Source organism: Macadamia integrifolia, chromosome 2 (genome assembly GCF_013358625.1).
Source record: "Macadamia integrifolia cultivar HAES 741 chromosome 2, SCU_Mint_v3, whole genome shotgun sequence".
In the NCBI taxonomy this organism is placed as follows: Eukaryota; Viridiplantae; Streptophyta; class Magnoliopsida; order Proteales; family Proteaceae; genus Macadamia; species Macadamia integrifolia.
In genome coordinates, this window is record NC_056558.1 from 1,187,567 (window position 1) to 1,318,103 (window position 130,537).

The following is a 130,537-nucleotide window of genomic DNA, read 5'->3' on the forward strand; positions in this document are numbered from 1 at the left end:
CATAGATCCATCAATTTATTGCTTTTATTTTAATTGTCTCCCTTTCCCTAAAGCCAAGTAGAGTAACCCTTGTAAGAGTGACTCTCTGGTCAAGTAGGGAAGCTCATATTATGATGCATCCCTCGGGCTAAGTAGACAAACCTACTTGTGAGTCTCTCTCTAGCTTTATCCCCTTTCTTTTACTTTATTTTTATTTCAGCATTTTTTTCCTTTATTGTTTTTTTTTTAATTGCGTGGGTTGTTTATTTTCAGTTGTTTATTTATTTAATTTTAATTACGTGGTTTGCGTCTTTAAATTCGTAGATGACGAATGATTAGCACGTTATTTTAGATACATATGTTTAGGACGGTAATTAGAATTAGATCACAACCATTAATCGGTTCACTTTCGCATTATTAAAAGAAAAAAAAATAAAGTGGCTACTCTCCTTGTGTTTGACCCGTAGCTACACTGATCCGTACACTTGCGGTTACATTTTAAATCTCAAACAACCATCAACCTCTACCATACCATCAATCTCCACCATACCATCATCCTTCACTGCACCATCAAGGAGAAGGAACCTCATCATCATCTTACCACCCCCTATCTTCATCACAATACCCTATCTCCTACATCACATCACCCACATGTCACCCTGCCTCATATCCTTCATCACCATCATACCATTCCCATTCTCAAGGTTCGATGGATAACCCAAAAGAAGGATGTATTGGCGGATACAGTTTGAAGGATAAGCTTGCCTTACTAGATTTTCCAAAGATGACCTCGTCAACAGGTTCAGTGAATGTCTTAGGAGAAAGTCAAGATGTTAATCCCACTTTTCTAATTCAGACAACCATACCTCAGAAGGACGGTCCGAAAACAATTGAAGAAGTCATAGATGACCTTCTTATAGTAGTAATGGCATTGGCAATAGGGGAACAGATCAAAGAAAACACCTCCCTAATCTATATAGGGAGTGACATAGAAGATGATGAGTTTGGTCTGATTAGGCTCCAAGCCAATGAGGTCAAGACTGGCCCTATGGAGATCTTTTGATCCATACGCTCTGAATACTATGAGCATTTAGATGTAGGAGAATTCAAGGGCCATTAGAAATCTGATGAAGAACCAAGTGAGGGGGAAATCAGTGAAGAAGAGGATGATGATGATGGAGACAAGAGTAGAGATTGGGATGATAATGATGATTTCAATGCTCAAAGTGATGATGAGTACCAGGACTGGGATGACAATGACTACCAGGGGCCTCGAAATAATGATGAAGATGATGAATCTGGGTATTATTCACTAAGAGATATGGGAGGATATTCAGTATTTGCTATTAGGGAAGATGATGTAGACACCCAATTTTATCACCCTCCTCTGGCTATAATGAAATACGGATCTTGAATGCGACTTTTGACTTCATATCAACAGAGATGCTGATTGACTAAAAAAACCTAGAAACATTCCCTACCTATCTGAAAATCCTAGAAACCCCCACACGGGAGAGAAGAGGGTCCAAATTTGACTTTTTATAGACAAAGGAATCTAGTTAAGATGAACGTACAGATGGATAGTGCTCAGAAATACGATTCTGACGATATATGGCACGTCAAAATCAGGTCGTTGGACCTCCCACAATCATCCCCAAAAAATTATATTTTCCCATGTGTATGCCGCACACACTACCAAGCCTGCTGGAAACCTGGAAAAAATCCCTACCTACTCAAATGCCCCAAATTCATCCCCTACCTGAAAACCCGAGAAACCCCCCACGCAAGAGAGAAGAGGTCTAAATTTGACTTTTTATATACGAAAGAATCTGGTTAAGATGACTATACAGATGGATAGTGCTCGAAAATACGATTCCGATCATATATGGCACGTTAAAATTGGAACGTCGAATTTTTCGTAATCATCACCAAAAAATTCCACAATCGCGAGTGCGTTGGCCATGCTGCGCACTTTGGCTATTGTCGTATGCCAGCTGGCTGCTGCCCGCTGGCTACTGCCCACGTGCCCGTTGGTTACTACCAATGCCCCCACTGACTGCTGCCTCCATGCCCACTGGTTGCTGCTAGTACCCTTACCTACACCATAGGCATGCTGCCCTGCACACCCATGCCACTACCCTCACACCCATGCCACTGCCCACACACCCTTGTGCCTAGCCTGTATCCAACTATGCACCACTGCCCACACACTTCAACCCAACCTTGTGTGCCACCATTAATGGTCGGGATTGGTGTTCCACTGGCCTGGTGGGTGAAGAGATTTCCTCTTCACCCACTTTAGTCCAAAAGCCCACTTTTTGCTAAAAACTCTCTCCTCCCATTAGTCCACAAAACCTTTTTTTGTCCATTGGTTAAGAACCGTTTTTACCCACTTTAGTCCAAGAACCCCTTTGCCCATTGGTTAAAACCCAATTTTACCCACTTTAGTCCAAAAACCCCCTTTTTGCCCATTGGTTAAAAATTTTCTCCTCCCCATTGGCCCGGAAATCCTATAAATACCCCCTCCTTTGGATTTTACACAACACAACAACCCCACAACTCCCCCTTTAGGAAGTGAAGCTCTACACTCTCTCTTCATCCCCTCCCCCTTTGAGTTTCTTCGGGTCTTCAGAGTGATCTTCTTCAAGATCCGAAATCTTGTTTAGATCTTCGAAGTGTTCTTCGGGAGTTTGAAGATCTTCAATCCAAGTTCTTAGTCCAATCCAGTTTTTACCAGAAATAGTATGTTCTTAGCATCCTCCCTTTGAGTGTTCTTGATCTTTACCAGAAGTAGAAATCCCTCCCCCTTGAGGTTCTTCAGATCTACGAAGAGATCTTTGTCAAGATTCGGAGTTCTGTTCGGATCTTCAAAGTGTTCTTTACTCAAAGGCAATCCCGTCAGAGTCACATAAAGTCCCAAGAAGTCCTGAGAAAATCAGGAGGAAGGGATATCTAGTGGGAAAAAGAGTAAAGAAAGCATGACTTTATTGCATAGAATGTCTTATGAGAATATTCTCGACAAGCCATTTGTATGAATCTCCTGCTTATGACATTAGTGGACTGGGGGCATCAAAACCCTATCCACTCCCTATTATTAAGCAGACTAACTTAGGATGGATCAATGGTTGTTAATCTAGTGAATGTGTGAACAAGGGATTAGGAATTCAAGAATCCTAAAATAAGCCACTTTTGGTTCAGGCGTAATTCCACACCTTAAGTATTCTCCGCGGTTCCCTTAGACACGTCAAGGTAATCAGTTGACTCACCTAAGTCCAGTGTCACCTCCATCATCTCTTCAAGACTATCTACTACCAAGTGATTGCAGCCCAGTTAGTATAGATCCACACAACTCTGAATCACCCGAATAGGCATGGGTCCATCTCTTGGAGACCTTACAGATAGAAATGGCTGAAGTCAAGAGAGGGATAGCTTAGATATTGCATGCACTTTAGAACCCTCCCAGAGTTGATCCCAGGACTAAGTCGTCACCAGCTACGGGAGATGTGGAATAGAATGGAGCTACAGGTTATCGTGGGAACTCTTCCCAAGTTAACTTAGGAGAACCAGAACAAGTCAAACCAACTGGTCAAAGAGGATCTTCACCTATCAGTCCAAATGGTCAATGAGGGGCCTATTCGAAGATCTCTCCTCTTAGGGTAGTGATTGAAGATGAAGAAGAGAAATTTACGATGCACGTTGATGAGCACAATAATGTGTGAAATCTTAGGGATATAAGTGTACATTTTGCCCCACTTTGGATAGTACTACTTTTACTTTTCTTGTTTTTTTTTTTAGTTTCCAAGTCTACAAGAGAAAGTGCTTAAAGTGAATCAAGAACCAGTCCAAAGGTGGGACCCACTCTTGGTACCACATCCTCTCTCCTACAAAATCCTGAAGATTATTTTCTCTCCTTGCCACCTCACAAGATCTTGAAGATGCTATGGAGAGATTCCTTTCTGATTTAATCAAGATTCCAAGATATTGGTGAATATTTAAGGAAAGAATAGAATTTGTTAATTATGAAAACAGATTCTCTCTTTCCTCACACAATATCTCAGAGAATGAGGATTTTTACCAAGATTTAATTTAATTTTATTTTCTTTCTTTTCTTAAAGAAGACTTGTAAAAGGAAGGAGGCAAGAAAAAAAAACCCTATAAAAGCCCCTTCCTCCCCCCTCCTATTTTATTATTCCCCTTAGTTTATTTTCTAGTTTTTGCTTAGTTTTCTTCTCTCTCTCCCTCTCTCACTCTTTAGTTTTAGTTCTTCTCTATTTTTGCTTTATTCACTTTTGTAATAGTTTTTTATGTCAATTAATGCAAGCACTCTTTTATTCTTATTCAGTCTTCTATGTTTATGATTTATGCAATTGAGTTGTAATTTTTAAAGTTGTAGTTCTAGGCTTAGATCTAGGTGACAAGATCATGAGCCGTGGAGCATCTTTCTTTTTCAAGTTCAGTTTTTTTTTTCAAGATTTTTTTTCTCTAGTACTAGAAATTTCAGATTTGATTTATTCCAGATCTGGTTTTTAATACTGGTAGTATCTCAAATTATCCACGTTTTCAAGTTCAAGCATTGATTCAAGTAAGTAGGCTCCTTTAATAGTCTTCTCTCCTCCCTCTCATTCCCTCTTCTGACTACCCTTTCTTTTTTAATTTAGGATTTTAATTTCAGTCGTTACATTATTACTATCCCTTTCCCCCAAGGTTCATGGCTAGTGTATGTGTTGGCTTTGCCCCTCCTAACCATAGAACCATCAATTTATTGCTTTTATTTTAATTGTATCATTTTCCTTAAAGCCAAGTAGAGTAACCCTTGTAAGAGTGACTCTCTGGTCAAGTAGGAAAGCTCATATTATGATGCATCCCTCGGGCTAAGTAAAGAAACCTACTTGTGAGTCTCTTTTTAGCTTTGTCCCCTTTCTTTTACTTTATTTTTATTTCAGCATTTTTTTCCTTTATTGTTTTTTTTTTTAAATTACGTGGGTTGTTTATTTTCAGTTATTTATTTATTTAATTTTAATTGCGTGGCTTGCGAATTAGATCACAACCATTAATCGGTTCACTTTCGCATTATTAAAAGAAGTAAAAAAATAAAGTGGTTGTTCTCCCTATGTTCAACCCATAGCTACACTGATCCGTATGCTTGCTGTTGCATTTTAAATCCCAACACACATCCGAATGGAACGTCCAGAATCGAAGAGAGAAAGGAAGTTAGGGAGCAATTGGAAAAATTGGAAAATATACTCCGAACAAGGAAAAGTTCAGAAATCCAAACAGTGGTTTCAAATGAAATGAGTTTCTTATTCGGGGCAAGGATTCCCAAGAAATTCAAGTGGCAGACCGATAGGTTTGATGGTTCAGGAGATCCCAAAGCTCACCACAATGTTTTTCTCAGCATTGCCAAGTCATGGCAACTTGCAAATAACTAGATGGGGCAAGCCTTCATGTTAACCCTATCAGGGCTAGCGTTAAGGTGGCTCACCTAGTTGGAGTCATCCCAAACTCAGAATTGGACAACAGTGGTGAAAGCCTTCACCAAGCAATACTCATACAATACCGAGGTGGATGTGAAATGTCATGAGCTTGAGACATTAAGACAGTAGCCTATAGAAAGATTCACTGCCTTCTTGACGAGGTTTAGGGATAAGGCCACCAAGATGGCAGATCGTCCTTTAGAAGCAGAGCAGGTGGAGATGTTGATAGAGAACTTGTCAAAGCCTTATTATGTTGTCCTCTACTATCAACCTTTACAAAATTTTGATGCCCTAATAGCCACAGGAACACATGTGGTGAAACAGAATACTAAAAGAAGCTCACTATCAAGGATACTCTCAAGATGCAGGGAAGAACACCAAAGTCGGATGTGAAAAGGGTCCAGAAACTAATATGGTGAGTGCAGTTCAACAGTCAGTCTCACCAGCCACTTCTTCATAGCCATTTTTAGTATAAGTAGATGCACCCTCTCAGAAGGCCCCCCATCCAAGAAGGTAATTTTCTGATTTGGGAATGCCTGTGACAACAGTGTATGAGAAGTTAAAGAAATAAGGATTGCTAGGGATAGTGGCTCCAAGAGTGATCACCAACCCTCCTCCAGCTTGGTATAGGGATCATGAGTATTATGCTTACCACACTCAAAAGGGGCACAACACTGAAAGATGCTTAGGTTTACGATATGCAATTCAGGACTTGGTAGACAACGGAACCATTGAGGTCAAGGTGAAGCAACCTCCTAATGTCAACACCAATCCACTCTCCGATCATGTGAACAATCTAGATGAATCCATAGAGAGTGATCCCACTCAACTCATTATACCTAGAGCTCAAAAGAATCACATGAATGCCCACGCTAATAGGAAAATCATGAATCAAAGGGCCAGAGTTATAAGGACCCCCAAAAGAAGAGAATCATCAGAAAAAGAATCAGAAGATCTGACTTCCGCCTTTCATCTTTCCTCATCAATAGAAGAATCCACCGTACCATATTACCAACCTCCACCATACCTCCCACTTTCACCATATTACCAGCCTCTGCTATACCATCAACCTTCACCCCACCATCAAGGAGGAGGAATTTCCTCATCCTATCACCCCCAATCTTAATATCTTACCTCTCACATTACATCATCTTCATACCATCCTGCTTCATATCCCTCATCACCCTCATACCAATCACATTCTCAAGGTTCGGTATATAACCCAAAAGAAGGATGGACGAACGGTAATTGGAAGGATATGCTTGCACTACTAGACTCCCCAAAGATGACTTCATCAACAGGATCAGTGAATGCATTAGGGGAAGACCAGGAGGGTGATCCCACTTCTCTAATTCAGCCCACTATATCTTCAGAGGACAATCCAAAGGTAATTGAAAAGATTACAGATGATCTTTTCAGAGTAGTAACCGCATTGGTCATAAGAGAAAAGATTCAAGAACATACCCCATAATCCATATAGGAAGTGACACAAAGGATGATGAATCAAGTCTGATCTAACTTCAAGCCAGTGATGTCAAGTCTCACCCTGTGAAAATCTTTCGATCCATACGCTCTGAATACTATAAGCATTTGGATGTAGGAGAATTTGATGGTTAAGAGGAATCTAATGGAGAACCAAGTGAGAAAAAAATCAGTGAAGAAGAGGATGATGACGATGACAATGAGAATAAGAATGAGGATGAGAGTGATGGAGATGACTCTGATTCTCAAGAGGATGATGAGTATCCATACTGGGATGACTACCAAGGGCCTTGGTACAATGATAATGATGATGAGTCAGAATATTACTCACCAGATCACCAGACATGTTTCTCAGTCTATGCTATTAGTGGGGATGATCTAATAGTTGATCCGATAGGTGGCATTCACCCTTCCCTCTGCATGGGAGGAGATGATTCTACATCAGATTTAAAAAATGATGAAGAATCTGGAGAGCCGATGCAAGTCTATATAGATGAACATAACTCCACACTAGAAATGGAGGAAAAGTTGTGTGAAGTGTATTCCAACACATTGAGGATGTAAGAAAGGGTAGAAGAAATTGACAACATGCTGGGTAAAGTAACTATCGATGGTTGTTACTACCGTGAGCAGTTGAATGATCTAGAGGAAATAGGGTCAAATGACACGTTCACAGAGGCAGGAGATGGTGCATTCTAACAGCTTTCTAATACAGTCAAAAAGTTGCAAGCTAAGGCTATGGATATCTGTGGAAGACCACGACTTCTCACCCAAAGCAGGGAGGAAGAATCAGAAGAAGAGGATGATCCCATAGTAGGGATAATCACCATAACAAATAGCGATGATAAAGATTGTTATCCCATAGAGATTATTGTAAAGAAACATGTTAACGAGATGGAAACTAGAAGTGGGAGAGACTATAAAGGCAAGGCTCTAGCAGTGGAACAGTCAAGGACTGGTAAGGCCAGAACCAGTAGCTTGAAGAAAGAACCAGAGAACCCAGTCTTGGCTCAACTCAAGAAGTCCTAGGCTAATATGCAATATTTTTGTGGCATGAGGCTAGGAAATATCATCAATCCAAAGCAGCCTAGTTTGGTAGTGAACAATGGAAAGAATGGTCTTGGGTACACTCCTCTGACCACCAAGGGACAGAAAGTGCTGAGGATGACTAGGAAGATCTCCATCTCTTACTACCCTACTCTCAATGGGTATTTTGTAAAAGAAGGAGAGGATTTTCCTTTCTACGGAAATGTGGAGACATGGTTTGATAAAACTGCCACAAAGAGGTAACCAGGATTTAAAGTATTTTTCCAAGATGAGTTCGACTGGGTGACTCACGAAGTGGAATAATAGAAAATGCTAGTCAAAGAAAGTGATCAAGATAGTTTCATCATCGGGATAGCAGAAATTGCATTGATTGAGATTGAGTCTTCCTCTGATGAACTTACAATATTGATCCAATCAAAGGAGGCACCAATTCCTCGAGTCCTCTTGAAAAGAGAATAGAAAAAGAAGATAAGGCTCACTTGGAGTCTACCGCTTCCCATTGATTTGAAAAGTTACATTTGGTCCCTCCTATAAGAACCAAGAGCCCGAGCGCTACGTGAGCTCAAGCCTCGTCCTTTTAGAGGAAGAAGTGCGTATGCAAAGCAAAGAAGAGCACAAAGAATGATGTACTGTGCCCGAATCAACTGCAATGGAAAGGTCGGTGAAGGTGGTCAAAGATGTGACCGAGGCACCGAGATGGCATCCCTCAATAGGTTTGAAAAGATGAACATTATAGAAAAAGGATTGAGCAGTCTCCACCAATCTTCACCCCTCAAAAATTTTGGCTTCCGAGAGCACGAGGTTGATTAGTTGGTATTTGTGAAGAAGCAGGCATCCATCCATAAGAACCATTGCACCACTAAAGAAATAGCAGTAACTTTCTTAGAAGGAGAAGAAGGCCCTTTGCCACACCTCCTCATGCATCAAGCCACTGAACCGCTCTTAAACTGGACAAGCATTGGGGAAAACTTCAAGTTTGCTCATGCTATGGAGTCAACTAGCCTGAATACCCCTGCAGAAAGCATCAAGCCAGTTATCAAGTCTGTAGTCGAGTCTCTTGTTCATGATTTCGTGTCTGCCTCCCCTCTCAAGGATATTCCAAAGTCCTTGTATATCGAGTCTGTTACTCCTTCTTTCATGAATAAAATTTCTGATTCTGAGTATGACTTACCTCCTTTTTCTGATGATGATCTTAATAAATGTCAAGAATCAATAAAACAATGCAAACAAAAAAAAATCCCAACCCATCTATGAGGATACTCAGGTTAATAATCTAGGAACCGACCAATGCCTTCGAGAGGTAAAAATTGGCACTACCCTTAATGACGAAGAAGCAGAATAGATGATTAGTCTTCTGAAGGAATTTGCCGAGGTCTATGCTTGGTCTTATGAAGATATGCTTGGTATCAACCTAACATCGTGCAGCATTGATTGCCGACTTACCCTGGGGAAAAATCGGTAAAGCAGAAGCTCCGAAGAATGCATCTAGAATGGAGTGAAAAGATAAGAGAAGAAGTCATGAAGCAATGGAATGTAGGGTTTCTACAAGTGGTGAAATACCCCCAATGGTTAGCCAACATTATACCAGTACCGAAGAAAGATGGCAATGTACGAATGTGTGTGGACTTCTGAGATCTTAACAAAGTGAACCCTAAAGATGACTTCCCATTACCTCACATTGATTTATTGGTGGGTAACATGGTGGGGCATGCTTTGTTATCATTTATAGATGGATTCTTTAGATACAACCAAATAAGCATGCACCCAGAGGATCATGAGAAGATAGCCTTCAACACTCCATGGAGAACCTATTGTTACAAGGTGAGGCCTTTTAGATTGAAGAGCACCGAGGAAACTTATCAGAGAGCATCTATGGCCATATTGCATGACATGATGAACAAATATGTGGAAGTCTATGTGGATGACATGATAGTGAAATCAAAAGATTGACGGGGCATATTTTTGCGCTAAGGCAATTCTTTGAAAGAATCAAGAAGTATCAGCTAAAGTTGAATCCTCAGAAGTGTGTATTTGGGGCAACAACAGGAAAGTTGTTAGGTTTCTTGGTAAGTGAAAGAGGTATTGAAGTTGACCCTATCAAGATCAAGGCAATTCAAGAAATGCCCACACCCCTGACTAAGAAGCAAATACGAGGATTTTAGGGTCACATCAAGTATATTAGCATATTCATAGCTCAATTGACTACCATCTGTGAGCCAATTTTCAAGTTGCTGAAGAAAGATCAGCCCACGAAATGGAATGACCAATGCCATCAAGCTTTTGACAAAATCAAAGGATACCTCATGAACCCACTAGTATTGACACCGCTGGTTGAAGGTGAACCACTTCTCTTGTACTTATCCTTAGGAGAATATTCCATGGGTTCTTTGCTAGCACAGAAAGAGACAAAAGAAGGGGCAGAGCATGCCATATACTACCTTAGTAAGAAGTTCTTGGAATATGAGACATGGTACACATCTTTGGAAAGAATTTGTGCTATGTTGATTTAGGCAACGAAAAGGTTACGACACTATATTGTTTCCTATCTGGTGCATTTGATATCAAGGATGTATCCCATCAAATACCTCTTCGAGAAACCAACCCTAACAGGAAGGATGGCCAGTTAGTTGCTTTTGCTATCAAAGTTTGACATCACCTACGTTACTCAGAAATCTATCAAGGGGCAAGCCATAGCTGATCATTTGGCTGCTGTAGACACCCAATTTTGTCATCCTCCTCTACCTATGATGAAATGTGGATCTTGGACACGATCTTGGCTTCCAATCAATAGAATTGATGATGGAAATATTTCCCTACCCAAAACCTTGGAAACCATCGTGAGGGAGAGAAGAGGGTCCAATTTTGACTTTCTATATACGAAGGAATCTGGTCAAGATGACCGTATAGATGGATAGTGCTCAAAAATATGGTTTCGACGATATATGGCACATCAAAATTGGATCGACGGATCTTCTACGATAATCCCTAAAAAATTAAACTTTCTCGCACGTATGCCACGCACGAGGATAGTCCTGCTAGAAACCTGGAAAAATATCCTACCTACCTCAAACACCCTAAAATTCATCCTCTACCCACCCAGATAACCCAGAAACACTCTCTTATCTGAAACCCTAGAAACCCTCACCCAGGAGAGAAGAGGATCCAATTTTGACTTTTTATATATGAAGGAATCTGGTCAAGATGACCATATGGACAAATAGTGCTAAAAAGTATGATTTCGAGGATATATGGCACGTCAAAATTAGACCAACGAATCTCCCATCATCATCACCAAAAAAATTCATAAATCGTGTGCGTAAGCCAGCCAGCACGTGTGCTTACTGGCCATGGGCTGCAGCACATGGTGCCATGCGCCATGCACTATGCACCCTTCTAGCCCCACCTAACTGCCTGAGCTCCTGTGGCCATAGGCCCGTGCCCCCATCCTATACACATGCATACTGCCTATGTGTGCTGCCCCTGCTGCCCATGTGTGCTACCCATGTGTGCTGCCCTTGCCACCCATGCCACTACCCGCACACCTATGCCACTGCTCTGCATGTCAGGCACTACACACTCATAACATTGCCTGCACACCTTGTACACATCGCCTGCCCACCTATACTGGCCATCCCCCATGCACTTCGACTCAGTCTTGTGCACTACCATCAATGGTCGGGATTGATATTCCCCTGACCTGATGGGTGAACAAATTCCCTCTTCACCCACTTAAGACCAAAAAACCGTTCTCTCTCCCAAAAACCCCCTTTTTTACTCATTCTATAAAATCCCTTTTCACCCATTTTGGTCCAAGAAACCCTTTTACCCATTGTGCCCTCTTTACCCACTTTAGTTAAAAAACCCTCTTTTGTCCGTTGAATAAAGATGTTCCCTCTTACCTATTGACCGGAAAAACCTATAAATACCCCCTCCTTTGGATTTTAAACACAAAACAACCCCACATCACTCCATAGTAGTGAAGCTCTACCCTCTCTCCTCCCCTCCCCTCTTGAGTTTCTTCGGTTTGTCAAGATCCAAAATCTTGTTCGGATCTTCGAAGTGTTCTTCGGGACTTTGAAGATCTTCAATCCAAGTTCTTAGTCCAATCCAATTTTTGCCAAAAGTAGGGAGCTACAATTTAGGGGGACAACTCTTGAGACCGGTAGAAGTTTACCAATCTTCAAGGTCACCTTGTTGTCGCCCATATTTCTGTACAATGTAGGATGATAGGTAGAATTAAGTATAGGTTAGCCCCATCAATTTAACATAATTGTACCTAGGAGTCTTCATCAGGAATCCGTCTTGTGGCCATCACGGGCAATTCCATTTTACATCCTCATAAGTCCTTCCTTGTAAATACTCTTCCCAATCCATGATTTATTCAAACTCAGGAATTTCTCTTTGTCTTGGTAATGAAAGATCTCCAATCGATTCCCATTTAGTTTCCTAGCCAACTTAAACCTCACCATCAACTACAGTTGGAAGATAGCAGGGTTCCCCAGTAGGGATTGGTCCCAAACTTATGATTGTAGTTCATCTCATTAAATCCCCTGAACATATATGCTAAGACTGTGGGACTATGTTGCATCCCTCCTCCAACTACTTCACCACTTCTATGATGACAGGTTATGCCCCTCGTTCAGGCGTACGTAAAATATACTGTGCTATCATGCAAAGAAGATACGCATTGCTCCAATGTTGACGATGAATTTCCTCTAATGGAGGGAACATATTGAAGGTCCTTGAAACCTTTACAATGTCGATCTTCCAACAGCTCACATATTTTTTAATTTCCCCTCTTCCTCATTTGAAGAAATCTTGGATTTTGTCAAAGTAATCCTCTCTAGTGAAGGATGCATCAGCCTCCTAGGGTGTGGAAAAAAAAAACAAGCTTTGAATTCCTCTATAGTTAGAAAAACCTCAACCTTCCCAAATCTAAACACATGAAGATCAATATCCCAATGTTGGGGTGCTTGTCGGATTAAATTGTGATGTAGCTTCATGCACCCAATCTGACCAAGCACTTGCATTTTATGGATTCTAGAAACCTTAGTTCTTCAATATTCGCTTTTAATGTCCATTTCCATAGTGTTTCATCTACGGAGTCCATAATCTATGTTCCTGAATCATTCCGGTAGTTAGAAAAAAAAATCTTTAGAGAATTACTCAACTATTCAAGATTCAACAAGACTTTTACCAATTTTTACTTGTTGCACATGGAATTTTTTGGTTTTTTTTTAGAAAGATCAAGGGTGGGGAACAGGATAATCTCGATCACGGATACTGGGTGGCGGCTCTTGGGGGTTTTGATTCGGGATAGGATTTTGAAGGATCATGAGCGAAGAATGGTGGCCCCACGATCAAATGTGCCAAGTGGTGATTTTTTATGGATTAAGCAGTGGTGATCTTTTATTTAGATACATTGGCCGTTAATGTAGGAACTCCTTGCTATTATCTTGAAAGTCGAGACCATTGGGACCACACTCGTATAAATCGAGTTGCCTACGTATCCCTTATAAGGAATCAGGTCTAATGTAATCTAGGTGCTTCACACTTTCATACACAGTATTTCTTGAGTTGATCCATGTTGACTAGTCCTGGCACCTCTTCCCTGTCTAGATCCATAAGTCTTATAGCCTTTTTAGGCAATATCTCCTTGACTATGAATGGGCCACTCCAATTTGGTCTGAACTTCCCTATTGGGTCATGAATGGGAGATCTTTGTTCCCTAAGAACTAATTCTCCTTTGTCAATGTGACGAGGCTTCACATGCTTATTGAATGCTCTAGCCATTCTTTGTTGATACTTTTAAAAGTTGTTTATGGCTTTCATCATTTTTCATCTAAGAAGTTGAGCTCATCATGCCTAGCCTTCACCCATTCTCCTTCAGAAAATTGTCTATCCAAGAGTACTCTAAGAGATGCTACTTAGATTTCTACGAGCAATAGCACTTCTACTCCGTAAATCCAAAAGAAAAGGGGTTGCCTCGGTCGAGGATCGTATAGAAGTTTGATTTTCCCACAAGGCATATGTTAGTTTCTCATCCCAATCCCTATAGGTTTTGGCCATTTTCTGAAGAATCACCTTGATGTTCTTATTATTTACTTCCACTGCTTCATTGGTTTATGGCTATCAAGTGTAGATTTGTGCTTTCTGATGCCAAATCTTATACAAATATTGTCAACATTGCCCCAAAAATGGGATCCTTGGTCTGATATCAACTTCTGTGGCACCCTGTATCTAAAAATGATATTTTCTTGGATGAACTTTGCTACTTTGGTAGATGTAAGAATTGAGTATGACTTTGCGTCAACCCACTTAGTGAAGTAATCAATTATTACCAAGATGAACTCATTCCCATTGGATGCCTCAGGATTGATTTTTCTTATGACATCCGTTCCCCATATAGAGAATGGTCATAGGGAACTGAGAAAATACAACTTTGTTGGTGGGATATGTATGATTTTAACAAAGATCTGACACTTGTGACATTTCTTGATGAAGTCCACGTAGTCTGTTTCCATCGTATTCCAGTAGTATCCCAGCCTAAGATTCTTCTTTGCCAGCATTTTTGCATTAATGTGGGGTCCACAAAGACCTTGATAAACCTCTTCCATAACTGTTCTTGCCTAGTTATCATCGACATATAGCAACGGCATCCCATCATAGTATCTCTTGTATAAAAAATCACCTTGCAAAATGACCTGGGTGGCATACCTCCTTAAAAACGTCTTCTCTCCTTATGTGGCACGAATCAGGTACTTTCTTTCTCTAATATAATCTACTATGTGGGCGAACCATGACCTACCATTCACCATGAAGGAATTCATCACATTCTGATATATGGACTTATCCCTTGTCTCCACTATAAATGGTCAGACTCGAGCCATAAGATTGCATTCCACCATAAAAGCCAAGGTTGCAAGAGCATCTATGAACCAGTTACTATCCCTTTGAAACTATTCAAAAACCATCTCTTTGAAGTACTTGGTCACTTCCACCAGGTGTTCTTGGTATGAATCAATTTGTCGTCTCTGGTCTTCCACTTTCCTTGTGTCTGGTAGATGACAATGGCTGAGTCACCATATACTTTGATCCACTTTACTCCAATAGTCAATGCTATTTCTAGTCCCAATGCCCAAGCTTCATACTTGGAAATATTGTTAGTGCAGCGGAAGTCAAGGTGAAAATATGAGGGCAAATACTAGCCATCAGGAGTGACCAATAGTATTCTTACACCATATCCCTTTTGATTGGATGCCCCATCCAAATACAACTGCCATTCACTAGCCGTTTCTTCCTTCTCTATTACCATAATTTCTTCATTTGGGAAAGTATCATCTAACATTCTTCCATCTTTCCTAGGGTGACTAGGTAAATGGTCAACTATAGCCCACCACTTGATCGATTTTTTAGTTGTGTAAGTGACGTCAAATCCTGATAATAGCAACCACCATCGGGCCATTCTTCTTGTCAATGTTGGCTTATCGAAGAGGTACTTGATTGGATCCATTCTTGAAATTAGTTGAACTAGATATGCCATCATGAAGTGCCATAGCCTCCCTATCGTCCATACTAATTTTGTACATGTTTTTTTTAGAGAAGTGTATCTAGTTTCATATTCCAAGAACCTTTTGTTAAAATAGTAGATGTCTTGCTTCACTGCTTTTAAGCCAATAAAGAACCCATGGAATATTCTCATACTAATAAATACAACAAAAGTGGTCTCTCGGCAACTGGTGGTACCAACATCGGTGGACTCAACAGATACCCCTTTATTTTATCAAATGCCTATTGACACTGGGTATTCCATTACTTGGGCTAATCTTAATTCAGTAGCTTGAAAATTAGTTCACAGATGGTGGTTAGCTGAGCTATGAATCGGCTGAATATATTGGATGTAACCCAGAAATTCTCGTATCTCCTTTTCTGTATGGGATGTGGGCATCTCTTGTTTGATTTGAACTTGACCGGGTCAATGCCTCTCTCGCTTACAAGGAATCCCAATAGTTTTCCTGTTATTGCACCAAATACAAACTTCTATGGATTCAACCTTAATTGGTACTTCTTAATTCTTTTAAAGAACTTTCTCCATTGACTTCACTATCATGTCATATAGGATGGTTGTGGATGCACTTTGGTAAGTTGCATTAGCATTTGTCAGTTCAAATGGCATCATGTTGTAGCAATAGGTTCCCCAAGGATTGGTAAACACTATCTTCTCTCTTTTTTCCGGATACATACTTACTTGGTTATACCCCGAGAACCCATCCATAAATGATAATAAGGCATATCTAGCTATGTTTCAACGAGTACATCAATGTGAGGCAATGAGAAATCATCTTTTGGGCTAACTTTATTGAGATCTCGGAAGTTGATGTGGGCATCTCTTGTTTGATTTGAACTTGACCGGGTCAATGCCTCTCTCGCTTACAAGGAATCCCAATAGTTTTCCTGTTATTGCACCAAATACAAACTTCTATGGATTCAACCTTAATTGGTACTTCTTAATTCTTTTAAAGAACTTTCTCCATTGACTTCACTATCATGTCATATAGGATGGTTGTGGATGCACTTTGGTAAGTTGCATTAGCATTTGTCAGTTCAAATGGCATCATGTTGTAGCAATAGGTTCCCCAAGGATTGGTAAACACTATCTTCTCTCTTTTTTCCGGATACATACTTACTTGGTTATACCCCGAGAACCCATCCATAAATGATAATAAGGCATATCTAGCTATGTTTTCAACGAGTACATCAATGTGAGGCAATGAGAAATCATCTTTTGGGCTAACTTTATTGAGATCTCGGAAGTTGATGCACATGCGCAACCTCCCATCTTTCTTGGGAATTGGAACTATGTTCACCAACCACTGAGGGTATTCCACCACTTGTAGGAAGCCGACTCTCCATTACTTCATCACTTCTTCCCTGATTTTTCTCAATCCATTCAGGATACATTCTTATTAGCTTTTGCTTGACGGGCCTCACATCAGGGTAGATCCAAGCGGTGTTACACAATATTAGGATCGATTCCAGGCATATCTTTATAAGACCAGGCAAAGACTTCTATGAATTCCTTGAGGAGTCTAATTATCTGTGCTACTTCTCCATCATCCAGGGTAGCACCGATTTTTATCTCTCGAGGGCATTGGTATGTTCCTAAATTAATGGCCTGGGTATCCTCATGAATGGGTTGAGCTTTTTTTTGTTTGAATTGCTTTATTAAGCTATGGTATTTATTAAGATCATCATCGAAAAAAGAGGCAAATCAAAGATTTCATTGATGTTCAAAGGATTAACATATCCAACATACACGAACTCTGAATTTTTATTGAAAGGAAATACAGGGATACAATCAACTATAACAGATGACTCAACTACAGAATTAATGATATACTTAGTGCTTTCACATAGTATTTAAACCGATTGACTCTAGAGTATATGTAAATTTAAATTTGTCTCTGATGCTTGTCCAGTTCAGGAGTGGTCCACTGGCTTGGTGAATCAGTAAGTGTGGTAATGGGCCTTCTTCTCCTTCAAGGACGGCTATTGCTACTTCCTTCATGGCTCCATAGTCACTTGCTTTCACTTGAGGCAACTTGGTCACAAAGGTGACTTGGCTAATCTCGTGCTGTCTAAAGCCAAATTTTAGAAGGGGCGCATCTCGCCCAAGGCTGCTCAATCCATTTGCAATGAATTCAAGTTTCTTTGGTTGGTCATTTGAAGCCATCCTGATTCCTTGGTCACACCTCTGTCCGCCACCTCGGATCTTGCCATTGCTGTTGGTTCTAGCATAATATACATAAACCATCATTATTCTTACTCTCCTTTCCTTGGCATAAGTGCTCCTCTCACAGAAAGGCCTAGTTTTGAGTTTGTGAAATTCCTGTGGATGCACTTCTCGGAGGAATGAGCAAACATGATTCTTCAAATCCTTGGGAAAATGTAGGCTCCATATGAGTTTTACCTTCTTTTCCAATTCCCTTTTCAAAAGAATCCAAGGATTCACCTGAAATAACATAGGAAGGGGATGAATAGGCTATGCTATTGGATGTTAAAACCCTTTTACTTAATGCTCCCAAGTGTGATTGCAACATAAAGGATGCAGAATAATAAAATCAAAACACAATCACACAGCATCGGAGTTTATAGTGGTTCAACTCAATCCGAGTTTAGTCCATTCCCTACAAGTTTCATTTGCAAGGTATTCCACTAGCTCTTCCCTTTCAGTATAGTAGGTAAGGAGGAAAAATTTTATAGAATATTTAAGGATAAGAGGATCCGTACAATCTCTTTCATAGGTAGAAAGAGACCTTACAATCTCTTTCTATGTATAGAGGGACCTTACTACTCTTTTGAGGATAAGATGATGCTACACAACACCTAATTACAGTCTAAAGTATTGTGTACTTACAACCATCCAACACTAGAGTTACCTAACTCTTGGACAAATAAGAAGAAGCGGAGCATAAATAGAGTTACCTCTATGTAGTGCAAATGATATACAATAGTGTAAGAGAAAGATGCACCTTTCACCTGGTCTTTAATGTTTATACAATAGAGTTAATGATGATGAAGATCTTTAAGACAACCTTTGGATTTTCTTGTGTAGGAAAAGATGGCCAATAGCTCAAGGAGGGAATGGGTTGATTATCACTTCAACTTCTTTAGAACTCAGTCTTAGTTACTTAGGAATTAATGATTATTAATTTTATTCATTAGAGGTATTTATAGGTGATATTAGGGAACTATAGGTAGATAATCTCACACAAATGGTTATATTTTAGGTGTACCAATTGACCTCCATGGGTGCCGATCGACCGCCACATAGCCGTTGGACTAGTAGTTAAAAGGCGATCCAAGTAAGCCATTCATAGTCAGTCGACTGGCTGCATTGACTGCATCTGGTTTGGTTGATCAGCTAGAGCCGGTTGCTTCCACCAGCTTTCAGCCAGAATCACTTTTGCAGCCATTTTGGGTGGGTTTTGATCGGGCAGGCTTCAGGCAACCATTAATTGGTCATACAAACTCTGATTGGGATGATTCTAAGTCCGTTGCCTTCCTAACTCAAAACCCTACAAATCTAGTGAAGAAACCATCTATTGATACTAATTATTTAAATGCCCAAAATTTCCTTGAACATAGTAAGCACTGTTTTCACAGTTAATGTAGAGGCTTCTTAAAGTCAATATGTTCCTTATAGCTACGGATCTTGGTCCTTACTAAGTGGCATGACTTAGGGTCATTCTAAGTAGGATGAATGCCTATATGGTGCATGATGATTACATGTGTACAATTACAAGTAAATACAACTACAACTCAAGACATCGTGTATTTAGTCTTCATTCTTCTTTATGGCGAATTCCAAATCTTTTAGCGACTTCATTTCTTCGTCCTGACTTGAAGTCTTGAGCTTTGCTTCTCTATGCATAGCTCATGGAGCTTGACTTTGACTTCCTCAGATGATCTTTCCATTTTGACTTTAAATATGCTAAACATTACTTAAAAGTAACTTGTTAAATGTAGTCCATTTGCTTGTTATCATCAAAGCCACTTTAGGTAGATTAGGAGGGTGGGCATATTCCCAAAAATTTCCCATTTTTTATGATGACAAACAAATGTGAAGCATGGTGAGAAAATCATACATATAATACCAATGATAATGAAATGTCAAGCAACATGATAAGATATGCAATAAGGTAAGTAGCGTCAAGGCAATAAAACATATAAAAATGATGAGCAAATGATAACCTTTCTCCCCCTTTGTCAACATAAAAAAGAAGGGGTAAAGTAGGTAGAGAGTAAGCTCAAATGCTAGGGATAAAAGAAAGTTCAACATACATCCATATCATATCAAAATAGTGTTCAATTGATCATTCTCACACAAAGTCATAACCTATAATAAAAGTCAAAATAAAAACAGAAGATCGTATTACTTAACAAAACATAAGTCTTCACTACTTTGGACCACTTATAAAAGCTAGAAAGGCAGCCTATTCATCAGATTCCTCGAGTAGTTCAATGATGCATGTGGTCCTGCTTCTTTTCAATTGCAGCTTGACATCCTTCAGGTAGGTCCAATCGAGCATACAACCGTGTTTCGAGTTGGTCAAACTGAGCTTGCAGTTCATTGACAATCACATAAGTCCTAAAAGTTCGACTTCCTTCTCTAGTGTCCCTCTATTGCAATAGCTATTCTTCTCTCTCTTGACACTCACATTGATATTGAGTGGCCGATTTCGGAATGAGACTCATCATCTTGATGGTTGAATGTCAATGTTTGAAGGAAGAGGCTGAGCTATTTCTCCTTCAATGCCAACACCAAAGTGGTGCAAGATGTGACCAATAAATCTCCATAGGGAAAATTTCCCCTTTGAAGCTTGTCTCCCACAATGATCATATTCATCATGAGCACATAAGGAATTTGACGGGAACATTTGTCACACGCCATTTCTAATAGACCCAACTTACCAATAAGAATATTGACAGTGTGAGTAAGACATGTACCTGTCTTACAAATCTACCAAGATCTCTAATAGCAATACCTTAATATTTTCACAATCTCACATCACAAATCAACATAAGCAACGGAATTAGAGTATAGTAGCAGAATCATAAATAAAATGGGGAAACGTCTAATGATAAACATAATATCATTAACCAAGTTATTCTGCTTACAATCCTTCAAGACTTACATATATCAAGTTTAATACATAATATTCACAGACCTGTATCAATATAATAAAAAATATATCAAACTTCTCATGGCGCTGCGTATGCATAAAAGTCACAAGCACAGTCTGGGCCATGCTCCACCGCTTTCGGCATCCACCAGTCACTCACTTTGTACTCAGGTCCGGAGGAAAAAGAGTCACTAGCCACAAGCATGATCGTACCTGCATCATCATCTAAAAAGTGTGTATAAGTGGGGTGAGCTTTCCAACTTGCTCAGTGAGGGGTGGGGTGCAAGCACATCTAATAAGACATTCGCAATAATAATTTATGATGCATGATAGAAAAAATTGAACACATAGTCCATGATGCTCGTGATGCAGATCATTTATTTATAATCCACCTAACAACACAAACTTAGTCTAGTAAATGCTACTACGGCGTATTAGGTTGTATCCTTCGTCTTGGAACCACCATTGACTACACAAGGATACAAACCCTAGCTGTGAATAGAAGCCTGCTGGTCCCCGTATGCATCCATGGGTCATCTAACAAATCCCTGATAACCCCCTCCTAGCAGTAACAACACCAATACATCATCGGCCATGTCAGATAGGTTCCCACCTCCGGCAACAATCGCATCATACCGTGGGTGTGACATTCCAAAAAGGCACATCGAACATACCACAATGGGTTATCCAATACCTCAACCCCTATTGGCAAGGGTTCGTAGTATAGGGAGTGATACCTAACCACATATATTCTATATGCCTACATATTGATACAGTTAGTATAAATTACACAATACCGGAAGGACCTCGGCCACAAAGTGTAATCCATCTCCAAATACAATCCCAGGTACATGATACCAACGAGACCTTGGTGACAAAGTAAAACCCGAGACCATTTACCTAATCTAGCATACATATCACAGTTGAGTATGGACTACGCAACACCGATACCAATCATCAGTCATGAAGCGTATCCATTTTCAAATGCAATCCCGAGGTACACAATACCAGCTAGACCTTAGCCACAAAGTGTAACCTATGACTTCAACTAACTCTAATGCACATAATCAATGCATGAATGCAATATACATATGGCAATCACGACACTGGTACCACCTCAGTCACACTGGATTTCGTCTCACACACACACAACCAAACACATGGTGATCACGGTACCAGTACCACGTCAACCACACTGGATCCCATCATACATCTCCATACAGTTCATATCATAATCGTAAAATGACAAATGTAACATATCATCATCGTATTTGAGCAATTACAATTAAACATATAATTCTAAGCATATGAGAAAATTAACAATAATAAACATTTCAAAAATAAACACAGTCCATCCCTCACCTGGTTTACAATCGAGTGTGTTCGGGTTCAAGTACGGCCACCGATCGAGTGTGTTCGGGTTCAGTAACTTAAGTTGCAGTGATCCTATCCACCAGACTAAGTTGTACCACCAATGCCGATAGTGACAAGGTGACACCCTCTACTAATAGTTCTAAGTCTAGTTTCCTGGCCTCCTCTAAGAGATACTCATTAGTGGTCAGTGATGCAAGAGTCAGTGACTGGGATTTTCGATTAAGTGCATCGGCTACCACATTGGCCTTTCCTGGATGATAGTTGACAGTACAATCATAGTCCTTCATTAGCTCTAATCAACGCCTCTATCTCATGTTAAGCTCTTTTTGGGTGAAGAAGTACTTGAGGCTCTTATGGTCACTGAAGATCTCACTCTTCTCAAAATACAGGTAGTGTCTCCAGATTTTCAGTGCAAAAATCATAGTTGCCAACTCCAAATCATTGGTGGGGTAGTTCTTCTCATAGTCCTTCTACTAATGGGATGCATAAGCAATGACTTTCCCGTACTGCATCAATACACAACCCAATCCCAGCTTGGAGGCATCACTATAAACAACCATACCACATGTACTGGTCGGAATAGTCAAAACTGGAGCTAATACCAACCTTTGCCTTAGCTCCTTGAAGCTCTTCTCACAAGTCTCAAACCACTCAAATTTTACACCCTTTCATGTGAGTTGGGTCATCGGAGTAGCAATACGAGAGAAGTTCTCAATAAACCTCCTGTAGTATCCTGCCAATCCTAAAAAACTATATATATCTGCTACACTCTTAGGAGTCTCCCATTATAGAACTGCTTTCACGTTGCCTGGGTCAACCTCTATACCTTTGTCTGAAACAATGTGGCCTAGGAATGCCACCTGTGATAGCCAAAAGACACACTTGTTGAATTTGGCATAGAGTTGCTTCTCCCTCAGCCGTTGCAATACTAACCTCAGGTGAATGGCATGCTCCTCTGAACTCTTGGAGTAGACCAAAATGTCATCAATGAATACTATCACAAACTTATCTAGGACATCCTGGAATACCCGGTTCATCAAATGCATAAATACCGCAGGTGTATTGTTTAACCCAAATGACATTACCAAGAATTCATAATGTCCATACCTTGATCTGAAGGCTGTCTTAGTGACATCACTATCCTTGATCCTGAGCTGGTGGTAGCTAGATCTAAGGTCAATCTTGGAGAACACCTTGGCACCCTACAACTGGTTAAATAAATCATCTATCCTTGGTAAAGGATACCGGTTCTTGATGGTTAGCTTATTAAGCTCCCTGTAATTGATACACAATCTCATACTTCCGTCTTTCTTCATGACGAACAATACCGGTGCTCCCCATGGAGACACACTAGGTCTAATGAATCCCTTCTCCAGAAGGTCTTGAAGTTGCACTTACAATTTCTTCAACTCTGTGGGGGCCATGCGGTAAGGGGCCTTTAACCCTAGTGCCAAGCCGAGGAGTAGGTCTATAGCAAACTCTATCTCTCGGTCTGGGGGAAAACCTGTCAAGTCATCCAAGAATACATCAAAAAATTCCCTCACCACATCAAGCTCGTTCAATGGACTAATCTCTATCTTAATATCCATCACAGATGCTAAGTAGCCTTGACATCCCTTATCCAGTAGCTTCTTCATCTGGAGCACGGATATGATAACCTTCTTGGGTTTCTTGGGCTTATCCCCTTGGAACACAAACTCATCATCATCACGAGGTCTAAAAATGATAGTTTTCTCTACACATAGCACATTGGCCCTATATGCGGACAACCAGTCCATTCCTAAGATCATGATGAAGTCGGTGATATCCAACTCGATCGAGTGAGCATTCAACTTATGTTCACCTATGGTCACTGAACAAGGCTCATAAACATAGTTCAAACCCACTACACTTCCTATAGGGGTGCTCACAGCCAAACATTAAGTCAATCCCTTGGGTGGAATGCTCCTCTTCTTCACAAATTTTGATGACACGAATGAATGCGAGGCTCCTAAGTCAAATAACACATGTGCAAGCAATAATGATATCAATAATGTACCTATCACTACACCGGGTGCAGCCTCGGCATCTTCTGGAGTCATAGCAAACACTCTGCCCTATGGTCTTTGGTCCTGTAGGGGCTGCACTGGTCTAGGGGCTGAATATGTCTATTGGGGCCTAGGTGGCATCGTGTAGGGTGCATCACCTGGCCTTCGGTGGGGGCATGTCCTCGCCATGTGACCCGGCTGATCACAGTGAAAGCATCTTGGGCTCAATCCCAAAGACTGAGATACAACACTAGATTGGGAGGGCTGGGAAGTCTACTAGCATCAAGCCTCCTAAATTGTACTAAATTTAGGTTTATATAGGGCACTCAGAAAGGTTTGTTGCCTCCCCTAGAATCAGTAGATCCCATTGGCCTCTTTCCAGTCCCTTGCTGGGTCGTGAAATTATCTCTATGTCGATCTTCAATAGATTTGGCCACTTGGACCATCTCAGCATAGGTCTACAGTTTCAACCCCACAATGGTTAACCCAATACCTAACCTCAACCCTTTCTCAAAATTTTTCTCTTTAACTCTATCACCTCTGAGATGCTCAGAAGCAAAATTGAATAGCTCCTCGAACCGTTGTTGATACTCGAGCACAAATCGGGAACCTTGAACCAACTGAGAGAACTCACTCTCTCTCCTATCCCGAAAGCTTTCTAAAAAATAGTTCTCAAAGAAGGCCCCTTTGAAGTCTGCCCAAGTGGGGTTCGGGTTACTAGCCCTCAAAATAGGCTCGGTGGCACTCCACCAATCATCCGCTTCATTCTGTAACTGATAGCCCGCACATAAAATTTTCTACTCATTAGTGCAGCCCATCAGTCTAAAAACCTTCTCCATTCCACCAATCCATCTTGATGGATACAAATTGAGAACATGGGGGCCTAAGCCATTGAAACTTCTCCATCATTTTCATCAAGTCCGTCTAGCCCTTTACATGTGCTTGGGCTTGATCCGACATTGGGTCTTGCACCTGCCCATACACTTGTGCCCTACCAAATGTTTGAAGGGTAGTCGATCCAACGAGTATTGGAACGGGTGCCAGTGGAGTAGGAGGTGTGGGAGGTGCATTATAGGCTTCCATTACCGCTTAGATCCTATCATCAATCCCGACCATAAATTGGTTTTACCTTTCTTCAACTCCCCGCATCATGTTATTCATGATAGATGCCACATCCTGGGTTGTAAGTACAAGTGGAGATGGAGGTGCATTGCGGGGTCTACCTCGATTCTGTGTAGGGGAAGAGGGAGCCGACGGGTGTGATTGGGATCAGGATCAGGTGTTCCAGCATGACATAACTCCTATGGAGGAATCCGATTAGTGCACATGTATATACAAGGTTGCATGTAATTGGAACACATGCATGCATAGTGAGTCCCACACGTATACAATAATCAAAATTAGGGTTAGAGCATGCATAAGTGGGGTCCACACATACTAGGATCCGATCGCGTACGTATCCCAAAGGGGCACATCATTAAAGTAACAAAAATAAAATTTTAGATTTGAAAAATAAAAAAAAATTATTTTCCAAAATAGTCCACCGAAAACAGGGAGGCTTCATATCGGAAATATGGTTTAACCCACCAAAAATATCAATGTTATTTTCGATGGGCAAAACAGAGAGCAAAAATTGAAACTTTCACTTAATCAGAAACAGGCACTGGAAGCATGCCCAGAGCTTCCGGTGGGCAATTTTCGGTGGCACCAAAACAACTATAAATAGGCTTGGGTTTGGGTTTCATTGTACAAAACCCTATTTTAACTTGTGGAAATGGCCAAGGAGGACTTTGCAACCCATTCCCTACCTTTCTCTCACTATTTCATGATCAATTGGCACCGCATTAGCACCAAAGGTATGTTCCTTCTCTCTGTAACCTAGTTTTGTGATGTTTTTCTCTGTGAGCTTTATATTCAGCCATTTAATCTGGTTTTTCATCCTAAATCCTTAGGAACCATATTGCAATGATGTTTGGACATCGTGTATGTACCCAATGTGCCGTTGAACAAGAGGAGCAAGACGTCGCTGCTCAGTTTAACCCAATCTTGTTTTGCTCTGTGGCTGAGTGAGAGCGTTGGGAACTCTTCAAGCACCGCAATGTAGACCCAAGAGTCTATGTGAGGACCAATGACTTTCATGCATTCCATCTCCATCAACGGTTTGACGAGGTTGGGTGGTACTGCATCTTAAAACCCAACAAGTGCTACTACACCACATTGGTTAGGTTGTTCTACTCCAACTTGCAATGCGTGAACAGGGGTACCAAAGAGATGCGGATCACCTCCTATGTGAAGGGGGTGGAGATCTCCTTTGACATGGGGAAATTGGCTAATATTTTGATGGTCAGCAATGCTGGTGACCTGGTGTACTGCCTGCCTCAGACTTCAGTATATGAATTCCAGAGTCCTGATACCTTGCAGGAGATAAATGACATGCTGACTAAGGAGGCCAAAGGATGGAACCGTTTAGTCAACTATTTTGCTACACCAAAGATCATCTATCGTACGATTTAGCTGAATGTCCTCTCCACTTATGGACACTATAATGAGGTATCCGCACTACAAGCCGATTGACCTACTACGTGTACATAGGGGTACAGATACGTCTTCCTTACCTCCTTATATGGAACATAGTGCTTCGGTCTGAAGGAGTGGATTACCTAGCGGAAAGCCTGTGCTATGGAAGAATACTCATGGACATCTTTCGCCCTTTTGTGTGGACTTGGAGGGAGAGGCACACTTGGGTGAAGAGGTCACAGACTTCAACCAAGATTCTCTAAGGAAGATGACCATAGATCCACAGGAGGTGACATCTATTTTTGAGAGGGTTAGCAGCCTATGGAAGTAGAGGGTGGCAGTGCTGGTAATGTCAACAACAATGCCGATGATGTTGATGGAGGTATGGGTGGTGCAGGAGGAGAAGCTGTTGGGGTTGGTAGGGCTCCACCACCTGATTCCCAGACTATGGGTTCTATAGCTGCTTCTACTTCTCGGGCACTAGGGGTGCAAGACCTTATGGTCTCAACGATGTGATGGCCCTCCTAGACACCACCACATCTCTGATGAGGAGTATAGATGGCCTCCTCAACAGCATAGATAAGAATTATTATCTTATGGACAATAGAGTGGCCTCCCTAGAGGCATAGATGCAGGCGATGGTCTTCCATCTTAGTATTCTGGTGCCTCCTCCAGGAACGCATGGTCCGAACCAGGCTCAGGGGCCAGGGACAAAACCAGCAACAGCAGTGGCAAGAGCAACAAGAGTAGTGGCATGATTGCCACTGTAGCTTTTAGGATTTTCCTTTTCATATTTTATTTGAGTTTGATGTTTTAGGTTTAGTTGAACTTTTACATTATGTCATTTACTTCAGTTATTTAATTTCTTAGACTTATACCAGTTAAGATTTTTTTCTTTTAGTACTTTATTTTCTTATGAAAAGTGTAAGTTGTGTATTCAAATTCTCTATTATAATGAAACACCTTTAACACCTATGCTTGTCTCCTAATTGTGAAATTTCTATTATTGTTGTCGTGATATTTTTACTAAATCTTAATTTCCCCAAGTTATGGTTTGGCTGAGAGTGTGAGTTAAGGCAGAGCATCGCGGTTTGATACCATAGCTATCACACCCCATTTCCAGTAGACCCAACTTACCATTAGGAATACCGGCGGTGTGAGCAAGACATGTACCTGTCTTACAAACCTACCAAGATCTCTGATAGAAGTACCTTAACATTTTCACAATCTCACATCACAAACCAACATAAGCAACGGAATCAGAGTATAGTAGTAGAATCATAAATAAAATAGAGAAACGTATAATGATAAACATAATATCAGTAACCAAGTTATTCTGCTTATAATCCTTTAAGACTTACACATATCAAGTTTAAAACATAATATTCACATACCTATATCAACATAATCAAAAATACGCCGAACACCTCATGGCACTATGTATGCACAAAAGTCACAAGCACAATCTGGGTCATGCTCCACTGCGTCTGACATCCACCAGTCACTCACTCCGTACTCGAGTCCGAAGGAAAAAGAGTCACTAGCCACAAGCATGATCGTACCTGCATCATCATCTAAAAAGTGTATACGTGGGGTGAGCTTTCCAACTCACTCAGTGAGGGGTGGGGTGCAAGCCCATCCAATAAGACATTCGCAATAATAATTTACGATGCATGATAGTGAAAATTAAACACATAGTCCATGATGCTCGTGATGCAGATCATGTATTTATTATCCACCTAACAACACAAACTAAGTTTGATAAATGCTACTACGACGCATTAGGCTATATCCTTCATCTCGGAACCGTCGTTGACTATGCAAGGATGCAAACCCTAGCTGTGAATAAAATCCTACCAATCCCCTTTTGCATCCTTGGGTCACCCAGCAAACCCCTAATAATCCCCTCCAGGCAGTCACGACACCGGTACATCATCAACCACGTGGGATAGGTTCCCACCTCCGATAACAATCGCATCGTACCGCGGGTGTGGCATTCAGGAAAGGCTTATCGAACATACCACAATGGGTTATCCAACACCTCAACCCCTGTTGGCAAGGGTTCGTAGCATAAGGAGTGATACCTAACCACATATATTCTACATGCCTTCATATTGATACAGTTAGTATAAATTACACGATATCGGAAGGACCTCGGCCACAAAGTGTAATCCATCTCCAAATACAATCCCAGGTACATGATACCAACGAGACCTTGGTCACAAAGTAAAACCCGAGACCATTTACCTAATCTAGCATACATTTCACAGTTGAGTATGGACTACGCAACACCAATACCAATCATCAGCCATGAAGCGCATCTATTTTCAAATGCAATCCCGAGGTACACGATACCAGCTAGACCTTAGCCGCAAAGTGTAACCCGTGACTACAACTAACTCTAATGCACATAATCAATGCATGAATACAACATACATATAAAAATATGGCACCAGTACCACCTCGGTCACATCGAATTATGTCTCACACACACAACCAAACACTACGATCACGGTACCGATACCACCTCCCCACACTGGATCCCGTCATACATCTCCATACAATTCATATCATGATCGTAAAATGATAAATGTAACATATCATCATCATATTTGAGCAATTACAATTAAACATATAATTCTAAGCATGTGATCAAATTAATAATAATAAACATTCCAAAAATAAACAAAGTCCATCCCTCATCAGGTTTACGATTGAGTGTGTTTGGGTTCAAGTACAGCCATCGATCGATCAAATCAATTTTGGCTTCAGGGTTCATGCGCATCACTGTCCTAGACACAAGGATAATCATACTTCAGTATGTGTCAGAAATAAAGGGAGGGACCCACATGGATCACCCCCAACGGGTACAGACAAAATCCATCAGTGACAGTAATGTTACCAGAAACACCCACCAGAAATAGTGCCTTTCCACCAGAAATATCAGTCCTGTTTCTGGTGGAGAAGACAGAGAGCACATAAGGCTCATATGTCCACCAGAAATATTCCACTGGAAACAAACCCAGTGGATCCAGTGGTGGTTCAGGGCAGTCCACCCATTTTGGGGCTTTTCAGCTAGGGCCCAATCGTCGGGATTTGTTCCGTGGAGTTTGTAGGGGATGTTCCTAGCATCATTTGAAGTCAAGAAAATCCTAATTCCACTAAGCCATTTGGGAGATACATTGATCGAACGATCGAAACCCTAGTTGGTCTTTTGGCAATACATATTGTCGGAGCACACCGGGCTTGGTTCAAGCTCGACAACAACACCAGGAGGGTAGAACATGATTTATACGACCTTAACATGATTTGTACACTAAGATTCCACCAATACCTAGCTTTGGCTAGGTCAAAATGAAGAGAGAGAGTGGTATGGGAGGTTATACTTACCTCCAACAACAATTTCAGTAACAAAGCGGCAGCCGGCACCAAGGTAGGCCTCCAACCTTCTCCTTCTTCCTCTTCTTTTTCCTTCCTCTCCTCTTTTCTCTTCTCTCCTATGTTAAGCACAAGGGAAATGAGGAAATGAATCCTCATTTTCCAACTTATAACTTAAATGGATTGTAGGGTCTGTTTGGGTTGGATCCCTTTTGGACCAATTGGGTTAAATGAATTTTGGGGCACGAGGACCCGACTATTTAGGTCTGTAAAGTGCTCATGCCACAAGGAAGGTGTGGAAGATGATTTGGGATCATCCAGAACCATTTATGATGCGAGTGGTGGGAACCACGGGCATCGGAATCCGGACAGCAGCCTGTCAATCCACCTAAAGCAGGCACTGGATCCAGGCCCAGGCTACTTCCAGTGGCTTGTTTCTGGTGGTCAAGACAACTTGCTATCCCATTGCTGGTCTTGCATAGGTGGTTGCCCTTAGACATGCTCAAGGCTATTCGGTAATTTTTTTTTATGTGTATTGGAGTTCAAGTGTGGGGAGTTGGGTCACTTACCGTCTAGGATCGGGAGATATGAATCCACCGTAGTTAGATAGGCATGCAATGCATGAACATGTGGGGTCATCTCTAGCCCTTCGGTAATGCATAGCCTCGAGCCAAATCCCGATCGTAATTCTGATCTCCAATCCAAGGCCTATCACAACAGTTCAAATTAGACCGGATTAGGGCATAGGTGTAACAACATTTCAACTAAACAAATATGACAAAAGCATAGAAGGGAGCCAATTTGTCTCTATGTCCTCCTTTGGGAAGAATATTGTATTGGACAATGAGATAAACAATCCTGTCTAGGTTAGTCGATTAGATGGCCCTTGATTTTATGGGTGCCCTTATAATTTTTCATAATGTTGGTGCAGACCATATCCTCATCCATGAACTCTTCAAGGTCTTTGGGAGTGTAGAACTTAAGAGTTCCCTCACTAGAGATGTCAAGGGTTTCTCCTAGAGACTCAATGGTGGGATCTATTGGAACACCTTTCAAAAGAGTTTTGATTTTGAAGGACTCATTCACTCCAGATATGGAAAATCTTGCAGCAAAACATCCTAACTAAGTGTGGGTAGCATTTGAACCCTAAGCTTAGCATGCTTTTCCATCCCAATAGAGTAAATAATTCTTTTATGCCATAAGTAATCAAGGATTCATAGTTGATATGCCTACCTTGTTCAATTCCTTGAATTAAACAACTCCCAACTATCCCTTGCAAAAGGAGAGGCAAACCATATAGTTTCATCCATTGAACTTGATGCTTTCCTCTTTCCCTTATCTAAACCCTTGGAAGTGGTGGATTTAATTGAGTATGTCTGCCTTGTGTGGGCAAGTGTGAGATCTTAATCAAACTGGGTCGAATTAGTCTTAACACGGTTCATTCGTGGGTCGCCCGCGTGGGGCAAGTATAGACTCACTAGGATTAGGAACCCTAGCTGGCCAGATCTCTCTAAATAAGAGATTTAGCCACAGCAAAACAAGCTTTTGACTGAGTCTCAAGAGCTCTATATTAGTCCCCCTATTCTATTCTGCCTCTCCCAATTGAGAATGTGTATCTCTAAGGATCTCCATTACTATCTTTAGATCTAAAGGGTGGAACTTTGCCTGGCAAAATTTTTGCAAACCATCGATCATCATGGTTCGTATAGAGATGACATGTATGACAACCAGTCCGTTGTAAGGAAAGCTACATCGAAATAACCCTAAATACCCGTTTAACAGAAGAAAGAGGGTCACTATAGCAAAGGCCTCTAGAAGAGGAACAGAAGAGAATGGGAGAGCCATTAAGAAGAACTACGAGTCTGACAAACTCCACACAGTAGTCATTCAACCAAAATATAATCAAAAGCATAAGTGAGAAAGACCTTTCTGTTACTTAAGATGATCATAAGCCTTGTTCATATCCAATTTGATAAATATAAACCATACTTGCTTTTCCTTTTATTATGAACGCATGAAGAAACTCATAATAGATTAGAACATTATCTTGAATAAACATCAGTTTTTCACTTTCACAAAAAAAAAAAAAAAAAAATCAATTTTTCACTTATCTTGATTTAAAGATACTTTTCCCCTTTTGGCAACCCTTTTATTTTTAGGATGGAACTGAAGGTGCTGGCACATGGCATCTTATTTTGCAAGGCCATAAGATCTATACGTCTTTTCACTACACCCTCTACTAGTTATACCACACGATTCACAAAAAACTTTAATTGCCATTTTCTAATTAGAAATTTAGAAATTTAGAAATTTTAGTGGCTGAACTCACAGCTAAGCCATTAAGTGATTGATTTTGAGAATGAATTGATGAGAATGTGATTAAAGACCAAATCATCATTTCACATGGCAGAAATTGACAAGTCAACTAAGCAGGTCCCCTTGAAAACCTCTTTATCCTTGAGAAGGCAGATTCCAAGGCTAGCAAGTAGCCTTTTCTCTTTGCATGTTACTATTGTGAAGATCTAGGATGGTCTCAAAGTGATAAAACCATGAAAGAAGTCATCCTACTCATTGGAATACTACCTGATGCGGCAAAAATTGACCAGACGATCTTCCTTGCAGTTCCTGGTGCTTTGGCCGACCTACACAGAAGAGATGACAGGGGAGAGCCAGGCTGACCCAACGGGAGACTCTCCGATACCTAAGTCAGATCTTTCCATAGTAGATGCTCAAGAGAGCTTTTCCAATAAGAGAAGTGAGTGATTGATCCCCTATGATGGAGGCTTACCTTGGTATTTATAAGCTACTGATAGAGGGAGAGTGGGAGACGATTGTGAAGAGTCCTGTTTAGGCGTGGAGTCCTCAAGGGGAGTGGCTCTATGATTTTGGGAATATTCCACTCTTATCTCGGAAATGCCAATCATGTGACGTCTATGATGATGTGCAGTGGGTAGAGTCCTGTCCTTCAAAATAGAAATTACGTTCCTTGAATATAGGGGTGGACGAAAACACATTTATGGAAACCTTATTATTGACGTCTGGCCGAGGTGGCAGCATGGCCTATGGAGGCCGAGGTGGCAGCACGGCATGATGGAGGCCGAGGTGGCAGCATAGCCTGATGGAGGTCGAGGTGTCAGCACGGACTGATGGAGGCCGAGGTGGGAGCATAGCCTGATGGAGGCCGAGGTGGTAGCACAGTCTGATGGAGGCCGAGGTGGCAGCATGGCATGATAGAGGCCGAGGTGGTAGCACGGCATACTGGAGTCTGAGGTGGCAACACGGTATGCTGGAGGCCGAGGTGGTAGCACGGCCTGATGGAGGCTGAGGTGGCAGCATGGCCTGATGGAGGCCGAGGTGGCAGCACGGCATAATGGAGGCCGAGGTGGTAGCACGGCATAATGGAGGCTAAGGTAGTAGCACGGCCTGATGGAGGCCGAGGAGGCAGCACGGTATGCTGGAGGTCGAGGTGGTAGCACAGCCTGATGGTGGTCGAGGTGGTAGCACGGCATGATGGAGGCCGAGGTGGCAGCACAACATGCTGGAGGCCGAGGTGGGAGGCCGAGGAGGTAGCACGGCCTGATGGAGGCCGAGGTAGTAGGTTAGTCCTGTTCAGGTTTGCATACACGCTTCAGTCGTGCTGAGGAAGGGGACATATTTTGCCTCATCACCAGCCCCCCGCTCTAGCAATTCGAGTCGATCTGCTAAAGCATTTAATTCGATACGAAATACGTTGCTTCACTTTCTCAGCCAAGGCTGCTCAACAGTTCGAGGACATAGTTGTCGCTTGTTCAAAGGCGAAGGAGTTAAAGCGCCTTCATGGGGAGCCGCACAAGATCACAGGCCAACTAGAGGTTGAGAAGAAAATAGGCCGATCTAAGGAGGTCCATGCCAATGATGTTGGGTTGATAACTGGAGAGCTGGAACAGGAGGTTGGTAAGCAACTTAATGCCAACAGCAACTTGATGAAGGAGAATAATGCTCTCTAAGATGAGTTGGCTGAGACTCAGGGCGCTCGCAAGGAGGAGGAGCTCGTAGCTAGGGTTGGCGAGCTGAAAAGGAGACACAAGGTTGAGTTGGAGGCCAACGTGGTGGTTGAACCCCTAGGTCTATCAGAAGTGGTTGGTTGTTACTAACATTGCTTCGTTTCATGTCGGCTTGGACGATGCCATCCGATTCATCCTGAGTAAGATGCCAGGCTACAATTTGAAGGACTATGAGTAGCGCGTTCCCACCCCTGCTACTTTGGTACAGCTTGACGGCTTGATTAACATTGGTGAAGAGGTGACCCGACTCGAAGGATAGCCAGGTGAAGAGCTAGGCCCGTGGATTAGCCCCCCGAGATTAGCCTTGTATATATATATATGTATATATATATATATTTATGTAGATGTCTCCTTCGGTAGTGATGTATTTTGAGGGCTTTTTTCCCATTTTTGGTGAATGCAAAATTTATTTTGATGTCTTCATCTCTCAGTATTCTTGTGCTTCTTTCTTTATTTTCTTATACTTCAGGCGCGGCTAGAAATGAGTAACCTGTTGGAAGAATAAAGACAAGTACAGCTGTCTGAGTGTGGCCCGGTTCCCTAGCTGAGCTCAGAATTGATCTTCCATGTCTAGCTTATGAACTCTTGAGGTGCTAAGCCTTGGACTAGCCATAGGGGTGTCAAGCTGGGGCTCAATCTTTTGATATGCCTTGCATTAAGGTCTTTTGTGGTGCCGAGCCGGGGCTTGGTCTTGCATGCCTTAATGGGTAAGGGCTTGAGGTTCTGAGCCGGGGCTTGGGCTTACGTGCCTTAATGCGTAAGGGCTTGAGGTGCCAAGCCAGGGCTCAGGCTTGCATGCCTTAATGGGTAAGGGCTTGAGGTGCCGAGCTGGGGCTCGAGCTTACGTGCCTTAATGCGTAAGGGCTTGAGGTGCAGAGCCGGGGCTCGAGCTTGCATGCCTTAATGCGTAAGGGCTTGAGATGTCGAGCTGGGGCTCGGGCTTGCGTTCCTTAATGCGTAAGGGCTTGAGGTGCTGAGCTGGGGCTCGGGCTTGAATGCCCTAGTGCGTAAGGGCTTGAGGTACCGAACCAGGGCTCGAGCTTGCGTGCCTTAATGCGTAAGGGCTTGAGTTGCCAAACTAGGGTCTAATCTTGATAGTGCCAAGCTTGAGCACAGTCTTAGATGCTGCCGAGCTGGAGCCCGATCTTTGTGCCTTATTGGTTAAGGTCTTTGAGTAGCCAAACTTGGGTCTGGTCTTGTGGTGCCACACTGGGATCGGTCTTAGATGCTGCCGAGCTGGAGCCCGATCTTTGTGCCTTATTGGTTAAGGTCTTTGAGTCACCAAACTAGGATCTAGTCTTGTGGCGCCGAGCTGGAGCTCGGTCTTAGATGTTGTCGAGCTGGAGCCCGATCTTTGTGCCTTATTGGTTAAAGTCTTTGAGTCGCCAAACTTGGATCTGGTCTTGTGGTCCCGAGTTGGAGCTTGGTCTTAGTTGCTTTTGAGCTGGAGCTCGATCTTTGTGCCTTATTGGTTAAGGTCTTTGATGCCGACGAGCTGTACTCAATCTTAGAAGAGTCAGATATTTGAGAGAAGCTTCATAGTATATTGATGTGTGGTATGCACTTGGGACAAATACATTGCTTCAAAATAGAATCTAATCTGCTCCGTGATAAAAATTGAATAACTGAGATATGAAAGCTAAGGTGCTGACAATATAAAATCTATAAGACGAACAGTCAATCGATGGGATTTCAATGCGATCTATTGATAAAACTGTCTACTGATCAAAGTTTCTACCGATAAAAGTGTCTACTGGCCTCAGTGATTGGGACAATAAGCAGCTGTTCAACTGGCTCAACTCGGGTCAGGAGGCTTTCATCTCGGCAATCAACAATTTCTACTATACATGCTAGGCCCGAGCATGGTTTCTTGATAGATTTTATGAAGTTTGCATAGCATTCCGGGGATTCCTTTTGACTGGACTTGCATTCCCTGACTCCATTACTAGTGGGGAATTTGACTTTCATGTGCTTAGTGGACACAATCGCCCCAAGGCCATTGAGACCGGGTCGGCTAAGGACTGCGTTGTAGGGTGAGGCGATCTTGGCAACCATAAAAGAAACCATGGTAGTGGCTATCTGAGCTCCCTGTCCGATGGTCACAGGCAAATCTACAACTCCTTCCAGCTCTGCTGGTGTGCCTAAAAATCTGTACAAGGGTCCTGGAGTTGGCTTTAGGGTCCCAGTGCCAAGCCCTAGTTTTGTGAAGGCTTCGTAGGACATGAGGTCAACGGAGGCCCATGTGTCCACTAGGACCCTGTGGAACGGGTGGTTTGCACCACTAATTGAACTACAACAACGTAGTTGTGAGGCCAGTTTAACTCTTCTAGATCTCGATAAGAGAACGTAATGAGTGGATCCATTCTAAGGGCTTTGACAGGCTGTTCCGTGATGCATACGAACCGCGTGTGTGCTTTGGCTTTTCTGACTGATTCCATCGTGGGTCTGCCCATGATTGTTAAAATGGTTGGACCCACTAGCTAGTTATCATACACATAAGCTCGGTCAGTGGCTTGGTCCTTGGATGGCTCGGCTCTATCTCGGCTTGGCATCATCTCTCCTCGGCTCGGGCCAGTTCCCACCATATTTCTGCTTCAAATACTGGTTGAGGCATCTAGCATTGATGAGTTCATCAATTTCCCTTTTCAGAGTCTTGCAATCTTCAGTGTCATGTTTATGGTCTCGGTGGTATTGGCAATACTGGCTGGGGTTCCTCTCCTCTGGTTTAGCATTCATTGGCCTGGGCCAGCGAAAGTACTTTTGATTTTGGATCTCTAAGAGCAGGTTTGCTCGGGAATGATCAAGTTCATATCGCTCAGGTTCAGCTGTGTCAAGTGGCCGATCTATTCTGTTCTTCTTCGGCTTGCTAGAATCATCCCTAGGTCTCAAAGTCCTTTTATTCTCCTTCTCTGACTGATCACCTATCCCTCTGGCGGCTAGGATTTCCTCCATGTTGGCGTATTGATTGCATCGTCTTAGCAACTTGGGCATCATTTCTGGAAAGTCGAGGGCCAGAGACTGGACCAGATCAGGGTGTATTACCCCGTTGCACAACGTGCTATACGCCACTCCTTTTGGTAGGTTTTTTACCTCCAGTGTTGCCTTGGTGAAACGGGCAAGGAACTCCCTTATAGTCTCCCTCGCTCCCTGCCTCATGTTCATCACGTTTTGCGTATTTTGCTTCTGTTTCATACTTGCTTGGAAACGTGTGCCGAATGCTCTCGTCAGCTCTTCATAGCTGCGGATGGACCATGGTTGTAAGTTCGACATCCACACTAGCGTAGCTCCTTTTAATGAGGCTGCGAAAGCTCGGTAGAGAACGACGTCTGACCTACCATGAACCGCCATGGTCGAGCTGTAGTACAACAGATGATCATAGGTCTGTGGTGCCGTCATATCCATTGAAGATGGGTATCACGAAATTTGAGGGCAGCTCGACGTCTATCAGTTTGTCAGATAGTGCATTATGGGCCAGAGTTACAGTTATGTCGGTCGGGTGCCCTTGCCTCTGCATTCCTTCTATTCACGCAGTGAGTTGCTAGATGCGGCTCTTAAGGTCGTCTCTTCTCTCCTCTGCTCGACTATCCGGGGATCGACGCCCCTTCACCTCTTTTGGGGCTTCTTCCTTGGCTTTGGTGACCTTGCAGTGGTGCCCCTCTAGTCGGCCTGATGGGCGAGCCCTGACTCGTGTGGGGTCGATCTTACCGAGCTAGCCTCTGGTAGTTTTCACGTTCTTCTCTGTGCGGACGCGTGCCTCTATTGAGTCCTTGAGGCAACAGTTGGCGTCTTCCTACCCTGGGTGGGGATCTATCAGTATCATGTGTCTCTAGGCTCCGGTGATGCACGGAATGACGGGCTCTCCCGTTCTGGGCAGGGACGGGACCTTGCCTGCACCCCTCAGTAAGAGAGCAGGGTGGTACCGAATGAACAGTGCATGAAGTTCTGGACGACCCCCTTCTTGTTGTTGATTGAGGGGTGACATTATTGTAAGGAGATTTGTCGCTGAGATGTCTGCCCTGAACAGGCCTAGGCGGCTGAGCTAAACTAGTCCGTGGCACTGGAAGTGCCGAGCCGTACTGGCGTATGAAGTCCCGTACCAATGTGTTTGTAGCTAACACTTGCAGCTACAAGCTCTGCATTTTCTCTTCTATGTTTGGGTTAGTTACCAGAGATGACAGGACATGGCGAGATAGCTGAGGGTTTTGCTCGCGCTGATCCCCCTCTCCCTGGGAAACTTGCGCATCAGGCCTGGTTTGCTGGAGTCCTTGTGGAGGGGTCTCTGTTGGGACGTTTTCCTACTCTGCCATTGGTGGTGAATGGGGACATCCAAGTGGTACTTCGCGAGTGGATCTTGCTCGCGTTGTCGTTGAAGAAATGACCTTCTCACTCCTTAATTGCATTGGTCCAAGGTGACTTTTTGTAATAATTCTCACAGACGGTGCCAATCTGATGCGGAAAAAATTGACGGACAATCTTCCCTGCAGGTCCTAGTGCTTTGGCCTACCTGCACAGAAGAGATGACAGGGGAGAGCCAGGCTAACCCGACGGGGGACTCTCCGATGCCTAAGTCAGATCTTTCCACAGCAGATGCTCAAGAGATCTTTTCCAGTAAGAGAAGTGAGTGATCGATCCCTATGATGGAGACTTACCTTGGTATTTATAGGCTGCTGATAGAGGGAGAGTGGGAGACGATTATGAAGAGTCCTGTTTAGGCGTGGAGTCCTCAAGGGGAGTGGCTCTATGATTCTGGGAATATATTCCCCTCTTATCTTGGAATGGCCAACTGTGTGATGTCTATAATGAAGTGTAGTGGATAGAGTCCTATCCTTCGGAATAGGGATTACATTCCTTGAATGTAGGGGTGGATGAAAACACGTTTATGGAAACCTTGTTGTTGACGTCGGGCCGAGGTGGCAGTACGGCCTGATGGAGGCCGAGGTGGCAGCACGGCCTGATGGAGGCCGAGGTGGCAGCACGGCCTGATGGAGACCAAGTTGGCAGCACGATCTGATGGAGGTCGAGGTGGCAGCATGACATGCTTGAGGCCGAGGTGGCAGCACGGCATGCTGACCTCCTCGGCATGCTGGAGGCCGAGGTGGGAGCACGGTCTGATGGAGGCCTAGGTGGCAGCATGGCCTGATGGAGGCTGAGGTGGCAGCACGGCCTGATGGAGGCCGAGGTCATAGCACGGCATGCTGGAGGCCGAGGTGGCAGCACGGCTTGATGGAGGCCTAGGTGCAACACGGCATGCTGGAGGCCGAGGTGCAACACAGCATGCTGGAGGCCGAGGTGGGAGGCCGAGGAGGTAGTACGGCCTGATGGAGGCCGAGGTAGTAGGTCAGTCCTATTCAAGTTTGCATACACGTTTCAGCCGTGCTGAGAAAGGGGACATATTTTGCCTCATATCTTATTTTGCATGGCCATAAGATCTATACGTCTTGTCACTACACCCTCTACTAGTTATGCCACACGATTCACAAAAAACTTTAATTGCCATTTTCTAATTAGAAATTTAGAAATTTAGAAATTTTAGTGGCTGAACTCACAGCTAAGCCATTAAGTGATTGATTTTGAGAATGAATTGATGAGAATGTGATTAAAGACCAAATCATCATTTCACATGGCAGAAATTGACAAGTCAACTAAGCAGGTCCCCATGAAAACCTCTTTATCCTTGAGAAGGCAGATTCCAAGGCTAGCAAGTAGCCTTTTCTCTTTGCACGTTACTATTGTGAAGATCTGCGATGGTCTCAAAAGTGATAAAACCATGAAAGAAGTCATCCTACTCATTGGAATACTACCTAATGTATCCACTAAACTTTCTTTGGGTGCCTTACGGCCCACATTTTCAATGAGTTTGGAGTTTTCAATTTTCGTATTATTTCATGCCTCCTAGGCTGAACTGCCCCCTATGCTGTCATTAATAACTCTTTAAAAACAGAAAAAAACTCAATTCTGGCTTAGAATACTCATTTATCAGAAATGTAAATCATACTGTTAATTATGCAGAATGCATATGAAGTCTTGCGTCATAGCTTTCCATAACTTCCACTCTCTAGGTCTAGAAAGTGAGACAAGCTTGGATCCCATGAACTCATCTCAATTCGAGCGAAAGCACAAGTCTTGAGTACTCCTGATTTCAAAATTATTTTTTTTTTTTTTTTTTTTTTTATTGGAAACTACCAAAATATTGCAACGCAAACACACATCCATTCTGCTAATCTCTGAAATCTAAACAACTAGATGTGACGATCTGATCTTCTCTTTCTTGTTATCGAATAGCCTTCTATTTCATTCCCTTGCATGTGATCGGGCATACAAGGGACCATGCTCCATATCCACTTATAGGGACCCACAAATGTTCCAAGTGCAACCGTAGGTAATTTAAAGCCACAAGCTTCAATACTTTTACAAACTTGACTTGCCAAAAATTAGAAGGAAAAAAATTTATTAAAAATATATAACCTGTGAAAAAAACAGAAATATGAGTACAATAGAGTACAGGCATTCATAAATATTCTGCCAACATCTCAAATGAAAAGCTACCTGTGTATCCATCTTACTTGATGAAACAATAGGTTTTACGGCCAGAGTTTGAAGTTCAAACCTGTGTATAAAGTAAGATGGATACACAGGTAAAATGTACAGCCCTTACTAAAGGCGAGTCACTCATGAAACATTACGTATATTAGTATCTTCAAACCTCAGGCAGAATAGCCTTCCCATTCCCCTTAAAATCTTTCCTTTTCCCCTAGGTGGTTTTGTATTGGGGCGTTTGGTGGGGGATCAAATGAGATTCATCGTGGACATCTATTTGCATTGCTAGTATTTTACCATTTGCAGAGTAACCTAATCATCAGCCTCGGTAAAGAAGTCGGGATCTTCAGGCTTCCGTATGGGAATCTCAACACCCTTGATTTTCTGACCTGCCCTCCTTGTGTTTGCAGCAAACCTTGAAGCCAATACTGTTACAGCAAGGTTTTGTACTGCTGTGGAGGGACCCACCAAAGCAGCAGTAGAGCCTTCTCCCTTGTCCCCAGTCTCAACAGCTTCTTGCACATCTGATGAATATGAGAAAGACAAGGACTCCTGCATGCTAAGATCCTTTCCCAACTTCCTCCTCTTGTATTGACGCCAAGCAGCCTGTATGAAGCAAGCTGCCCATGTCCTCCAATGGTGAGAGTAGAAGCGGAAAGTGTGCTGCAGTTTCTTACTGTGTAATCGTCTAAACTGGTTGGCCACAAACTTGAGATCTTCTGCTTGCAAAGCAAAAGCTTCCACTTCAGTAAGGGCTCTGACTGTCCTTGTGGAAGAAGGCAAGTTAACAGTGGATTTTGGAAGCAAAGCCCATGCAAGCAGCTCCTCTCCACAAAAATCACCTGGTCTTAAAGTAATAGAATTAAAGAAACCTGTTCTCCCCCCATTGGTGGTAGAGCTTTCCAGTCTTCCCCGGATTATAAAGAGCATCTCAGTTACAGGGTCACCTTCACGAACAATGTAGGTGCCTTCAGTACTCAAGGAGGATACAAGGCGCTCACATATGGCATCTAGTAGTTGATCGTCCATCTGTGAGAAAAAGGGGACCTGCAAATGGGAAATAAACAGGGTGAATAAGATAATCAAGGAAACAAGTTTAACTGATTGTTGGTTAACATAAAAGAGAAGCCATCCCCATACGAGACAGTATGCTGCACGTGCAGGAAAAGAGATAACCAAGGACATATTCTGGATATCCAATTGAACAGGAGAAAGATCCAAGGGCAAATTGGGTATGCCAAATGCAAACAATCACAAGAAAAAGTACACGCATGCAACTCAAGGAGACGAACAGATCCTTCCTATTTTCTCCTGCTGAGCAGGCATCGTTTGTTAAAAGGACAGGGAAAGATTTGACTGCTCCAAACTACAGTAAAATGGAACCTTTAGACGACACATTCAGGTGGTCCAAGTCTATATTTGTTCAGCACATCTAGTTGAAAAAAAGTAAAAATTTACTACAAATGGAAGCAGAATACAAGGCCAACCGAACAAACCCAAGCTCCAAACAATATGCTAATCTCATACTTTTGGACAGGTGAAGGAAAAAAAAAAAAGGTATATACAAAAACAAAAATGATGTGACAACAGGTGAACGTCTTACAAATCAGTATGTTTTGTACTATAAGTTGAAGAGAGTTCTTGTAACCCATTTGCACTCAGATATATTACAAATAAATAGGATAATCCAAAGTAACTGACAATTAGCTATCTCATCCTTTAAAACATTAGCTACAGTCATTCAGCAAGCTGAACTGTTCTGGTCAACAAGAACTCTGAGGTATGCCAACAACATCAACAGCAACCAAAACCTTATGTTATCCCCAACTTAATGGGGTTGGCTACATGGAGATTCCAGGCAAGGATGAGTGCAAGGATCCATGCAAAAAGATTGACGGATTATTTAAGTGCCAGCTGTCAACCTGATGCACCAAGAACTCTGAGGTATGCTATGAGTTTGAAATATTAAAAGAGCTCTAAGTATGTTTTTCATGTTACCCTGGTGGTGTTCCGTTAAAATATGGAAAACATCCGATGGATCCTGGTAAAGGTACAGATTTATATAACTAGATAGTGAAATGGGGAGAGTGGGAATGGCAACAGGTAGATTTAGCTAACAGAAACCTGGCCCAAAGACAATTGAGGGGTTCGCAATACAGGGTGGGGGCCACATACGAGAATCGTAAAGAAATTCAACACATATGAGAATCGTAAAGAAATTCAAAGGAAAAAGTAACTAAAGAAAAGAGGCATAAAATACAACCTACAAATACTCAGGCTTTGAACAAGGGTCATGATATGGCCTAACTTGGACCCAACCTGAACCTACCATGAGCTTACCCAATATGGAGACTAGCCTATAGAGAGATGATCATACCCGCCGAACAAGGTCCAAACATAGGTGGCGTTGGATGTCTCGACGGAGATCAGTTGGTAAGGCACAAAGGATAGCTTCTTCATCAACTCCTCGCGTTGCAAGCCACTTATATTGAATAAATTTCCGCACACGCTCTTGCAAATCTGGAGGGAGTTGGCGATGCCTCATCCACTCTTCAGTGTCCCGTCGTTTAAGTCTCCACTCCTCAAGCCTTGCCGTGATGGATTGCAAGTAGGTCTAGAATAGAAATGATAAGTCAAAGCAAGTTCAATGAGACCATAATAAATTAAAGGCAGTGGCAAGAAAAAAAAGGATTGATCATGCATTGCCAAGACCACTATGCAGTTGAATATAGATGTACAAGAAACTGAAAGAAGATACTAGATTGCCCAGAAAATATGAAAATACATCTAGCAGTGAAAATAAATAACTGAGGGAGATAGGGCTTCACTATCTCAGTTCAGCATACAGCCAAGTAGATAAAAATGTGGAAGTTATATTACTAAAATATATCAATCTTTCAAAACAACATTAGCATCTTATAATTAATTAGTTTTCTATACAAAGGGTAGTTTTATCAATTAAACAGTAAGATAGGATAGACAATATGGTTCATCAACGTACATGAACAGAAAATTATTGAACAAATAAATACATACAAAAGGAATCACTTCCACTCATTCCAATTCAAGAATATGTAGTTCTTTCCATATCTTCAAAGAGAGCAGAGATTGTGATGCGGATAAGCTGGACAGGTACTGTAAAAAGTACCAAAGGAGCAAGAAGGCACTAGGTCAGAAACTCACTGAGTTGACTCAGTTTGAAGGGTGATTTGGTTCACCTGACACCAGATTGATGGGGCAATTTAGTATTAGTTTTATGGACAAGAGAATGCTTCCCGCTGGCGCAGGTACATGCCAGCACACGCGGCCAATGGGAGTTCAAGCGCAAGCATCTTCAGCGTGGGGGCAGCGGTCTTTCCACACTCGCTGTGTCTAGGCGTAGACACACGCAAGCGGGCAGGGTTCTTTCTTCCTAGTTTTATTTATCCTATTTATTTGTTTATTTGCAAAGGCTGGGATACTCTTTTTAAAATTCCAGTCCTATTCCTAGTCGGTTTTCTGTCTTTTTTCTGAATTCCCAGTGTGATTAGGAAGGTCCCTTTCCAACAACCTGAAGTGGGATTCCTAATCTATCTTGAACTGTTTCTTTTACGAGGTTGTTTCCCATTTGTTTGTAACTTCCCTAAGGCCAATATGGATCAGTCTTTTATATTCCTAAAAAACACATTGTAAGGTTTAAACCCTCTCACCGATTTCGTTATGAATAAAAGTGTGGCTTTGCTGCTAAACTTCTGTGAGACTCAGATTAATGGCAGTGGGATGCAGTTGCTGCCTGGTGAGATGCTAGGAGAATCAGTAGGATTCTGATCAAGGCTTGGGTGTGAATCTCAAGTCATATCCTTCAATATCTTCTTCTTCATTCTACCTTGATTAACTCTCTAAGTAATTATTGTACTTAATTCTGTCTACAGTCTCCCAATAAATTAAAGCTCTTCAGTTTTCAGTAAATACAATTTTGTCTTCAAATCCATCAAACGCAGGTTAGTCTGAACCACCCAATGGTTTTAAATTTTGAATTTGAAATTAGTGGATTAGAGTCGCATTTGGAACTCTTCTATCGATAGCTTCATCAAGCTATCAATCTACTGTTCTATTGTGGATGTTAAACTTTAATTCTAATCTGTTATAAGTCTGACAGCAGTGTTCTTAAATTCTTTGATCGATCTACAGGGTTTTGGTATTCCATCTCTAGTAGGAAACTATGATAACTCCTAGTCTAACCTCCAGATCAGCTTCATATTTTGATATATTGTTTGCTAATACAAGAACTGTTATTGGCTAGAATCATACCTACATCTGTTCATGAATTATTGAGATATTTAAGTTCCTAATTTTTAGGACCTTGACTTGCTAATTCTGTAATAGTGCTGGCTCTTGAGATCCAACCATTGGATCAAGTCCATCTTTTAGAGAGTTGTTATGAACCATAGACTGATCAATGACCAGAAATTGAGCCACATCCGTTACTTGACTCAAGTTATAAAATTGTCTACAAATTTGGTTGCTTCACATTCACTGCGATTCTGGTTTACAATTGTGCTTCTGATCCTATACCTCTAGGCTTCTAGAAACGTATCAGATTAGCATCTGAATTGCCAAACGTTTGTTCCCCTCCCACCATACAGGAACAGAATTTTCAAGCCACTTAAAGCTTGCAAACTCCAGCGATTAAAGGGACCAGGCAATTATCATAGTTTCAACAGATAGCGGTGTGAAGACAGCCCCTCCCCATCTAAATCCCAAACAGCTCCATGAAGACAGCCACTTCGCAATCAATGGGAGGTCAATTGGCACCTCAAATTCCTTCCACAATACACATCTGCTTGCTAGCTGCAACCCATGGTACATTAAGCAGCAAAATGTAAGCACCTTCCATAAAGGTGCTAGCCGCAAAAGGCAAACTTTAGTTGGGAGTGAAGTATTCGTATGATGAAACCATAGAGAAATGGATGAGGAATTTTATCTGGACTGGTGATGTTGATACCTCTAAGGCAGTAACGGTAAAACGGAAGAATGTTTGTAAGCCAAGGCAGGAAAGGCTAAGAATTTGAAGACCGTTTGAAGTGAACAAAGCCTCATCATGTAAACAGGGGTGGCAAATTAAGCACGAGGTCACGGCAATGAGTAGACTTCTTAAGGCAAGATTTTTTACCAAGAGTGGAACAATTAAAAAGGGGTACTAACCTTCACCGATATGGCCAGGTATCAGGAGAATGCAGAGCTTTGTATCTTCAAAGGAGAGAGCTGGATTGTGGGTAACTGAAAGTTAATAAATTGGTAGAAAGACAAGTGGATTGGGGTGGCAACTATAGAGGAGATGCCCTCTCTTGACACTAAGCTATTTCATGAGTCTAGAAGTAAGGTTGATGCAGATAAGGCACTTAATGGGCTTATTTTATTGCAAATAAGGCTTAAGTTGGGTTAGTATGTGTTGGGTCTTTGATCCTATGGGTTTTCTTTGTAATGGGCCTAAAATATGAGTAAAAAGTAGGAAAACGAGATTTAATTTATTAGTTTAGTTAGAGTTCTGTTTTGAGTTTATTTCCTTTGTAATTTCAGTTTAGGTTTCCTAATTAGTGAAGGATTGAGTTAGGCCTTTCTTTTTTAGTATTTGAGTCAATTTTGAGTCTTCTATACAAGTTTGTAAGGGGCTACAACATTGGATACGAATTTATTAATGAAAAAAAGAGATTGCTTATGTTGTTGTGCTGTGGGATGCAGTTGGGTGAGATGCCCTAGGTGAGATGCCTATTCACTAGTTCTTCCCCCTTTTCAACCCTCCATCAAATTCTCTATCTTTTCTTCATTCTCTTATTTATTTGTTTTTCATACTATCTGTCACACTATCTTATTTTATTGAATTTCCCAAAGATCCTACCTCGGATTGGATGACTTGTGAACCAATCTTACATTATTTCGTATCAAAGTTTAGCCAGACCAAAGATAGAGCCACATGAATTTTGTGAGAAACTTTCTTCACACATCTTCCTTGGATGGATATAAGAATTAGATGTGTACTTTGACAGCTACAACTTGACAGAGACGCAACGGCTTCAATACGTTTTCTCCCAGATGAGTGACGGTGTTCGAATACAATGGAGAATCCGTGAAAGGTAACTTCAAGCTCAAGGGCGTGAGCCTAGAGCTTGGGACAAGATGCAGTACGAGTTGGCAGGCATGTACCTATCTAAACGTAAACAAAGTATGTACTTCCTTCCACCAGAGTTCCCTCTAATTACACCCCAAAAGCCACCTACAGGTGGCAAGAGCATGACGGAATTGTTTGACCACGTGGCCATTAGAGAAGGACCTGTAGAGGAGGATACACCAGCACATGGGGCTTTTCCTCTGGTCGAGTACCTCTCTTAGGATGTCCAATAAAACCCCAAAAGGGTTCTTCAATCAGGTCATGGGAAAGGGAGACCCAGAGGTTCCAATTTCAGCCCAAAATAAGGACTGGAGTTGATCTTCAGGAACAGCAGCCAGATACCTCCGATATACACCAAACAGGGATCAAATGGACTCCTTGATGCCTGGAACAAAACCCCAGAAGGGCTGCTTGATCAGAGTTCAGATGTGGGAGAACCAGCCTTTGAAATCACTCTCCGGGAATCCTTCACAGCCACAACCAAACCTGTAACTTGAACTGATGATGATCTCTGAATATGGGATGATAGTGACAGTGTGATAGGAGTGAAAATGGGATGGAAGGGATGGTTTGAATGGGTGCTGAGGGTGGGATATTGGACTCTCAGTCCTTGGGCCTCTCGCCCTTAGTCCTCTCAACTGATGATCGACCTATCACAGGGAATTAGTTGCAACAGAAAATGAACCTTTTATTAAAACTTAGGGAATAGATTACAATGAACAGTCATATATATAGGCTGAGACTGGCCAATCCAAACTAGGAAAGGCTTGACAAATTAGGAAAGTAACAAAAAACTACTTTCCTTATCCAACTTTGACTTAAAACAAATAACAAGTTGTCTCTAACAAACTAACCTTCCTACTATAACCAAAACTGAAATTACTCCTAATAGAACTATCTTTAAAGCATCCAAAATAACCCAGAAAAGGTGAAAGTTGGATCGATTGGGCAGTCAGCGAAGCCCAATTCTAGCCTGGTTCGAATGGGACTAGTGCTGGCCAGCTGTTTGGTCTTCAGCCTTCTTCTTCCTTCTTCAATAGGTGAAGCCAAACCTAGGATCTACAGCACACGCCTTTCTAATTAAACAAGAAAATGACGTTTCTACCCTTCAATTTTGAACCTTATATGAGCACGTGCTCATTAAAGTCTCCGCATAGCTAAAACACATAAATGGGTTAGGACCTATTTTATTTTATTTTATTTATATATTTATTTTAAATAGAAACGATCTCCATAAATGACACCAAATGCAATAAAAAAAACTTTTGTGAGTAAAAATAAAAAATAAAAAGGGAAAATTACGTCCCCCTCCCCTATACTTTGTCCAAATTACATGTGGATCCAAGGGTTTGAACGAATTACGCCCCCTCCCCTGGTTTTTCTAAGATTCTTACAATTAGGTCCTATCTGTTAGTCACCGTGAAATTGGGACTATTAATTGGTGATGTCACCTAATATTATACCATTTAATACCGGAAATGCCCTTACATAGACATGAACTTACTTATATGCCCTCCCATTAAAACAAACAAAAGAGGGAAGGCTCACTGCCCACTCCAACAGGAGAAGACGGTGTAATGATAGGCAACTTACCACGCCCACCCCCGCTTTGAGAAAATCCGACTCTTCACTCTAAAAAAGATTATTTTTTTCACATATTCTGATCTTTCCTCTTGAGGTATCTTTCCTTTTCCTATTTCATTTTTTTACCAGCATACCAGTAGCAATATTGGAAAGAACTAAAAGATATACAACTACCCAGATAAAACAGGGGAAGTCGGTTAATGGTTCTTTTACCAGCACCGCAATGGTTCTTTTTGGGTAAAATTATGGTTTTAGAGTTTGCTATGTCCAGTATAAAACACGGGAAGTTGGTCAATGTGAACTGAACCTACAATTAATCCAACTAACCCACTAATATTTTAGTTGTAGTCCCAAGTGTTATGTTAACATCTGTTTTTGGGATTGCATAATTTAATTTTGTCTGAAATTTCAGAGTTCTATTGTTAACCGGAATCCTGCTCATCAGCTCTAAATCCAGAGAAATCCCATCAACCCACCACTGCCCAGGTGAACCCAGAATATTCCTAGACCATAATCGTGCCAAATTCTCTTTCTCTCTCTTCAGATCTCGTTCCCTCCTTGACCGCTTTGTTATCACTCCCGGCAGTGGATCGTTGCGGGAATACTACACGTTTTTCTCCACTAACTACATAATAATATGTTTTGCCTCTGTGCGATGGTATGCTAGGATTTGAATTCCCTGTTGAAGCCAGTAGGAAGGAGAGAAGGAAAACAAAGGGGACTGAAAGAGGGGGAGGAGTGGGAGCCGGAGACGGGAAAGAAGGGGAGAGGGAGAGGGAGAGGGAGAGGGAGAGGGAGAGAGGGAGAAAAGAAATTACAAAAAAGTATTTCTCAGCTCCTCTCCTTCACCCGCTACATTCCCCAATGCCCAAGTGCACTAGCCGTTCCTTGCCCGTCCTAGGGCATTAAATTTCTCGCATTGCAACCTTCAACCATGAGCTCCCGACTGCAGACTTCTAGTATGCTTACCTTCACCGGACAATTGCACTGTTATTTCCGCCAGAGATTGAAAAGATTTTCATCAAAAGGCAATGGGTTAAGTTTAGGATTTGGGGTATTTGGGTAGAAGATGAAAAAGGGGTTAAAATAATCTTCCATTATCATCTTTTAGTTAGAGGGTAAAATGGTCTTTTGAGTTTTAAAACTAACAACAAACAAACACCGTCAGGTGTAGGGGAGGGGGGCGTAATTCGTTTAAACCCTTGGATCCACGTGTAATTTTGACAAACTATAGGGGAGGGGGACATAATTTTCCCAAAGAAAAATAATACCAAAGAGAGCGTAAATAGTCACTTGAAAATTTAAATAGGAGTAAGAATATATAGCCTTATCGAATACCTGCATGTTTCCAATCAAATGGGCAAATAAGACCAGACCCACAATGACAATAAGTATAGCAAACGAAGTCTCCCCAATAAACGTGCTTGTTTGCAAAGTCTGCCCATATGAACTGAAAAATAAGAAAGCAAATCAGATACACAACAATTCTGAATAATATTAGTTAACAAAGTGGATCTTTTTCCAGTAAGGATATCCAAGCAGTTTTATATTGCATAGAATGAAACAATCTATTTGACATGGCATTTGCTTCACTGGTCAACCCAAAACCCTGACTCCAACCACTTGGGGTCAATTGGGGTCTATTTCACCACCTTACTCTATCTAGGGCATTCTTCTAAGAATCAAGGTTCAGGACTGGATTGATCGGAGCCGATCCCAATCAGATACATTGCATATCAACCAACCCTGTCAGTGTAAGGCCAACCAACTGTGTAGAATGCGATACAATATAGACCCAGATAGACTTATCCTTGAAACCATTATCTAGGGTCATAATTACCAATAAAACATTCAACAATTTGTGCATATGAGTGGCAACAGGGTTGACTGGGGACGGCAATCACTACTGCCAAACCCAACCCAATAAGATAGTTCTCTGTTGCACGTGAGGGACTTGCCAACTCCATTAAAAAGCCAGGGTGGGGCCCTAAGGGCAAGGACAGGTCAGTAGCAAGTGTGTTTTTCCCATACCAAACCCCACCCAATATGTAGAGCCACAGGAACCCAACGAATGGGAATGGAACAAGGCAACTCTAGGATTTAACCCTCCCCATTGCCATCCATTTATGACCTACTGCTTGAACCATACATGTTTCATTAGTCAATTAAAATGTCAAACAAAAAGCAGAAACATCAGAAAAAATATATTTAATTAATGGCACAGCAGGGAACATATCAAATAAATACCCTTTTATACACATTCCAATAAAGTACCTAAGCAAAAATATCAATAATCACAAGTTTATAGTAGACTTATTTCCGGTTGCAGAAGCAAAGCGAAAGAAGGTTCTGATGCAGTTTGGCGATGGATCTAGAATATCTTTTATTTACTTTCCTTTTTTAGAGTTAGAATTAGTATGGTAGATTTTTATTTGAGTGAGAATTTTATTTCTATTTTAGTTAGATGAAATATTTGTTTCAAATAGGAAAGTAGGTATGTTTTCAGTCTTTAAATAGGTTTATTGAACTAAACTGAGATTTGGAACTGAATGAATTGGAAAATTTATGTTTTTGGTTTGAACAATGGCTGGCTGCCATGGCTGCCGACCCTCTTTTCCCCCTCTCTGAATTTTTCCAGCCTTATTTCTCTCCATCTCTCTCTCTTCTGGTTTTCTCTTATCTTCTTCTTCTCTCTTTTCTAATCTCACTTTATTTCTTCTTCCTTGTCCTTTTTTATTATTTTCTGGGTTTTCTTGTTATACTCTGTTCTGGCCGAAAGTTGCAAATCACAAAAAAATAGATGGGTTGCTATCTTTTGTGACTGGTCTTTTGACCTAAGGCTTTAAACAGCGATATCCCCTCCCTGGACGACCAGATCCTTAGAGGTCATGTGTCGTAAACCATCCTTGCTGTGAGGAATCGAACCTGCAACTCAGGCTGGTTTAGGATACTGCCCAGATTGGTTGCAAACACTGACTAGTAGCATAACACCCAAATCTCGGAGCTGCCGATGCATGTTTCTAGGAGTCCTTGGTGCTACGAACTCCTATCTGAAAGATCAGGTCCAGCAAGCCAAAAATGAGAGAGTTCTTGTCATTCTTCTACTAGCTTCTGCCCTGTTCTTCTTAGCTGAAGGTTGAAGACAACCTAAACCAGAATTGTGGCTTGCCTGTTTCTAAAAGGTTTTTTTTTTTTTCTTTTGGCTATTATTCTCTTTGCGACTTTGTCCTTTGTGTTTCCAAAATACCCCTACTTTTCCCCCTTTTTACCTCCAACTTTTGCCTTAGTTTTGCTTTCTAATTTACCCCTTCACAATAATTCCTAATTCCCTCCATATCCCATCATTTACTTGAACCTCCATTTTCCCTTTAAGATCCTTTTTTAATTACAAGTCTACAACTCCCTTTTAAAGTTCCATTTATTTACAATTCTGCCATTTAATGAAGCTTTATTTCAATACAACCTATCATTGGTTATTGTCTTTGTTTTATTGAGTGTCTAAGTAGACCTTAAGCGATCCGATTTCAATCTCTTGGACCCGTTACCAATTGGGAAGTCATGAAACAGATCCTGACTGAAAAATTTGTTCCTCTTAATTACGAAAAGGTAATGTTCCATAAATTACTTAACTTGCAACAAGGGAACAAAGATGTGGATTCCTACACCCTCAAATTCCACAAATTGTCCTCAAGGTGTCGACTTCAGGAAACAGACCAGCAACGGGTAATGCGATATATCAGTGGGCTAAGTACTTAGATCAAACTTGAGTTGGCTAACACTGATTTCAGGTCCGTTGATGTAGCAGTGGCTCATGCCAAGACAACTGAAGAGAAATTCATTTATTGGAAGGGTATGCTTAAGACTTCTTCATTTTATAGACCTCCACCACATATGGAGGAAAAGAAGCCTGAAGCTCGCAAAGTTGAAGAAAAAATGTCAGAGTTCATCAAGGACAGTGATGGGGTGAAGAACATCAGATGCCATAGTTGTGACTAGAAGGGTCATTACTCCAACAAGTGTCCCAATAGGACTCGCTCTGTGAATGCAGTAGAGAAGCAACCAACAGAGAAGATTGAAGATGAGTCTGCTTTATATCCTTATCCCCTCGAGGAAGATGATATGTTCGACTATGGTGATGAGGATGTAGAAGCTCATTCAGCTAGTCTTTCATCCTTTTCAAAGAGACTAGTTGACAAGGCTCCTCTCTTCAGACAGAACGGTACTCTCCTACATGGCTCCGACCCTACTGATGTTCATGCAATTGTTGATACTGAGGCAGAAGCAAATTTTAAATCTGTTGAATTTGTTCAAGCACATAACCTTCCACAGAAGCAGCTTTTAAGAAGATTCACGCGCGAGGTTTTGGACCCACAGCTTGAGAAGAGGCCACTGCAGTTGTTCGAGTACACTTACAGTTTGGGCCGTTATAGTACCATGTCACATGTTTTGTCACCCCATTGGCGCACTGCGACATTCTTATAGGGCAACCTTGGCAGCGACATGCTGGTATTCTCTATGATGGTTCACGGAACACCATCAAGGTGAAGCAAGGAGGTCGTATGTACTTAATGAGGCCACACGCATTATCAGACATGCCACGTCGTCGACTGACTCCTGCTCTGGTGATATGTCAGCCTACTGTCCCTCCTCTTGGTGTTATGTTCCCATCTTCTGCTTCAAGATACGTGCCACCTCATCAAAGAGCAACTTACAACGGTATCTTGGGAGCACGGCTTAACTTGACGGAATCGAGTTCTTTCAAGACTAGGAGAGCTGATGTAGTTTGGCGATGGATCTAGAATATCTTTTATTTACTTTCCTTTTTTAGAGTTAGAATTAGTATGGTAGATTTTTATTTGAGTGAGAATTTTATTTCTATTTTAGTTAGATGCAATATTTGTTTCAAATAGGAAAGTAGGTATGTTTTCAGTCTTTAAATAGGTTTATTGAACTCAACTGAGATTTTGAATTGAATAAATTGGAAAATTTATGTTTTTGGTTTGAATGATGACTGCCATGGTTGTCGACCTCTTTTCCCCCTCTCTGAACTTTTCTAACCTTATTTCTCTCCATCTCTCGCTTCTGGTTTTCTCTTATCTTCTTCTCTCTATTCTGATCTCTCACTTTATTTCTTCTTCCTCATCCTTTTTTTTATTTATTTTCTGGGTTTTCTTGTTATACTCTGTTCTGGCTGAAAGTTGCAGATCACAAAAATAGATGGGTTGTTCTCTTTTGTGACTGGTCTTTTGACCTAAGGCTTTAAACGACGATATCCCCTCCCTAGACAACCAGATCCTTAGAGCTCCATGTGCCGTAAACCATCCTTCTTGTGAGGAATCGAACCTGCAACTCAGGCTAGTTTAGGATACTGCCCAAATTGGTTGCAGACACTGACTGGTAGTATAATACCCAAATCTCGGAGCTGCCGATGCATGTTTCTAGGAGTCCTTGGTGCTACGAACCCCTGCCTGAAAGGTCAGGTCCAACAGGCCAAAGATGAGAGAGTTCTTGTCGTTCTTCTACTAGCTTCCGCCCTGTTCTTCTTGGCTGAAGGTTGAAGACAACCTAAACCAGTATCATGGCTTGCCCGTTTCTAAAAGGTACTTTTTTCTTTTGGCTATTATTCTCTTTGTGACTTTGTCCTTTGTGTTTCCAAAATACCCCTACTTTTTTCCTTTTTTACCTCCAACCTTTGCCTTACTTTTTCTTCCCAATTTACCCCTTCACAATAATTCCTAATTCTCTCCATATCCCATCATTTACTTGAACCTCCATTTACCCTTTAAGATCCCTTTTTAATTACAATTCTACCACTCCCTCCTAAAGTTCCATTTATTTACAATTCTTCCATTTAATGAAGCTTTATTTCAATACAACCTGTCATTGGTTATTGTCTTTGTTTTATTGAGTGTCTAAGTGGGCCCTAAGCGATCCGATTTCAATCTCTTGGAACCCGGATCCGCATCAGGTTCATATTTGAACAAGGAGGCAAACTAAATAATGAAAACAGTCTCCCAAACCTGTTTACAGCATCTGACACATTCAATATCTAATCCCCACCCCCCAAGTACATTTTAAGTTATAATAGATTTCCTGGAATAATAAATGGTATTAAGTTTTTTCCTAACTTGGTATTTAGCCACCAAGAACTTTTTACATCGGGTCGATGCCTCCAAGAGCCAGATGTCCTAGCTGTTTTGAGTGCAAACTGAACTGAAAGCATGTTATCCAAACAGAGTTGATCTGTTTTGAAAACATATGTTTAACTACAGAGTTCTTCCTTTCCTTTTCCAACCACTGCAATCAATTTATTCAGACTGCAGATCTGCGTTGGTATCGATTGGAAGGAACATCAAATCCAATCAGCTCTGGTTACAGTTCAGTGCATCCAATGATGATCGCGAGGTGTTTGGTGACTGCAAGCTACTGAAGTTATATTGATGCAAAATTTCAACTGGTAGAAAGAAAAGGAAGAAAAGGACCTGCAGGTGGTTTGTTCAATCAGTTTTCTGGTTCAGAAACAACCCTGTGGTTCTGATGTCAATCAAGCTTGCAAAGGGAGTGGCTGTGGGGTCCATCGAGCCAAGTCCAATGTTGGACCAGCTAGCACCCAATCCAGGCCCACTGAGCCACCCAGAACTGGTTCAGTTTTGCCTCAGCTTAGTTCCTTGTTTTCCTCCATTGAGCAGCAGATCCAGCTCCAGATTTTGTCAAAGTCAGCCAATTGTCGATGAGCTTGAGGCAGCCTTCTAAAAGCCCCACAGTTGTGCCCATCAATGAACTGTATTCCTGTCCTGAGTAACTTAGGCAGCAAGAAGAAGGCACCCATCGATCTCTACAGCAGCTGGGATTTAATTAGTAGTTTGTTTCTATTGCTGGACTCTTCACGCTTTGATTAGCTGGGATTTAATTAGTAATTTTTTTCTATTTCTTGGGGTTGAGTCTTTGTATTCAACCTTACATCATGTTCAGTTCTGGTTCACCCAGGGATCTCAAATCATGGGCTAGTTTAGAGTCATTATTTCCTTTATTTTAATGTCGTCAAATTGTTCAGTCAAGCTGGGATATGTCCAGTCCTGTTTCAAATTATTTTCTTATTTTCCTCAGAGTCCTGGTAAGTTTGAACTCCTCCAACTAGGCTGGTCAATTGAAAGGAGGTTTCTGCTGCAGATAAAACAGAGAATTGGGCTTATTTTAGTGAACATAAGCCTTGCGTTTTATATATGTTGGGCCTTTAGTCCAACGGGTTTTCTTCGTAATAGCCACTTTAATGGGCCTGAATTATTATAGGTAGCAAGTAAGAATTCCGGACTTATTTTATTAGTTCAGTTAAAGTGTTTTATTTCATTAAGTAATTGTTTATTCCTTGGTAGTTAAGGATAAGATAAAGTCTTGTATGAATAGAACTCCTATTCCTATATTGAATAGAGTTTTAATCATGTGGGACACCTATTCTAATTAGTTAAAATAGAGTTTTAGTAATAAGGGATATCGAGTACTATTATGGATGGAGTTCCTATTTCAAATGCACTTCCCTCTCCTATTTTAAGTAGACTTCTAGTAATGTAAGGCAGGTTCACCTTAAGGCAAACAACCCTAATAAACAACTCCACACCAATAAAAATCTGAGTACAGACTAAGGATTCGAAGAAATACCAAGTTCTGGACGAGAGGGTTGCTAGATCTCACAAAATATGGAGAGTATGGGCTAACAACCTGGTCAATAGATGTCTGGAAAAGGGACCCAAAGGTCTTCCAAATATGGTCTGCAGTTGAGCTGCAGGGAAACAATAGCACAGCAACCAAAAGTTCAGCAGCAAATTAGGGCTTGAGTGGCTCGACAGGGAGCCAGCAGCTCTCAATCCAAGGCTTTGACAGCCCTGCAGACCTGGTCGAAGGCCTCTTTCAGGGGCCTAAAGCAACCCTCAAAAGGGTTCCAGAAGATGGTCTCAGATCTGTGGATCGGTCTCAGTTCAAAACCCCTGATCCTTGCTAAAATCGATCTTTCCTCTTGGCTGTCTTCAAGGCTGCTGCAATGGGTGATCTTCTGTCCTTCAATTGGTCTTCCAATAGCACTCAAAACACTCTCACAATATGCAAACAAAGAAGAAAAGAAAGAGAATCGAAGGAGGGGTGGAGAAGATTCAGGTTTTGGGTATCTCACCCCTCAAGGTAACAGCCATCCCAGCCATAAGTGAAAACTCAATTTCATTAATAATACTTGTCTGACTTCATTACAATTGACGGTGCCCCCTTTATAGTCTTACATAGCTTGGACATAAAGCAAAAACAGAAAAGGAAACTGACTTAGGAAACTAAAGCTGGAAATAAACTTCCTAACTTAACCTCATAACTTGCTATCCAAGTAAGAATAAATTAGAAACTACAACTGAACTCAAAAAGGAAACTAGCCTAGTTACAAAATAGGAAACTAATTGACTAACGGAATAGGAAACAAACTTGCACAAAATAGAAACTAAATCCTGCGTTGTGAGTGTGGAGTAGTGTAGTTCGATGGTTGCTGTAGTGTAGTTCGATGGCTGGTCCCCCCCACCCCCACCCCGGCCCCCACCCCAAAAAAAAAAACAAAAATCTTGAGGCTGCTTTCTTCAACAATAAGGGACAGCTGTATGGGCATTCTAGAAGACTTAATAATTTTTCCAACTAAGAAACAAATCACAGCTGTACTCCACCATCACAGGACACAAAGAACTTCTGGACAGCTGCAATAGGCTGGATCGATGGCTGCTTGGAAAATTCTTCTAGAAGACCAACGTTGTCAATCCTGGGCTGAGAAGCTCCTGCTCAATGGAGGTAAATACCTTTTTTTTTTTTTTTTTGAACAAATGAATTCATTACCAAAGGAGAAAAGAATATACAAAGGGAAAAAAGGTGGGGGGGGAAGAGAACAAAGCTAGGGCCTTACAGGGAAGACAAGCCGGGCAAAAGGAGAAGCCAACATAGAGGGGGCTCCAACTGGAACAACACCAAAACTAAGCTAAATAGGATGCATAAAAAATGGGGGCGGGCGATGATATCAACCAAGGGACCCTAGAAAGCAACAACGAGCCTGTTCCTTGGGGTGTACGCAACGGTACTGTGGCAAAGAGATATGAGCTTGGAGTTAACATCAAAGTAGATGGCTTTCCAAATCTAGTCCAGGGAGTGAGAGTTGGAAGTCCATCTGCGAATGTTCCGCTCCATCCAGAGGTGGTTGATGGTTGCACAAAAAGCTAACTTTCCCAAAGTGTCACAAATAGAGGAGCCCGCAAAAGTCATATCAATCCAGATCCATTATCTTTAGAAGGATAAAATATGCCTTGTGGCAAACCAACAGCTGCGTAGAACTCTCTTCCAGACGAAGGAAGAAAGGGAACAAGAGAAAAAGAGGTGATTGATATCTTCAGAACCACTCTGGCAGAGACTGTAAGAGGGGGGACATTTATATGACGATGGATGAGGAAGGACTGCGCTGGGAGGTTGTTGGAGATGGTGCGCCAAGCTGTGAATCGATGGCGGGGAATGCAGCCCTTAAACCATATAATTTTGTGCCAAGGGGCAATAGGACCCATAGATCTGACAAAATCCCAAGCAAAAGCAGAAGTAAATGTCCCAGAGGAGGAGGGAAACCATATGCATTTGTCATCCCTTTCCCGATGGCCTGGGGGGAGAGGTGGGAGGGAGGACCAAAGGTCAGCAAGAGGAGGGGGGGAGGGAGGGGGGACTAGCCATTCGGAGAGATGACGGAGTCAACATGGGCATATCTGTCTAATCCAGAGGAATAAATGACTCTGGGGGTGACCACCATCACTGCAATTGAATCCAACCCAGACATGCAAGTCCATAAACCCCAAGATGATGATTGGGCTGTGAATGTTGTTGTTGAAGGAATGGAAGTATGTGGCTGAATATGCACAAGAAGAAGATGATCCATATGCTACTATTAATGTGGTCGCAAAAATTCTGGTGGCTGAAGCTAAGAGAGAAGATTGGAGGAGACACAATATCTTATATACATTGATGTCTAGTGGGCCTCACAAGGCTCAAGTGATTGTGGACAGCAGGAGCTATGTGATTGAGGGACAGCTCAAGCTTTCCTGATTGAGGGACAGCTCAAGACTGAACCCCATCCACAACCCTACATGGTGTCACTTCTAGACCAACACCATGGCTGTAAATCAGCGATTTTGGTACCATTGAAGATCTCAGGATACGAAGAGAATGTGGTGTGATGTCATCCCTATGGTGCTAACTGATGTGTTGCTTGGAAGACCATGGCTATATGACAACAATGTCTTGGTTGGTGGTACCAAGAACCAGTGTTTCTTCGATCATGAAGGCAAGCCACTTACATTAAACCCACTCAAGATACCTCAAGTGAAAGCTAAGTTGAGGGCTGCCCAAATACGAAGACGACATCTTTTGAAGAACATTGAGAAGACCCTTCCAAGGAAGCTACTGAACCGAAGAAGCAACCATACAAAGCAAACACAAACAAGAAACAAATGGTGGATAAGAAATTGTGCATGCTGCCCCATAGAGAGATCTTGACAACAAGTGAAGAAACCGGACTAATTTTAGCCCTTGTTACAAAGGAAGTTGAACCGGTGAAAGAGGTGACACATTCTCATCCCATCAGAGACTTGTTAGTTGATTTTTCACGTTTGGTGCCAAATGAGTTGTCGTATAAGCTACCACCTATGAGGGATATACAACATGCTGTAGATCTAATGCCTAAATCAATACTATCAAATCTACCCACTTACCGTCTCAACCCCACCGAGCATGCTGACTCAAGAGACAAGTGGATGACCTTTTGCGAAAGGGATTTCTAGTTGAAAGCATGAGCCCATGTGCCATACCAGCCCTATTGACACCTAAGAAGGGTAGATCATAGCGTATGTGTATTGATAGCCATGCCATCAACAAGATCACGATAAAGTAAAGATTTCTCGCTCCCCGTTTGGATGATATGTTGGACATAACGGGAACCACTATCTTTTCGAAGATTGATGTGCGAAGTGGGTATCATCAAATTAGGATCCGCTCTAGGGATGAATGGAAAACGGCATTCAAGGCAAAGGAAGGGCTATACAAATAGAAGGTTATGCCCTTTGGCCTTACAAATGCACCTAGTACCTTTATGTGGGTAATGACTCATGTGTTCTGCCCCTTTATTGGTAAGTTCCTTGTGGTGTACTTTGATGACATATTAATTTACAGCAAAGCACCAGACATAGTTGTCACGGCGTCAAATCGATCCAAGGCGGTGGAGGGGTGGCTAATCGATTTGGCGATGGATCGCCCGTTATGGCGTTGCCATGGTGGTCAAATCGCCCATGTGTCATTTTTTATTTTCCCTATTTTCTAAAGTTATTTAGCATGCTATAAGCCTACAATATATACCCTATAACATATAAAACCAACATTAAGCAACATCAAATCATCAAAAATCAACATAGCCCTATCAAAATCACCCTGTAATTTACAAAAAATCGACCGCCTAGTGAATCAGGCATGACCTGGCATCCATGGCGGAGCCATAGCGACGCCTATCAGCCAATGGCGACAGCCATTTGTGAGTCACGTAAATCGTAGCACTGCTATGAACTTCTTTTTCCGCCAGGATGCCAAATCGCCGCCTTGGCGACGTTTAGGCGACGCCATGACAACTATGGCACCAGATGAGCATCTTAAACATTTGAGGCATGTGATGAGGGTGCTATGGGAAGAGAAGCTCTACATCAATTTGAAGAAGTGTACCTTTATGCTGCCCAAGGTCATATTTCTTGGTTTTATTGTGTCCTCTCAAGGTATAGAGGCTGATCCCAAGAAGGTTAAGAGCGTGGTAGATTAGCCTATTCCTAAGACTTTGACGAAAGTTCGAAGTTTCCACGGCCTTGCCTCGTTCTATAGACGGTTCATACGGAATTTCAACACTACTATGGAACCTATCACAGAGTGCACGAAAGGAGGAAAAGCACCATTCCAATGGACCCCGGATGCCATTAAAGCATTCAATCTGATCAAACAAAAGATAACGGAAGCCCCAGTGCCTAGGCTAACTAATTTTGATCTCATATTTGAAGTGGCTACCGATGCATCCCATGTTGGGATAGGAGGAGAGCTTATGCAAGGTAACAATCCGATTGCCTTCTACAATGAAAAGTTGAATGATACAAAAAGAAGGTATTCTACATATGATTTGGAACTCTATGTTGTTATTCAGTTTCTCAAGCATTGGAGAAACTATTTGATCGCAAGGAGTTCATACTCTATTCGGACCACGAGGCACTCAAGTACTTGCATTCCAAAAAGTACATTAGCAATCGGTATGCTAAATGGATCTCTTATTTGCAAGAGTATATATTTACTCTCAAATACGAAGCTGGAAAAGAGAATCAAGTGGCTGATGTGCATTGTCGAAAGGTGCTAATGATGAATATCTTTACCGTACAAAGCACAAGAGTTGAACACATCAAAGATGAGTATGCTAATGATGCTGATTTTGCGGAAGAATTCAGAAAATTACAAGGAGGTCGTGATGACAAGTATTCCATTCATGATGGATACCTATTTAAGGGCACACGACTTTGTATTCCGAATACCTCTTTAAGGCACCACTTGGTTCGAGAGCTACATGGAGGAGGAATGGGTTGACATCTTGGCAAGGACAAGACATATTCTATGATGGTGGATTTGTATTATTGGCCTCATTTGCAAAGAGATGTTCAGCATGTCATCCAACAATGCCGTACTTGTCAATTTGCTAAAGGAGAAAAGAAGAATGCAGGTTTGTACACCCCGTCGCCTATTCCATATGCACCTTGGCTAGACATAAGCATGGACTTTGTCCAAGGCTTACCACCTACATAGGGGAGAGGTATGACTATATTTGTTGTTGTTGATCATTTTCCCAAGATGGCACATCTTATCCCGTGTATGAAAACGCTTGATGCAAGTGACCTAGCCAAGCTCTTCTTTAAAGAGATAGTGCGCATACATAATTTGCCACAATCAATCGTTTTTTATAAAGATGTAAAATTCATAAGTTATTTCTGGAAAACCCTTTGGCAGAAGACCAACACCAAGTTAAGATTTTCTACAGCATTCCATCATCAAACAGACGGTTAGATGGAAGTAAAGAATAGAAGCCTTGGCAATTTGCTCCGTTGTCTAGTTCCTGACTATAAGAAGACATGGCCTTCTAATCTTGACATAGTTGAATTTGCATACAACATTTCCGTCAACCATACCACCGGTTGTACACCATTTGAGATTATTCATGGTCTTCAACCACAATGACCGGTTGACATGGTACCATTTCCACCTCATGCCCGTGTTAGTGTTGAAGCGGATGAGTTCCTTAGGCATATCACGGAGGTACACACTGATATTCGTCGTCGCATAGCCGTTAGTAATTATCGATATTAGGAAAATGGTAACTGGCATCACCGTTACGTGGATTTTCATCTTGGTGATATGGTTATGGTTCAAATTCCACCTAAGTGTTTTCCTTCCGGTACTGTGCACAAGCTCCATCCTCGGAATATGGGTCCATACAAGATCCTGAAGCGCATTGGTCCCAATGCCTACATGTTGGAGTAGCCTCCAACTATGAAGATCAACGATGTCTTCAATGTTGCTAATCTTACACTTTATGTGGGACATCATTCTGATGACGGAGATACGGAGCATTCATTGACACTTCCCCAATTTGTGACCCCTAGGGATGATGTTATTGAAGAAATTCTTGACAACAAGTTCACTACTGTTCTTGGTGGTAAGGGTTACTACTCATTCCTAGTCAAGTGGAAAGGACGACCTCAAAAATATAGGACTTGGATCCATGCCGATGATTTTCAGCGCCATAATACAGATCTCTATGAGCACTATATGTCCTTCATTCATTATTTGGAGACGAACGACTTTAAGAGGGGGGAGTTGATGTAAATCCCCATCATGGGCTTCAAAACAGCAGGAGGAAGAAGCAGCCATCAAAGGTTCAACCCACCCCTATCAGGCCAGCATAGGAAGCCCTTTAATTTCCTATTTTAATTGTTGGTTACACTTTTAGGAAGTCCTTACTAGCCTGCTATTTTGTTTCTTAAATTAGAAGATAGAGCAAGTTTCTATTTTTGCATTAGTTCCTATTTGCATTAGTTGCTACTTGCATTAGTTTCTAATTTGAGAAAAGCTTCTATTTTTGTAATTTCAGACCTCTATATAAAGAGTCTTCTGTAGACACAAATCAATTTTGAACGAATGAAATTGTTGCAGCTATTGCTTGCTCCCTCTCCTGAGAATGGAAGACAAACAGCTGGGATAGCTGTGGGTGAGATACCCAGGCTAAGACAGCCATTGTCCCACCCACAACTACCCATCTTCTTCTCTTTTTCTCTATTATTTAGTTTCACTTATTTGTGCTTGTGAGAGAAAGACCTGTGAATATTTTGAGGCATAGATTGAAGGTCCCACAGAGCCAAGTTGCAGAACAAGGATCCGCTATAGAATCAGCCATCGATTCTCAGAAGTTAAGGTGTTGGACAGAATCGACAGAGCCTGCTTCCCAGTTTCTGTCCAGTATTTTGAAGACCATTTGAAGGATTCAAGGACCAACCTAAGAAGGACAATCGACCAGTGCTTTAGCCCCTGCAGAAGCTGTCAAACTCCCACCGCAGGGTTCTCCCTGTTCTGGCCGAAACCCAGTTCTACCTGGGAATTGTCTTCTGCTGTCAGATTTGGTTTCTGGGTTATTTACTGCTACAGCAAGTAATTTCCTGGGTTAGTCCTGGTTCATTTTTCTGATCCTATTTTCTGGTTTCTGTTAAGACTGACTTAAGGGATCAGATTTGAATTGGTTTGGGCTATTTAAATATTGGGAGTTTGTTTACCCAGTGTAAACCTACTTCAACATTAGGAAGGTTGAAGGAAGAAGAGAAAGTGGCCAGAGTAGGGGGTTGGGAGGAGAAGAGGGAAGAAGATTTCAACAACAGAGGACCAGGGGTGATGTTCAAGGGTGGAAGGGGGAGGAGGAGAGGGGGTGGTAGATGGGTGAGGAGAGGTTCAGGGAATGAACTTCCGGATGGGTGGAGGGCATGTGTAAGTCAGTGAAGGGCTATCATCTCCGGGAGCGGGGGAGGAGTGTACGGAGACTCCACATAAATTCCTTTTCTGTGAAGGAATCCAAATTGGAAACAAAATCTGGGAATTGGAGTGCTTGACATTTGGGTTGATGGTCACCAAATAGGAAGGCTTCTAGAGGCTCCAGCCAGGGCTCTTAGAGGCTGCAAAGGGATTGGTTCGATGGCCCCAAGAGGGATGGAGCTTGGCTGCATAGCTGCCCAAAGCTGGCCCAGATTAGGCCAAATCTGGGCTGGTTCTTTGGGTGGTTCGACCCATCTACATCATTTAGTTTCTACATATATTGATGTAAAGAGCCATAGAGCTCCATACGATTTAGATGAATAAAGAGATGGCTTTCAATGTTCATGGTCCATGTGATTCAGAATCTCAGATTCTGGCTGTGTGCCTCAAACTACCCTATTGGTGAGATTCTAATGCTGCTGGTGGGATTCCAGCAAAGCCGAGAGCTCTCGTCATATCTCTTTTTCTAAACCTTTTTCTTCACTGTTTACGCTTCATCACAGATCAGTATTTAATTTTCTGTTCTTCAGTTTCCAGCATAACTTTCTTAACCTGAAATTATTTTTTCTGAAGTTTATAGATCTGAGATCACAACTACCTTTAGATCTTGGCATCGGACGTCCCACTAAACCATCCTATGGTTTCAAAATTTGATTTTGGTACTGATTTCTTGAAGTCCTACTTCAAGTGGGATTCTTCATTCTACTTGTTTTGAAGATCAGATTTTATTTTCTATTTCAGATTTATAGTCACAAATAAAATCTAATATCTGTCATTGTTCCACTGTTTTGCTGACTACTATCAAATTGAATTTTAAGTTTCTGATTTCACTGTTGTGCTGAAACCCCAAACTCTAGAGTCCTATGGTCAATAGGTTAGTCCATAACTCTAGATTTGACCATCTGATTTCAATCATATTTTGAGAAGTTATTCTAGACTGTCAAAGTGACATTTGACCAGAATTTCATTCCCATCTGAGTCATTCACTACTCATTGAATTTCTTCCAAATCTAGTCTTTTCCCTTCAATGTGATTCTGGTCTCAAATGAGCTTTCTATAAACCTAATCCCTTAGGCTTCTAGAAACCCATCAGGTTCCTTTTCCAGTTTGGGTCTTAGTTTATTATTTTGCTTAAGTTTAGGGCACTCCTTCGTAACCTGCAAGTGGGAGTTTCATATTTTATTCCTGTTTTGTTTCTTGTTTTATTATATTTTAATAATAACATGCAAGGGGCTATTCCCCACTCATGATTTTTCAATGAAAGGAAGATTGAAGCTGTATGTGTGGGACAGTGGATTCTGGGTGTTCTCTGCTGTGGACTCAGCAAGGGTTCTGGTGGATTCCAGATCCCAATTCCCAAATAGGTGGATTCCTGTTAACCCATCTTTCTCTATCCTTCTATAATCGCAAATCAGGTCTGGCTCTACATAATTCTATTGCCTGCACATGCTTTATTTTCAGTTTCTGATTTGATTCCTGATTCATCAATCTATTACTGATGTTATTATATCCAGTTTCTGTTCCGGTTTCTAATTCTGTTTCATATCTGTTTAAAAATCAGAAATTTCCCAGGTTACTGCTGTTATTCTCTCCACTTTCTGTTCTGGTTTCTAATTCTTTTTCATCTGTTTAAAAATCAGAAATTGCCCAGGTTACTGCTGTTATTATCTCCAGTTTCTGTTCTGGTTTCTAATTCTTTTTCATATCTGTTTAAAAACCAGAAATTGCCCAGGTTACTGCTGTTATTATCTCCAGTTTCTGTTCTGGTTTCTAATTCTTTTTCATCTGTTTAAAAATCAGAAATTTCCCATTGATTTCAGCACTCCTACTACTGGTATACTTCTTCTAAACTTCAATTTCTGATTTATTATTGCAGTACTGAGTTCTGTTTACTGTTGAGGTTATCAGAGTGCTGTTTATTCTTAATTAGTCAATTATTTGATTCAGTTCTGAGCATATAAAACCCTGCTGTTAATTTTTCTTACTGTTTGGGTTCTCAAAAAACCAACTTCCGGAAGGGTTATTCAGTCTCTTGAAATCTCTGAACCTTGGATCAGTCATATTTGGCTATATCCTCCCTGTTAAGCTGGCCATTCTGCCAGACTATCTGTTCTATCAAACAAGTCTTTATTGTGTTATAATATTTCTCTGTTTCCTGGTTAATGTTCCTGCTCCTTGCTATCCTGGTCTATCGGATTTCTGATCCTTCATCCTTAGCTGACCCCAGAAACTCCATCTGTCCATCATATACCCTTGTTATCCAAACTATCAAAACAAGGTTTAATCTTGTGAAGCTGAGTTCAGATCTGGTTTATGATAATTCAGTTATCAGACCTGCGGTTTTTCATGTCACATAGCAGGCATAGTTGTCAAGGCATCACCTAGGTGGTTTCCCTAGGGCCTAGACGACTGTCGCCTTATTGCACTGCATGTCACCTTATGTTTTGCACTTATTTATGCCAAACATCATTAAGTAAAGTCTTTACTTAAGATATTATTCATAATAAGAAAGTACCCCCTATTTGAGTCCAATAAAAAAAATTCAAAAATCAAATTTCAAAAGGATAAAAATTCAACACCCCAGTCCAAAAACAAAAACTGAAATTTTGATTGTAAGGGAGGTTTTCAACTTTCAAGTGCTGGGTTTTTTCTCAATTCTGAAAATTTTATAAATTTTATCACTACAAAACATCGTTAAAAATCAAAGGTCCGGTAAACTACTCTTTTGATTTGATGTCCATAAAATTATTTTCATTCAGGCGATTTTAAAAGCATTCATACACTTTAAAATAAATTTGACCGGAACATAACTTTTTGTCATTACAACACAGATTTAAGTCATTTTAGACTTATTGGAAAGCTGGTTTTATGTTATACCTAATAAAAAAAAAATCTCATGCATAAAATCATTTGACCAGTCAATCTTATTATAGAACAAGAGACTTTCTTTAAATGTTGATTTTTTATGATTTGATATGGCCTAGTGTTGATTTTTTATGATTTGATGTGGCTTAATGTTGATTTTTTATGATACAAGATATATGTAGCATACTAAATAATGTTAGAAAAGAGTAAGAAATAAAAAATAACACTTTGTCGCCTTAAGGCGGGCGACTTGTCACCTAAGCGCTTAGGCAGCCCTTCAACACCTTAGTTCGCCTCAGCCCCTTCAACACCTTAGTTCGCCTCAACGCCATGACAACTATGATAGCAGAAAAATGCCAATAATTGTGACTGAGAATGTGCTTTTTTTTTTTCTGTAAGGGTTTTAAGAAAGGGCTTGAGAAGGAATCAAGGAACAAGGAAGAACCATTGATCCAGGCCACATTTTTGCTCCGGCAGCAATGAGCTTCATCAGTGTTGTCGTTTCTTGTTTTTTATGAATATCTTACATTGGTATGAATATGAACATTAATATTTATTTAACATATGAGTAATAGGATTCAACTAAGATTTGAGCCAAATAGATTGGTTTTATAAAAAAATTACACAGGAACGCTTTAGTCGATAAGGCGACGCTTTATGCCCGCCTTATTGCTAAGGCGCTCTGAAAGACCCTCAAACGCCTCTGTCGCCTTACCGCCTTAAAAACTATGGTGTTGTCTCTCTTATGTACCCCACATGTTGAGTGCACTTGGTAGTATTGCAATATTGTGATCCTTGGACTTCCCTGCATTCCTAGGACCTGATTTATGGTCTCCTTTTATTCTCCTGCAAGTTTTGTGCTACTGTTTCAAGATGTCTGTTACTCAGTCTCTAGTTCAAAAGTACTTCTATGATTATGTGTTCCAAGCTGGGCATGGGAGATATATATGCCCCTGCATGAGTGTTGATGTGTTTCATAGTGCCATGGGGGTATTTTTGTAATTACTTCCAGAATATGTTATAAAATTGGCATATGGGGTTGAGTACGGCTCTGTTGAAAACTATTTACAAGACCTGTATATGGATTCTATGACATCCCTATTTGGATCATACTGGTCCCCAAAGTTGTTATATAGTGCTCCAATTTCTTCTCGCTAGAAGGTTACACACTAGAAAAGCGAAAGAGGTATACCATGTTTTTAACAACCTCAACTTTTTATGAACTAATAAATTTTCACGGATGTTCTTCTGTTAGTTTTTATAATGTAAGTTTTATTGAACCAAAAACAAAGAGGCCAAATCAGTGAGAAATTGTTGATCAATACAAATGAAGTTACTGCACTTCTATTGAAATTCCGGTATATATTCATATGCTTATGTATCTTTGCGCATTAATATTTCATATCTAACGATATGTTAAGAATTATGTACACCATGGAGGACAGACTACATAAAATATGTGCAAGTCAGACAACATTGCTTTGGAAAATGAAGTGCTCGTTGTTCGCTTGCAAAATATAGTATAAAACAGAAGAGAAAATTCTATAGAATATTACCTTAACACTTGCAACCCCCACCACAAACAATAGAAGTATCTCTCGAGGAATTTTGAGGCGACCACATAATTAGTAAATGCATTCGTAAACATGCCATAATTGAAAGTGATATTTGAATTGGTAGCATCACAGTTAGCAAACACAACTGTACCATTTGCCCAAACCACGCGATTATTATTCTGCAAAGAGTCACAGTCTAAATAACTAAGGCTGCAGTTTATGTCATTTCTGCATTCTGTTTTCCAACATGTTGTATATCGCTCAATCGACAACAAGTACCATGATGCCCCTAAAACCTACGCAGTAGACATGGCACCACTAATCAGGAACCTCATCTTTGAAAACCAAACAAAAAAAATTAGAGAAATGAAAAAAAAATATATCATAGTACGCCCCTCCTTCAAAGCATATTGAAATTAAAAAGAGAAAAACTGAACAAAGAAACAGAATAAAAATAAACAGAAATTACATACATGACTAGCTATCATGTACAGCAGTAGATTATATGCCGCCCCAGCCCAGGCAGTCTTTGTGATTACTCCATTAGCCTTAATAATTTCGGCACTCAGCGGAAATATTTGATATAATCTTGGAACATATTGTATCAGAACAATGAGTGCAAGGGCATTGTTGGTATGATCAGTGTGGGAGCTTTTAAGTGCTGGTATTATAAACCAGATAACAAACTGCACAAAAAAGTCTGCAGTCAGCTTTCCTCAATTCTCATAATTGACTAAATTTGAGGATCAAACAAATACTATTAACATAAGAAGAGTATAGGCATCCAGTATTATCCATATCAGAACTATGGGAATATATATGGCGTTGTGCTACAGGACCATTAGTCTGGGTCTGGGAAGCATAACTCACCATATGACATGATCATCAGGTCACAATCCATCAGTGACCAGATCCAACCTGGGAGATCAAGAGGCTCAAACGGCATGAGCAAATTATTGCAATTATTTAGCACAGAGTACTCATTTGGGCAGTCAAGAAAAGGCATATCAAGGCACTTGGCTCGTGAAACTTTTTCACCCCCCCACCCCGCCGCAAAATAAAGCTTAAAATGATGTAATTGTGCTGTTTTTAGAAAATCCAGAAACAACTTTCTAAGCATAAGACAAATTAGAAATGTCATTAGCTAGCAACAGGCACAACATGCACTCTTTAAGGCCATGTTTGGCTGTCAGGAAATGAATAGAAAAGAAAATAAAAAATTCAAAAAAAAGAATTGAATTTTTAAAATTATTGATTTATGTTTCTATCTCTCTCCTCAAATTCCTTTTTTTTTTTCTTTTTTTTTTTTTGAAAAATTTCTTTTCTTTTCTATTAATTTCTTGACAACAAACATACCCTTAACAAATATTTTGACGAAAGAGAGATACTTGATGCAGTAATTATCATGTTCCAAGATTGCATGAAATATTAAACCAGAAGAAGACTAACCATTCTTATTTTCAGTTCACAAAACGGAAATATACCAACAATTTAGGTCATAGAGAAATTAAGTTCCCTATTCTTTAAATGGTATCTTTATTTTTATTTTTTTTCAGATGTGGCTTCCATTTTACATAGTAAGTAAAGATGATAATTGTTATTTCATAAGAAGAAAAGCTAAATTCTTGGGAGAACACTCCCTAAAAAGGAGATGGGGGAGAAGAACCTCACTCAATCTATTGCTATCTCTCACTTGAAGCCAAAGTTTAAGCACCAAGTGGTGGCAAAAGACACCAGCTTCCATGGGACACTCCTTTTAACTAGGCTACTGCACTACCAATTATATATATAACACATTGCACTATGGACCACTGGGTTTGACAGTTGGACCGGCACTAGAACCATTGACTGCATCCCTGATGGGCCTGACAGCCCTTCCCATGACCCTAAAGTGCACAACCAAGGGGAGAACCTGTTATCACTGACACTTGAGTAGTAACTTAAGTAAAGGCACTCGGCATCTAATATTTAACAAAGATTGAATTTTCTTTCCTTGTTCTTGCTTTACAAGAATGGTTTGCAACATTGATACCAACAGCTGGACTCTATGAATTACTGACAGCAATGTAAATTACCTAGTGACTTTTCTAATCTTAACATCATTGAAGTCGGATCATTAAAAAAAAAACTAGACACCCCAAATTTTCAAATGCAGAGCATCATATGGTTCTTTCTAGTGCAGAATATCATATTGCTCTGCAAAAATAGTCAAATTAGGTAGACCATGATCTTGTTTAAAAATAACAATCTCAGAGGACATGCCAATACACATCACTGGAAGGATAAAAGGAAAAAAGAAAACTGAGGAGATCTGAGGAGAGTGAAGCAACTAAAGAAAAGCCCATTTATAGTTGCACATATGTATGACCAAGAAAACATGAGTAGGGCTTTCCTTCCCTCCCCCACTTTTTGGATGGCAAAAGCAAGTCTTTGATTAATAATCAAAAAACTATTGTACATAAACGTATGGGTGAGAATTTCAACCATTTAGATAGAAAAGAACATAAAAGTATATCAGGAGCTGCTTGGATATCAGCACAGTTGTGTTCATGCAGGAATACAGGCCAAATTGCGTTGATCTAAGAATGCCGTGAGCAATCTACATTTGTTATCTCGTATATTTCGCTTCTCCGACATCTTACCTACCACATTGAACCCTCAAGTATATTTGAAGGTCTCGAAATGATCTTCCAGTTCCTGGGAGAATTCATAAAACTCCGTTTCCATTGAGAATTGAATGGAGTTTTCCCGTATTTCAACCAGAGAATCTAACAGAGACATTACTTGTGTTGATCTAAGAATGCTCTTCGCATTAGAATATTTTTGGCAACACTATGCAAGGAATATGTGCTTGGCATGGCACAAGTTGGAAAAAGTTTGGATAGTGAAAATAATTTTACAAACAGAAAATGAAATATTAAGAATAAAATAAGGTCAAAAGAACCCCAAGAAAATTTATCTTTACACACCCTACTTTAATAAACACATTTTCGTGGTCCACTAGTTTTAGTCATGTGGAGGGTTAATCTGGTTGAATTGAGGAGTACTTCAACAGTTCAACTCTATAGCCCACCATCTGGATTTGTATATAATTTTAGCCAAAAGAAATGTAGAGTTGATAAGACAATTTTGACCATTGGACAGATTTTTAATTAAAAAAAAAAGGAACAAAAGAAAGAAGGAATTGTGTTATGTAAAAGAAGAAACAAATACTTGTACTAACAAAATTTATTTATTGGGTCACACGTTAAGATAACCAATGTTTTTGTCATGTCATGAAAAAAAAAATCAAAACAAGGTGAAATATATACATCAACAAGGTTTTTTTACTTTTTTTTATAATTCTATTTAGTTGGCGCATTTTAACCCCGAACTTTTGGCAAGAAAGAGTGATGTGTTCTAAGGTAGATAAGAGAGGGTTAATAGAACACAATGCTGCAATCCAAACAGTACACAATATGGTAGAATAGAGAAAGTTAAATAAAACAAGATACAGTGGTCGGATGGGACTGGTATTTGGATCAAATAGCCCTCTTACTATTATAGTAAGACCCTCCGAAGATCAAACTGATCCAAAAGTTGGATCTGCTGCAATGAACTGTAACATAAAATGTAAACATAGGACTAACAGAAATTAGAAACTAAAAGAAAACTGACATAACTCCAAAACAGTAGGTCAGATGATTATCAAATTAAAAACATATAGGGTACTAACAGAGAATATAATACTAAAAGGAGGATTAATCCAAGGGCTGGATTGTGCAGAATAACAAATTAATTCCCTGCAGCAAGAATTAGATGGTTAACAGAAACCATGAATCAGACCTGCAAAACAGTGGACTGAACGTCAGTGAACATTCAATGGAGTCGGTGGAAAGATATGTGGAATATCAAATATCAGACTAAAATTGTGGACTGACAAGAGAACCTACAGAACAGTAAAAGAAACTGAACTGTCAAAACCATAGATAACAGGACAGCATGGGAAGCCAGCAGAAAATGTTACAGCAATATAGAAGTCAAAACACAGTCCATAAAACCCAAGATAAAAGTGAGAAACCTTAGAGATAGCCATGATTTACCTTGTTTGAAAGGAACTAACAGAATAGTAGAAAATAAAATAAAAGAGAGATGATGGAAGAAGAAGAAAGACGGAAAAGGGCGGATATGACCTGGCTTCACCATCAAGGGTTGCTGCTGATTCAAATTAGGAACTTGATACCTATGGCAGAATCAAGCCATGGGATCGATATGATAGAGAAGGAGATCAATAGTAGCCTAATAACAGCAGTAAAACTCTTCAAAATTCAGTAGGTGGCTGATTCACCACACTTCTGAAATTAGAAACTAGGACAGGATAGGCAACTTACAGACTCGAGAAGATCTAACCATTAAAAGAGGCTGAAGTTCAGGTCAATGGAAGGTCTCAAGAAAGGATTACACTCTCAACATAATGACTGAGTCTGATGGCCAGAATAGCAGTTAATGAGGCCTAAATATATGCTGCAGTGTAACTCCACAAAAGGTTGCCGCCAGCCAGGGATTAATCCGCAGAACCTTCACTTGTTGTTTGCTGGCTTTATGAGATCAATCAATCTACTCCACAAACAGAAACCAATAATGATGATGTAGCAAGTATCGTACTCCAAAGTACAGAAATTGTAGCAGTAGTAAACGGGAGAAGAAGAGAGTATCTCCAATACGATACGATACGCCTCCAATACATATCTTAAATTTAATCGACCGATACGATGACCGATAGCGATACTTTAACCCTTGATCTTTAACATATCTTAGCGTATCTCCGATACGACACGATACCCTCCGGTACATATATTAAATTTAGCCAACTGATACAACGACCAATATCGATACTTTAATCCTTGGATATGACCAACGCCTCTCACCCATGGCCTTGGTCGGTCTCTCACTAACCAATGGGGCATCTCACCACATGTAGTAGGGGTGCCTTGTACATCAACAAAATAATATTAGAAACGAAAGATACTAGTTAGTAACCAAAATAGAAACTAATTACTTAATCCTGTATAGAACCTAAATCCCTAATATTTGGGCTTATAGAATTGTCCCGTTACAATAGATAACTCAAAAATACGACGCCCATCATGGCCCATATAACTGGGCATTCAAAATTAAGCCTAACTTGACCCAAGAAAGTGAACCAAACCCAAAACAACAGGTCCATCTTCTCCTCTTGCTGAAATTCTATATCAATTCTCCCCAGCTTGAAAAATACTCAACTTCGAGTTTTGTAGAGTTGAGGGATCAATTGAATGCGATAAATATCCATCTACAGCCCATAACAATATTCTAGTAGCTCACAAATGTTTGGAATGTACTCATTAAGGCGTGGAGCTTTCTCTTCAAAAAACTTTGGTGGCATGACGAACTCTATATACTCAACCTCTGAATCAATATCAATTGTGAATGTTTTATCTATAAAGTCCCCTCAACTTTGTGGGTCTTCTCATTGAGGACTTGAGGCACAAGAACTACCTCTTCAAGATAGCATCACGAATATTGACAATTTCTTGTGAAGTGTTTCTGACCACTGTCTCATCTTCCAGTGTTTCAGCTTTGTCTACTTTGATCTCTTCAATGTACACCTCTTCAGTATATTGTTTTATTTTATTTTATTTTATTTTGGTGAATAAGCAAATCCATCACCAAAGAGGAGAAAAGGGGGAGGGAATATACAGCCCCTAGGGGAAAAGCAAAAGAAAAAGAGGAAAAAAAGGCCTAGAGAGGCCAACAACACCAACCAACCGGGGGGAGATCCTAGGAGACAACAATGAGCTTGCTCCTTGGGAAATCATAGATGGGGCGGGGGCATCTTGAGCCTAGACCTAACATCAAAACAGATGGCATTCCAAATCTTATCCAAAGAGTGGAAGTTGGGAGTCCATCTAAGAATATTTTGCTCCATCCAAATATGGTTGACGGCGTCGCAAAAGGCAAGCTTGCCAATAATTTTGCAAGTAGAAGAACCAGCAACGTCATGTCTATCCAAATCCATTCCCTGGAGAGGGGGAGGATACATTTCCTACCAGGCCAACAAGAACTAAGGGCATGCTTCCAAGTTTTGGAGGTGAAGGAGCAGTTGAAGAATAGATGATCTGCGTCCTCGGAAGCATTCCAACAAAGACAGCAAGTGGGAGAGACTTGAATGTGCCGATAGAAGAGGAAGGACTAAGTGGGGAGGCAATTAGTGAGGGCTCTCCAAACAATAAAGCTATGACAAGGGATATGGCTAGTAAACCAATCTTATGCCGAGGGGAGGGGAAGAGGATTGTAGGCACGAATAAAATCCCAAGTTGAGGAGGAGCTAAAGGAGCTAGTAGGCGAAGGAGACCAGATGATTTTGTCATGTCTTCTGCGATGACCCCGAGGAAGGGGGCAAAGAAGACCAAATATCTAAAAGGGTGGACCATCCCTCCTCAGAAATGGTAGAAGCAACCTTAGAGTCGTTATTCAGCCCAAAGGAGTAAACATTCTTGCTCCAACAAAAGAGAGGACTCATTCAACGTGCCAATTGTCAAGCCAAAAAGAGGTGGATTGGCTATGTGAGATCGAGGAGTGAATAGCACGGATGGCCATGAGTGAAGGCTAAGGATGTTACGCCAAGTCCAAGAAGCATCAGGGAAGAGGGGGAACAGTCCAAAGGGAGTCCTTCCACAGGAGGGAAGAGTAGACCCAGGAGACCTAAATGCTCTTGTGCTTAGAATCAAGTTTCCAGATTAGCTTAAGGATCCCATCAGAGTTAAGATCTTGGATTAGACGAATGCCAAGGCCACCTTCATGTTTGGGAAGGCAAACAGAAAACCAGCTAATAGGGTGGAGAAATCATCTCGAGTCAACCCCTTTCCAGAGGAAGGTGCATATTAGGGATTCCACAGCTTTAATGATGGATTGAGGGAGTTTAAAAAGTCCAAACCAATAGATGTAGTAATATTGGAGCACAAATCTGATGAGAACCAGGCGTCATCCATAGGAAAGGAGCTTACCTTTCTAGAGCCGAAGCTTTTTATAGATGAGATCAAGAATGAGAGTACAGTGATGGGAAATGAACCTAGAGGAGATGAGACGAAGGCCAAGATATTTAATAGGAGAGAGCCTAAAGAAAAAAACCTAAGATATTAAGAAGGGAGGCTTTTAGATGATTAGAGAGCCCAAAAATAAAAAGATAAGACTTGAGGAGGTTGGTGTGAATACCCGAAAGATTCTCAAAGACGCAAAGGAGGACATGATGGATTGGATGGAGAGGGGGCTACCTTAGAGAAGATCATAAGGTCATCCGTAAAGGCAAGTTGGGCAAGCTTATTGATTTACATTTGGGGAGGAGGGAAATTAGGTGGAGGCCAGTCAAGGATTGTATCAAATGGGAATGGATTTCTAGGGAAAGGGAGAAGAGGAAGGGGGAGAGGGAACATCCTTAGCAGATACCAACAGAGGGGGAAAACCTCGTTGGGCTACCGTTGACCATAACAGAGAAGTGAGGGGAGGAGGTGTTGAGGTGAATCCAATTGATGAAGTTGGGGGGAAAGACATTTAGTGGAGGAGTTTGGAGATAAAATCTCACCTGATTATGAATGTCAATTTTCATGAGAGCGGCCAGAGAGTGGGACTTTCATTCGAAAACCCGAACAATTTTCTGACGAATGATGATACTGTCAACGATGCTTCTACCAGCAATGAAGTTAAACTAGTTGGGGCTGACAAGGCAGTCAACCACAAGCTGGATCCTATTGTCAAGAATCTTGGCAATGAATTAATAAAGGAGGTTGCAGATGGAGATCAATCTGAAAGCAGATATGGAGGAGGTACTTAGGTACCTTCTTTTTTGTGAATAAGGCACATGAAGGAGTGGTTGATCATATGGATTTGAGAGGACGAGAGAAAGAAGCTACGGATAACCATTAAGAGATCCGACTTGATGATGTCCACGAAGGCAATAAATAATCCTATGCTGAAACCATTAGGGCCAGGGGCTTTGCTTGACTTGTGGGAGAGGACAGCGGCAATGATCTCCTCATCAGAGGGGATGCTTGAAGGGAAAAGAGAATATGGGGAGAAATAAGTTTGTTTGGTAAAATCTTTTACGTGTTGACCTTCCATCTTTCAAGCTTCAAGCATAGTCTCTTCATTATCATCATAATTCACTATGACCGCCTCAGCTTTATCTTCAGTTCCAAACTCCTTCTCTTCGACTGGTGCGTTCTCAATTTCCTTTGTCGATGCTATATTTCCAACACTTTCCGACTTGCAAACTTTGCTTTATAGACAGTTGCTTTAAGTTCTCTTCATCTTTAAATGTATTTTGGGTGGTAATCTTGTCTAAGGGAGAGCTTTCATTGGATACATTTGGATAGGTACTTGTTCTTCAACTCGTGCTCAATCTCTTCCCAAGTCCTAGGCCCATGTCTTCTAACTATGAGCCTCTCTTTCATGGAATCTCCAACATTCTTTAGCATGATCAGTCAATCGCAAGTAAACAAATCTAAGCTTCCGCTCCTCCATCAAGTTGTACCAGTCAAAATATTCTTCTAGAGAATCTAACCAATCAAGGATTAGACATAGCTCTTTCTGTCTGGTAAAGTAAGGAACTTCTGGCTTCACCTTCTTTATAGTAATATCAATCCTAAGAGGTGCTTAATATGTAGGTACAAAATCAATACATTGCACCACCCGTGCCATTCGTTCAGCCAACTGTTTCATCATCTCAATCACTCGAACATTAGAGTCATGGGTCTGGTTTGAGGTGCTGGAATATTACCCACATCCATAGCTCTGATACCAAATTAATAGGGTTAAACTCGCAAAACAGCAAGTATTATACCCATCTCACAGTTAGGACTGAAGAACAGAAATTCAACAACCAAAGTGAACCCTGTAGGAAAAGGACTAGGACTCAGATGAAGCCAAAAGTCTGGTCAAAAGGGTAGCTAGGGTAGGGGAACAGTACCTTAAAGTCTGCTGCCAGTCCAAGCATTGGACCAATGGCTGCAAAACGTACAACAGATTTAGTAACAACACAAAACTAACAATCCAATGGACATATTAATGTCAACGTTGGATCCATCATTGGGCTTGGTCAATGGAGATGGACTTCCAAAATACTAAGCCCATGGCCCATATAACCCATTGGGTATTCAAAATTAATCGTAACTTAACCCAGAAAGCAAACCAAATCCAAAACAACAGGCCCATGTTTTCTTGTTGCTGAAATTCTGCATCAATTTCACCACAGTAGCAGTCTTCTCCATTGGGAACACAATTTTTTGTCAAAAATAAATAACCATGCGCTCTTGACCCTTCCACTTTACTTATAATGAGTATAACACCATTACAAGAACATAACTCTGTATCTGAGGGAGTAGCTTGGATGCCAAGCTTTTTTTTTTTTTTTTTTTTTTTTTTTTTTTTTTTTAACAATACAATAAAAATAGAAAAGCACATGGAAATAGAAACTCCTACATAGGAAATAGCAACTAGATAATTAGAAACTGTAAGATCTTGGCAGCTTCCATCTATTCCATGCCACCAGAACACATGGGGCCCACAAATCTATTTAAAGATCTCCTTTTAGAGCCGCTGGTCGATGGCTGTATTGCCAGAATATGGCTAAAGTTGTAACTTGACAGATGATCCTGATATGGGCCAAGTTACTCAAGACACGTGGGCCCAAACTGAAAATTAAAAAACTTACAGGACCGATCTTGGGTTAGTTTAAAACCATTGATGTGGGCCTGATTTTAGCCAAGCCATGGGGCTAGTTGGGCTGGCCCTTTCTCTATTGAAGTTGGGCTCGCACTGCACCAGAAAGTAATGCATGATATTCTTATGAGTCAAATGAATCTTTTATATTTCATATAGGCCCGCATTCATAATTAGAATTTTAAAACTTGAATGCGTTATGCAAAGCACAACTTATGTGCCATGCTGCAGATCCTCTCTTTTGTGTTCCACCACATCTTGTGCCTGGCATGTTACAAATTGGTCCATCGCCAAATAAGTTCTCCCTGTTCCTAATGTGGCAATCACAGTGCAGTCATGTTCTTGGCACGATACCAAACAGCCCCCCAGTAACTGACAAAAATAAATCTGTCCTCCCATATAAGCTATTTCCAAATTGCTATTGGAATATGTCCTTGCAACTCTTAACAGTTCCTCTCTTTTTTTTCTTTTTCTTTTTTGGGTGGGGAGCTGTGGGGGCTAACGAATGATCTTGGATTTCTTTTAATTATTTGTGTTCCACCTTACACAGCTGAGTTTTGTCAGTAACTTAATAGAAACTGGTCCAATTATGGCTCTCCGAGTACATCTACTCACCATGCTCATCTTCCTAAAACATTAAAATGAATGCACTATACCCATTCTGTATATGTAGTTGAATCAGGTTTATTTTGACTCTCTTACAACTGTCTCATTCTGCAGAACACATTACCACCACTTCCAAGCTCCACTTTGCACACCAACTACCAAAACCTACCCCACAAAATGATCAGGCTTCTTTCTGTTCATGGTTGGAGCTTTTTTTCAACTAGCTGATTCTAAGCAAATTATATGGATTAACATCACCATAGAACTATTGTTTCTTTTTTTCTTTTTTTGGGTTTTTTACTTCGATATTGAAGCTCAAAAATATTTATCAACTTCAACCGCTTCCTGAATATTTTTTATTATCTTCCCCCGCCCCCCAAACCCTAAAAAGAAATTTAAAAGCAATTTTTTCAACTTCCTTCATTGAGAGACAGTTAGCATTAGCTATTATTCGCTCATCAGAGCTCCAGCAGAATAGAAGATCTGGGTCTTAACAGAGGGTCCTTCAATTTGCAATATTTGCACATGATTTGTTCCACGAGTCTACTAAAGAAGGAATGAATAAAAGTTCCCATGAATTCTATGCAGCGAAATCATTACCATACTTGTTACCTAGAAAACAAGATCATAACCATACAAATTCCTAATGGGCTAGTATCTGCTACTACAACATCAATAAAATCAAGATGGCAATTTGTGTTCTCACTGTACATAAATAACAAACTATGAAAATTCGTCAAAAGTAGTGAAACAAACCTGTGGGAGAGGTAGTGTAGCCGCCAGATCGATGAAGAAATCTGTTCTTAAATATCTCTTTGCAATCTTCTTAGAATCCATTACAAGTTCACCCCTCCCAAACACCCGGGATATAGGTGCTATATATGCTGTCCGGAACTTTATGAGGATGTGCAACAGATAGAACAGATCGGCAACTGTTCGGAAACATGTCACGACAATCCCCAGATTCAAATCCGTCTCCATACACGTTGAGGTTGCAGTCCCAGGTGGTGCGCTCCCATCACTTACTAACAAAGGCAGGTAGAAAAACAATGGGTCTAAAATCAGAGCCACCAAGGATGAGAACAGGAAAATCCGGTTCCATCGCAAGACAATATCACTGCCTGGGTCAAGTATCTTCTTCCTCCATGGCTCGTCATCCTCTGGAAAGACTTTAGACCTTCCAAGGTTGAAGCTCCCAGTAATTTTACTTCTGAAACCACCTCCACCTAAAACTCCATCATGGCTAAGGCCATGGTCATCAGATTTTAGGCCATCAGATTTCAGCAGAGGAGCTGAAATCTTGTATAGGGGTGAGGGTGTTCGAAGGTGCAGGGGTTCAGTTCTCTCCCATAGCACATCAGAATGTTGTTTTTCATCAGGATAAAACCTAGTATAAACCAACCCATTACACCGATTACGAAAAAACAACACCCACAAGAGAATAATAACAGGGGGAAAAAAACAGAACAAAGCAAAACCCTAATCATACTTACCTCACTGTCTTCTCTTTCTTGAGCTCCATAACTTCCCAAGAAGAACCAGACAGTTACATCAGAACAGAACCACTATCAAGACCAATTCAAAGAATTGAAGCCCATTCTCCACAATCCAGCAAGCAGAGCTGAATTTAACAGCAAAAAAAAAAAAAGGTTTTTAAACGCAAAACTCAAAGAAACTAGAGAAGTGGAACAAGCTTTTGGCCCTGAATTCCCATTGCCTTGCTTCTACCTCGAAGTTTTTTAATATACAACTGGGTTCTCAACATGGAACCCAAAATATTTTTGGGATTAAAGGGGGGAAAAAAATTTCTCCACCTCCTCCTATCTGAACCAAATACAACTCAGAAAGAGCCAAAGAGCCCAAATCCTGATCTTGTGATTGTGAAGTTTTTAGAAAGACTCGTTCAAGGTGGATTCTTCCCTGGATGGTGTGCGTTGACGCCATTAATAAATGGGAAACAAAGGAATCCCTTCGAAAAATTTATAATAAACAAATGACAACCCGCTAAGCTGCTACTGGTCTTGCAATTTTATAAGCAGTAACGGCGTAAAGAGTTCCTGAAATGCGTGAAGGCCACGAGGCCATGAGCCCATCTGCCCATGACACTACATAAAACTATAAAAGAAAAAACAAAAAAACGGTAGAGAAACAAGAGACCTTACAATCAGAGGATATCTGCGCCTTTTACCAATCTGGACTTCGGAGAATGTTTAAGCCATTTCACCGACTTGCAGAAGAGCTAAACTTATTGTTACTGTTGACTGTTGAGGACTAGAGTCCGAGACCCACTTCACCATCTGTATTGTTACAGTTGTAATGGGCCTAACTAATGGCCGCAAGTTACAGAATCACTCCCAAAAAAAAGGAATAATTATCATTTTTTTTTTCTTTCCCCTTGTAGTAATGGACAAGGGGAGCTCAAGGCTTCCTGATTACGAAGGTTCCAAAGTTAAGGAGTGGAAATTGGCTAAACTGTTTTACTTGTTAGAGAGCCAGGACTTCTGGTCTAGGAAATGCACAACACCGTTAGCATCTCTAGAAATATAAGAGAAATCACATCTGCAAAATTTTGAAGCAAGAAGCTGAATATCAAAGACAATATTGGATATGGCAGTAGGTGGGGGTGGACTGGATTTGGTTACAGCATTTATTAGTGTTGCATTATTAGACTCCACCACCAAGTACAGCAAACCACCTTCTATAGCCTCAAAAAGGCCAGCTCTAAGGTGCATACTTCCCCACAAAAAAGGGGTGTCAATTCCAAACCCCCATCGGTAGGCCCGGCCAAGCTTGACATGTTTGTGGCTCGATTAGATCAGCCCAATTAATAAACTTGTCGGGCTTGAACCCAACATATTTATAAATAGGTAGTACATGGTGCAACCACTAGCCCGACGGGCGATCGACCAGCCCGACATTTAGGAGCCTGACCTGAATCGATTCCTTTAAGCCCGACCTAGCCCGACCCCTTTTATACTACTTGAAATTCCCATTTTGCCACCAATAAAATTGAAGAGTAAAGCAAAAGTCCAAATGTCTTGAACAATAGAAAATTAAAATGTAAAAATGAAATTTATGTAATTGTGGTGGTGAATTGATGATGGATTTCCAAGATATGCTTGAGGTAGAACTGTGTTTTTAATGGAATGAGCTTGTCAACTTGAGTACTTTGATGATTGCGTACAAGTTAAGAAGGCCTGTTTAGAGCCCATGTAGAGATAAATACGTATGTAGCCCGGCTAAGGCACGGTTAAGGCCCATCTATGGTATCCCAATTATAGCCCGAGACCTACCCACTCGATAGCTAAGCTCGTTTAGCTAAACGGGCGGTCATGGTGCAACCCTAAGTTATTACCGAACCCAACTAAGCCCTACCTAGACCGGCCCATCCGAAACCGTTGACACCCCTACCCACTAGGATATCTGGGAAAGATGTAGGTTATGATGATGCAACTATAGGAGAGTGCATGTGATTCCTAATAATTACTCCAAGGCCACCACATGATGCATCCAACAGGAGTGCTACATCAGTATTCACCTTATAGAAGGTAGGAGGTGGATGGAGCCAGGTTTGCAAAGGCATTGCACCCGAAGTTGGAGAGAGGTTGTGACGCAGCCGTTGGTCCTTCGAAAGAGTCTAAAACTTGTTGAACATGCCCTATGCTTTGCTAAACACTTCCTCTGGAGTCTATTCTTTACGATTAAAAACCAACTCATTCCTCACAATCCATAAGTACTAGCAAACAAAGAAGCAAAGACTTACACTGTGTTTGGTAACGTTTCTGTTGTAGAAATGACGTTTCGGTTCCAGAAACGACATTTCGTCTTAAAAACGGAAATTTTAGTTTCTATGTCAAAGTGTCATTTTTTTTTTTGGAATGAAGTTTTGTCATTCCGTAAATTCTCACTTTATTCTTTTTTTTTTTTTCTTTTTGTCAAAAAAAAAAAAAAACGAAACACACCATAAATGCGCCAAACGCTTTATTCCGTTTTTTGTTCCCATAGAACGAAAAAACTCCAAAAACGTTTTTTTAGAACGTTACCAAACGCAGCCTTAGTAGTTCTTCACTTCTACCCTTGCTTGGAAATTGGAATTGATCCCATTTTTCTAGCCATCTCCACAGTTTTGGGGAACCCGAATTAGGCATTGTGAAAGACAACTCACTACCGAACCAAGTGGCTTTAACAAATGGACATTCCAATAATATATGATTTTTCGATTCCACTATACACCCACATCTCTTACACAAGAGATCCCAATCTAATCCCTTTCGCTGTGCAATTGGGTTTCAACCAACAATACTTTCCACAAGAAGGCTTTAATTTGGAAGGGACTTGCAGTTTCAAATCCTTTTCCAAGCATAGGTGGGGACGTCTTCCCATTCAAGTTTACGAGATGACGATGTATGGGGGTGCTAAAATTTTCTAGGACATGCTAAGCCATTTTAGTGGAGTGAACCCCATTGTGAGCAGCCCCCATATTAGCATATCTTATCTCGGATACAAGCTCAATCTTATCTTCATAATTTCCCATTTATTGGATGGGTGAAAGAAGCAGCTCAACAAGTCTTCATTTTGCTTTCTATTGCCTTGGTCAATCAGATCTGCCAATTTGTTAAGCTGACAACCTAGAGGTGAGGATGTTGAATTCTGAAATTGTGGGTAGACGTGATCCAGTTGTTGTTCCATATGTTCACATTGTCACCATTACCGACTTCTCACAATAGGCTGCTAGTGAGAACATTCTGACCAACAAGGCACTCCACCATGCCCAAGATGGCTTGGTCATTGGATGGGTAAAAGAAGCAGTTCAGCAAGTCTTCATTTCGCTTTCTATTGCCTTGGTCAATCAGATCTGCCAATTTGTTAAGCTGACAACTTAAAGGTGAGGATGTTGAATTCTGAAATTGTGGGTAGACGTGATCCAGTTGTTGTTCCATATGTTCACAATGTCACCATTACCCACTTCTCAAAATTGGTTGCTAGTAAGAACATTCTGACCAACAAGGACACTCCGCCATGCCCAAGATGGCTTCGTCATTGGATGGGTAAAAGAAGCAGTTCAGCAAGTCTTCATTTCGCTTTCTATTGCCTTGGTCAATTAGATCTACCAATTTGTTAAGTGTTTGAGATTTAAAATGTAACCGCAAGCGTACGGATCAATGTAACTACGGGTCGAACACAGGGAGAACAACCACTTTATTTTTTTATTTCTTTTAATAATGCGAAAGTGAACCGATTAATGGTTGTGATCTAATTCTAATTACCGTCCTAAACCTATGTATATAAAATAACGTTCTAACCATTCGTCATATAAGAATTTAAAGACGCAAGCCACGCAATTAAAATTAAATAAATAAATAACTGAAAATAAACAACCCACGTAATTAAAAAAAAAACAATAAAGGAAAAATTTGCTGAAATAAAAATAAAGTAAAAGAAAGGGGTAAAAGCTAGAGAGAGACGCACAAGTAGGTTTTTCTACTTAGCCCGAGGGATGCATCATAATATGAACTTCCCTACTTGACCAGAGAGTCACTCTTACAAGGGTTACTCTACTTGGCTTTAGGGAAAGGGAGACAATTAAAATAAAAACAATAAATTGATGGTTCTATGGCTAGGAGGGGCAAAGCCAACACATACACTAGCCATGAACCTTGGGGGAAAGGGATAGCAATAATGTAACTATTGAAATTAAAATTCTAAATTAAGAAAGAAAGGGTAGTCAGAAGAGGGAATGAGAGGGGGGAGAGAAGACTTTTGAAGGAGTCTACTTACTTGAACTGAAAACTTGATCGATTTGAGATACTACTAGTACTAAAAACCAGATCTAGAATAAACCAAATCTGAAATTTTTAGTACTAGAGAAAACAAATCTTGAAACAAAAAAAACTGAACTTGAGAAAAAAGATGCTCCACGGCCTATGATCTTGTCACCTAGATCTAAGCCTAGAACTATAACTTTAAAAATTACAACTCAATTGCATAAATCATAAACATAAAAGGCTGAATAAGAATAAAAGAGTGCTTGCATTAATTGACATAAAAAACTATTACAAAAGTGATTAAAGAAAAAATAAAGAAGAACTAAAACCAAAGAGTGAGAGAGGGAGAGAGAGAAGAAAACTAAGTATAAACTAGAAAATAAACTAAGGGGAATAATAAAATAGGAGGGGGGAGGAAGGGGCTTTTATAGGGTTTTTTTCTTGCCTCCTTCCTTCTACAAGTCTTCTTTAAGAAAAGAAAGAAAATAAAATTAAATTAAATCTTGGTAAAAATCCTCATTCTCTGAGATATTGTGTGAGGAAAGAGAGAATCTGTTTCCAAAATTAACAAATTCTATTCCTTCCTTGCAATATTAACCAATATCTTGCAATCTTGATTAAATCAGAAAGGAATCTTTGCATAGCATCTTCAAGATCTTGTGAGGTGGCAAGGAGAGAGAATAATCTTCAGGATTTTGTAGGAGAGAAGATGTGGTACCAATGAGTGGCTCCCACCTTTGGACTAATTCTTGATTCACTTTAAACACTTTCTCTTGTAAACTTGGAAACTAAAAAAAAACAAGAAAAATAAAAGTAGTACTATCCAAAGTGGGGAAAAATGTATACTTATATCCCTAAGATTTCACACATTATTGTGCTCATCAAATTCCCCCATACTTGACTTTTGCTCGTCCTCGAGCAAGATAAATAAAGAAAGAAAAAACCTAACTCACTTTTGTAGGAATCACGGTTGCACTTAGCATGTGCAACAAGCCTTTAAACGCCTAAGTTACCCTAGTGGACGAGTTGTGTCTCGTGGGTGTTTGCAGTGAATATACACCCAAAATTCAGAATAAACAAATTCCAACATTGGCTAAAGGTAAGGCTCATACCGATCCGGAGCAAAGATAATTTCTCTTACAAGGGACCCCCACACTTGAACTTTTATTACCCTTTATCAATTCCAGGCACTAGCATATTTCTTAATTTGGAACTCACCTCGTCTCTTCCAAAACATCCTTATCTTAAGGCAAAACCACTTATGAAGAAATAGGAAACCAATGACTAAGGCGTTAGAGTGTTTTTGACCAAACATGTTACCAACCATTAATGACATTTGTACATTTTTTTCTCCTTTTTTTTTTTTTTGAATAATAAACTCTATTCTACTCCACTACTTTTGGCTTGAATGACATAGTGGAGCAAACACCAGACACCCAAGTTATTATGTAGCTTCGCTTTTTGCATATGCCCACAAAGGCAGTGATGCTAGAGTTACTTCAGAAGTTTCCTTCTAAGGAATTTTGATCAAGACACCATGCTTCCTGAGGCGCAATGCCCTGTCTAATTCCAAGGGAATCAACTCTTATTCTTCTTTATACCACATTTCACATTTCATTTAAAATTGTGTATTTGTCAACCCATGCCAAATTAAAAAAAAGGTCTCAACTCCAAATCAAAAGTACAAGGAACCCACAGACTTACATATGGTCCATCACCATAAAACAGGGGTCTCTTATTTTTCAAAAGAAAGTCCTATCTCAAGACACATGCTTGTTTCTTTCTTCTCAACAGGGTTTTATACGTTCAAAATGGGTACCTTAATCAAAACTTTTATTTTCATACATCAAGCAACCGAATGGTATGATCATTAGCCAAAATCCAAAGTAGGACTTCATCCTTAGCAAGCTCAAAAATAAAAAGAAAAACAAACAAAACAAAAACTGGTTTCCCTCCCCTACACTTAAGTCATGCAATGTCCTCAATGCATGAAAAGAATTAAAAGCAAAGACAATGCAAGGGGGTCATACTTGATTAAAAGTTAGTCATCAGTGTAAAGAGGTTCATGGAGATTCATGACCTCTTACTACTAGTAGTAGGAAACTCGAGGAACGGTTTCAAATGTTGACCATTAACCTTCGAAATTACCCCTGTTCCTGGATTCAAAATCTCCACAGCCCCATGGGGATATACATTATGAACAATAAACGGGCCATCCCATCGGGATCTAAGTTTACCAGAAAAAAGATACAATCGAGAGTTGTACAATAAGACCTTATCACCAATTGCAAAAGATTTGCGCAGAATGTGCTTATCATGGAAAGCTTTGGTCTTTTCCTTGTAAATCCTAGAACTTTCATAGGCATCATTCCTAAGTTCCTCCAACTCAAATAGTTGGAGCCTACGGTGAATTCCTGCATCAGACAAATCAAAGTTGAGCTTCTTGATGGCCCAAAAGGCCTTATGCTCCAACTCAACTGGTAAGTGACAAGCTTTCCCATACATCAAACGGTAGGGAGACTGGCCAAGGTCAGTCTTGAATGTAGTCTGATGGGCCCACAAGGCATCAATGAGCCTAAGAGACTAATCCTTACGGTTGGGATTAACAGTTTTCTCTAAGATTTGTTTGATCTGCCTATTAGACACCTCCACTTGGCCACTAGTTTGGGGGTAATAAGGAGTAGATAACTTATGAGTGATCTCATACTTTTTCATTAAGGCCTCAAAAGGCCGATTACAAAAATGAGTACCCCTATCACTAATTATTGCACGTGGTGCACCAAAGCGGAAAAAAATATTTTCTTTTAGAAACTGGACCACTACTTTGTGGTCATTAGTTTTACAAGGTATGGCCTCTATCCATTTAGAAACATAATCAACGGCCAAAAGTATGTACAAATTCCCAAAGGAATTAGGGAATGGTCCCATAAAATCGATGCCCCATACATCAAAGATCTCAACAACTAAAATGGGGTTGAGAGGCATCATGTTCCTCTTATTGATATGGCCAAAAGACTGGCAGGCGGGGCAAGCTTTGCAAAAATCAAAAGCATCTCTAAAAAGAGTGGGCCAATAAAATCCGCGTTGGAGAACCTTTGCGGCAGTCTTCTTAGGTCCAAAGTGTCCACCACATGCATGATCATGACAAAAAGAGAGAATGGAATGTTGCTCATGATCAGGAGCACATCGTCGGATAATCTGATCCGGACATATCTTAAACAAATAAGGATCATCCCAGAAAAAGTGCTTAACTTGGGAATGAAACCTATACTTATCTTGGGTGGACCAGTGATCCGGAGTTACACTTGAAACTAAGAAGTTGACAATGTCAGCAAACCAAGGTTCACTGGACATTGCAAATAATTGTTCATCTGGAAAGTTCTCATTGATTAGAGAATCAATAGTCAAGGAATTGGGAAGCCAGGATAAATGGTCTGCAACTAGGTTTTCAACTCCTTTCTTATCCCTAATTTCTAAATCAAATTATTGCAAAAGTAAAACCCACCTAATGAGACGGGCTTTGGCATCCTTCTTCTGAACTAGGTATCTGAGGGCAGAATGATCAGTATACACCACCATATGTGAACCAACTAAGTAAGACCGAAACTTTTCTAATGCAAACACAACAACTAAAAATTCTTTTTTAGTGGTTGTATAATTGAGTTGTGCATCATTTAAGGTCCTACTAGCATAGTAAATGACAGTGGGTAACTTATTAATCATTTGACCCAAAACTGCTCCTATAGCAAAATCCGAAGCATCACGCATCAGTTCAAAAGGTTCAGTCCAAACAGATGGTTGAACAATGGGTGCATTGGTCAACTCCTTCTTAAGTTGCTTGAAGGATTCTAGGCACTCTTTGGAAAACTCAAAAGTCTGATCTTTGACAAGTAATGAAGTGAGAGGTCGGGCTAACTGACTAAAGTTCTTAATAAACTTTCTGTAGAAGCCCGCATGCCCTAGAAAAGACCGAACATCCTTAACAGATTGAGGAGGTGGTAAATTATCAATTAAATCCACTTTGGCTCTATCTACCTTAATTCCCTCCTTGGATATTACATGGCCTAAAACAATACTAGATTTAACCATAAAATGGCATTTCTCCCAATTCAAAACCAAATTCTTAGATATCCACCTTTTCAAAACTAGGAAAAGATGATGAAGACATTCAGAATAGGAATTTCCATGAATTGAAAAGTCATCCATAAATACTTCTAAGAATTTTTCGACCATGTCAGAAAAGATGCTTATCATGCATCGTTGGAACATAGCAGGGGCATTGCAAAGCCCAAAGGGCATATGTCTGTAAGAAAATGTTCCATATGGGCATGTAAAAGTGGTCTTATGTTGGTCCTCTAAAGCAATTGGGATTTGGTTATAGCCAGAATATCCATCAAGAAAATAATAGTATTCATGTCCAGCTAACCTCTCTAACATCTGATCAATGAATGGCAATGGAAAGTGGTCCTTCCAGGTTGCCACATTAAGTTTTCTGTCGTCTATGCACACTCTCCACCCTGATTGGACACGAGTTGGAATTAGTTAATTATTGGCATTAGGAACTACAGTCACCCCAGACTTCTTAGGCACTACGTGAACTGGGCTTACCCATTGGCTATCAGAAATAGGATAAATTATTCCATGATCCAAGCACTTTAGGATCTCTTTCTTAATGGCTTCCATCATCACTGGGTTAGCTCTTCTTTGGGGTTCCGTGGATGGTTTGGAATCCTCCATAAAATGTATATGATGTTGCACAATGGAAGGGCTTATACCCTTGATATCAGCCATGATCCAACCTAGGGCTTCTTTATTATCTTTTAACACTTTAAGTAACTCCTCTTCCTGGCTAGAAGTCAAATTTGAAGAAATTATTATAGGAAGAGTCTGGTCAGGCCCTAAGAAAGCATACCTCAAATTAGATGGCAACTCCTTAAGATCTAGCTTAGGGGGCTCAATTATGGAAGGTTTGGGAATGGAATTGGAAAGGGGTCCTAAGGGCTCCACAGTGTGTGAAGACTCAAGACTTCAGAAAAGAAATTTTCACTGTTATCATCCAACTCATCCATACACTTTTGGAATTCTGAATCAGAATCAATATCAAAGTTGGTAACTAAATCATCAGAAAAATATAGAAAATTCTCAAACATATTGATATTTTCTTCCATATGTGGTTGCTTGCCAATCCTAAACATGTTAAACTCAACAATTTGGTTATCAAAAGATAATCTTAGGAAACCATTCTGGCAATTGATTAATGCATTACTAGTAGCCAAGAATGGTCTTCCTAGAATTATTGGGATCTCATCCTTGGTTGAGAAGGGCTTAGTATCTAACACAATGAAATCAACAGGGAAAATAAATTCCCCCACCTTTAGTAAAACATCCTCAACCATCCCTTTAGGAATCTTAACAAACCTATCTGCTAACTAAAGAGTAGTTCCAGTGGCTTTCAATTCTCCTAATCCTAGTTGCTTGTACACATGGTAAGGTAAAAGATTCACACTTGCGCCAAGGTCAAGTAAGGCATGCTCACTGTAGGTGTTGCCTATGACACAAGATATGGTAGGGCTCCCTGGATCCTTATACTTGGCTGTTATAGGCTGAGTAATTATAGAACTAATGTTACCTGCCAAGAACGCCTTTTTGGGCACACTAGTGATACGTTTGTGAGCACATAAATATTTCAGTACCTTTGCATAGGAAGGGATCTGGGATATGCCATCCAAAAGAGGGATGTTCACTTCTACCTTTTTGAAGACTTCTAAAATTTTGTCCTTGGAAGCAGTCTTCCTTTTGTTTACCAAGCGATTAGGAAATGGGACAGGATGAACATAAGGACTGTTAGGGATTTGCCCCTGTTCAGAAGAATCATTTTTGGTTTCCTCAACCAAATCATCTTTAGTTTCAGAAAAATCTTTAGGTTCATCAGACGAACCTGACAAGAGGCACACTTGTGTCCTCAACTGAAGGAGAGTTAACATGAGTAATAGATGAGGAAGATTTAGGAACACTCTGTAGGTACTCTCTACCACTCTTAAGGGCATAAACAACATTACATTGGTTAGAGAGCCCTTGTTGGGTTTGACCTTATACTATATTCAGTGGTGCATTAGTTGATGTTTGTGAACTAACAGGCTGATGATGCCTAGGGTTAGGCTCTAGTTGACTGGGTAAAGTTCCTTTCTTTCTCTCACGCATAATTGAGACAACTTGAGTGAGTTCTCTCGTAAGATTTTGATGACTTGTCATGAGGAGAGCCATATTTTTTTCTAAGTCACTTATTCTACTTGCCTCTCCAATATTGGTAAATCCAGGGGATTGCTGATAAGATAATAGGAGAGGGGCCCTAGGAAAACTAGCCTGAGGTCCTACATTTGACCTAGGAAAAGTAATTTGAGAAAAAATATTGTTGTGCAAATGGAGGCCTTTGGAGTCCAAGTTGACCTTGATTATGGAAATTGGAAGGCCTTGCTTGGTTGCCCTGATTCCAAGAGAAATTTGGGTGATTTCTCCATCCTGGATTGTAGGTATTACTATATGGACTATTATGGTATAATGCATTAACACTATCATTAGAAGTGCCCCCAGAGGTGTTGGGGCATTCTTCTAGAAGATGTCTAGGGGACTGGCACCAAGCACAAATCTTAACCAAATTGACTGATGATGGCTCTCTAGGAACAATGGCCTCAATTCTCTTGATTAGGCTATCCAAATGGGCTTCCTTGGCTACTATCCCATCCACAAAATATCATTTTCCTCCTATGGTTCTTTCACTCTCTTGGGTTGATTCCCACTCACGGGTTTTGTCAGCTAAGTCAAGTAAGAATTCCCATGCCTTTCCTTCATCTGTAAAGGATGTAAATCCCTCAGGGCACATAGACTCTATCATTTGTTTAGTTGGGTGATCAATACCCTCATAAATTATTTGACATAAATGCCATAGGTCTAGGCCATAGTGAGGGCATTCTTAGAGTAGATCCTTGAATCTCTCCATAAGTTTGGAAAATGACTCACTAGGCTTTTGCCTAAACTGAAGGATATCACTTCTAAGATTATTGGTTTTGTGAGTTGGGAAAAACTTCTTAAGGAAGACAACTGTGAATTGTTCCCATGAGGTTGTGGAATTTGTGGGTAACCCATACAACCACTTCTTAGCTTGGTCTTTCAATGCAAAAGTGATAAACCTAAGCTTAACAGCATCATCAGAAAGCTGTTGGATCTTAATTAGAACACATACCTCTTCAAATTCCCTTAGAAATAGGTATGCATTCTCAGAGGTCAACCCATGTAAGTGGGGCAACATAGTGATGTATTGAGATTTGAGTTCAAAATTATTGCCTTGGGCTTGTGGTAGAACTATGCAGGAAGGTTGGGTTGTTCTAGCAGGGTAGAACCTGTCTTTCAGAGATTTAGGTGAAGGGTTTTGCTGTTGGTCTCCCATATTGAAGGGTTTTAAAGAGAGCAAACGTATAGGGTCACTACTTGTTGGATCTCTTCTTTCTAACCGATTCTTAGTATTACGTACCCACTTAACACTCATGCAACAGAAAAACTTCCCACAACTAAAGTAAGACAAGCACAAAAGAATGGATAGCAAAACTTTTTGATGATTTTTTTTTGAATTTTTTTTATTTTTTTTTTGCTTTTTGGGAGCTTACCGGCAGGGATCCGGGGTTGCTCAGGTCAATTCCTGAGGTACTGCTACAGGGCAAAACCTGTCTTTATCATACTGTGAGGCATGGCGACCTCCACTGATACAACTATTATTGCAAGTTGTTCTTCTCAGGAATTCAATAAAAGAAAAGGAAAAATATAAAACAAAGCAAACAAAGCACTCCGATTTACCAAAAGAAAGTGAAAAATAACATGGAACTGTCTCCCCGGCAACAACGCCAAAAACTTGTTTGAGATTTAAAATGTAACTGCAAGCGTACGGATCAGTGTAGCTACGGGTCGAACACAGGGAGAACAACCACTTTATTTTTTATTTCTTTTAATAATGCGAAAGTGAACTGATTAATGGTTGTGATCTAATTCTAATTACCGTCCTAAACATATGTATTTAAAATAACGTCCTAACCATTCGTCATCTAAGAATTTAAAGACGCAAGCCACGCAATTAAAATTAAATAAATAAATAACTGAAAATAAACAACCCACGCAATTAAAAAAATAATAATAAAGGAAAAAAATAAAAGCTGAAATAAAAATAAAGTAAAAGAAAGGGGATAAAGCTAGAGAGAGACTCACAAGTAGGTTTCTCTACTTAGCCCGAGGGATGCATCATAATATGAGCTTCCTTACTTGACCAGAGAGTCACTCTTACAAGGGTTACTCTACTTGGCTTTAGGGAAAGGGAGACAATTAAAATAAAAACAATAAATTGATGGTTCTATGGCTAGGAGGGGCAAAGCCAACATATACACTAGCCATGAACCTTGGGGGAAAGGGATAGCAATAATGTAACTATTGAAATTAAAATTCTAAATTAAGAAAGAAAGGGTAGTCAGAAGAGGGAATGAGAGGGGGGAGAGAAGACTTTTGAAGGAGTCTACTTACTTGAACTGTCAACTACTTGAACTGAAAACTTGATCGATTTGAGATACTACTAGTACTAAAAACCAGATCTAGAATAAACCAAATCTGAAATTTTTAGTACTAGAGAAAACAAATCTTGAAACAAAAAAAACTGAACTTGAGAAAAAAGATGCTCCACGGCCTATGATCTTGTCACCTAGATCTAAGCCTAGAACTATAACTTTAAAAATTACAACTCAATTGCATAAATCATAAACATAAAAGGCTGAATAAGAATAAAAGAGTAATTACATTAATTGACATAAAAAACTATTACAAAAGTGATTAAAGCAAAAATAAAGAAGAACTAAAACTAAAGAGAGTAAGAGAGGGAGAGAAAGAAGAAAACTAAGCATAAACTAGAAAGCAAACTAAGGAGAATAATAATTAGGAGGGGGGAGGAAGGGGCTTTTATAGGGATTTTGTCTTGCCTCCTTCCTTCTACAAGTCTTCTTTAAGAAAAGAAAGAAAATAAAATAAAATAAAATCTTGGTAAAAATCCTCATTCTCTGAGATATTGTATGAGGAAGGAGAGAATTCATTTCCAAAAGTAACAAATTCTATTCCTTCCTTGCAATATTAACCAATATCTTGCAATCTTGATTAAATCAGAAAGGAATCTTTACATAGCATCTTCAAGATCTTGCGAGGTGGCAAGGAGAGAGAATAATCTTCAGGATTTACTAGGAGAGAGGATGTGGTACCAATGAGTGGGTCCCACCTTTGGATTGGTTCTTGATTCACTTTAAGCACTGTCTCTTGTAAACTTGGAAACTAAAAAAAAACAAGAAAAATAAAAATAGTACTATCCAAAGTGGGGCAAAATGTATACTTATATCCCTAAGATTTTACACATTATTGTGCTTATCATTAAGCTAACAACCTAAAGGTGAGGTTGTTGAATTACGAAATTGTGGGTAGACATGATCCAGTTGTTGTTCCATATGTTCACATTATCACCATTACCCACTTCTCACAATAGGCCGCTAGTAAGAACATTTTGACCAACAAGGACACTCTGCCATGCCCAAGATGGCTTGTTACCTATTTTGCATTGAGGAAATCCATCTTAGATAGTGGGTCTCAAATTCACAGGATCATAATGGACTTGAATAGTCCTTACGCCCTATCATAGGGTCCCATGAAATGACCCCCTTCCTTGTGTGCTCTTTGGTTGATAGGCATGAGTGCTCCCTCATTGGAGGGCATAGGAAATATGACTACCCACTGTTCTTTCTCCCTAAAAAATGTTTGAACTTTAAATCCACATCATCTTACTGTCTATTGGGGGAGAACTAACAATAACTAAATTTTATTACAAAAATATTAATTCTATCATCTTTTTGTGATAAAATCACCCCCACTAAGATGGTTTTCTTATTATTTACCAAAAAAAGAAACTTTTTCCTTTTTCTTTTTTTGTGAAAATAAAGGTGTTCATAGGATTTTTTTTTTATAGATAGAAAAAAAAAGCACTAAAAAAAGTAGTAATAATATTTTTACTGTAAAATATATACGATGCGCAATCAATTTTTTGGTGGGGCAATTTTCCAAATCCTTAAATAATGCCTTTCCTAATGAAGAAATCATGACAATTGATGAAGAAACCGTTGCTAGCGTGTGGTAGTTGTACTTTGATGGAGCAGCTAATCAAAGAGATTTTGAGCAAGAGTGTTGTTATTAACACCTGATGGACTCTATCGACTATTAGCTTTTCAGCTAGATTTCCCTTGCACCAACAATATCTGAGTATGAAGCTTGTGCAATCAGCCTCGAAATAGCTATAACAATTGGGATAAAAGGAATCCAAGTATTTGGCGACTCGTGCATAGTGATCTGCCAAACTCAAGGGAAATTGAAGACCAAAGATGAGAAGCTAAAGCCTTATCAAGAACATTTGGAGAATGTAACACCATGAATTGAAAGTAGTTGAGCCAGTATGATAGCCCAGTTGGCATAAGAAAGTAGGCTGCTTTGCTATGGATCCATATGTACAGTAGTAAGAGAGAGCATTTTTGGTAGGACCACAGGCCAAGTAAGGCGTATAAGATGATCAAAAAGGGGGTGAGACCAATCCTACATTGGGTGGACTTAGGAACCCAGGAGATAGGATAGCTAAAGAACTAAAAATAAGAAAACTGATAGGTTACCCTGCTGCGAACCAACCAGCCTGTTGGGCTAGTAGAATGTAGGAAAATTGGGTTTTCTTTGTGGGACCCGTATCCCTACACCTCTAAGTCTCACACTTACTCAGTATGTAGAGGGCCTAATGCTAACCAAACCCAACCTAATCGGTCAGTATTTGGTGGGGTCCATCAAGGGGAATTAAATTTTAAATAGTTTATGTTTTAAAATTAATTTTTAGAAATACTTTTGTATTTTGAGCTGGTTCATCCAAACGGGCCCTAAGGACCCTTTAGGGTTGAACCTTAAAAACCCTATTAGCTGCTGTTTTTATTACATTCTTGCTACACAATTCGGTGAGTAGTAGAGAAGAAGAAGAAGAAGAAGAAGAAGAAGAAGAAGAAGAAGAAGAAGAAGAAGAAGAAGAAGAAGAAGAAGAAGAAGAAAAGAGAGCTAGTTGGGGCTGCCTACACCTAAGGTGAGTGCTGCTACCATCTAAAATTTGTGTAGTTAATTGGTGCTGTCATAGTAGCATGCTAGGGTTAGGGATTTTAGTTAATTTGTGACTGTAATCAAGTCCTTGTGGACTGATTTGCTCCCCTGTAGAAGAAGCCCCAAATTCTGGAAGGGTTAGGGACTGAAATTTTTCAGAAGATTGTCCTTGTGAACCTTAGAGCTTAGGGTTTTTATTCTCATAGTAAGGAATTATGTAATTGAAGCTGGAAAATGGTTGAATAGGAAAAATTCTACAAAAATCCTAGAACAAGAATTCAATCCATTTTTTTCCCTATTATAATTTAGCTAATTGCCTCCCTAAAATTCTGATATAAGTTCGATTAGGGTTAGGACACAAATTTTACAATTGTATACACATGTATCCAACCCTAATTGAATGTCTAAATAGGGGAATTTATCCAATTTTGCCAAAATATCCCAATTCCTATTTAATGTTTGAAATTTCTACAGAATGGGATGTATAGGTTTAGGTTTAGCCAATTTAATCATAAAGATGGGTTAATTTGAAGCCTAAACCCCATATTTAGCTCTAATATGTATAACTAGAACCATGGATTGAGGAATTAAACCCAAATCTGGGTTTGGATATACAGTACAGCCTTGGCAGAATCGGATTCTGCAAAAAAAGGGAACTAGTAGGCTTGACTAGCCAACACGCCAGTTGGGTGTTTTCAAGGCTTAATAGCCCCTGTTTTGCTGGTTAGTACCCTCCCTTGTGGGTTATGTTCCCTACCTTTTTACCCAAATTAACCCTATATGTCACACCCAGTTCACACTGAACCGGGCCAGTGACCGGGTTAACACCGGTTAACCCAAACCTGCCAGGATCATCTGATACTGTATTCCACCACAGCATACACACAACTAATATAAGCTCATTAGATCAGCGGAAGACTAGGTTTACCTATAAATGTTCCCATAATACTTGATACCCGAATTGTGATACAATAGTTATATACATGTGGGCCCGAGGGCATGATATTTACACAATAAAAGTACAATTCACATATCAAGTACATAAATGAAACCATCAAAATAATCAGAGTACACAGTTCAACTCGGCATCAAAGGCTAGAGCTCAGCTCGGCATCAAGGGTAGAGCCCAGCTCGACATCACATGGTAGAGCTCAACTCGGCCTCAGAAGTGGAGCTCAGCTCGGCATCAGAACTGCGGTCCCGCAGCATAACTCTCGCACGAGTAGTCAATGCCGTGCTCTAACTCCTCAGGGGCCCACCAGTCCTCTTCAGGGAACTCGATTGTGGGACCCACCCCGTGCTCCTCAGATGTATGACCTGCAAAATCATCTAAAAAGGGGGTACCCACGGGATGAGCTCACTAACTCAGTAAGTGGTAAGATGGACCACACAACAGTCCACACATCAAAACACAATCATATGCACTACATGCCATGCAATACATTTTAAATCACATCCACCTAAGGAACATTACTAAGTCTTTGGTTTAGTGCTACTACAGCCACAGTGCGCGCATACTCCGGGTACGAGCCGCGAACTCCATCCCGCGATACGCCCATAGGGCTGTCGGAGAAGGCCCACCGTGAGTACTCGGAAAAGTAAAAACAATGTTGTCCACCGGCTCTCAACAGAAAAGTAAATGACTGAAATTAAAGGTGCTGACTCCAACAATTTAAAAGCAGTACGATTGACCCTCTTGATTGTACCACCGGGGTTGCCGACTGTCCTATTGACCCACCGCGCATTATGTCTAACCGCCATAGTGACCCGACAACCGCGACCACTGCTTCCCCCCCAAATGGTAACCCAACACCTTAACCCCTGTTGGGAAGGGTCGTAGCACGGGAAGGTGAAATCCTAAACCGCATGCTCCTATATGACAATAGTACGATTGCATAGTGCCTCCGCGTCCCATACCACGGGCCACCAATGCACTCGTTTTCAAGCCGACTACGGCATCTAGTCTATCAATGCATCATGCACAATGATGTCAACATTCAATCACATAAGAATCTCATCACTTGGCATTTAGAAAGTAAACATAGCACACATGCATAACAATGTGAGGATGACTAATCTACATAGCATATTCATGATGGCATGACTAGACTAGATACATTTAAATGAATACCAAATAATGCCTTGAAACAAGGCCAAACGTCCTCTCCCCACTTACCTGTAGTGTACAAGGATTCCCGTTTGGTATGGGTGAGATCCGACGCGAGAAGCGTAGGATTTGGTGAACCTAACATGATTGAGTGGGGTTAGTGCTTCACAATTTTAGAATCAAAATTAACACGATCCAATGACACGATCATGTTTAGAATCCTAAAAGGAGATCACATGTCCGATTTGGGTCCAATCGGACGTAAAAATCACCTTCGGGGCCTCTCAGGTGGGTCAGACAGCCCACCTGTCTGGCCCACCGGTTTGGACCGGCGGGCAGGTTGGCCCATCAATTGGCCCGTCGGTCTGGCCTACCGGTTGGGCCAGGAGCCCTGCTAAGACCGGCAGGCAGGGTGGCCCACCGGTTGTGCCCGAAGGCCCTGTCCTCTAAGGCGGGTGCTCACAGGTGGGCCAGATGGCCCACCGGTCCTACCCACCGGTCCTACCCACCGGTCTTGGCGGGAAAACTGCTGTTTCTTCCCAACTTCCTCCATTCTTTGGGGATTCAAATGGGGCTTTTCCCAACCCATTCTTCACACTTTCAATGTCTTATAGGATGGTTCTAACCTAGATCTAGGTTAGATTCAAGTGATGGGAAACTATCTTACCTTCTTTGCTCAAGAACACCTTTAAACCCTCAAAATCACTTCAAACCCACAATGCTTCTCCAACCTTGTCAATACCTCTTCAAATCCTTCAAGATCAACACATAAATCATCTATTAAACCTTAGATTCATCATTTCAAAGGGGACTTACAAGATCTTAAGAAACCCTACTCGAATCAAGGGTTTATGCTTGGGTATGGTGAATGTTCAAGGAACCCAACTTTGCTTACCTCTAAATGTAGATCTAGAGTTGAAGATCACTCTTCCGGCGCCGGAATGGGAAGATCAAGCTTCGGCACCACTGAAATCCTTCTCTTCTTCCTCTACCTTCTCTTCCCTTCTTCTCCCCTTTCTTTTCTCTCTCCTCTTTACTATCCTCACCAACGTACGAGTGTCATAAATGAAAATAAAAGAAAATCATAAATGCTATATATATACTTCTTAAATAACTAAATAGTTCACATGGATGGGTCACTCAGGTGGGTGGGTGTGCCCACCTGTCCGCCCACCTGAGGGCCAAAACTTGGGATTTTGACAGAGTTCGGGCCTCGGCGCGAACCCCACCCCTGGCATACGATGTAGTATACGTATATACCTTAATATACGGCTACAATACCTGCTTTATCCGTACATGGCCTTATGGTAGGTGCATGTACACGGCTTGGGTACTCCCGTCTCTTCTGGCACTGGCTCGGACTTGTCCGGCCAGCCGGTGTTTAAGGTCACCCTTGCCATCATAGTCCATAAAGAGCCTACTCTAACTCTCTCCGGTTCTGGTCCTGCATAGTTAAACCGGGTCAACCGTGTAATCAGACAGGGTTTAAGAAGTAGGGTATTACACTATAGGTAGGGGAAGCTTGGGGGCTTTTTCGAGACTTTAAGTTGGATTAGTAAATGGGACTTTAGGAAATTGTTTTGGGTTTAGTAGTGAACCTATAAGTAGTCACATTAGGTGTATAAATGCTTAACAAAAATGATACATATTGGTTTAGGAATCTAAAACTTATCGGGCAAGGACAAACAATTGATTGCGAGGGATCCTATCGCACTTTGTGATTGGGTTTGGAGGTGAGTGAGTGTTTGACCTTATTTTACAGATTTTTTTGTATTATTTTCTATTTTTGCATGAATCATATGTATGTGATTATGATATGATGGATTTGTTTATCTTTTGCTATTATTATCTGCTAACCTGTGAATATGGAATGATGTGACTGTGGAATGGTTTCTAGACTGTGGAGGTAAGTGAGGTAAGTTATTATGGTTATGTGATTGTGAGCTGTGAATATGGACTGTGGTTCTGTGTAGGAGGATTACAGTTGTAACTATGGCATTGACAGTCTGGGCACGGTGTGGCCGGGGGGGATCTGGTACCGTGGGGAGGTCAGTAGTATAGTTATAATTGTGGCTCTAACGATCTAAGGCATAGTGTGGCCGAGCTGTGTTCTAGTACCTTGGGGCTAGAGGTTGGAGGATGTGTGTATGTATGGTGTGTGATGTATGGTGATGATATATACATTCATATAGACTGCATCTGGTTAGGATTCACAAACCTTGGTGCTACACCCCTTGCCAGTAGGGGGTTAGGTACTAGCTAATCCCAGGGGATGGTATGTTTGGGAGAGTACTATATTCGTAATATGACATACTATACTCGGAGGCGGATGCAGCACGGGTGACTGATGGGTTTTCCAATATCGGTGCTGCCCCATAGCATGGGTGACCAAGGGGATTTCTAGGGCCGTGACTGTTCTATAGCTCAAGTGACCGATGGATTTTCTAGGACCGTGGCTATAGGGTGGGATTACTCATTAGGGGTTTGCGGGGTGACCGATGGGTTTTTCGGGACCTACAGGCTCTTGACTTGCGACTAGCTTGTATCGTTGGGTGACTGATGGGTTTTCTGGGACCAAGGATAGCACTTAGGTTATAGTAGCACTGAGACCCTATCTTGGACTTAGTAATTGTTTGCTAGGTATTGTGTGATAAAAATTGATCATGAGCATTGTCTAATTTTCTTGAGCATGCATTGTATCATTTGTTAATGTGTGCATGCATGTACACCCCTCACTGGGCTTGTGAAGCTCACCCTTTGTTGATTACTCTTTTTAGATGGTGGAACCAGTGCTGAGGTAGGATTGGACTTCGGTGGTGGTTTCAAGGCTTGTGTTTGCAAGACACCAGGATGTTGATGGACTTCACTTCTACTATTTTAAATATTCCTTTTAATGTGTATATATTATGAGATGTGTAGTAAGTAAAATTGTAAATTTACGATTGTTTTCAAACTTGAAAATGGTATAATATAATCATTTTAGTACATCACAGTAGTGGTTGTATGATTTTAATAGCATACTTTGATTTTAGTTGTGATCTTGATGGCATTTATGTAATTAAGGTACTGCATCTATGATCTTGGACGATTAGGCTAACTTTATGTGGGTGTCCAGTGCCGCATACCTTGGCCAATTTGAGGCAGAGTGGGACAGAATGGTATCAAAGCGTGATGCCCTATTTTAATTCACAAATACACAAAATCTTAAGATTTATTGGTGATGATTAGGAATAAAATTTAAAGACTTCAAGATAGTTGCATAACTTTTGGTACACACCATAGGAGACTAGCCTAGGTGCAAAGCCATTCACTTATAATAATTTAAAGAGCTACATAGTTGGACAAATAAAATGTAACAAGATGAGAATAATTGGAATTAAATAAGTATAACTATATTACATATTAGGTCTAAGAATTAGGTTGATGTTGGTTGGTGCCATCTGCCAATGGATTAAGCATATGACTCACTTCTATTATGAATTTCCTATTACTACAGTGTATGAGTGTAAAACATGTTGTGTGGTTATATAGTGAGCATAATCCATTTGAGAAATTAATCGATATGTTCATTTCACAGGAAGTTTCCCAAATGTTGAAGCGTACCTATCCCCAAGATGATCCGTAACTGCAAAAGTACAGTCATACCCAGAGGGAAAATCATAACCCTTCACATGAAACTGAACATGAGGGTGAAGATGAAATAATAGCTACATCACCTATACCACCTCCTGCACCACCTATGATGACAACTCATGATGAGGTTGCCATAGTCAATGGTGTGATGCAAAGCATCCAACAAAGCCTTCAACAATAACAAAGAGAAGTCCAGCAACAATAGAGAGCCATGATGACTGAGATAGCCACAACTATCCTACCAGAGAGACACCTATGGTACAACCCCTTATTGTGCAGCCTATTGCACAAACAACCATTGGGCAGTCATCTCAGGTAGTACCAGTACTGGTGACACCACCTGGGCAGCATATATCAGACACACAGCCAGTTGCACCAGTGTGGGTAGATAACTCCAAGTCAGTGGAGAAATTTTAGAAGTATCAGCCCCTTACTTCAGTGGAGTGATCTAAGACCCGTTGGAACCAGCAAAATGGATAGAGGGCGTTGAAAAGGCTTTTACCGTACTGGGGTGCATAGATGAACAAAAGATTTTATGTGCCAATTATCAACTGCAGGATGAAGCACATGCTTCTTTACTAAAAAAAAAAAAAAAAAAAGGAGATGAAGCACATGATTGGTGGAAGGCCACAAGGCCTATATTGTTGGCCACACATCCCAACCCTACTTGAGATCAGTTTGTGGAGACCTTCTATGGGAATTATTTCCCTGAGAGTGTTAGAGATAGGAAAGAGGCAAAATTTATGACTTTGACACAAGGGCCAAAGTCTGTCCTTGAGTATCAACAACAGTTTGAGGCTCTATGTTACTTTGCACTAGATCACATAAAGATTGACAGAGCGAAAGCCAAGAAATTTGAGAAGGGTTTGAGGGCTAGTATTGGAGCATTTCTGATTGCACATCACCTTTAGACATATGCAGAAGTAGTTTAAACGACCAAATCTATAGAAGAGAAACAAAGAGATAATTATCATGCTCAGGCAGCGAGGAGAGCAGACATCGCATCTAGTGGTAGAGGTTTCACTAGAGCAGTTGAATCACCCTACACTACTTCTGTTGCACCACACATTAGTAGGCCAGATGTTGGCCAAGCATTATAACATCTTAGGCTAGTAGCACTAGTACCTCAGCTAATGGGTCCATAGAAGAAGTGGTGCTTTGCATGTGAACAACTTGGACATAAGGCTAGATCATGTTCACGGATGAAGCAGTGTTATATATGTGATCAATTTGGGCATATAGCCAGATTGTGTCCACAAAGGAAGTTGGCAGACTCATATATGGAACTCTCAACATCAACAGCTAGTCCACCGGCTCTGATGCAACAAGGTATCAAAATGCAAGAAGGGACATTCGCTAATGACAACGGAAGAGACCAAGACTACGTCTGAGGTAGTCACAGGTATGTCGTTAATATGGATGAAATTTTTATAGGCATTGTTGAATACCTAATGCATCCCATTTATTTGACATTCTCATTGCATTGTTGAATTGTGGTGCACTATATTTACTTGTACCTTCACTAATTAAGTTAAAGAGTCTAGCACACAAGTTGATAGTTGGTATCCTACTAGTGGGGATATGAGCTACCATGTTCCATCCACATACTTGGACGGGACTTGATAACTCAATTGAGTAAGTTAGATATTAAGGAGATCGATGTTTGTGTTAGAATGGAGGGGCTACTCGCCTGTAGAGCTCATGTGTGATATACAGACTTATTACCCAAGAAAGTAATGTGAAGGAAGCTAAAAAGGTGGTGATGTTGCACATTAGATGAAGAGACAAAATTAAACATGAAAGCTACCAAGTGTGTAAACTTTTAGAAATAAGAATAGAGTAGTGTCAGTATTAGGATATATCAATTCTGATTGATGTTACATAAATAATATCATACAATGACTTCAGACACGACCCTTTGCTTCACTGATTGTCCTTGAGTTGTTAAAAAGAACAAAGATGAGTTCATCTATAATTACTGTTGATTAGGAGTGGTATTCAACGATGACCTCGGCTATAAGTACCAAAAAGGCAGATGAAGCAGTACAAGTGTTCTCTTATAAAGAAGTGAGAATAGTATTGGAAAGCTGATACTTAAAATGTTGTGCCACCTAATAGATCCGATATTGCTACTGGATTGGAATTATAAGGTTAGTATCAGAAATGTAAAAAATAGTGAAAATGATAACAGATCCAAGTATACCTAAGATCAAATTGTATGGGTGATTAAAAAAAGAATAAGAAAAGTAATTTATGAGGTAAAATGGAGGAAACATTATGGAGCATTGGGAATCTGGAACAGATGATCAATTAATATATGTCTTAGTGTGTGAAGAAAGCATATGAAAGTTAAAATATGATATCTGGAATTGTGAAGATTTAAATATGAATTAGAGTGAATTGTGGATAATAGGACATTGGTGGAATAATGATAATACTTAGCATGCTTGAATGTAGTGTGAGGTCGAGCAGTGTGAATAGAGGTATGGAAGTTTGATTTCATAATAAATAAATAATACACCAAGTATGTGTATGTATGGTGAAGTGAAGTTAGAAGCCCGAAACTTGTGAAACCAAGTAAATGATGGGATATTATCTTGGGTATTTGATGAAAGCTTTAAAATAAAAATAAAAAGAAAGAAATGGGGATATATAATAATATAATTAATAGTTTGACTTGGAAGAAATGATATGGAAATTGAATCCACAAGTATTAGAGTAAAGAGAGTGAAATTGTGGATCAGCTAATATAGAATCAATGTGAAATTCTAAGACTTTGTATATCTTTACAGAGATCAAATCTGAGTACCCTGGGCGAGATATAAATAATATTTGTATGTACGAAGATATAACAGGGCTGATATTGGAAAGTTAGAAGTATAGTGGGATGTTGATTTTGTAGTTCTCGAGGAACTAAGGATATGAATAAATAAGGGATCAATATGGCCAATAGGTCTGTCAAAAACTTGTTTGAATTTTTAAAAGTAACCACAAGCGTATGGATCAGTGTAACTAACGGGTCAAACACAAGGAGAGCAACCACTATTTTTATCTTCTTTTATTAATGTGAAAGTGTAACGATTGATTATGGTGATCTAATTCTATCTACCGACTGTGAGGGTAGTGGCTGGAGATGATGAGATGTCTCTCTTCCCTTGGGGACAAAAAGACTTGCATCCACTCTCCTCTCTCTTTCTCCTTCATGTGAGCGGAGGGGTTCATGTTGTGTGTGCTTTGCTTGCAGGCCCAACACTGTCGTATCGCCGCTTGAAGATACGTGGAGGCCTATTTCACAAGAGTGTAACATTCGTCATTTGAGATGGGGGTTTGATGATGGTCCAATATGGGAATTGAGATCATACAAATGGGGTTTGGAGTCGCCACCTAGGGTTATGGGCCTAGAACCGAGGGTGGGCTGATTCCTGAGAAAAGGGTTCAAAATTTGGTCTGGTCCAGAGATTTAGGGTAAGTATCAGGTTACAGAATTGGGAAGGTGTTAGGCACGCAATCTGCCCGGTTCAATCGGTCTTCCTACTAGATGCTTGATGACAAACATTTTCCATAATTATTACTATTCCATATGCATGGCCCCTGCTTCGGGTCAAGAGGGATGGGCCCCTGATTAGTATCGGCTTGGACTATCTTTCGTGTTCTCCTGGCTTAGGGGAAGATGGTCTTGACCTCCAACTTCCTTTCATAAGAGATATTGATTATGATGGTATGCAGGCAGGGTTTCGACCAGGAACGGTTACTTTCGGATTTGTTCGGACAGAGCTTCGGCTAGGGAAGGCTATCTCCGAATTTAGACTCGGACAGAGCTTCCGCTAGGGAAGGATATTTCTAGGCTTAGGATGAGGTGCCACTCCGAGAGAGATTCCGCTGGGGATAAGCTATGGGAGGGCTAGGCTGAGGTGGCCCTTCGGCAGAGCTTTCATTAGGAATGGCTATTTCTGAAAAGATTCTAGGGGCACTCGGACAGGGTTTCCACTAGGAACTGCTATTTTTGAAAAGAAACAGATTGACCTAAAATTGGATTGAAGATCTCCAAAGCCTTAAAAAACACTTTGAAATCCGAACAGAGTTTCGAACCTTGAAAAAGATCTCTCCGTAGACCTGAAGAACCTCAAAGGGGGGGGGTTTCTACTTTGGGTAAAACTCAAGAACACTCAAAGGAGGTGGTTGAAGAACATACTACTTTTGGTAAAAACTGGATCGGACTAAGAACTTGGATTGAAGATCTTTAAAGTCCCGAAGAACACTTCGAAGATCCGAACAAGATTTTGGATCTTGACAAAGATCGCTTTGAAGACCCGAAGAAAATCAAGGGGGGGAGGGGAGGAGAATTTCACTACAAGGGAGTGAGGTGGGGTCTTTGTGCCTCAAATCCAAAGGAGGGGGTATTTATAGGTTTTTTCGGCCAATGGGAAAGAAGGAACATCTTTATCCAATGAACGAAAGAAGGGTTCTTGCCTAAAGTGGGGGGATTGGGCTTTTATACACAGGGTAAAAGAGGTTCTCAGACCAAAATGGGTGGGGGAAGGTTTTTGTCCAATGGGTAAAAAGTGGGTTCTTGGAGAGAGAATCCTTAGTAAAAAAAGGTGTTTTTGGTCTTAAGTGGGTGAAGAGGGAATTTCTTCCCCCATCGGGTCAGGGGAACACCAATCTTGGCCATTGACGGCGACACAGAAGGTTGGGTTGAAATGTATGGGGCATGCGGGGAATGTGCACAGGGTGTGTGGGTAATGGTGTGCAACTGGGCATAGGCTAGGCACAAGGGTGTGCGGGGAGGTTGGCATGGGTGTGCAGCACATAGCTCGTGGGGTAAGCAAAACTGTGCGGGATAGCATACGCATGGTGTAGGCAAAGTGCAAGCCACAAGCAGGAAAGCGTGAGCGGCCATGCAACAGGGGCGTATAGGTGGTGCAAGGTAGGTTGGGCTAGCTGGTTGGCTTGGTTGATCAGTGTGCGCGACATGCGCACGAAAAAAATGTTATTTTCCAGGAAAGATTGTGGGAAATCTGACAGTCCGATTTTGGCATACCATATATCGTTAAAATCGTATTTCAGAGTACTATCCATCTGTACGGTCATCTTGACTGGATTCCTTTATATAGAAAAAGTCAAAATTGGACCCTCTTCCTTCCCACGTGGGGTCTCCAGGGTTTTCAGGCAAGTGGGAATGTTTCTGGGTTTTCTCAATCAATCATCATCTCTATTGATTAAAAGTCAAAAATCGCATCCAAGATCCATATTTCATCATAGCCAAAGGAGGGTGATAAAATTGGGTGTCTACAGAATGCCCCTCTTTAGCCGAGTCCTGTGCCAATGGCAGAAGGGCAAAGAAAAGAATGACCACATTTTGTCACCTGAAGCATGTCTCTCGTCATCTTGCTCATTAATGACGGAGTTGAAAAATACAATAGATAATATCTCTCAACTACTTTAGAGTTTTACGACTTACCTGGGTTGCCGATTGTAAGAAAGGAATTCGTTGTTCTTCCAATCCTACAAAAGATGTTAGTACTTTAATCTTTGAATTTTCCTTAGCTGGGCTTCACATGTGCCAGTTCAGGGAATTTGGTCTCCAGGTTGGGTTTTTCGAACCAATCTGAACTATATGGGACCAATGGTTACAAGGGAGGAATTCACTACTCTTCCAATCTTGTAACAGGAAAAAACATTTGATTCTTGGATTTTTCCTTAACTGGGCTTCGCATGTGCCAGTTCGGGGAATTTGGTCTATGAGATCAGGTCACTCGGAGCTGATACAAAGAGATTGGGCCACCTGGGGCCAGGTAAATGCAATTGGGTCCCTTAGGGCCGAGTCAATGAAATTGGGCCACCTAGGGCCCCGATAAATACAACTGGGCCACCTAGGGCCGGGTTAATGAAATTGGGCCACCTGGGGCTAGGTCAATGACATTGGGCCACTTGGGCCGGGTAAATGCAATTGGGCCACCTGGGGCCGGGTCAATGAAATTGGGCCACCTGGGGCCGAGTAAATGCAATTGGGCCACCTGTGGCTGGGTCAATGAGGTTGGGCCGCCTGAGGCCGGGTAAATGCAATTGGGCCACTTGAGGCCAGGTCAATGAAATTATATCTCTTCTTGATTTTTCCTTGATTCTTGATTTTTAGTTCTTTGATTTTGAATTTTGCTTTTTGCCTTTGATTTGGAATTTGATTTGAATTCTGATGCTTGATTTAGAATCTTTAAAATTTATTATTATTATTATTATTAATTTTTTTTTGGAAGAACAAAATTTTTTATATAAAATGGGTCGCCTCCCCTGTTCATTCTTCATTCTAACTTTTCTGAGTGAGTTTTGAGTTCTTGGAGCTCTTTGATTTTTCTTGAAGTTTTCCTTCTTGTTCTTGGAGTTTTTCATCTTGCTCTTGAAGTTCTTGAAGATCTTCATCTTGTTTTTGAGGGAGGAGTTATTTAGAGAATTTGATATTCTTGTGGGCTTTTGTGTAATTTGGAAAACTTTTTGGGGCTTCTTGGAATTTTGGAAACTTTTTTGGGGTTTCTTGCAATTTCAAAAAGTTTCTGAGGCTTTTCGCAATTTTTTGAAAATATGGCTAAAAGGAGAAAGAGGAAGACTTTGGGAGAAGTTTAGCCTGGGAGTTGCAGTAATCCTTCCCCCAGGGATGTGGGCTTGGCCGACTGGTACGTCGGCCAGACCCTTCATAACAGTCGGAATCACATCTGCAACTCCATATGGGGTTCCTGGGTAAGTCTTTACATGTTATTCATTATTTTGATTATCTTTTACTCTTGCTTTGTCTTTCTTTTTATGTTGTTTTTGCTTTTTGTTGCTTTTTCTTTTTATTCATTCTTTATTTCCCTTAGCATGAGGGGAGGGAACCACCTACCCTGGCCTCGTATGGCCATCCGAACATGGTTCAGTTATGGAATAAGATGCTTCCTCATAGAGTAAAGCAAACAGTTGATGCATCATACCTGGGCTGGCTAGCTATGGTAGAGACCCAAAAGTTTAACCCGGCATTGGTGGGGGCCTTGATGGAGCGGTGGTGGCCGAGTACTCATTCTTTCCATCTTCCTGTTGGTGAGATCACCATCATGCCCTTGTGCTTCTATGCTTTGACAAGCATTCCATTTGGGGGTAGATCCATAACTCTACTTAGGGCTCTGACTATCCAGGAGTTCGCAGACCTAACCAGCATCACCATTGTGGCCGGTCAGACACACATCTGCCTAAGGGAGATTAGTGCCTGATGGTGGAAATTTGGCCTGGGGGAGAACCCAGGTAACATAACTTAGGTGGCCCGTTCCTTCGTACTATTTGTTGTGGATCAATGTCTCTTCAGTGACCTTCGAGGGGGAGTGGATATCCGTCTGATGTACTTCCTTCGAGATCTTTGTACTGTAGACTCTTGGGATTGGGGTGGGACTGCTTATGCATATCTCCTGCGATCCCAAGATCTGCTGTCCTATGGAGATGGGCCTCAAGGGGGTAAGCTTCATTATTCAGGTAACTTTCCTTCTCGTTCCCATTTCCTTTCATTCATTTGGAGTGCACTTTTTGACTTTAATTTCTTGAAATAGCCTTGGTGCTTTGTGCACTTGGGGACTATAGCTCCCAAATTGAGGGATCCTCAGGCATTCTTCTTCCCTGTAGCCATGAGGTGGGGGGGACAATCAGGTGCTCAGGGCTTGACACCATCCTCCGGGGACCACCGCTCATTCTCTTTCGAATGATCTCACCGAGGTATGTTGTGTCTGACACTGATATTCCCTTCATCTTCTACCGTACTTAGTTCTCCTTAGTTTTGCAGGTTACTTGGAGACCATTCCATGATCTCGTATTTCTAGATCTTGAAAGATTAGCCTTGGACAAGCACTTATCCGAGCACTGAGTCCTTTTTTGAGGAATGTGGGGTCACACCTGGTATTTGGGAGAGAGAGTAATACCCCAATGGTTGGATATTGAGCCACACCCTTCTCCCGGTCTTCCTCCACCCACTATGCACTGCCCAGAGATCATCCTAGTAGATGAGATGGAGCATTTGGCTAGCAGAGTATGGGATGACTCATTCCTAGATCAGGATAGGGCCTACAGAGCCTTATTGGAGGAGGAGATAGTATGCACCCCTCTTGGTCCTGATGGTCCAGTGGTATGTTACCCTTTCTTGATTATTTCTTTCAAATCCCTTTCTGTTTTGGTCTTGACTGATGTTCTTCCAGGGAGAGTGAGACATGTAGATCCTTTTACTGTTCAGTCATATGCTAGTGCTACCGATCCTTCATAAGTAAGACTGTCTACCAGTGCCGACGGGTCTCTTAGGGTCGTTAATGTCCCCTTTCGTGGCTTCCCTACCTGGACCTATCCCAATGCAGCCAACCCTTGTCTCCCTCATCTTCTGGATCCAAACACAGATGTAGACGCTTCCGTTGGGTTGCCTATTCCTTATGATTATGTGAGTATCTAATCATCCTCTAATTAACTCTTGATTTCCACTGGCTGATATGCTCTTTCTCAGGTGTCCCCGGAGGTCTATGCTTAGATTATGAGGATGCACTATGGCCTGTGCAAGGTGATAGTTGCCAAGGATCGGGAGATTGCACGGTAAGACACATTGATTTAGGACTTAACCCAGAGGCTGAAGCAGGCTGGACTAGCATCTACGAATTCCCTAGTGCTCCATGAGGATGGTTCAGAGTACGGCTCAGATGATGGCTTTTGATTTATAGGGATTTGTTCCTGCATTTATTGAAAACACAAACACATGGATATTTTCTTTTTCCCTCCTCTGGTTTGTTCATCATTTTATTTCAGCATCTTATGAATGAAAACTTATCTTTGGTATAAAGAAAAAACATTTTTTTTTGTTCTTTGTTTGCTTGCAATGCTTAGGCATAATCAATTCCATAACTCAATTTATAATTAGAATAATCGGGATTGCACGGGAATCCAAATACTACCTCATTCTATTACCAAGTGAATTACATGGGTGGGAAACAACTTTCCTACCACAGATGGGATAGGTGAGTAATAAGGTGGGGAGATAATTCTTGAGGTGGGTGAAAGTTCACTAACCCCTCTGGGTCCGTCTCATGGAGCCCATATTGTTGGTTGATGTATATAGGCAAATAAAAGAATGTGTAAGTCAATCCCATCAACCTGACATAATTGTAACCAGGAATCTTCATCAAAAAATCTTCTTGTGGCCTCCCTGGGCCCCTCTATGCGATATCTTGCATAGTTCTTTCCTGTAGTTAATTCTCCCAATCAATGATGAGGTCGAATTTCAGAACTTCCCTCTTCTCCTAGTAGTAAAGAGCTCTGAGTGGGCCTCCTTTTAATGGTTTGGTTAACTTCAGCTTCTTGAGGAGCCAAATCTGAAAAATAGAAGGACTCCCTTGATAATGATCTAGTCCGAATCTGTGGCCATGGCTCATATCATCGAATCCCTTGAATGTTTCTACAAGAACCGTAGGGATGATGTCACCTCCTTTCTTCAACTGTTTTACCACCTCAATCGGAACAGATGGTGTAGCACTCCTGGGAGTACGGAGAACATAACGAGATATCATACAAAGTAAATAAGCATCCTGTGATCTCTATTGCTAGATTCCTCCCATTGGTAGATATTGCATGAAGATCTGGGCTACCTTCAGAATGTCGATCTTCCCATACCTGAAAAATTGCTTCACTTCCTCTTCTTTCCATCTGAAGAAGTCCTGAATTTCCTCTGAGTAATTTTTCTTCAAAGATGGTTGGAGCAAACTGCCTTTGGGGGGGGGAGATAACATACAAACCCAGAATTCTATAAGAGTTGGGAAAATCTCTACTAATCCAAACCGAAATACATGCAAGTTGGCATCCCAGTGTTGAGGCACTTGTCGAAGTAATTGGTGATGTAGCTTCACTCATCCAATCCGGCCAAGAAATGGCACATTCATGGTTTTCAGCAATCCTGGTGCCACATATTTATGTCTAAAGTTCATTTCCTCAACGTCTCATCCAACGAGTCCATGATTTTTCTTGAAACCAACACAAATAAAGAGATGTGATGATTTATCAAAGCATTACTCATTAGCTAATGACTCAAACCAATCTTTACCACTATTGCATCAAGCTCTTTTTTTTTTTTATTGATCAAGGGTGGGGAATAAACTGGCCATAATAAACAGGTGTTGGGTGGCGATTTTCATTTTAGGGGATAGAATCCTGGATAAGGGTGGTTGGGCCATAGGTGAATGACAGATACTTAATGGCCTTACATGCCTTATGGCGATTCTTGGGGGATAGAACCCTGGAAAAGAAGTGACGGACCAATAGGTGGATGACAGATACCTAATGGTCTTTCATGCCAAATGGCGATTCTTGGGGGACATAAACTTTGATGATCTTTTAAGATACTTTGGTTATTAATCAAGGAACCAATTTGTTTCCTTTAGAGTGTTGAGACCGCACTTGCACATGTCAAGTTACCTATGTATCTTTTGAAAGGAATCAGGTCTGACATAGTTTAGGCTATTCACCCTTTTAGACATAATATTTCTTGAGTTGATCCATGTTGACTAGTTTCGGTACTTCTTCGTTGTTGTGGTCTATGAGTTTCACGGCTTTGCCTAGTAAAATCTCTTTGACAGTTAACGGGCCACTCCGATTGGGCCTGAATTTCTCTCTTGGATCATGAATTGGGGCTCTTTGTTCTCGAAGAACAAGTTCACCCATCTCTATGTGGCGGGGCTTCACATTCTTGTTAAGGCCTTGGCCATTCTCAGTTGATATTTCTTTAGGTTATCCATGACTTTCATGCGCCTTTCATCGAGAAAAGTAAGCTCGACATAAAAGATAAATGAAAAAAAGAAAGAAAGAAAAGATAAAACAAAACAAGAATAAAAGATGATCAAACTAATAAATGAAATGTAAAGACTTACCCAAGAAGCCCATACAGAGTTGCAAATGTGGTTCCGACTGTTGTGCAGAGTTTGTTCGGAGTACCAATCAGCTAGGCCCTCATCCTTGTGGGAAGAACTATTGCAACTCTTTAGCTGGATCTCTCAACAGGTCTTTCTCTTTCTTCTATTAGCTATATTTTCTGAAATCACAAGAAGTCCCAAAATTTTCCAAATTTGCAAGAAGCCCCAAAAAGTTTTCTGATTTACACAAAAGCCCACAAGAATATCAAATTCTCCAAATAACTCCTCCCTCAAGAACAAGATGAAGAACTTCAAGAACAAGATAAAGAATTTCAAGAAAAAACTGAAGGTTCTAGAAACTTAAACCCACTTCACTTAGTCCATCCATAAATGATAACAAAGCATGCCCCCGCCGTATTATCCACCAATATATCAATGTGAGGTAATGGGAAGTCATCTTTAGGGCTCACTTTGTTAAGATCTCAAAAGTCCATGCACCTTCGTACCTTGCCATCTTTCTTCGGTACTGGTACAATGTTGGCCAACCATTGGGGGTACTTTACCACTTGTAGAAATCTTACATTCCATTGCTTCACAACTTCTTTGATCTTCTCACTCTATTCTAGCCTTATTCTTCAGAGCTTCTGCTTTCCCGATTTTACCCCAGAGTAGGTTGGCAATCAATGTTGCACTATGTTGGGGTCGATACTAGGAATATCCTCATAAGACCAAACAAAGACCTCAGTGAATTTCTTTAGAAGACTAATCATATGTTCTGCTTCTTTCTCATCAAGGGTAGTGCCAATTTTTACCTCTCGAAGGCATTTGTCGGTTCCTAAATTAATAACACAAGTATCTTCATGGATCGGTTGGGCTTTCTTTGATTTGCATTGTTTTATTGATTCTTGATATTTATTAAGATCATCATCAAAAAAAGAGGCAAGTCATACTTAGAATCAGCAATTTCATTCATGAAAGAAGGAGTGACAGACTCGACACACAAGGACTCTGGACTCTCCTTGAGAGGAGAGGCCGACAAAAAATCATAAACAATAGACTCAACTATAGACTTGATAACTGGCTTGATGCTTTTGCCAGGAGTATTCAGGCTGGTTGACTCAATTGCATTAGCAAACTTGAAATTTTCTCTAATGCTTATCCAGTTCAGGAGCAGTTCAGTGGCTTGATGGATGAGGAGGTGTGGCAAAGGGCCTTCTTCTCCTTCTAAGAAAGTTGCTGTTATTTCTTCAGTAGTGCAGTGGTTCTTTTGAATAGGTGTCTGCTTCTTTATGAATACCAGCTGGTCAATCTCATGCTCTCGGAAGCCAAAATTTCTAAGGGGTGAAGATTGGTGGAGACGGCTCAATCCCCTTTTTATAAGGTCCATCTTTTCTAGCCTATTAAGGGATGCCATCCCATTGCCACGGTCACATCTTTGACCACCTTCACGAGCCTTCCCACTGCAGCTGGTTTGAGCACAGTACATACAAACCATCATTCTCTGTGCTCTTCTTTGCTTTGCGTATGCACTTCTTCCTCTGAAAGGACGAGGCTTGAGCTCATGTAGCTTTCGAGCTCTTGGTTCTTGTACGAGGTAGCAAATGTAACTTTTCAAATCAATTGGAAGCGACAGACTCCCTGTGAGCCTTATCTTCTTTTTCCATTCTCTTTTCAGGAGGACTCGAGGATTTGGTGCCTCCTTTGATTGGATCAATGTTGTAGGGTCACCAGAGGAAGACACAATCTCAATCAGTGCAATTTCTATTATCCTGGTGATTATACTGTCTTGATCAATTTCTTTGACTAGAATTTTCTATTGTTCCACTTCATGAGTCACCCAGTCAAACTCATCTTAGAAAAATATTTCAAATCTTGGTTGCATCTTTGTGACGGTTTCATCAAACCATGGCTCCACATTTCCGCAGAAAGGGAAATCCTCTCCTTCTTTTACAAAATACCCATTGAGAGTAGGGTAGTAAGAGAAGGAGATCTTCCTAATCATCCTCAGCACTTTCTGCCCTTTGGTGGTGGGAGGAGTGTACCCGAGACCATTCTTTCCATTGTTCATTGCCAAACTAGGCTGCTTTGGAACTCCTTGATGATTTTTCCCTAGCCCCATGTCAGGAAAATATTGCATATTCTTCATCATCTGATTTACTGGCGGACTCCAGATGACTTCATAGTTAGCTGGAGTTTCCTCCTTTGGAACTTCTTTGGTAATGACTGTGCAAGTTGTGTCTAATTCAAAACCACTTACTTAGACTTCCTGGTCTTATTCTTCCCCGTTGTCAATATTGGCTAAGGTATTAACCACTTAGGGATCTCCGGCTACTGTGATCACCTTTCCTTCATGAATGAACTTCATTTTTTGATGGAGAATGGAGGACACTGCCTTCGCATGATGTAACCAAGGCCTTCCCAAAAGCATGTTAAAAACTACCGGTATATCAATGACTTGGAAATCAATATCAAATTTCACTGGGCTAATCTTTACGGCAAGGGTAAAGATGCCAAGGATCTTTCTCTTGGTATTATCATATGCCCGTATGGTTTCGGTATTTGGCCTCATTTCTTCCAAGTTTATGCCAATACTCTTTGCCGATCTCAAGGGTAGTACATTTAAAGCGGACCCGTTGTCAATAAGAATATGGGGAACCACCTTGTCAAGACATTCTACCATGATGTGGAGAGCTCGATTATGTTAGACCCCTTTAGGAAGCTCTAAATCTGAGAACATCAAGGATTTCACCGCATATGTTGCTCCTACTATATGTGTGAGATGTGTTGGATTTATCTCGATCGACACTTGTTCATTTGTGAGAGACTTCAAGACTGTTTCACGGTGTGTGGGGGACACCATCAACAATCCCCAAATTGAGATATTTGCTTGGGACTTCTTGAGTTGAGCCAAGACTGGGTTCTCTGGCTCTTTCTTCAAGCTACTAGTTCTGGACTCATTAGCCCTTGACTATTCTACTGCTAAAGCCTTGCCCTTGTAGTCTTTTCCACTTCTAGTTTCCATCACATTGACAGGTTTCTTCACAATAATCTCTGTGGGATAACAGTCTTCATCATCACTATTTGTTATGGTGATTATCCCTACCATGGGATCATCCTAGTCTTCTGATTCTCCCTCCTTGCTTGGGGTGGGAAGTCCAGGTCCTCCACAAATATCCATAGCCTTGGCTCGTAACTTTTTGACTGCATTAGAAAGCTGTTGGAATGCAGTGTCTATTGCCTCTACAAATATGTCATTTGGCCCTATTTTCTCCAGATCATTCAATTACTCACAGTAGTAACGATCACCGATAGTTACTTCACCCAACATGTTATCAATTTCTTCCACTCTTTCTTGCATCCTCAATGTGTTGGAGTATATTTCACACAACTTTTCTTCCATCTCTAATGTGGATTCTAGTTCATCCAGATAAACTTGCATCGGCTCTCTAGATTCTTCATTACTTTCTGAATTTGAGGTAGAATCATCTCCTCCCATGCAGAGGGAAGGGTAAATGCCACCTGTCAGATCAGCTATTAGGTCATCACCACCGATAGCATAGACTGAGAAACATGTCTGATGATCTAGTGAGTAATATTTCGACTCATCATCATCATCATTGTGCCAAGGCCCTTGGTATTCATCCCAATCTGGAAACTTATCATCCTCTTGAGAATCAGAGTCATCTCCATCATTTTCATCTTCGCTCTTATCTTTGTCATCATCTTCCATGTCACTTCCTATGTGGATTAGGGAGGCATGCTCTTTGATTTGTTCCCCTACTGACAATGCTATCAATGCTCTGAGGGGGTCATCCGTGACTTCTTCAATCACCTCTGGATTATCCTCTGAAGATATAGTAGGCTGAATAGAGACATGGGATCACTCTCCTGGTCTTCCCCTAATGCATTCACTGACCCTGTTGATGAAGTCATCTTTGGGGAGTCTGGTAGTGCAAGCATATCCTTCCAATCATACTCGTCCATCCATCCTTCTTTCGGGTTATATACCGAACCTTGAGAATGGGATTGGTATGAAGGTGATGAGGGATATGAAGTGGGATGATATAAAGATGATGTAATGTGGGATGTAGGATTTGAAGATTGGGGTTGATAGGCTGAGGAAACTCCTTCTCCTTGATGATGGGGTGAAGGTTGATGGTATGGTGGAGACTGGTAATATGGTGAAGGTGGGAGGTATGGTGGAGGTTGATAATATGGTATGGTAGATTCTTCTATTGATGAGGAAGGATGAATGGTAGGAGTCCGATCTTCTAATTCTTCTTTTGATGATTCTCTTTTTTTGGGAGTCCTCATGACTCTGGCCCTTTGACTCATGAGTTTCCTATAAGCATGGGCATTTATATGATTCTTCCGAGCTCTAGGTACAATGAGTTGAGTGGGATCACTCTCTGTGGCTTCTTCATCTAGATTGTTCACATGATCGGAGAGTGGATTGGTGTTGACATTGGGGGGTCGCTTGACCTTAACCTCAATGGTTCCGTTGTCTACCAAGTCTTGGATCGCATGTTTCAGACCTATGCATCTTTCAGTAGTGTGCCCCTTTTGACTGTAATAAGCACAATATTCATGGTCTCTGTACCAAGCTGGAGGAGGGTTGCTGATCGCTCTTGGAACCACTATCCCTAGCAATCCTTGCTTCTTTAACTTTTCATACACTACTGTCACGGGCATTCCCAAATAAAAAAACTGCCTTCTTGGACAAGGGGCCTTCTGGGAGGGTGCATTTGCTTGTATTATGAATGGCTGTGAAGCAGTGGCTAGCGAGACTCTGCACTACACTCACCACATTAGTTTCTGGACCCTTTCCCCATCCAACTCTAGTGTTCTTACTTGCATCTTGGGATGATCCTTGATACTGAGACTCTCTCAAAATTCTATTTTTCACGCATGTGCCTATGGCTATCAAGGCATCAAAATTCTGTAGATGTTAGTAGTAAAGAACATTATAATAAGGCTTTGATAAGTTCTCTATCAACATCTCCACTTGCTTTGCTTCTGAAGGCCGATTTGTCATCTTGGCGGCCTTATCCCTAAACCTCATTAGGAAGGCAGTGAATTCTTCTCTAGGTTTTTGCCTCAACGTCTCAAGCTCTCGTCACTTCATATCCACTTCGGTGTTGTATGAGTACTGTTTGGTGAAGGCTTTCACAATTGTTGCCCAATTCTGAGTTAGGGATGACTCCAACTGTGTGAGCCACCTTAGTGCTGGTCCCGATAGGGTTGGTTATCTGCAAGTTACCACGACTTGGCGATGCTAAGAAAAACTTTGAGGTGAGCCTTGGGGTCTCCTGACCCATCAAACCTGTTAGCCTGTCATTTGAATTTTTTAGGAATTCTTACCCCAGAGAAGAAACTCATTTCCTCTGAGTTTCCTTTCTCTATCCATTTCTGGGGGTTCCATTCAGACGTGTGCTACAAATTCCTCTTCCTCATCTTCAATCACTACCCTGAGAGGAGCGATCCTGGAATAGACCCTCCGTTGACCATTTGGATGGGTAGGTGAAGATCCTTTTTAATCGGTTGGTCTAACTTGCTCTAGTTTTCCTGAGTCAACTCAGGAAGAGTTCCCACGATAACTTATAGCTCCATTTTGTTCCACATCTCCCGTAGTCAGTGCCGGCTCATTCCTGGGATTAGCTCTGGGAGGGTTTTGAAGTGCATGCAATATCTGAGCTATCCCTCTCTTGACTTCAACCATTTTTGTTTGCAAGGTCTCAACGAGACAGACCCAGGCTTGTTCGGGTGATTCAGAGTCATGTGGATCCATACTAACTGGGCTGTAATCACTTGGTAGTAGACAATCTCGGAGAGATGACAGAAGTGACACTAGACTTAGGCGAGTCAACCGATTACCCTAACGAGTCCAAAGGGACCGCGAAGAATACTTGAGGTGTGGAATTGTGCCTGAACCAAAAGTGACTTATTTTAGGATTCTTGAATTCCCAACCCCTTATCCACACATTCAATAAATTAACAATGAATGATCCATCCAAAGTTAGTCTGCTTAATGATAGGAGGTGGATAGGGTTTGATGTCCCTGGTCCACCCAATGTCATAAGAGGGAGAATCATACAAATGGCTTGTCGAGAATATTCCCATAAAACATTCCATATAATAAAGTCATGTTTTCCTTGCTCTTTTTCCCACTAGGTGTCCTTCCTCCTGATTTTCTTGGGACTTCTCAGGACATTACGTGACTCTTACGGGATTGCCCCTAGGTCACGTATTTCTTAAAGAGGAGGGATACCTTTTATCCAAAACCCACTTAGGAAAGCAATTCTTTACGACAAAAATATAATGTAGGAACATTCCTTTTCAAGACCATAAACAAGTTCTACAATTAGCTTATGGCACTTTTAGCTTTTTAATCTATTTTCTACATGATGCTGAGTATGCAATGGATGCAATAGGATCGATAAGGCTTCCTTGACAGGATCTATATAAACAAGGTACGTGATCCTTTTAATATAACCATAGGTACGTGATCAAAAGGGTGACTTCCTTGCCCATTACTCTTGACTACACATGAGGTCAAGCAATTGGCCACGCAGTGGTGGACAGTGAGTGATTGTGTGCAAAATTCTAATGCGGGAATACTATTATCCGATCTCAGAATGACATAAAGTGCACAAATCTCCCTGAGGGTGCTGGCACAATTAATGAATATCCTTGCCGTTTAATAATACCCCACACCCTTGTACAAAAAGTTGGTATCATTTGCTCTCAGAGTACTCTCCATGACATGCGCTAACCTCCCCAAGAGTGCGGGTATGACAGAGAGTCCCTCGCCAAATGATTTCACTTCAAGCACGATGCATGATGCGGTTAACGAATACAATTACAAACATAGGGTTCGCCAAACACGTTTTCAAACAAATGTGGTGGAAAATGTTCTTGCATTTAAAGATAACATCTAGTATCAGAAGCTTGACATTTATCCCCAGTGGAGTTGCCACTATGAGGGTAGCGACTGAAAATGGACTTATGTGTGTCGATTCCATCCTCTCTCCTCTCTTTCCCTTTCATGTGAGGGAGGGGGAGTGTCGTGTGTGCTTACCTTGCGAGCCTGGCACAATCGTATCGTTGCTCGATGATACATGGAGGCCCATTTCGTAAAAGTGTGAAATTCATCATTCGAGATGAGGGTTTGATGATGGTCCAATACGGGGATCGAGATCATACAAATGGGGGTTTGGAGTCGCCACCTAGGGTTATGGGCCTAGGACCCTGGGGTGGGTCCAATTCCTGAGAAAAGGGCTCGAAATTTGGTTTAGTCCAAAGATTTAGGATAAGTGTCAGGTTGTAGAATTGGGAAGGTGTTAGGCACCCAATCTACCCGGTTTGACCGGTCTTCCTACTAGATGCTTAAGAACAAACATTTTTCACAATTATTATTATTTCACATACAGGGCTAAGTTATCACACATATATACATTGATTGAATTTAAACTACTATATATACTAAAACAAGGTCTATATAAAGTCTATATGATGACAAGTTGGTTGAGAAACTGTACCTGAACTTAACCCTTGTTTCGGGTCAAGAAGGGTGGGCCCCTGATTAGTACCGGCTCGGACTGTCTTTCGAATTCTCCTGGCTTAGGGGAAGATGGTTTTGACCTCCAACTTCCTTTCTTGAGGGATGTTGACTGTAATGGTATGCAGACAGAGTTCCGGCTAGGAATGGTTACTTTTGGATTTGGGTTCGGATAGAGCTTCGGCTAGGGAAGGCTATTTTCAGATTTGGATTTAGACAGAGCTTCGGCTAAGGAAGGCTATTTTCGGGTTTAGGATAAGGTGGCACTCTAGCAGAGCTTCCGTTGGGGATAGGCTAGGGGAGGGTTAGGCTGAGGTGGCACTTCGATAGAGTTTTCGCTGGGGATAGACTAGGGGAGGGCTAGGCTGAGGTGGCACTTCGGCAGAGCTTCCGCTAGGATAGCTATTTCTGGAAAGATTCTAGGGCCACTCGACAGGGCTTCCGCAAGGAACTGTTATTTTTGGAAAGAAACAGATTGACCTAAAAACGGATTGAAGATCCCCAAAGCCCCGAAGAACACTTTAAAGATCAGAGCAGAGCTCCGAATCTTAACAAAGATCTCTTCGTAGACCCAAAGAACCTCAAGGGGGGAGGGATTTCTATTTATGGTAAAGCTCAAGAACACTCAAAAGGAGAGGTTCAGAACATACTATTTTTGGAAAAAAATTGGATTGGACTAAGAACTTGGATTGAAGATCTTCAAAGTCCCGAAAAACACTTTGAAAATCCGAACAAGATTTCGGATCTTGACGAAGATCGCTCCAAAGACCCGAAGAAAATCAAGAGCGGAAGGAGAAGGAGAGAGCGTTTCACTATTATGGAGTGAACTGGGGTTGTTTGGTGTTGTGTAAAATCCAAAGGAGGGGGTATTTATAGGATTTTTGGACCAATGTGGTGGAGGGAGAATTTTTACCCAATGGACAAAAGAGGGTTCTTGGACTAAAATGGGTGAAGAGGGATTTTATCCAATGGGTAAAATGGGTCTTTTGGGAAAGAGAATCCTTAACCAAAAAAGTAGGTTTTTGATCTTAAGTGCCTCTTCACCCACCAGGCCAGTGGAATACCAATCCCGACCATTGATGGTGGTGCCCAAGATTGGGCAGAAGTGCATGGGGCATGGCCAGTATGGGAGCGTAGGCAATGTGTACAAAGTGTGTGGATAATGGCATTGGTGTGCGGCACATGGCATTGGTGCGCGACATAGGGCATTAGTGTGCGGCACAAGTGTGTAGCACTTGGCACATGAGGTAGCATGCACATGGGCACAGGCAGGGTAGCAGGCAAGGCGGGCTAGGTAGCAGCAGGCATAGGCGCGGGCTACGGCTAGAGGGGGAGCGGGCTATGGCTAGAGGGGGGGCAGGCTATGGCCAGAGGGGGCGTTGGCTATGGCCAGAGGGGGTGTGGGCCACGGCCAGAGGGGGTGCGGGCTATGGCTAGAGGGGATGCGGGCTAGGTCCTATGGGGGTTTTGGCATGGGCATTAGCCATGGGCAACAGTAGGGCTGGCAAGCATGCTCTAGGCATAAGCCAATACATAGCATGCGTACGGGCTGGCCTGCTGGCTAGTGTGCATAGCATGGGTGTGGGCTGGCCTGTTGGCCAGCGCGTGCATGGCCAGCACGCGCAGCGCGCATGATCATGGATTTTTTTGGTGACGATCACGGGAGATCCGATGGTCCAATTTTGACGTGTCATATATCATCAGAATCGTATTTATGAGAAATATCCATCTGTATGGTCATCTTAATCAGATTCCTTCGCATATAAAAAGTCAAAATTGGACCCTCTTCTCTCCCATGCGGGGGTTTCCAGGGTTTTATGGTAGGGGAATGTTTCTAGATTTTTGGGTATATAGGGGATGATATTTGGGATATTTGGGTAGGTATGGGACTTTTCCAAGTTTTCAGCAGGCTTGCCAGTGCGCCCGGTGTACGTATAGGAAAATATAATTTTTTAGGGATGATCGCAAGAGATCCGATGGTCCAATTTTGACGTGCCATATATTGTTGAAATCATATTTTCGAGCACTATCCATCTGTATGATCATCTTGACTAGATTCTTTCATATATAAAAAGTCAAAATTGGAGCCTCTTCTCTCCCACGTAGGGTTTCCAAGGTTTTCAAGTAGGGAAATGTTTTTGGGTTTTCTGAGTCCATCATCTCTGTTGATCGGAAGTCAGAAGTCACGTCCAAGATCCAAATTTCACCATAACTGGGGGAGGGTGACAAAATTGGGTGTCTACACCCAACCCTTGCACCATGCCTGCCCACCCATGCACCATTGCCCGCACACCCTTGCACCATGCATGCCCACCCATGCACCCTTGCCTGTCATGCCCCTTGCACCTCGACTTGCACCTTGTGGGCCGCCGTCAATGGTTGGAATTTGTTTTCCACTAGCCTGGTGGGTGAAGAGAAACACCCACTTGTGTGTATGCACTACTCCGCTAGTGTACCCTACACTGCAACCTCCCATTAGTCCAAAAAACCCACTTTTTGTCCCATTGGTTAAAAATTCTCTCATCCCATTAGTCCAAAAATCCATTTTTTTCCCGTTGGTCCAAATTTTCATACTTTCCTCCCATTAGTCCAAAAAACCCACTTTTTACCCATTGGTTAAAAAATTCTCTCTCCTCCCTATTGGCCCAGAAACCCTGTAAATACCCCTCCTTTGGATTTTACACACCAACGTCACAACCCCACAACCACCCTTAGAGAGAGAAGCTCTACCCTCTCTCCTCCTCCCCTCCCACTTTGAGTTTCTTTGGGTCTTCGGAGCGATCTTCGTCAAGATCCGAAATCTTGTTCGGATCTTCGAAGTGTTCTGCGGAACTTTGAAGATCTTCAATCCAAGTATTTAGTTCAATCTATTTTTTGTCAAAAATAGTATGTTTTTAGCCTCCCTCCTTTGAGTGTTCTTGGTTTTTACCAGAAGGAGAAATCCCTCACCCCTTGAGGTTCTTCAGGTTTACGAAGAGATCTTTGTCAAGAGTCGGAGTTTTGTTCGGATCTTCAAAGTGTTGTTCGAGGCTTTAGGGATCTTCAATCCATTTTTAGGTTAATCTATTTTTTTTTCCAAAAATAGCCGTTCCTAGTGGAAGCTCTACCCGACTGCCCCTGAAATCTTTCCAAAAATAGCCATTCCCAGCAGAAGCTCTGCCGGAGTGCCACGTTAGCCTAGCCCTCCCATAGCCAATCCCTAGCGGAAGCTCTGTCCGAGTGCCACCTCAGCCAAAACCTGACAGTAGCTCATCCCTAGCCGAAGCTCTGTCCGAATACCACCTTAGCCAAAACCCGGAAGTAGCTCATCCCTAACGAAAGCTCTGCCGAAATACCACCTCAACCTAAGCCTGGAAATAGCCTTCCCTAACTGAAGCTTTGCTCAAATTCAAAATCGAAAGCAACCGTTCCTAGCCGGAACTCTGCCCGAATATTATCATAGTCAACATTTCTTGAGATAGGAAGTTGGAGGTCAAGACCATCTTCCCCTGAGCCAGGAGAATCCAAAAACCAGTTCCTGCTAGCATCAACCAGGGGATCCACCCCTTTTGCCCTGAAACAGGGGTCAAGCTTAGGTATAATTTCTTACCCAAATTAGCATAATGTAGACATTTTATTGACCTTGTTTTAGTGTATATAATCATTTAAATTCAGTCACTGTATATATGTGTGATAACTTAGCCATGCATGCAGAATATGAATAATTGTGAAAAATGTTTGTTCTTAAGCATTTAGTAGGAAGACCAGTTGAACTGGGCAGATTGGGTGCCAAACACCTTCCCAATTCTGTAACTTGACACTTACCCTAAATCTTTGGACTAGACCAATTATTAGGCCATTTTCTCAGGAATTGGGCCCACCCTAGGGTCCTAGGCCCATAATCGTAGGTGGTGACTCCAAACCCCTTTTGCATGATCCCGATCCCCGTATTGGACCATCATCAAATCCCCGTCTCGAATGGTCAACTTTACACTCTTGTGAAATAGGTCTCCACGTATTTTCGAGTAGCAATGCAGTGGTATGGGACCCACAAACAAAGCACACACGACACACCTGTAACACCCTAATCTGATATTTATACCCCTACTTGTGGACAGGCAAGAAGAAAGAGTAGAGGAAGCCAATGCTGGCATGGTTGGCAGTTGTGAAGTGCCAAGAAAGCAGAAGTGACCCCACCTGCTCCTGTTCAGCTTGCCAATATAATTGGGGAACTAATAAGGAGGGGTGGACAAAGAGGTAAGTATAAGTACAAGACTAAGAATAGTAGGAAAAAAAAAAACAAAGAAAAAAAAATGTGACATGAGGACTTCCCAGGGGGTCACCCATCCTAATACTATTCTCACCCAAGCATGCTTAACTACGGAGTTTTATGGGATTTGATGCATTAGTACTGGTATGATCGCACCCACATTGGTAGGTCCAAAACTGGCCAGCCAATTTTTCCTAGCAGAATGTAATTTTTGGCTTTTTACACTGTGGAGCCCACCTCTGTTGTGCAAAATTCCAATTATACCCCTATATGAAGAGACTTAAATGAGGCATGAAATGCATAATTTAATAGACTAATAGGTATTATATATATATATATATAGTATGTATGTAATTTATATGGAAGTAAAAGAGGGCAGCCAACTTAAGAAGGCAGCCAAACAAACCTTAGTTATAAGGATTTAAGAGGGCAACCAAACAGACCTTAGCAATACTTGAAGAGGGCCAGCCAAACAGACCCTTAGGGCTGCCTTATATATAAGGGATAATGGGCTGAGATTGCATCAAACGTGACTGCTGTTAGAGTAAGGAGAAAAAGAAAGAAAAGGAGAAGAAGAAGAAGGAAAGAGAAGGAAGAAGAGGAAGAAAGAGAAGTGAGGAGGGAACTCACTCACCTCAGGCTGCTCTTAGATCAACTCTGCACCCAGGTAAGTGAACTTCCTACTGCATTAAGGTTAATTAGGTAATTTCATGTAGATTGGTTTACCCAATTGTTAACTGTCAGGGAATCCTTGTAAGTAGAATAGCTGCCCAGTAAAGAAAGTCCTAATTTCTATGGGCTATTGGGGACCCAACTGGTAAAAAAAACCCTATCCCTGCTAAACCCTAGAACATAGGACTACTTCTTTTTTAGTAGGGATTATGCAATAAGGGCTGGAATAGGGTTGATTTAGTGGAATTCTGCCAAAACCCTAGGAACATAATTTATTCAAGCTGAAATTATGCAATAGGGGCTGAATTAATTACGTTAGGTTAGTACTTATAAATGTTCATCTCAAATTGATGACCAAGGCATGAGAAATACTCTAATTTTGTAGTTCTCTTTAAATTCCTACACTATGCCTGCAGAATTAGACTATAATAGTTGTGGGTATATTAAATTGAAACCCAAAATTGGGTCAACTTGGCATTTAACCTTTTTCCTTACTGATCTAAGATAAGTATTGAAAATTCAAAATGAAAAATGGATGCTATTCAGGCACTACAGTAAACATGGTACTGGTTTTGACCCAGGTAACCTACCGATTTGGGTTCCTGAAGCCAGATCGGCTGTGTAACAGGTTACTAAACCGTTGGACATAAGTTTGAATTTGTTTATATAAGAATTAATGAGAAACATAACACATGACTGTAGGGTCCAATGTTTAGAATTTCATATGACCTCGGGGACTGTAAGTATGGATAAAACCCCTTCATCCAATGAGGATCTATTAGTGATTCTCTATATCTAATTCTGCTATAGAAAAGGTGTAAGAAATCAAGGAATCAATATGTATATAGGAAGGAACAGACAAAGACCTCTATAGGTTGGGTATGGTAATGCTATACTTAAAGCAAGTGGATAAAATGTAGGAATTTGTGATGTACCTAATGATTTAAATATCTGTTGAATAGGGAACATAAGTGACAGTGTGGCAATTTTCTTAAATCCAAGAAGTGAACTTGGCAAAATTGAATACCAAAGTGAGTGGGTGCCCTTCTCAACCCCCATTCTTTTGGTGTGTTTGTTTAATCTTGTTTATGCATTAAATTGCTTGTGTATGTGCATTTACATTTACCTACATTTATTCTTTGATAGTACTATAAAGAGGGAATGGGGAGGAATGGAAATGAGAAAGGTAAGGTGGGTGAGATGGGTCACATGCAGGTGCCCATGTTTGTATGTGTGATTGAAATGATTGGTTGTGCATCATTTAGAATGCTGGGTTAGGTATCACAACCCCAAGTGCTACACCCCTTGTCCGTAGGGGGTTAGGTACAGACTAATCCCGAATTATGTGGATGCCTGATCAGCAGTGCACTTGTGATGAGTTGTGGGGTATCAGTTAAGGATGAGAGACAGGATATGACGTACTGTATGCCTGTGAATATAATTATGATACGGGGTTACCTTTTAGGGGTTAGTTGGTGTGGCCTGGGACCCGTATCGGCACTGGCTGGCTCCCGCATACGGCGTAGCTTGTATACCTGAGGCCCAACGTACAGGGTAGGGTATGCCACCTACGTTGGTAGCACTAATACCCATAGGTGATGAGACTTAGTAATGGATTATGAATTTTGTATAGTTAATTAAATGGACTCATGAGTGTCATTCTCTATGTGTGGAGCATGCATGAGTATCATTCTCTATGTGTGGAGCATGCATTGCATATGGATGTGTGTGCTTATTCTCCCCCACCCCTCACTGAGCATTACCAGTGCTCACCCCCTTTCCTTTGATCCTATAGATGACGAAGGTGGCATTCTGCCGACTCCCGGCATTGATTATGAGACAATGTCCATTGATCACATGGCCCATATTCAAGAAGATGAACTCGATCACGGACCCGCCTGTGAATGTGACGACTGCGCCTATGGAGGCCAATACTTCTGAGGAGTAGGATGGACTATTCCTATATCTTTTTGTGTATATATTCCTATTCTGATGTATATAGTCTACTACTGAGATACTGTAAACTATGAATATTCTCTTTTTGTAAGGTATGTAACTCTCATCTGCATAATTGTAAATATATCTTTATCACTTAGTTGGCACTGGAGCTTAGGTAAGATATTTTGTTTGCTGGACTGTGCATATGTAAAAAAAAAAAAAAAAAAAAAAACTCTAATCTTTTGTAGTGTAGTGGTGGTGTTATGATCTGCCCTAGTCTAGATCTTGGAGAAATAGGCTGACTGGATATGGTGAGATGACCAGTGCCGCATGCCTTAGCCTATTGGAGGTAGGGTGTGATAGAGTGGTATCAGAGCTAAAGACTTGAGAAGAAGTATCATAACCCACAAGACCTTAGGCTATCCAGTGTCATAGGACTTAATAAATTAAAAGCTTCGAACTAAAAACATCAAATTTAGAGAAACATTGTTGTGGTAATTAAAGATGTCCAATAGAGAAAGAAAATGAAATATTGTTTGTAAACTCTGAATGTATGTGCACTCATGGTCGGAACCAAGACACTAATTTTATGTGACGCGTGCTGCATGAGCCTTTGGGAATTAATCAATTATTTATCTTACAGGAATTCTCAAAAATGCCACCAAGACGTGCTCAACCTCAGTATGAGCTATGGCCAAGGAAGAGGGGTCGGGCTGCCAAAGCTACCCCTCATGTGCCAGTAGGGGATGAGGCAGGAAGGGAGAATGCAGTTGGGGTGACTCTACCCATACATGCATCCACCCCTGCAACAACAACACCTGTGCCGCCACCTGCACCACCAATGATCACAGCACAGGATGTGGCAGCCATTGTAACAAATATGATGCAAGAGATACAAGAAAGGTTGCAATGAACCATACAACAAAATATGCAGTAGCAAAGGGCAATGGTTGTAGAATTGGTCACTGCCATACATGCCAGGGAATCACCAGCAAACCATGTATCTATGGCACCAACCCTTACAGCTCCTGCTCCTAACCCTTTGTTTGCTTTTGGAGTTCCAGCCATTGGTCAGGCTATTAGTGGACAAACATCCCAAGCACCACCAGCTAGGGGAACACTTACAGGGCAACAGACTCCAGGAACCCCTCCAATAGAACAAGTATGGACTGATACCAGCAAGTTGATGGAAAAGTTTCAGAAGTATCGGCCTCCATATTTCAGTGGGGTGACATATGATCCATTGGATTCTGCCAAATGGATAGAAGGAGTAGAGAAAGCTTTCTCAGTTCTGGGCTGTAATGATGAACAGAAGATCTTGTGTGCTACATACCAGTTGTAGAATGAAGCTCATGCATGGTGGAAGGCTACCAGACCCATATTGTCAGCCACATATCCACACCCCACTTGGGACCAGTTTGTAGAAGTCTTCTATAGGAATTACTTTCCCATAAGTGTGCAAGATAGGAAGGAATCTAAGTTCATGGCATTGGTGCAAGGTCCCAGATCATTGTTGGAGTACCAGCAACAATTTGAGGCACTATACTATTTTGCACCTGAGCATATGAAGACTGACAGGGCAAAAGCTAAGAAGTTCGAAAAGGGGCTGAGATCTAGTATTGGGGCAGTACTGATTGTACATAGGCTCCAGACATATGCTGAAGTGGTTCAGATTGCCAAATCCATTGAAGACAAGCAGAGAGAGGGCTATCAAATTCAGGCAGCGAGGAAAGCCAAGGCAACGGGAACTGGAAGGTAGTTTGGGAAGTTTGTGAAGGGAGCTACATCTACTGCTATTGTGCCTAGGAAGACTGACTCAGGTCAAGCATCTACCCAGTCCCGGCCAGCAACCACCACTACCCAGCCTCTATCCATGAGGTGCTATGTGTGCCAACAGCCAGGACACTTGGCCAGATCTTGTCCCCAGAGGAAGCCAGGAGAGCCCAATGTGGCTTCTTCATCTGCATCCACTAAGAAACCACAAGTGGCTGGGAAGGTGTTTGCATTATCAGCTAAGGAAGTTGAGACTGCCCCTAGAGTTGTAACAGGTACAATATTAGTTTTCACAGTACCAACATTTGTATTGTTTGATTCTGGTGCATCTCATTCTTTTGTGTCTTCACATTTTTCTACGAGAATGGGGATAGAACCAAAAAAGTTAGCACATAAGTTGATGATTAGTACACCCACTGGGTTTATAGTGGATTTGGAGGACGTATATGAACCATGTGTGATTCAAATGTGTGGTCGAGATATGATAGCTCATTTGATTTACATAGATATGAAGGATTTTGATGTTATACTGGGAATGGACTGGTTGTCAGCATACCGAGCTTGTGTACTCTATGCAGAGAAGAAGATAGTATTTAGACCTCAGGATGGAGATGATTTTACATTTCAAGGGCATAGGAGAGACAACACCAAGAAATTACTAATTTCTGCCATACAAGTTCAGAAATTACTAAAAGAAGGGTGTGAAGCCTATTTAGCATGTGTCAGGGATACTACCAAGAAGATTGCAACACTAGAAGAGTTAGAAGTAGTAAGAGAATTTCTTAACGTGTTTCTTGAAGATCTATGTAGTGTGCCCCCAGATAGGGAGACAGAGTTTTGCATTGATTTAATACCTGGGGTAGCACCTGTATCTAGAGCACCATACAGAATGGTTCCTGCTGAATTGAAGGAATTGAAAGATCAATTGCAGGATTTATTGAAGAAGGGTTTTATTAGACCCAGTGTATCATCCTGGGGAGCTCCAGTCTTATTTGTAAAGAAAAAAGATGGGAGTATGCGGATGTGTATTGATTATCGGGAATTGAACAAATTGACTATTAAGAATCGATATCCACTACCCCGTATTGATGACTTGTTTGAGCAATTGCAGGGTGCTATTACTTTCTCCAAGATTGATCTGAGATCTGGGTATCATCAGTTGAAGATCAGGGAGAGTGACATATAGAAGACAACTTTCAGGACTAGGTATGGCCACTATGAATTTGTGGTTATGCCATTTGGACTGACTAATGCTCCAGCAGCATTCATGGGATTGATGAATAGGGTATTCCATGATATGTTGGATCAGTATGTTATAGTGTTCATCGATGATATTCTGATTTACTCCAGAAGTAAAGAAGATCACGCAAATCACTTGAGGTCTGTGTTGCAAAGGCTAAGGGAGAAGTAGTTGTATGCTAAATTTAACAAGTGTGAATTCTGGTTATCACAAGTGAATTTCTTAGGACATATTGTATCTGCAAGAGGCATAGAGGTTGATCCTGGAAAGGTTAAAGCAGTGCAAGATTGGAAGTCTCCAAAGAATGTCAGGGAAATTCAAAGTTTTCTGGGTTTGGCAGGTTACTATAGAAGATTTATTGAAAATTTTGCTCGGATTTCTGCACCTATGACTCGGTTGACTAGAAAAGGAGTAAAGTTTGAATGGACAGAAGAATGTGAGAATAGTTTCCAAGAGTTGAAGAATTGATTGGTACCAACTCCAGTCCTTGCTATTCCAGATGGTATCTCAGATATGGTGGTATACAGTGATGCTTCCAAACAAGGTTTGGGATGTGTGTTAATGCAAAATGGAAGAGTGATTGCATATGCTTCCAGACAATTGAGGGATTATGAAAAGAATTATCCTACCTATAATCTGGAATTAGCAGCCGTTATCTTTGCACTGAAAATTTGGCGTCACTATCTGTATGGAGAAAAATGTGAAATTTACAGTGACCACAAGAGCCTTAAATATCTCTTCACTCAAAAGGAATTGAACATGAGGCAGAGAAGATGGTTGGAGTTACTGAAAGACTATGATTGCACAATTCATTACCATCCAGGGAAAGCTAATATAGTAGCTGATGCATTGAGCCGAAAGCATAAGACTACCACACTTGCTACTCTCACTACCAATCCGATGTTGATAGAAGAAGCAAGGAAGTTTGATTTGGAAGTAATAACAGAGGTGGAGACACTTGAAGATGTGACACTTGCCACCTTTGTGATTGAACCCACCTTATTTGAAAGAATTAAGGAAGCTCAACCCAAAGATGATATGTTAAGGAAGACAATCAATGCTATCAATGTTGGGAGACAGAAAGATCCTAGATTTTCATTAAAGGATAGAACTTTGTGGTTTAAAGATAGATTATGTGTTCCAAGGGAGGAGAAATTGATAGAGTTGATCTTGAATGAAGCTCATAGCACTCCTTACTCTTTGCATCCTGGAAGTACCAAAATGTATAAAGATGTGAAGAAACTATATTGGTGGTATAAGATGAGGAATGATGTGGCAGAACATGTAGCTAAATGCATGAATTGTCAAATGGTGAAGGCAGTGAGACAG

General features: G+C 41.1%; 1 protein-coding gene, 1 non-coding gene and 1 pseudogene across 5 annotated transcripts; 1 reads left to right on the forward strand and 2 right to left on the reverse strand.

The window, feature by feature from the left end:
- Window positions 1-40,438: 40,438 nt before the first annotated feature.
- Window positions 40,439-80,759, reverse strand: LOC122089982 (probable cyclic nucleotide-gated ion channel 14). 4 transcript variants are annotated; one of them, XM_042659807.1, is made up of 8 exons: window positions 80,348-80,759; window positions 79,679-79,709; window positions 78,942-79,572; window positions 68,318-68,530; window positions 67,845-68,140; window positions 49,615-49,726; window positions 42,922-43,158; window positions 40,439-41,591 (listed from the first exon to the last, which is right to left on the reverse strand). In XM_042659807.1, exons 2-8 carry the CDS (start codon window positions 79,705-79,707, stop codon window positions 40,857-40,859), a joined length of 2,253 nt encoding a protein of 750 aa, XP_042515741.1. In that variant the 5' UTR covers window positions 79,708-79,709; window positions 80,348-80,759; the 3' UTR covers window positions 40,439-40,856. The 4 variants fall into 4 exon arrangements, with proteins under 4 accessions (XP_042515741.1, XP_042515735.1, XP_042515727.1 ...); XM_042659801.1 differs by having other exon boundaries at window positions 80,343-80,759; XM_042659793.1 differs by having other exon boundaries at window positions 79,679-79,806; window positions 80,348-80,758.
- A 10,141-nt stretch (window positions 80,760-90,900) lies between these two features.
- Window positions 90,901-91,007, forward strand: LOC122072466. The gene has a single exon (XR_006138480.1). It is a non-coding gene; the product is annotated as a small nucleolar RNA R71 (small nucleolar RNA).
- Window positions 91,008-123,625: 32,618 nt separating this feature from the next.
- Window positions 123,626-123,743, reverse strand: LOC122072390 (annotated as a pseudogene).
- Window positions 123,744-130,537: the final 6,794 nt, after the last annotated feature.

Coding starts and splice junctions, on each gene's coding strand:
- LOC122089982 (XM_042659807.1), bottom strand. CDS start 79,707: ATGGAGCTCAAGAAAGAGAAGACAGTGAG. Junction 68,531..78,941: donor CTACACTACCTCTCCCACAG/GTTTGTTTCACT, acceptor TTTTTTGTGCAG/TTTGTTATCTGGTTTATAAT. Junction 68,141..68,317: donor TGTACATGATAGCTAGTCAT/GTATGTAATTTC, acceptor TCTACTGCGTAG/GTTTTAGGGGCATCATGGTA.